The sequence below is a fragment of the Pseudophryne corroboree genome, chromosome 9 (genome assembly GCF_028390025.1).
Source record: "Pseudophryne corroboree isolate aPseCor3 chromosome 9, aPseCor3.hap2, whole genome shotgun sequence".
Lineage (NCBI taxonomy): Eukaryota > Metazoa > Chordata > Amphibia > Anura > Myobatrachidae > Pseudophryne > Pseudophryne corroboree.
Genome location: NC_086452.1, coordinates 78,232,076 through 78,376,254, shown reverse-complemented (window position 1 = coordinate 78,376,254; position 144,179 = coordinate 78,232,076). Strand labels below are relative to the sequence as shown.

Genomic DNA, 144,179 nt, shown 5'->3' with positions numbered 1-144,179 from the left:
GAGCCATCTCTCTCTCCTCTCTTTTTCCCTTATTTTCCCTTGATTGTATTGTATTGTATTGCATTGTATTTCCTGTGTAGTTATCTGGTTAGTTAGTCTATGTTATATTGTAGTGTATGCTTTGTACTGTGATTCTTTTGCAAGTATAATAGTCATAATACATATAATAGGTTTTGGACCCTAAGCCCAGGTATCTGTGTATTTCTTATAGTGTTAAGTATTCCCTGAGCATCGGTGACGCCCAAGCAGCTTTGTAGTTAATCAGGTTACACCAGGTTGCATTTACACTCTATCACCACACTAAGGTTTACTGTATATTTCGTTGTTAATGGTATAGATATAAAGGTTTAACGTCGTAAGCGTCTGCACCGCTGGAGATCTCCTCGTGGTCCCAAGCGTCCGCTACGCTATAGCAAATCATTACGTTAGTCGGCAGCCAATAGCGTGCCTGCCTGTGATCTCTGGGCCGTAAGCGAACGTGACGCTTGAGCGTCTCGACTACGGTTGAGCGATCGTTACGCAACTTGCGTACCCTTACGGTACTTCTTACGTACATAGCGTACAGTGTTCTTAGACCTCTTAAAGTGTTTTATATACGATAAATATTTAGCTTTATCAATTGGGGGCCGTCCAGTCCTTCACATATCTGCACTAGGTAATATCAGCAGACATTATCCATCAGCAAAGGGCGGGAGGTTGTATCCCTCGTAGTGCTGACGGGATAAGCGTCTGCTTCGCTTAGGTAAAGGGTGCTGAAGGAATCCGGGAACCGGAGGTAAGAGCAAAACGCTAGTGTCTTTTAAAACTGTTTATTTTTCTGTCTTGCACGCACACATATATATCTGCATTTCCTTTTCATTTGTGTATTTTCGTATGTCACTCTCCTGTTTGCCAGTTTATAGTTGATAAACGTGCTGAGAGAGATTTGCCGCTATTTCAATAGTTTGAGTAAAGGTAATATAGTTAAAGTGTAGACAAACACACAGTTTTTGCCTGGGAGATAAGGCGAAGTCAGTGTGGTGTGTGGTAGATGATCAAGGATCATCTACATTGATAAAAGTATAAATTGTGTTACGGTGGATCTTTGCTTTGCGTACACGTGTCTCTAACAAAGACTTGCGTACACAATCCAAAGGCCGACGCACGCAGCGTATATTACGCAACGGAGCGTCTGTGTACGCCCACGTAACTCAAACCACAAGTTGATTTTAACAGGCGATAAATAGCGCAACGCGATAAATAGCGCAACGCGGTAAATAGCGCAAGGCGATAAATAGCACAAATTGATTTCAGTTTTCCAAAACTTAGTTTAAATACCTTACTTTACTGTAATACCTCTGGGGAGAGCTATCAGACTACGGGAAATGATTTTTCTGATCAGAAAACTATAAGAATGATAGTGGGTTGAAAACGGTATGAGTGTATTGAATCCCGCTTTGTGGACTTTGTGATCTATGTGATAAAACGGTATTGAATCCCGCTTTGTGGACTTTGTGATCTGTGTGATCTATGAGCACGGCCTGAAGTGAAAACGTGCAACAGAGTGTGATAAAGTTTTCGTTGTATTACGCTCTGGCCAATGATCCTACCATTTATGGGCAACAAGTGTCTATAAGTGGTACGATTGGACCGCACGGTTGTATGTGTGACCAATAACGCAACGTGATATGAGGTCGTATATCCATGCGTAAATCTTGCCCTCATACGTGTTGTAGGGAGCACATGCAAGCGTGATTTGTGTAAAGAAAAAGGAAGGGAATTTTCTCAGGAAAATCTCTAAAGATAGGGCCTGCAACGGCTACACGTGTCTGCTAGAAGGCGGACCGGAGATACCCGGAGCAGAAGAAGTTCAGTGGAAGAGATTTAAGGATTTCCAACGAAGTTCTGTGTTTGGTGCATTTTAGGAAGTTTTTCTGTGTTAGACAGGTCCACAATGGCAGCCAAGTGCACAATACAGAGACGGTCGGAGGTCAGGATTCAGACTCCAGAGGCTTGCAGACCCCGAGGGTCTGCTCGGTTAGTAATGTGGGGGAAATATGGTCCCCACACTGAGACCTTTTGTGATGAATGGACACGAATGACTGCGGGGGATAAGGCACCATTTCCCGGGATAGGTAGTTTTGATTCAGAGGTGTTGCATAATTTAAGGAGAAGGATATGTCTCATTAAATCAGCAAAGAGACGAATCAAGCATTATGATTGTTTACAGTTATGGCAACAGGAGGGTGAAATGCAAAGAAATGTAACTCACATACCTAACTTTCATCTTGAGAGGAGAGACATGGCAATGGAGGGGATTATGGTTGCGGAGAAAAGCACAAGGGTGAACAATAAAAACGCTCTTAGCAACTGTAGTATAGATGATAAGAATAAGTGTAATAAATGTAACAAAGATAATTGTAATACTGTTGAATGTACAACTATTAACCCATGCAAGTCGCACCCCATGTTAAACTTTCCTCAGGAACACCAACAAGAAAGTGAGCCCAGAACGATGTCGGCACCTCTTCCAGAAGCCATCACACAAGACATCCAGGTGAACGCGACCCAATCGGTAAAGACTGTAATCAAACCCCCTAATGGAGGGTCAGGTGAGGTCGTGTCCACAGGTACGTATGGTATTATACATTACGCACAAACAAATGTACCTCATATTGTAGAATCAATTCAGAATGACGTTACTGGACTTAATCCTGTCAGGGTAATTGCAGTACCAAATGGGAAAACAGACTCTTCAGGAGTCACCCCCGTCAGGAACATCGCCATGTACTGCCCCTTTTCCCGAACAGAATTAAGAACAATTCTGTCTGAATTTCCTGATCCCAGGAAAGACTTAGTTGCTTGTCAAAGATACATTAGAGTGCTAGGACATACTGCAGAGCCAAATAACAAAGATTGGAGGACAGTTTTGAGGGCATGTTTACCCCCCGATGTTGATTCATTGAAATTTATCACTGATTGTAAGCTAGATGAGGAAGTGCCACTAACAGACGAGTATAACCAAGATAATGTAAAAAGAATCAATCTACAGTTGAAAGAATATTTTCCTACAGTAGTAAAATGGAATAAAATCTTTACAATAAAACAAAAAGAAGGTGAATCCGCATCAGAGTATTTTCACCGGGCTCTGCAGGATATGGCTAGGTACACGGGTATAGATGACATTGACACTAACGTACACCACAGAGAGGTAGCTGTGTCTGTATTAATGGACAGCTTAAAAGACACACTAAAAATCAGGGTACAAACCTCCATACCTCACTGGAGAGGCATCTCGGTGGCTGCATTAAGAGAGTCCGCTATCGAGCATGACCGCAATATCCAAAGAACCAGGGAAGCGCAGGGAGAACGGTTGATGGCGATGAACATCCGAGCGTTTGAGGAGGCATCAAATCAACCAAGACCTCAGGTCATTGACACTTGGAGGAAACCAAGGATTTGTTATAATTGTAGAAGAGAAGGGCATTATGCCAGCAACTGTAATAACCCACATAAAGTCAGACCCCCTAGACCAAGAAATGAGCAAAGTTATAACACACAAAATTATAATCAGGGATCATATAGGAAAAATTTTGGCCCACACCCATAATGTGCAGTCAGGAAAGGTGATCATTAGGACTGATGGTAAGCCTGAGGTTATAGTTAATAAATTGGGAGGTCATTCACTGAAGACACAGGAATGACCAGGTGAAACGTTGTAAATGTATTTGTGAAGAAAAATGTTTTTCTCTCTCTCTCTATCCCCATCTCTGACGATTATTGGTAAGAATTCACACATTGCATATCCACTTGGTCCTTGCAGAAGTCTACCAAACCCCAGCATGACCTATCCGCCACAATGTATTTCTGGCCAGATACAAACAGTGGAGTAATGCAGGTGCTGGTGGGGAGGGACTGTTCAAGGAGACCATTAGACACGTAGATATGACAGCCTGATAATGCTAACAATGTTTTCTTAATGTTGAAAAATGTTTGATAAAAATGCTTTGTTTCTCGTTTCCTATTGATGTTTGTTGTTGAGTTATGTAATATATATATATGCACATGAAGTGTTCTCTCTCTCTCTTTTGTTTTTTTTTTCGTTTTCTCTCTCTTCTCACTCATGTTTTCATGGTTTAAAGATGGTATGTCACCCCTCAGTTGGACCAATGGTAATGCCAGATTTTTGCTCCTTACAGAAAGATCGCTGATTAGGAAGGAATATTGCATCACCAGAATGTTCATTTGGAAGACTGAAGAGACAGCACCTTTTTGAGAGGACAGCAGAACAAAAAGAACAACAAGACGAGAGAACTTATTATCGTAACAAGTTCTCTCCCCCTCAAACTGTTTTCTTATACCCCCATTACAAATTTCTTCTTTTCTCCTCCTGTAAGATGGACTTGCCCCAACAGACTGTGATCTGGATTTTCCTGTTGACCATGATGTTGACCAGAGCAGTCTGTTCCGGTGAGAGTATCAGTGAGGTCGTGAAAGGATCCAGAAAGGTCCTGATGATAAAGATGGAGGTGTAAATTTCCAATAGCAACCCAATCACCAAGCAAAGGCGAGTACCGGAAACGATCTAGCAGCCATGTTATTTGTAAACATTTTTCTTTTAAGGATTATTAGCTGAAGAAAACTGTATCTGTAGGCTCTGTGATAATGTCATTGAGGATGGGTGTATTAAGAAATGCCAATCCAGTTTTAATACCCATATGGACCGGCATCCCTTGAGTGACTATCACTCTTTAGTGGGTAGTGTGCTTAATAAAACAGATTGTTGGGTATGCTCTCAAGTACCTCAAGGTCACAGAAAATCAGGGCTAGTACCATTTCCTTTAACGTTAGGGGAGGTACTTGAGTTAAATGGTGGGAGACCGGTGGACCGGAGGTTTAATATCTCCAGCCCTCCTAGTTTGAAGCTCCACCAATACCATGTGGATAGGTCCCTATTATGTTTTAACATCTCCAATCCCCGAAAGCCGGGAAATTGGGAAGTGTCATGGAGTAATCAGACCATGACCTTTTCGCATAGAGCAGATAGAATGCCTACAGATACAGAGCTCATACGCCACATAGCCGATAGTGGAAAATATTTCCGATATAGGTATACCCTAGGAAGTAGGATTACGAGAGTTGGAGAGGTATCACTAGGATACAGTGCACAGATCGTACAAACTGATAGGTGTACTAAACAGATGGGAGAATTAGGGTTAGGAGAGTTCACATGGAAAATGTGTAACATGGTAATGACATACTCCGTCCCATATGTTCTCCCCGATGATGCATATTTCATATGCGGGAGAAAGGCGTATAAAGTGGCTTGCCCCAAACTCTGAAGGATTGTGTTATATTGGAAAAGTACTACCTGAGGTAATGAGTTTAAGGAGTGAGGAAACTGTAATTAACCTGGACTTGATTTATGACCCAAATGTAGAAACAATGATGTGATGAAAATGCGATTTCTACGGTCCGTTTCTTTCACCTGTTTTTCCGTTTTCTCCAAGGTAACAAGACCAACTTGGACGAGGAATTTGATGAGCCGATATACAGACAACAGAGGGATTAAAGAAGAAGTTTTGACCACTGTAGATACGGACATTTGATGAACTTTGCCATGGATCCCCAGTTTCCCTAGAATTCTTAAACTTACGCTAGCCCAACATTTTTTTTTGTAAATCTAATGGCATTGACAAAGCTTTTTGCTCGCACCTAATGGGCAAAACAGCGCAAAGAAGACGACTTTCAACTGATACCGAACAAAACTTCAACCGACAGATGTACATTAACCTGACATAGAATACCACTGCATTTTCCATAAGTGTTCTTTATCTTCATCTCTACAACCCTCAGGTAATAACACACATAGTCGATAGGGAATACAGGCACAGATATCAGCAACCACATACCTCCCCTATTCATGTATCATCAACTAAAATGTGCTCCCCCATTTTGTTACAACCAAAGCCGAAAAGAGCTCGGTAAAGTTTGACAGCCCATCCACAGACCCGTACCACGGGATAAGAAGGAATTCAAATGTATACTTCGCAATACCTCGAAGCTTGATTTACAACACGTACGGCACGATGATACATGACCCCCCAAGCACGGATTCATACACACATGCTTCTGCTATCTCACTAGGTCATACCCTTTTTCCTAACATCTCCTCTCCTCCCTTACCCAACCATGTAAATGTATTAACCCCTAACATATATTTTTCTCTTTTTGAAATGTTTTCAGGAAGTGGCAGTTATTGTTGACTGCCAAAGGGTGGACTGTCAAAGTCAGAAAAATATCTCTATGCACACTACCATATTTGCACCTCACACTGGTCCGCACTGCGCATGCGTACGCTCTCCCGTACGTGCACATACTCACAGTCGCGGGCACCCGCAGGCGCACGGTATGCGCATTTACGGTAGAGTTTATGTAATCGTAGCGTGCGACTCATTCGTTACATATTTTCACTAATAATGTATTTTGTAGATCATGGTCCCTTTGATAGATTCTGAAAGTTTAGTTAACATAGCATGTTCCTGAACAGAGAGATCCCTCTTTGTATTGTACGAAGGGTCTAACAGGGGTCATACAGTAGTGTTTGGTACCCATCGGAAGAGTATTTAAATAGCAATATTCCGGTGTTGGTTTGGAGCGGATTAGTTGCTCGTGCGAATAGTTATGGACATAAGAAGTTTATGTCCATTTACTATTATTTGTTCTTACTTAGTCATGCGGCGGGAAACCCAGTATCCCACCCACCTGAACAGTTGGAAACAGTCACAGCCCACCTGTATGAATCAACCTATGACCTTTTGTTATAATGCGAAGCCGAATTCCTGTGTCCAATGAGCAATGAGATTGTAGGGACCATTGAATTGTATTGTGTGTGGGGCATAAATAGGCAGGCTGACCGTATCCAGTTCACTCTCTTCAACGGTTCTCATTGCTGATAATCGGGAGCTGGATATCGAGGCGCATGTGATCGTTTCCCCTTGTGCGTAAGTTTTCTCCGCAGTCATATTGTCTTGATGTTATTATGAGCCATCTCTCTCTCCTCTCTTTTTCCCTTATTTTCCCTTGATTGTATTGTATTGTATTTCCTGTGTAGTTATCTGGTTAGTTAGTCTATGTTATATTGTAGTGTATGCTTTGTACTGTGATTCTTTTGCAAGTATAATAGTCATAATACATATAATAGGTTTTGGACCCTTAGCCCAGGTATCTGTGTATTTCTTATAGTGTTAAGTATTCCCTGAGCGTCGGTGACGCCCAAGCAGCTTTGTAGTTAATCAGGTTACACCAGGTTGCATTTACACTCTATCACCACACTAAGGTTTACTGTATATTTCGTTGTTAATGGTATAGATATAAAGGTTTAACGTCGTAAGCGTCTGCACCGCTGGAGATCTCCTCGTGGTCCCAAGCGTCCGCTACGCTATAGCAAATCATTACGTTAGTCGGCAGCCAATAGCGTGCCTGCCTGTGATCTCTGGGCCGTAAGCGAACGTGACGCTTGAGCGTCTCGACTACGGTTGAGCGATCGTTACGCAACTTGCGTACCCTTACGGTACTTCTTACGTAGATAGCGTACAGTGTTCTTAGACCTCTTAAAGTGTTTTATATACGATAAATATTTAGCTTTATCAAGACACACTATTTGTTATAGGGTTCAATTATCATTTTTTGTTCAAGGTGCAGTAAAAGAACATTCACCTGAACATAACACAGAGCAGGTGCAGAACAAGTACCTGTGTGTATCTCTATACTATATAGGAAACTCTGTACTATCCACAACTGTGCATTATTGCCAGACATGATATATGATTCTGATTATATAACTTTCATTAATAAAAAACACATTTATATGACAGATCTGCTAACCACTGTGTAAGTCTGTATGGTAACAGCTGAATATCATTTAGTTCATGCTTGAAATTTCTGACCTGATAATCTTATCTGTAAGCCCAGAGCCGGCCCTAACCAATATGATGTCCTAGGCAAGATTTTGTCTGGTGCCCCCTAGCACCGCCGCTAGTTCTGCAGGAGATGCCTGGCATGAGTCAGCTGGCAGCTCTGCTAACGTTGGGTGCCTTTTGTTTATGAAAATTAATCTTATTTGCATTACTATGTGGCTAGGATGCACAAGCAGCTTCTGCTGATTAAAATGATATGCAGCATGCATATATTCTGTGTGTGACGGCGGCTATATCTGCATATGAAATGCTACATTACAGTGATTTCCAGGAATACACTGCAATGTAGCATTTCATATGCTGATACAGCCGCAGTCACACACAGAATATAGACATGCCGTATATCATTTTAATCAGCAGAAGCTGCTGGTGCCCCTAAGCATAACAAATGCCCTAGGCATTTGCCTAGTTTGCCTATGCCTAAGGCCGGCTCTGTGTAAGCCATAATTGATGCTCCCATTTCTGAAAGTGGATTAAAAAGTTAGATAACTGGAATGTAAAGTTGCATTATGGGCAAACTGCATAATTGCTAGGCTTAGCCTACTATCCCTTTAAACCGGCAGTGTTGCGATGTGAGGGTGGAAAGCAGGAACACATCCACTGATATAAATCACTTTTCTGCCCCTCGTTTTTGCTTTGTCTGCTTCCAAATGATATAGATCTAGGTTTACCATACTATATATTTAAACTGGAACACTCATGGATTATGCAGGTTCTGTGCCTGATTAAAACCAGGAGAAATGCAGGCATGAAGTCAGCCAGCCATAGAACCTGTGTCATTTACAAGTGTCCCGGTTTAAAGGGATAGTATGGTAAACCTAATAATTGTGATCTTGGAAATATCAAACTCCACCACTTTTACATTTTAAATTATTGCTATCATTTCCCACAGACTAGAGGAACAGTTGAGTGACAGGTTGGAGGACAATAACCAAGATCTTGGAGAGGTATGGCTGAACTGAACTTAGGGGTCTATTTACTAAGCCTTGGATGGAGATAAAGTGGACGGAAATAAAGTACTAGCCAATCCGTGTCTAACTGCCACGTCACAGGCTGGGTTTGAAAAATGACAGTTAGGATTGACTAGTATTCATGAGATCTATTATGTAGACATGTCCAATGGTTTGTTGGTCAGACATGATGAGGTGATGATGAATGGAAGGACTGGTAATTGAACAGGGCACACTACAGTCTTTGGTTTGCGTAGGACCATCCAGGTCTTCGCAGAGGCAAATGAAATTCATTGTAGTACATTTCCTGAGAACCAGACAGAGGGAAGTAATTGGTCGGACAATGCAAATAATAAATCTGTAAAATACATTGTAGACACGCTTGTGCTCATTGTTTGCAGAGCAGCATAGAAATACAATTTCCTTTTACGGAGCAAGGTTATTGAAATGAGATAAAAGGGTGAAAGGCGCACATTTGTGGACGGGTTTCCTGCTGTGTGGATGGGGTACGGCTATTTCCACATTGCTGGAGGACATCACTATGTAGGCAGACCAGTGCTGTCGATCTCTGGGTCTAATTTTATTGAGAACCATTCAGTTCAATTTTGCACATTTCCAGCCATGGCACCAGCCACAGCAGTGCCGTAACTAGACATTTTAGCGCTGTGTGCAAGAAACAGCATTGCCCCCACCCCCTTATACAAATAAGGGCCAGTGCGCGCCGCAGGGGGCGTGGTTTCATGGGGAAGGGGCATGGCCACAGAGCTTCCTTTTACACATTACGGCAGGCAGAGCCCCCTTTTACACAGTACTGCAGGCAGAGACCCCTTTTATACATTACGGCAAGCAGAGCTCTCTTTTATACATTACAGCAGGTAGAGCTCACTTTTACATATTACGGCAGGCATAGCTCCATTTTATACATTACGGCAGGCAGAGCTCTCTTTTATACATTACGGCAGGTAGAGCTCCCTTTTATACATTACGGAAGGCAGAGCCCCCCCCCCCCCCTTTTTTTAAACATTAAAAAGTCAGAGTCCCATATTGAACACATTAGGGCAGGAGGTCCCACTTTTTACACATTTAAAAACAAATACACATTATGGCAGGCAGTCCCCGTTTTTAAAGAAAAACCAAAAACATTATGGCAGGCAGTCCCCCTATTTACACATTATGGCAGGTAGTCCCCATTTTTTTTTTTTTATTAAACATTATGGCAGGCAGTCCACATATTTACACATAATGGCAGACAGTCCCCATTAAAAAAAAAAATTATGGCAGGCAGTCCCCCTATTTACACATTATGCCAGGCAAATTCTGCTAATTAGCAAAATTTGCTATCCTTACTGAATTGGGCCCAAAGTACCAACCAATAATATCCTGTCATTTTACAAACACAGGCTGTAACATGACAGAGACTGATTGGTTGGTACTGTATCGCTCTCCACTTGCCCATAGTAACCAATAAGATTCTGTCATACTTTTCTAGGATGCAATAGAGAAATTATAAAAAAATCTGATTGGTTGCTATGGGCAACAACCACCACTTTCCATATTTGGAGCATTAGTAAATCTCCCCTGGGCTAAAAGTTAAACACACATTAACTAGCAGATTTCTCTACATATACAGTATGTTAGTAAATGTGTGAGTAAGCCCATGAAGTACAACAGCAAATTTATATTGATTTAAAAGTTGACCTTTAGTAAATTTATCCACTAGACTTGTTGTTTCCTAAAAATTAGAGCTGTGTAGTTTGGTTCTTTAGAAATCCGAATCCACCCGAAAATTGCGATTCCGAACCGAACCAAGTCCCGGTTCGATCCCCTTTGTGGAGATCCAATCTGAGTCCTGATTTAGATTGCAAAAATTACATAATTTAAAAGTTTTTATCCATTTTCAAGAAACCAAATTCCAAGATACGGATTTTAAATCTGAATTCCGAACTGAAACACCTGAGGGAGATTTTGCAAAACCAAAACACGACGATATTTCCAGATATCATTTATATTACAGAACAGACTATAAAATGATAGCAGAAATCTGATTGGATGCTATGCACACACCCCCACTTGCCCCGGCTTCCCCTATCCCCACCACTCACACTCTGCTCAGTATGGGGATGGCAGCTTCAGCTGTGGTCGCAACACCTGCTATAAGTGCGGCTAACTAGCGTGCTGAAGTCAGACTGTGACGTCAGGCTGCCACGATAATACGAATGTTATGTACAGAAACGCTGAGGTAAATTGTTCTCTGATACAATCCATTATGTCATACAGAAGTTCATACAAATTTGAATGTCACTAGTGTGTTATAAAGCTATAAACATTTTGGGATAGTGAATCTGGTTTATATTTCCGTGCGCTGCTCAGTACACATCCTGTGATGTATACCAGGCCCTATATTTCCATCAAGCTGCCTTACAACAAGGGAGAGCAGTGCAGGTGTGCCCAGGCTGGTGAACAGCTGTGTTATTGCAATACAATGAGCGCCTTACATCAGAACCAACAGCAGCGCTCGGACTGACCACATCAAAGCTGAACACTCAGCCACAGTTGCTCAGCCCCTTTCAATAAAACTCCATTTTATCCTCTCTTTTGAAGCTCAGACACTGAAAGGCTGTAATGCCATTTATGATGTTCTACCACAGATGACATCGAGGCATTGGCTGAGCTGTGAATTTGTACAGTGTACCCCTCCCCCACCACCACCCCACTAGCCAGCATGCAGAAATATTACATGCACAAACACGGGAAGGTTCACAGGCTGGGAAAGCTTCCAAAGGGGATTGCAATGTACAGGCCCTCTGTACAGCGCTGCGGAATATGTGTGCGCTATATAAATAACTGGTAATAAATAAATAAAATAATAAAAGGGTGTGAACGGCACAAGATTGTTATCTCGGCAGCTTTCACAGCTCAGAACACCTACCCTGAGTCTCAGATGCATACCTCCCAACTGTCCCGATTTTCACGGGACAGTCCCGTTTTTTGGGGACTGTCCCGCTGTCCCACCCGCGGGCCGCAGTGTCCCGCGGTGGGGGGGGGCAGTTGGGAGGCTCTGTATGTCGCTGCCCTGCTGGGCAGAGCAGCGGTGAATAGACGCTGTGCGCATGCGCACAGTGTCTATTCACTGAAGTCAGAGGGAGAGGGGGCATGCCAGCGGCTCACAGAGTGCTGGGCATGCCCCCTCAGTGACGAAAATGGGGGCGTGGCTCGCGGGTCCTCCGTGAAGCCACGCCCCCTTTTTCTTAGGCTATGCCCCTTTTCCGGGAGCGCGGCTTCGCCGCGCGTGTGTCCCGCTTTAGAAAGGAGAAATGTTGGGAGGTATGCAGATGGTCTGTAACCATTTGATGCAATAAGAGTCTTGTCTGGCAGCGCTCAGAATCCAGTAACTAGTTCCTGCACTGACTGGTTCTGATCTCACAAAAGACAAATCTGTGCAATCATGTACATAGCAAAACGTATGTAGCCTGTAGCTTCTGGGTCATTGCTCATATAGGGGTTTATTCTATGTTGGATGGATCTCTGTACACAAGCGTGAATGGGGCATGTTTGCATATAGTACATTCTTGCCTATGGGCCCAATTAAGCACTGAACTCAGAAATGCTGAAATCGCTATTTTGCGATTTCAGCACTTCTGCGCATGCGTGCGGACTTAAGTTGTCCAAGTACCGGCGGGGAATGGGGCGTGTCCGGATAATTTGCAGGTTGGGCCACGGCAGCTGCGTGACATAACACGTAGCCGCTGCAACCCAAAACATGGCGTCCCCGTGACTGCCTTCACAGCTAGACTGCGGAGGCAGGGAACTACTACATGCGAGCACTCTGCTATGATTCGTAGCGCTCGCATTTTATCAGTGGGCAAAACCCGGAAATCCAGTGACCAGCATTGATCGCAAAGGACAGTTATAATTGGGAGAGCTGTCCTTTGCGATACAAATCACATATGTCACTACATATGCGATTAGTATCAACGCGATGTGTAGTGGGATGTACCACATACAGTATGCTTATTACATGGACATGGCCTGGTCTACAAAAACAGAAATTGAAAACCTGACCAGTGCGCAAATAGCTGCCTGTGTGAATCGGCTGATGTGGAGCGTCACCTACACTCCAATACCACAATACAACACCACAAAGACCATCAACCTCGATTCCCTTGGCGCTCAGGATTACAGTCCAAATGTCCTCTGACTCAAAGTGGATATGAGTCATGCACTCAGAACCTTGAAAGACATAAAATGACACCTCATAGGGCAATATATCCAATTCTTCTATATCGGTGCAATAATAATAAGTGAGGACTCCTACCCCTTGGAGTGGTCTACGTTTTAGGTAGACAAAAACCGCATGTGATATTTCTAGTAGTACGGCCCACACTGGATACTGCACGTATTCATCCTCCAAGAGAAGAGATAATCCCAAAATAGTATAATACTGTTTTTAATAAAATATACAATAAAAGAACAGTGACAGTGATGCTAGCCTCTCACCCGGTGAGTGGTCTACTCCAATAAGGGCAGACAAATGAGCATAAGAATAGAAAGTCCAGGCGTCCCTGCAGGCTCCAAAACACACCAGGCTCGAGTCAGGACCACTGCTTTCTCCCTCCGCCAACGCGTTTCGATACTTCCTGTATCTTTATCAAGGCATGGAGGAAGTAATGACTCCTTAGGTATTTATACCTTTCATAATAACTTTGTAAAAAACCTATTTCCAGACATAGACTACTAACTCTAAAACATTCCTATAGTAAAAATGGGGCACATTCCCGTGTGGGTAGCCGGTCCGGGATTTAAATCTATCCCGAATCATAGTGGTCGATTGACTTCAGCCATTTATGCCCGCGAGAACGCTGTATCGAACGTCCATCTCACTTCCTGTTTCCGCCGGAAGTGACGTTTCGTGCGTTCCACCGCGGCGGTCGATGTTTGACGGTCATCCTACTTCCTGTATATACCGGAGGTGACGTTCTCTGCGTTTCACCGGCATCTCATGTTTTCCCCAAACTTCCGCTATTCTTTAGTTCATACATGATGTCTTATACGGAAATATTTGCAGGTCATCTGTCATTCCATTGTTCCATATAGATATCTCCTTCAAAATAATGACACATATTTATATGATCTGTGCATATAAAACATATCCCTATAATGCCTTAAATAAAAATGCCCAACGATATGCATAAGTTAAAATCAGAGAAACCATTTAACCTCAAAGTCTTTATTTAGACCGGAGGGAATTAAGGTCTTATATTTATAGATAAAACTCATCTCCTCTTTGGCTAACTTCGTTGTTATATCTGTTTGTCTCAGATTTAGACTCACTTTTTTTAGCCCATAAAATTTTTTAATTTTAGATACATCACAGTCATGATTAGTTTTAAAATGTGCCGACAAGGCATGGGTATCCAACCCCTTGCGGATATTTCTGAGGTGTTCACTTATTCTGGTTTTTAAGGGTCGACTAGTGCGGCCAATATAAAATTTACCACATACACACTCTATTCCATAAATTACATTTTGTGTGTGACATGTTATGAAATCTCTAATCGTAAATTGTTTTTCATTGATAGTGACATTCACAGCTTTTTTCCCAAAATTATTTAAAAATAAAAAATAATTTTGGGAAAAAAGCTGTGAATGTCACTATCAATGAAAAACAATTTACGATTAGAGATTTCATAACATGTCACACACAAAATGTAATTTATGGAATAGAGTGTGTATGTGGTAAATTTTATATTGGCCGCACTAGTCGACCCTTAAAAACCAGAATAAGTGAACACCTCAGAAATATCCACAAGGGGTTGGATACCCATGCCTTGTCGGCACATTTTAAAACTAATCATGACTGTGATGTATCTAAAATTAAAAAATTTTATGGGCTAAAAAAAGTGAGTCTAAATCCGAGACAAACAGATATAACAACGAAGTTAGCCAAAGAGGAGATGAGTTTTATCTATAAATATAAGACCTTAATTCCCTCCGGTCTAAATAAAGACTTTGAGGTTAAATGGTTTCTCTGATTTTAATTTATGCATATCGTTGGGCATTTTTATTTAAGGCATTATAGGGATATGTTTTATATGCACAGATCATATAAATATGTGTCATTATTTTGAAGGAGATATCTATATGGAACAATGGAATGACAGATGACCTGCAAATATTTCCGTATAAGACATCATGTATGAACTAAAGAATAGCGGAAGTTTGGGGAAAACATGAGATGCCGGTGAAACGCAGAGAACGTCACCTCCGGTATATACAGGAAGTAGGATGACCGTCAAACATCGACCGCCGCGGTGGAACGCACGAAACGTCACTTCCGGCGGAAACAGGAAGTGAGATGGACGTTCGATACAGCGTTCTCGCAGGCATAAACGGCTGAAGTCAATCGACCACTATGATTCGGGATAGATTTAAATCCCGGACCGGCTACCCACACGGGAATGTGCCCCATTTTTACTATAGGAATGTTTTAGAGTTAGTAGTCTATGTCTGGAAATAGGTTTTTTACAAAGTTATTATGAAAGGTATAAATACCTAAGGAGTCATTACTTCCTCCATGCCTTGATAAAGATACAGGAAGTATCGAAACGCGTTGGCGGAGGGAGAAAGCAGTGGTCCTGACTCGAGCCTGGTGTGTTTTGGAGCCTGCAGGGACGCCTGGACTTTCTATTCTTATGCTCATTTGTCTGCCCTTATTGGAGTAGACCACTCACCGGGTGAGAGGCTAGCATCACTGTCACTGTTCTTTTATTGTATATTTTATTAAAAACAGTATTATACTATTTTGGGATTATCTCTTCTCTTGGAGGATGAATACGTGCAGTATCCAGTGTGGGCCGTACTACTAGAAATATCACATGCGGTTTTTGTCTACCTAAAACGTAGACCACTCCAAGGGGTAGGAGTCCTCACTTATTATTATTGCACCGATATAGAAGAATTGGATATATTGCCCTATGAGGTGTCATTTTATGTCTTTCAAGGTTCTGAGTGCATGACTCATATCCACTTTGAGTCAGAGGACCTTTGGACTGTAAGCCTGAGCGCCAAGGGAATCGAGGTTGATGGTCTTTGTGGTGTTGTATTATGGCCTGGTCTACGACTGCTATGCAGATGATACACAGCTGTACCTGTTCTTTGCTCTGGTACTGACAACCCACTAACAACACTAAATGGCTGTCTAGCTGAGCTTCAGGAGTGGGTGAGTGCCCTTTGGCTGTGACTGAATCCTGATAAAACAGAGGTCCTTATGATAGGACCTCAACATCAAAGGACAAGGCTGCAGCATAGCCAACCAGAGGACTTACACTTGGGGACTCAGAATTACAAAACACTGATCATGTGTGGAATCTTGGCGTTGTCCTGGATGGTGGCTTGACACTTAAACATCAGATATCAGCCACAATCAAATCCTCATTCTTTCATTTGAGGAACAAAGCCAGAATCAAGCACTTAATATCCTCAGAAAAACTGCCAAAAGTCATACATGCATTTGTATCACCTCGATTAGACTACTGCAATGCCCTCTACCTTGGCCTCCCAGCAAAAGAATTGCACCGCTTACAGTTGGTGCAAAACACAGCTGCCAGGCTGTTAACCAACCAGCCCCGCTCTAGCCACATAACACCCATCCTCTACTCCCTTCACTGGCTGCCTGTAAGATAGCAAATCATTTTCATTATTGGCTTACTTACTTTCAAAGCACTACATGACCAGAACCCTAGGTACCTGAAGCAGCTTCTGATTCCATACTGTCCCGCTCGGTTACTACGATCTGTAGATGAAGGAACATTAGCATTACCTGCAATATCCCGTAATTCATCTAGGGGTTGAGCTTTTAGCCATGCGGCTCCGACTCTATGGAACTCACTTCCCCGAACAGTGTGAGAGGTCCCCACTATAGAATCTTTATAAAAACAGACTAAAGACTTTCCTGTTTACTCAGCAATTCCATAATGTCCCTTTAGTATCTCCATGCTCTCTGTATTTTATGAAAATCTTTTCTGTACATCATTGTTTCTGTACTATATTATGTTCATTCTATCTGTTAAGTGCCTTGAGTCCTATCGGAAGAAGAGTGCTATATAAATAAAATTATTATTATTATTATTATTACTACATCCCACCCCCATACCATATGATTGGCTAATACCCAGAACGTGCCTGTGGTTTTCACCAGGGACTCCCGTAAGAAGGTTTGGGCTTTGCTGGGCCAGACATGAAGGTCACGGCTCCCTGTCTGGGATCCCAAGTACGGGGCTGGTAGACACTGCAGCCGGAAACATATTTAATCGTCGTGAGGCGCATGGAAGCATAGTAGTCAGAATGGGTCACAACCAGGTTACAGGACAGTCAATGCCAAACCAGAAATTACGACGAGCAGTAGCAGGGGTAACACGGAATCAGGTCAAAAGAATAGCCAAGGTCAGGAACAGGAATTTAGATCAGATATGCAGAGGTAGTAACCACTGGGGATAGGTTTGGGAGTCTATACTCTGACACTTGTCTGTGATCAGAGATTCCCGATTCCATTTAAAAGGGTAGAGAGAGTTTGAAACTGGTGACGTCACATTCTGCACCCCTTTCCTTTTAAATCTGGAACAGAGGAGAGTGCATATCCTTATGGGAGTCGCGACCGCCTGTTCAACCAAGAAGCAAGAGAGAAGCCGGCAGCCAGCAACCCACGCCAGCCGAGATTACCGATGTAGGTGCTGATGATCACCTGCCGCAGAGGATACCTAGCAATTCCAGAGGACCAACGCTGCTGGACCTATGAAGCACAGGGGAGGGAGCAGCCAGATCAGCTGAACAGGGGGGCTGGGCTCTGGAAAAGGGGGCAGTCTGGGGGCGTGGAGACGCGATCACCTCATCGTGGCCACATCCAACGCTATGCAATAACCACATTACCAGCATTGCAAAGTGGGGGGCGGGGCTATGATGATGCAATTAACCGCAAATCGCATCATTGTCCTCCCCAGATTGCCCACTTTCACAGGCAGTGTGGGGGGGGGGGGGGGGGAGGGGATGGGGTGAGGGGGGCTGTGACCAGCTCCAGGAAACTTGCCTACCTTTCCGGGGGGCAGGTAGCATTAAACGATTTTTGGGAGCCTCCCAGCCGATTGGGGAAAGTGGGCAAGTATGAGTAAGCAGACCCTGGGTTCCGGCACGCTGTTACAATCAGATTCTGTCATTTTAAAAACTGTGCTACATGAATGACAGAAGCTGGTTGCCGTGTTCAATTTTATCTCTCTCTCTCAAAAGTTTGTACATCTACCCCTAAGTCATATGTTAAATGAAAAGCAGGCGGGCAAAAATTTTTGTACAAATCTGTCTTTTTGTCCACATAGAACATAGGAGTCTATGGGGGTCATTTAGACCTGAACGCAGCCGTGCATCTGTACGCAGCGGCTGCATTCAGGTGGTCTGCACACAAGCACTGGCTGCAGTGCATGTGCGTGACCTTGCACATTGTAGCCGCATTCCATAAGGATGCAGCCGCAGTGTGATTGACAGCGGTGGCCGTTCACGGGGTGGCAAAGCTGCTTTGGTGGGGCAGGGCACGCCAAACAGTGGCATACTGTGACTGTTTCTGGGGCGGCTGCATGGCATCACACGCAGCTGCTCTGATTAAAAAAATGGCGTCTGACTGCTTGACAGCGCAGCCAGGAGTCAACCTTAGTTTGATGCATCTGCAATCTAATTGCGGATGCATGGGGAGGCAGCCTCATACATGCTGGGAGGCCTTGCCCTGTGCTTGATGGCCCCCAACATGTGAGGAGATGGACGCATATCTGGCTGCCTATGCAGCTATTTGCATCCATCTCTGAATTAGTTCCTATGTATTAAGCCTTGCAGAGAGATAAAGTGAACAGAGATAAAGTACCAACCAATCAGCTCCTAACTGCCAAGTTACAGGCTGTGTTTGAAAAATGATTGGCTAATTCTTTATCTCCGTCCACTTTATCTCTCTCCAAGGCTTAGTACATAGACCCCAAAGTTACATATACGATTGTGGTGTCAGGACCAATCCAAAGGAAATAAATGTACTCATATGTTTGCAAGATTCAAGGTCAGACCAGAAATCTAAGGGAATTTATATTAGAGAGTATTTCATTCATCATTAGTAATAATTATTTTTATTTTAATGTTATTTATTTTTTTACAAGTCATCGGTACAGCGATGGGGACCAGGTTTGCCCCAGCTACGCTAATTTGTTTATGGCACATTGGGAGGAATCCATCATTTGGCCTGGTGGCCAGCTGGGGGTGAACCTGGTCAGTTGGTATCATTTTATCAACAATTTTTTTTTTACTTTATTATTTATTTTATTTATTAGCAGTTTCTTATATAGCGCAGCATATTCCGTTACGCTTTACAATTACAACAACAGTTATAGAACAAAACTGGGCAAAAACAGACAGAGGTAGGAATAGACATAGAGGTAGGAAGGCCCTGCTCGCAAGCTTACAATCTATAGAGAAATAGGTTTTGATACACAAGGATAGATGCTACCTATTGCATAATGGTCCACCAGATTGCTAGGTTCTTAATGGGTTGTATGATATGATCACCCAGCAATGTTGGAAGACAAAATATGTGAGGTTATGTGGACTGTACAGAGAGGATGTAATTAGATAGGGAAGCATTGAAGGTTATGTGGGTGGGTTTGGAATTTGATAGGCTTGTCTGAAGAGGTGAGTTTTTAGGGAACGTTTAAAGGTTTGGAGACTAGAGGTGAGTCTTATTGTGCATGGGAGGGCATTCCACAGAGTGGGGGAAGCCGGAATAAAGTCTTGTAATTTTGAGTGGGAACAAGTAATACATGTGGATGAGAGATGCAGATCTTGTGCAGAGCGGAGAGGTCTGGTAGGGAGATATTTTGAGATATTTTGAGATGAGTGAAGAGATGTATGATGGTGCAGTTTGGTTAATAGCCTTGTATGTAAGTAAAAGTATTTTATATTTAACATGGTAGAATACCGGTAACCAATGGAGGGACTGACAGAGCGGATCAGCAGACGAAGAACGTCTAAAATAACAAAGTTTAGTTTCTTTTTGTAATAAACTTAATGTGAATGATTTAAATAGTAATTCAAATGAAATATGTTTTTTTTAGATCTCTGTATGTATATATATACATATACATAGCTGTGTAACCCGGCACTCGCCCGCTCACCACCGGCATTAACTTGCTCCCGTGCCTGTCAAAAACCCGGGATTTGAAGCCCGCAATACAGTATTGAAGATAGGCGGCACTTGAAGACTTTTAAACTTGCAAAACGTGCTTTAATGCAGTGCTGTCAAAATCACATCAACAGTTTCGGGGTCGCAGCCCCTTCGTCAGGATAACAATACATACAAACAATTAGTGTTTAAATACCTTAATCCACACCAGTCCTCCTCGCTGCCTCCAATCACGCTGCCTGGTTTCCGGTCATGTCCACCAGGAAGTGACACACACCTTGGTCCGACCAGCACACGTGTTGGGGCTGAAACAAGAGGTTGCCATAGAAACCACTCTGTTAATATCAAACATGTACAATAATTACACTGTAAATAATGTATAATAAAAAATAAAAAATAATAAGTAGTAAGTATAGCACAACTGCATGTATCTTTACCACTAGAGATCATATAAAGCTTACGTGAATAAAAATAGTTTTTCTGAATTGTTTTTAAATATTTTGAATATTTTAAATAAAGTTTTTATCTCATACTAATTAACATCTAACATTGTCCCATATCCAGTGCTCTATAGTATAGAACAGTTTCCCACCTGGTAAACATGATAACAATGTTACAATATGTCCCAACCAGATTCAAGTATTGCTTCACCTTGCTACAACTGTTTCAGTGACAAATGTGATTTTTTTACACTTATCACAAGAAACATCTAAGACTCAGGGACTCATTTAAGCCTTTTGGATGTTGTGTGTTTAATTTAAAGATCCACATTGCTTCTTTCTGTAAAAGTTTTTTAGACCTGTCACCACCCCTTAAACTAGCAGGGACCTGATCAATTATTTTGTAGCGCAGGGTTCCCATATTATGTTTAGCTAATAGAAAATGTCTGGCCACAGGCTGATCACTGTGGCCAGATTTGAGCGCCTCCCTAATGGCATACCTATGCTGCGCCATTCTGATCTTAAACTCACAATCTGTCTTCCCCACATAGGTCATACCACATGGACAGGTGATCAGATAAACCACAAATTTAGAATCACAGGATAAGGGATAACGTATATAGAATTTTTCCCCAGTATGTGGGTGTTGAAATGTATCACCCGTACTTAAATAGCTGCAGGTTGTACACCCACTACATCGGTAACAACCATTTTTACGTGTTAGAAAATGTTTCTTTGGTGTATTAAACCTAGATAAATCAGTCTTAACCACCATGTCCCGTATACTTCTATTCTTGGAGTAACTGAACAATAGTTTAGACTGATAAGCTCCGCCCAGATCTTTATCCGTGGATACAATGGGCCAGAGCTTCTTGACACTCTTGGCTATTTGCGGGCTACTAGAGTTGTATTGTGTCACCCAAGGATATCTCCCTTTACCCTGCTTTTTGATCCCTGGTTCCAGCAGCTTATCTCGTGGTTTACTTAGCGCTTTTTGTTTGGCCTTTTTAAGTTCATTCTCTGGGTAGCCTCTTTGTAGGAATTTCTGGAACATCTGCTCCAATTGACAGTCCCTTTCTACGCGGTCACTATTAATCCGACACACTCGTAAAAACTGCGAGTATGGGAGGCCTTGTACTGTAGACCTTGGGTGGAAACTGTCATATTGTAGCAGATTATTCCTGTCAGTAGGTTTTGAGTACATACTCGTTGTAATCCTACCCTCCTTAATTGTGATGTTTACATCCAGAAAATTAATCTGGGAAAAATCACTCGTCATCGTGAACTTGATGGGACTATCTGTTAAATTATGTTGCTCAATAACTGTTTTCAATGATACCTCCCCTTCTTTCCACAAAATCAACACGTCATCTATGTAACGTAAATACAGCCAAATCTGGGATGAAACCTCTACATCCTGACAAAACAATTCTCTCTCTACTCCCCACATATAAGAATTCGCAAAGGCCGGCGCTACTGCCGACCCCATCGCGCAACCGGTGCGCTGAATAAAAAAACTTTTTTCAAATAGAAAATAGTTATGTGTGAGTGTAAATTCTAGTAGATCGAGAAAAAAACCAATATCAGGGCCCTTATACCGTGGATTGTTAGTGATCAAATGTTTCACCGCTAGGAGACCTGCCCCATGGGGAATACATGTATAAAGGCTGGTTACATCAATAGAAGATAGCATGATATTCCCAGGTACATCTTCAAGCATCGCCAGCCTACGTAATAATGTGGAAGTGTCTAGCAGATGTGTCGGCGTGTCTTGAATACAAGGTTGCAGAAAACTGTCACAGTATACAGAAAGGACTTCACACAATGAGCCCCTGGCAGAAATAATAGGTCTGCCAGGGGGATTGAGTGGATCCTTATGTAATTTCGGGATCACATAAAATATAGGGACCACTGGATGTTCGACCAACAGGGCTTTGCGTACTGTCTCTGGAATAATACAATTTTTAACAGCCTGAGACAATAGGCCGTCCAATTCTGATTTAAAGATTTTTGTCGGGTCTGCAGATAGCCGTCTATAAGTTTGAGCATCAGATAGTAATCTTGTACACTCCAATTTGTATTTGTCAGTGTCTAAGATCACTATAGCTCCCCCCTTATCAGCACTCCTAATTATAATATCCTCCCATTTACCCAGGTTTTTGAGTGCTCCAAATTCCTCTCTAGATAAATTAGGATAAGGGGTAGCATGACATTTAGCTGGTACCTCCTCTAATAATCTACTGAACGTTTTGATTGACGAATTAGTAGAATTGGGCTCAAAGCTGGATTTAGAATAATTTCTCACCTTAAGGGGTAAAGCAGTAGCATCAATGTCAATCGGCACTGCTTCTTGCTTACAAAAAAACTCTTTAATTTTAATGACCTAAAAGGCTTAAATGAGTCCCTGAGTCTTAGATGTTTCTTGTGATAAGTGTAAAAAATCACATTTGTCACTGAAACAGTTGTAGCAAGGTGAAGCAATACTTGAATCTGGTTGGGACATATTGTAACATTGTTATCATGTTTACCAGGTGGGAAACTTTTCTATACTATAGCGCACTGGATTTATCCACGGATAAAGATCTGGGTGGAGCTTATCAGTCTAAACTATTGTTCAGTTACTCCAAGAATAGAAGTATACAGGACATGGTGGTTAAGACTGATTTATCTAGGTTTAATACACCAAAGAAACATTTTCTAACACGTAAAAATGGTTGTTACCGATGTAGTGGGTGTACAACCTGCAGCTATTTAAGTACGGGTGATACATTTCAACACCCACATACTGGGGAAAAATTCTATATACGTTATCCCTTATCCTGTGATTCTAAATTTGTGGTTTATCTGATCACCTGTCCATGTGGTATGACCTATGTGGGGAAGACAGATTGTGAGTTTAAGATCAGAATGGCGCAGCATAGGTATGCCATTAGGGAGGCGCTCAAATCTGGCCACAGTGATCAGCCTGTGGCCAGACATTTTCTATTAGCTAAACATAATATGGGAACCCTGCGCTACAAAATAATTGATCAGGTCCCTGCTAGTTTAAGGGGTGGTGACAGGTCTAAAAAACTTTTACAGAAAGAAGCAATGTGGATCTTTAAATTAAACACACAACATCCAAAAGGCTTAAATGAGTCCCTGAGTCTTAGATGTTTCTTGTGATAAGTGTAAAAAAATCACATTTGTCACTGAAACAGTTGTAGCAAGGTGAAGCAATACTTGAATCTGGTTGGGACATATTGTAACATTGTTATCATGTTTACCAGGTGGGAAACTGTTCTATACTATAGAGCACTGGATATGGGACAATGTTAGATGTTAATTAGTATGAGATAAAAACGTTTATTTAAAATATTCAAAATATTTAAAAACAATTCAGAAAAACTATTTTTATTCACGTAAGCTTTATATGATCTCTAGTGGTAAAGATACATGCAGTTGTGCTATACTTACTACTTATTATTTTTTATTATACATTATTTACAGTGTATTTATTGTACATGTTTGATATTAACAGAGTGGTTTCTATGGCAACCTCTTGTTTCAGCCCCAACACGTGTGCTGGTCGGACCAAGGTGTGTGTCACTTCCTGGTGGACATGACCGGAAACCGGGCAGCGTGATTGGAGGCAGCGAGGAGGACTGGTGTGGATTAAGGTATTTAAACACTAATTGTTTGTATGTATTGTTATCCTGACGAAGGGGCTGCGACCCCGAAACTGTTGATGTGATTTTGACAGCACTGCATTAAAGCACGTTTTGCAAGTTTAAAAGTCTTCAAGTGCCGCCTATCTTCGATACTGTATATATATATATATATATATATATATATATATATATATATATATACACACACACACACACACACACACACACACACATATATATATATTAGTAAAATTGAAACAAAAACCTTTAGATAAGAGTCAGATTCCAATTCTTAAATAGACAAAGTGAACATTACAATAACTGGTTAGATATAATACCTTTAGGCCAGTTTAAAAGGTTAAAATAAAAATTGTTCACTACCAGCAGTTCTGGAAACCCAGATTAATGAGATGAAAGAGATTTTTATCTAAGGGTTATAAAAAGAACTTTTTAGATAAAGCTATACATGAGCGGGAAACGGTTATAGGAAGGCCCTACTTCAAGAAAAGAGTAATAATAGATCTAAAGATAACAAATATGAATGGGCATTTAGTACTAGGTATGGTCATTTTCACAGACAAATAGAAATGTAATCTATGCCCTAAAATGTAAATGTGGCCTGATATATGTAGGAAAAACCACTGGACCTTTAAAGACATGTATATCAGAAAACACATTTGTAATGTTAGAAAGGGTCTTTTGACACATTCAATATCAATGCATTTTAAAGAAAAACACGAATGTAAAGAAATGGAAATTCAGGCATTCTGCGCTATAGAGTAAATAACTAGTAACTGGAAAAATAGGGATCTGGATAATAGACTATTTAGAACTGAAATTTAATGGGTGTTTGACCTCAATACTTTGATGCCAAGAGGTCTAAATACCAATTTTGAACGTAAATGCTTTTTGTAGAACAATCCCATATTACCTCTGTTTTTAAAGTCATTTTTAAAGTATTTTTTTCATGTGATCTTTTAATGATTTGTTTATTGTAATTTTGAATATATGTGTATTTTATAGGTAAGCCGTTTCCGGGAGGCTCAATGGGGCACATGATGCGTTGCACTATAAGTTGAATACAACAACTACACATCAGCTTTTACGATACTGAATTGGAGAGCCTCATCTATCTATTGGATCTAAGAATCCCCGCAGGATTCCTTTCCAATGCATTCCATTTTCAGCATCTTACCTGAAGCAGAAGTGACTCCATCAATGATTTGGAATACATAAGCGTTCCACCGCATGGAGAGATATCACCAGAGGCGGAAATAACGTAGCGGCTACAGTGTGGAGCTCACATGCGTTCCATTACACAGAGGTGGTCATTTGTGATTCAATTAAGATCATTTAAATATTGGGCATTTTACAAACACAATATCCACAGCCTGATGAAGGGAAACTGAAACGCTTTGCTGGCGGGACCGTGTGTTATATGGATGCCTTTTGACTTGGTGAGCAGTTTTGACCTGAACATTTGAGAGTAACCAGGACTTTTCATGCACTTGTCTGATCTTGCTCAGATTTGTTACCATCTGCAAGGCAGACTTGTACACTGGGAGAGTGTTTGTTTTTATACAGAATGCTGCAGTGCCTAGTATATGAAGTGGCTAGTTATCAAGTGGCAGCTAAAATCAATAGCAGTGTTATACCTGTATGTCGTTAGTTACATCTTCAACTGATATCAAAATTGACTCCTGTCTCTCCTTTTCGTCAACAGGAAAACAGAAGGCAAACAAACCAACCAGATAACAGAAGGACTGCATTACAACTAGAGATGAGCGCCTGAAATTTTTCGGGTTTTGTGTTTTGGTTTTGGGTTCGGTTCCGCGGCCGTGTTTTGGGTTCGAACGCGTTTTGGCAAAACCTCACCGAATTATTTTTGTCGGATTCGGGTGTGTTTTGGATTCGGGTGTTTTTTTCAAAAAACCCTAAAAAACAGCTTAAATCATAGAATTTGGGGGTAATTTTGATCCCAAAGTATTATTAACCTCAAAAAACATAATTTACACTCATTTTCAGCCTATTCTGAACACATCACACCTCACAATATTATTTTTAGTCCTAAAATTTGCACCGAGGTCGCTGTGTGAGTAAGATAAGCGACCCTAGTGGCCGACACAAACACCGGGCCCATCTAGGAGTGGCACTGCAGTGTCACGCAGGATGTCCCTTCCAAAAAACCCTCCCCAAACAGCACATGACGCAAAGAAAAAAAGAGGCGCAATGAGGTAGCTGTGTGAGTAAGATTAGCGACCCTAGTGGCCGACACAAACACCGGGCCCATCTAGGAGTGGCACTGCAGTGTCACGCAGGATGTCCCTTCCAAAAAACCCTCCCCAAACAGCACATGACGCAAAGAAAAAAAGAGGCGCAATGAGGTAGCTGACTGTGTGAGAAAGATAAGCGACCCTAGTGGCCGACACAAACACCGGGCCCATCTAGGAGTGGCACTGCAGTGTCACGCAGGATGGCCCTTCCAAAAAACCCTCCCCAAACAGCACATGACGCAAAGAAAAAAAGAGGCGCAATGAGGTAGCTGACTGTGTGAGTAAGATTAGCGACCCTAGTGGCCGACACAAACACCGGGCACATCTAGGAGTGGCACTGCAGTGTCACGCAGGATGTCCCTTCCAAAAAACCCTCCCCAAACAGCACATGACGCAAAGAAAAAAAGAGGCGCAATGAGGTAGCTGTGTGAGTAAGATTAGCGACCCTAGTGGCCGACACAAACACCGGGCCCATCTAGGAGTGGCACTGCAGTGTCACGCAGGATGTCCCTTCCAAAAAACCCTCCCCAATCAGCACATGATGCAAAGAAAAAGAAAAGAAAAAAGAGGTGCAAGATGGAATTATCCTTGGGCCCTCCCACCCACCCTTATGTTGTATAAACAAAACAGGACATGCACACTTTAACCAACCCATCATTTCAGTGACAGGGTCTGCCACACGACTGTGACTGATATGACGGGTTGGTTTGGACCCCCCCCAAAAAAGAAGCAATTAATCTCTCCTTGCACAAACTGGCTCTACAGAGGCAAGATGTCCACCTCATCTTCACCCTCCGATATATCACCGTGTACATCCCCCTCCTCACAGATTATCAATTCGTCCCCACTGGAATCCACCATCTCAGCTCCCTGTGTACTTTGTGGAGGCAATTGCTGCTGGTCAATGTCTCCGCGGAGGAATTGATTATAATTCATTTTAATGAACATCATCTTCTCCACATTTTCTGGATGTAACCTCGTACGCCGATTGCTGACAAGGTGAGCGGCGGCACTAAACACTCTTTCGGAGTACACACTTGTGGGAGGGCAACTTAGGTAGAATAAAGCCAGTTTGTGCAAGGGCCTCCAAATTGCCTCTTTTTCCTGCCAGTATAAGTACGGACTGTGTGACGTGCCTACTTGGATGCGGTCACTCATATAATCCTCCACCATTCTATCAATGTTGAGAGAATCATATGCAGTGACAGTAGACGACATGTCCGTAATCGTTGTCAGGTCCTTCAGTCCGGACCAGATGTCAGCATCAGCAGTCGCTCCAGACTGCCCTGCATCACCGCCAGCGGGTGGGCTCGGAATTCTGAGCCTTTTCCTCGCACCCCCAGTTGCGGGAGAATGTGAAGGAGGAGATGTTGACAGGTCGCGTTCCGCTTGACTTGACAATTTTGTCACCAGCAGGTCTTTCAACCCCAGCAGACCTGTGTCTGCCGGAAAGAGAGATCCAAGGTAGGCTTTAAATCTAGGATCGAGCACGGTGGCCAAAATGTAGTGCTCTGATTTCAACAGATTGACCACCCGTGAATCCTTGTTAAGCGAATTAAGGGCTGCATCCACAAGTCCCACATGCCTAGCGGAATCGCTCCGTGTTAGCTCCTTCTTCAATGCCTCCAGCTTCTTCTGCAAAAGCCTGATGAGGGGAATGACCTGACTCAGGCTGGCAGTGTCTGAACTGACTTCACGTGTGGCAAGTTCAAAGGGCATCAGAACCTTGCACAACGTTGAAATCATTCTCCACTGCACTTGAGACAGGTGCATTCCACCTACTATATCGTGCTCAATTGTATAGGCTTGAATGGCCTTTTGCTGCTCCTCCAACCTCTGAAGCATATAGAGGGTTGAATTCCACCTCGTTACCACTTCTTGCTTCAGATGATGGCAGGGCAGGTTCAGTAGTTTTTGGTGGTGCTCCAGTTTTCTGTACGTGGTGCCTGTACGCCGAAAGTGTCCCGCAATTCTTCTGGCCACCGACAGCATCTCTTGCACGCCCCTGTCGTTTTTTAAAAAATTCTGCACCACCAAATTCAAGGTATGTGCAAAACATGGGACGTGCTGGAATTGGCCCAGATTTAATGCACACACAATATTGCTGGCGTTGTCCGATGCCACAAATCCACAGGAGAGTCCAATTGGGGTAAGCCATTCCGCGATGATCTTCCTCAGTTGCCGTAAGAGGTTTTCAGCTGTGTGCGTATTCTGGAAAGCGGTGATACAAAGCGTAGCCTGCCTAGGAAAGAGTTGGCGTTTGCGAGATGCTGCTACTGGTGCCGCCGCTGCTGTTCTTGCGGCGGGAGTCCATACATCTACCCAGTGGGCTGTCACAGTCATATAGTCCTGATCCTGCCCTGCTCCACTTGTCCACATGTCCGTGGTTAAGTGGACATTGGGTACAGCTGCATTTTTTAGGACACTGGTGACTCTTTTTCTGAGGTCTGTGTACATTTTCGGTATCGCCTGCCTAGAGCAATGGAACCTAGATGGTATTTGGTACCGGGGACACAGTACCTCCAACAAGTCTCTAGTTGGCTCTGCAGTAATGATGGATACCGGAACCACGTTTCTCACCACCCAGGATGCCAAGGCCTCAGTTATCCGCTTTGCAGTAGGATGACTGCTGTGATATTTCATCTTCCTCGCAAAGGACTGTTGAACAGTCAATTGCTTACTGGAAGTAGTACAAGTGGGCTTACGACTTCCCCTCTGGGATGACCATCGACTCCCAGCGGCAACAACAGCAGCGCCAGCAGCAGTAGGCGTTACACGCAAGGATGCATCGGAGGAATCCCAGGCAGGAGAGGACTCGTCAGACTTGCCAGTGACATGGCCTGCAGGACTATTGGCATTCCTGGGGAAGGAGGAAATTGACACTGAGGGAGTTGGTGGGGTGGTTTGCGTGAGCTTGGTTACAAGAGGAAGGGATTTACTGGTCAGTGGACTGCTTCCGCTGTCACCCAAAGTTTTTGAACTTGTCACTGACTTATTATGAATGCGCTGCAGGTGACGTATAAGGGAGGATGTTCCGAGGTGGTTAACGTCCTTACCCCTACTTATTACAGCTTGACAAAGGGAACACACGGCTTGACACCTGTTGTCCGCATTTCTGGTGAAATACCTCCACACCGAAGAGCTGATTTTTTTGGTATTTTCACCTGGCATGTCAACGGCCATATTCCTCCCACGGACAACAGGTGTCTCCCCGGGTGCCTGACTTAAACAAACCACCTCACCATCAGAATCCTCCTGGTCAATTTCCTCCCCAGCGCCAGCAACACCCATATCCTCCTCATCCTGGTGTACTTCAACACTGACATCTTCAATCTGACTATCAGGAACTGGACTGCGGGTGCTCCTTCCAGCACTTGCAGGGGGCGTGCAAATGGTGGAAGGCGCATGCTCTTCACCTCCAGTGTTGGGAAGGTCAGGCATCGCAACCGACACAATTGGACTCTCCTTGTGGATTTGGGATTTCGAAGAACGCACAGTTCTTTGCGGTGCTTTTGCCAGCTTGAGTCTTTTCAGTTTTCTAGCGAGAGGCTGAGTGCTTCCATCCTCATGTGAAGCTGAACCACTAGCCATGAACATAGGCCAGGGCCTCAGCCGTTCCTTGCCACTCCGTGTGGTAAATGGCATATTGGCAAGTTTACGCTTCTCCTCCGACAATTTTATTTTAGGTTTTGGAGTCCTTTTTTTTCTGATATTTGGTGTTTTGGATTTGACATGCTCTGTACTATGACATTGGGCATCGGCCTTGGCAGACGACGTTGCTGGCATTTCATCGTCTCGGCCATGACTAGTGGCAGCAGCTTCAGCACGAGGTGGAAGTGGATCTTGATCTTTCCCTAATTTTGGAACCTCAACTTTTTTGTTCTCCATATTTTATAGGCAGAACTAAAAGGCACCTCAGGTAAACAATGGAGATGGATGGATTGGATACTAGTATTGGATACCTGCCGACTGCCGACACAGAGGTAGCCACAGCCGTGAACTACCGCACTGTACACTGGTTGATAAAGAGATAGTAGTATACTCGTAACAACTAGTATGACACTATGACGACGGTATAAAGAATGAAAAAAAAACCACGGTTAGGTGGTATATATTATAATAATAATACAATTATGGATGGACGGACTGCCTGCCGACTGCCGACACAGAGGTAGCCACAGCCGTGAACTACCGCACTGTACACTGGTTGATAAAGAGATAGTAGTATACTCGTAACAACTAGTATGACACTATGACGACGGTATAAAGAATGAAAAAAAAACCACGGTTAGGTGGTATATATTATAATAATAATACAATTATGGATGGACGGACTGCCTGCCGACTGCCGACACAGAGGTAGCCACAGCCGTGAACTACCGCACTGTACACTGGTTGATAAAGAGATAGTAGTATACTCGTAACAACTAGTATGACACTATGACGACGGTATAAAGAATGAAAAAAAAACCACGGTTAGGTGGTATATATTATAATAATAATACAATTATGGATGGACGGACTGCCTGCCGACTGCCGACACAGAGGTAGCCACAGCCGTGAACTACCGCACTGTACACTGGTTGATAAAGAGATAGTAGTATACTCGTAACAACTAGTATGACACTATGACGACGGTATAAAGAATGAAAAAAAAACCACGGTTAGGTGGTATATATTATAATAATAATACAATTATGGATGGACGGACTGCCTGCCGACTGCCGACACAGAGGTAGCCACAGCCGTGAACTACCGCACTGTACACTGGTTGATAAAGAGATAGTAGTATACTCGTAACAACTAGTATGACACTATGACGGTATAAAGAATGAAAAAAAAACCACGGTTAGGTGGTATATATTATAATAATAATACAATTATGGATGGACGGACTGCCTGCCGACTGCCGACACAGAGGTAGCCACAGCCGTGAACTACCGCACTGTACACTGGTTGATAAAGAGATAGTAGTATACTCGTAACAACTAGTATGACACTATGACGACGGTATAAAGAATGAAAAAAAAACCACGGTTAGGTGGTATATATTATAATAATAATACAATTATGGATGGACGGACTGCCTGCCGACTGCCGACACAGAGGTAGCCACAGCCGTGAACTACCGCACTGTACACTGGTTGATAAAGAGATAGTAGTATACTCGTAACAACTAGTATGACACTATGACGACGGTATAAAGAATGAAAAAAAAACCACGGTTAGGTGGTATATATTATAATAATAATACAATTATGGATGGACGGACTGCCTGCCGACTGCCGACACAGAGGTAGCCACAGCCGTGAACTACCGCACTGTACACTGGTTGATAAAGAGATAGTAGTATACTCGTAACAACTAGTATGACACTATGACGACGGTATAAAGAAAGAAAAAAAAATACCACGGTTAGGTGGTATATATTGTAATACAATTATGGATGGACGGACTGCCTGCCGAGTTCCGACTGCCGACACAGAGGTAGCCACAGCCGTGAACTACCGCACTGTACTGTGTCTGCTGCTAATATAGACTGGTTGATAAAGAGATAGTATACAATACATACAACAATATACTACTATACTGGTGGTCAGGCACTGGTCACCACTAGTCACACTGGCAGTGGCACTCCTGCAGCAAAAGTGTGCACTGTTTAATTTTAAATTAATATAATATTATGTACTCCTGGGGGCTCCTGCTATAACAACCTGCAGTGCTCCCCAGTCTCCCCCACAATTATTATAAGCTTTGCCTTTTATACATTGATGTGCAGCACACTGGGCTGAGCTGAGTGCACAGAGACTGAGTCACACTGTGTGACTGGCTGCTGCTGTGTATCGTTTTTTTTCAGGCAGAGAACGGATATAGCAGAGAACGGATATATTAAAATAAATAAAAGTTAGTAACAACAACTGCACTGGTCACTGTGGTAAACTCTGTCTGACTCTGCACAATCTCTCTCTCTCTTCTAATCTAATTTCTAATGGAGAGGACGCCAGCCACGTCCTCTCCCTATCAATCTCAATGCACGTGTGAAAATGGCGGCGACGCGCGGCTCCTTATATAGAATCCGAGTCTCGCGATAGAATCCGAGCCTCGCGAGAATCCGACAGCGTCATGATGACGTTCGGGCGCGCTCGGGTTAACCGAGCAAGGCGGGAGGATCCGAGTCTGCTCGGACCCGTGAAAAAAACATGAAGTTCGTGCGGGTTCGGTTTCAGAGAAACCGAACCCGCTCATCTCTAATTACAACTACAAAACTCAGGAGCTTTATGTGGCCTCTCCTCACCTCTACCATGAGAACACCAGGACCAAGCTTACCACCTCTCTGGCTGAGAACATCAAGTCTGCCTCTGGGCCTAACCCTCAAGATGAACAGGGGACTGTGGGGGCAGAGCACCAGGACCAGGCTCAGCAGGGACATCCCCATTGCTTCTGAGTATGCCCCCCACATTCTCCTACCCACCCGTACTATGATCTTATCAAAATAATGTTATCCCAATTTTACTTTTGCCACTAGTTATCTGCTACTGTTTATTCCCCCCCTGTGTTTTTTTTTTCAACCCCACCGTGTTTTTCCTGTAATGTTTACCTCCACTGATTGCACACCTTTCCATTGTGCCCTACATACAGGGTACATCATACTACTACATAAGCGTCTGTTTTCCCATATATGAACTTGGCCCTTGTATGGCTCACCTCCCACAGTGTAACCTTCAAAGTGCGCCCAACATGACTGCCCCATATGGTACACTTGTGGATGGTGTCAAAGTCGGAAAAATATCATGCTACACGTTGCCATAAATTCACCTTATGCACTTGCCCGCTGCACATGCACTTTCTCTGGCGTGCGTGCACATATTCGCAGTTGCGTGACGGCGCCTCTACGGGCGTGCGCTCGAGCGCATGGTATGTGCATTTACGGTAGGGTTCGTGTGCGTCTAGCGGGCGACTCAATCGTTAAATAATAAAACCAAATGGTATGTTTTATAGGTAATGTTCCCCTTAATGATAACTGTAAGTTTGTTTAATGTGACTTGTTCACGGACTTGGGAATCCCTCTTTACGTGGTACAAAGGGTCTGATTAAGGTTGAACAGTGGTGTCTGGTACCTAACCGAAGAGTATTTTAACAGCAACAATCCGATGTTGGTTAGGTAAAGATTAATCGCTCCTGCATATAGTTATGCCCATTAGTAGTTTCTGGACATTTCTCATATTTGCAGTTCATTATTCATGCGGCGGGAATCCGGTGATTCCCTCCCACCTGAGCAGTTTGTAATAGCCACAGCCCACCTGTTCAAATCCACCTATGACCTCTTGTTACAGTGCAGAGAGACATTCCTGTGTCCAATGAACAATAAGATTGTAGGGCCCTTTGTAGTACACTGTATGTTGTGTATATAAGGGTCACTGTCCCCAGACCGACCAGTACTCTCTCTCTTCAACATTTATCTCTGATAATTGGAGGACTGGATTCCGGTTGCGCTTGCGAGTGTTCCCCGTATGGTATGTTTCTCTGTGGCCACTTTGTTACCCGTTTTAATGTTAGCCATTCATTCTTAGTCGATGTATTTGTGTTAGCGATCGTTCGCTATTGTGTATATTTCTGTTTAGTTACTCTGTTAGATTTAAATGTTAGCCTGTAGTGTATGAACTGTTCACTGTTTTCTTTTACTTAGCTAAATATTGTTAGTAAAGTTGTTGGAACCTTAGCAAGGTATTGTGTGTTTATTACATTGCTGAGGGTAATCGGAGCATCTCAATCGCTCAAACAGCTAGCTTATAGACCAAGGTTAAAAAGTGTTACATCATTGCAGTATCTCAACACTAAGATTTACAGTATAAGCATACTCTGTGTAAGGTTTAAAAGGTTATTATCTGTGTGTACGCTCGCTGTGTGTATTCCGTACTCACAGCGCAGCGTGTGTATGTAACTTGCGTACCACGTGTGAGGTCTTTGTACGCAAATAGCGTGCGAAGTACGTAGCACGTGCACGAGGGACAGCGGCCATTACGGCTTCAGGATATTAATAAATAGCTTGTGTTCTAAGGTAAATAATCAGCTTTATCAATTGAGGGCTCGTCCGTCCTCCACATATCCGCCACTAGCGAGCACAGACTTTATCTGTCAGCAAAGGGCGGGAACGCAGTATCCCTTCGTATCCGTATTGGTGGTGAGGGATACAGTGGTGCTGACTAGATAAGCATCTGTTACGCTACGCTGTAGGAGTGCTGGGGTGGAATCCGAAACCGGAAGGTAGGAAGGTAAGAACAAAACGCTATTATCTTTTAAAACTGTTTATTTCTGTTTTGCGTACGCACACACACACGCACGCACACATCTACATTGTTGCGACTCACTCTCTTGTTGCCATTAGAACCGATTATTAGACACGTGCTGAGGAAATCTGGTGCTATTTAGTTGAGATTATAAAGGTTCATTTTTAAGGGAATAATTGTAAAGGACACGCACACAGCATAGCAAATACTGTGTGGTGTACGGTAAGCGATTACAGTTGAACATCGTTTACATTTATAGAAACGTGTTAGTTGCGTTGCTGTGGGCATATCTGGACTTTGTGCATACGTGTCTCGGGCAACGTGCGGGATTACGTACGCAACACAAAGGCATACGCACGTGGCGTGTTTACGCAACGGAGCGTACGGATACGCCCACCGAAACTCAAATCACATGATAACATTGTTTTAGTGGGGGCGGTATAGTATAGCCACCTGATAATAGCACAGGTTTGTTCAGTTTCCAAAAAGCTTAGTTAAAAGAGAACCTTCTTCTACTACAAAACCCAGGGATTGAACTACTGCCTGTATGAAAGGAATTTCTGTACAGAAAGATCAGTGTGTATATGAGTGAGTAGGAGTGAGTGTGGAAATAAAGGTATTATTTTTTTGTGAACCCACAAATCGGGATCCCGTCGGAGACCACATCAGGTGAGTGGACACTTGGTGGCGTGGGACTGGCTTGCCCGCGTTAACATTATACAAGGTAAAAGGAGCAAGTAGTATCCGCAGACAAAAGGACTGCGAAGGTTTAAGCGCAGCCCGGGGGGTTTTGCGTATTACCCATATAGATTGAGCTCCGGCTGAAGGTTTCGCAGCCTAAAAAACTGATTCCGTTGGTCGTACAGCGTATAAATATTAAGTTACTTATGCGCAGTGCGACTGGACCGCACGTAATTGTGTGCATTAGTTTGTTACCTTGATACCCATTAAAATTTACTGTGGGATCATAAACGCTATTTGTACATTCTAACGTGATTTGTGTAGGTTTTTGTTATTTTAAGGGAGTTTCGCTGTTCACTCAGGAAATCTCCAACAACCAATACTTACTGGGGAGGGTAGCATACTCCCACACGCCCCAGTAAATAGAGGTTACAAAAAGATCCCGCGGATTGGGTACGTCCAGTGGTGGGCACATTGCTGGAACTCGTACTGGCCAATTGGGGCGTAAAGTGAGTGAAGGCACTAGTTGAACTTTCACCGTCGCCTTACCGCGGGCAACTTGGTTTGTTTTGTAAGAATTTGCTGAGACAGCAATATCTGCAAACAATGGGGGCCAGTTGTTCAAAGAAGGGACGTCCAACAAGGGTTCACGTTGGTAGTTGTTGGCCCAAAGGGTCAGCACGGTGTATAATGTGTGAAAAATACGGATCACACACACAGGTATTTTGCAAAGAATGGGAACGAATGACAGAGGATGATGGGGAACAGTTTCCCCGGGTAGGCAGTTTGAACCCTGAGGTATTGCAGAATCTAAGAAAAAGGATAGGCCAAATAAAATCTGCAAAGCAGAGGATTAGACATTATGATTGTTTACAGGTATGGCAACAGGAAAGTGAAATACAACAGGAATTAGCTCAGAAAGCAAATTCAAATCCTGGTAGGAGTCTGATAGCAACGGCACCACCACCGTATATAGTAGGGAACAAAGTGGCTGCAGAGAATGACATGCGGGTGTACGATAAGGGTGCACTTAACCAATGTAGTAATGATAAGAATAAAATGAAAGTTAATGCAAATGTTGATACTAACGCTAACCCATGCAAGTTGTATCCCATTTTAAACTTCCCCCAGGAATACGACCAGGAAGATGAGCCCACTACGATTTCAGCTCTCTCTCTAGCGGCCACCATAAACGATACTTCAGTGGGCATCGCCCAACCAGTAAGAGTGGTATCAAAGGCACATAGTTCAGGGACAGGTGAGGTTGTATCTAGAGGTAAGTACGGCACTGTACAATATGCTGAAACTGTTGCACCACCCACTGTAGAATCAACCCAGAGTGAAGTAATTAATATTAATCCTGTTAGAGTGATAGCAGTCCCCAATGGGAAGACCGACACAAATGGGGTCACACCCATCAGGAATATTGCAATGCATTGTCCCTGGTCCCGAGCAGAATTAAGAACAATTTTGTCTGAATTTCCTGATCCCAGAAAAGATTTAGCTGCATGTCAGAGGTTCATTAAGGACCTGGGTAACTCCACAGAACCCAACAACAAAGATTGGCGGACACTACTGAGGGCATGTCTGCCCTCTAGTATTGACCTTGTGAAATTTATAGCTCACTGTAAATTAGATGAAGAAGTACCCCTTACGGATGAGTATAATCAAGATAATGTAACCAGGATCAATCTGCAGCTGGGAATATACTTCCCAGCTGTGGTAAAATGGAACAAAATTTTCTCCATCAAACAAACGGAAGGAGAAACTGCCTCTGACTATTTCCACCGGGCACTGGAGGAAATGGCTAAATATACTGGGATCGTGGAAATTGAGGCAAATGTACACCATAGAGAGGTAGCGGTGTCCGTCTTGATGGACGGTTTAAAGGAGGTATTAAGGAATAGGGTACAAACCACTCAACCTAACTGGAGAGGTATGTCGGTGGCCGCCTTAAGAGAGACTGCTGTTGGGCACGACAGGAACATCACAAGACGCAGGGAGTCACAGAGTGATAGACTGATGGCTATAAGTATCCAAGCTCTTACAACAAGGCCGCCTCAGTCTAAATCTCAGACCCCTGGTGGTAAGCCGCATATGGTAAAATGTTACAATTGTAATAGGGAAGGTCATTTCGCACGTAACTGCACCAGTAATCCACACAATGCATATAAAAACCCTAGACAACGACATGACATACGAGATTGGGATCAAGGACCGCAGAGACGGAGTTATGAGCCACACGCAGGGGAAACAAGAAGGTATCCCCCAAGAAGAGACTGGCAAGTCTCTGATAATTCCCATTTACCTCCTTCACAGGTAATAGCTGCCAGCGCAATGCAGGGAGTTCACCACGCACCATAGGGGTGGGGCCACACCTGTAGTCTGCAGCCAGTGAAATTAATTGCGAGCCTTGGAAATGAACCTGAGGTCACAATTGATGTAGCTGGTAAATCTCTAAATTTCCTTGTAGATACGGGGGCGGCCAAGTCAGTGATAAATTCGACCGTGGGCATGAGAACCACTGGTAAAACAATTCCAGCCATGGGAGTAACAGGAGTAGTGCGACAATACCCTTTAAGCAAACCAGCAGAGATTACGATAGGGCCTTTGCATACCAAGCATTCTTTTCTGCTGGCTGCATCGGCTCCGACTAATCTCCTAGGGAGAGATTTACTGTGCAAAATGGGATGCGTCATATACTGTACTCCTGAAGGTGTGTTCTTGGACATACCCGAAAACCACACTCAGGAAGCGCAGGATATGCTAGACTCCCCAACAAGATTAATGTCACACACTGTTGTGGTAAATAGGTGTCCGTCCAAGGTAGAGGAAATTATTTCCCAGATACCGGAATCACTTTGGACCAAGGATGGACAAGACACTGGATTGATGGCAAACGTAGTCCCAGTAGTTGTGCAAGTAAAAGATGGTAGGATAGCTCCAAAAATCCCACAATACCCTCTGAAGCCAGAGGTGGAGTTAGGAGTTTACCCTGCAATAGAGCGCTTGCTACAACAGGACATTCTGGTAAGAACGTCCAGCACTGCCAATAGTCCCATCTTCCCTGTTAAAAAGAGTGGGGGGAGGGGTTACAGATTAGTGCAGGATCTAAGAGGGATCAACAAAATAGTTGAGAGTCAATTCCCCGTAGTGCCGAATCCAGCTGTCATCCTTATGCAAATCCCTCCCACTGCCAAATTTTTCACTGTGATTGACCTCTGCTCCGCTTTCTTCTCGGTACCTCTGCACCCTGACAGTCAATACTTATTCGCATTCACATACAGAGAAGTTCAGTACACTTGGACTCGATTACCACAAGGTTTCATAGACAGTCCAAGTATTTTCTCACAGGCCCTGCATGATTGTTTACAGTCTTTCCAACCAGAGAATGGATCAATATTGATACAGTATGTGGATGATTTACTGCTGTGTTCAGATTCACTGGAAGCGTCCCTGAGAGATACGAAACAACTCCTGTTTCATCTTTCAGACACAGGACACAAGGTTTCCAAGGACAAGTTACAATTATGCCAGACCCGGGTGAAGTATTTGGGACACTGTCTAACACAAGGACTGAGACACCTTACCGCTGATAGAATTCAAGCAATTCGTGACATGACCCTGCCACAAACCCAGCAACAGATTAGAACGTTTTTAGGAATGTGTGGGTATTGCCGTAACTGGATCCCAGGTTTTTCCATACTAGCCCTACCTTTGCAGGAGATGGTCTCCTCAAACAAACCTGATCGGATTTCGCACACAGACGAATCTGAGATGGCATTTGAGAGACTTAAACAGTGCCTAACGCAGGCACCGGCATTAGGTATGCCTGACTATGGGAAACCCTTTGAGCTGTACGGAACAGAGAGTGCTGGGTGCGCAGCAGGTGTCTTAACCCAGAAGCATGGTGATGCCAGCAGGCTGGTAGCCTACTATAGCGCTCAGCTAGATACGGTAGCGCGATCCCTCCCCACATGCTTGCGAAGTGTTGCAGCAATAGCATTGCTAGTCACAAAGAGCGAAGATGTAGTGCTAGGACACAACCTCACAATTCATACACCACATGCAGTGTCAGCCTTACTGAATTCGGCCCAAACCAGACACGTCTCATCAGCGCGGTTTACAAGATGGGAATTGGCATTGATGGCCCCCGTAAACATCACCATAAGGAGATGCAGCGCATTAAATCCTGCAACGTATCTCCCAGGTGTGCCTGGACAGGCACAAAGGGTGGAGGATGAGAGTGATGGTGAAGGAGGATTTAATACAGGGGATGACACGCATGATTGTATGGAATATTTGACCCAAAATTTCACGGCAAGGCCTGACATCAGTGACAACCCACTGGAAGATGTAGATTTTACTTTCTACACTGACGGTAGTTGTCACAGACAGACGGACTCGGGAGACTTGTGTACTGGATACGCAGTCGTAGATGACCAAGGTACCATAGAAGCAGAACCGCTAGGCCCACCACACTCAGTACAAGTTGCTGAACTGGTTGCCCTAACCAGAGCATGTGAATTGGCTAAGGGCAAGTCAGCCAATATTTACACAGATTCTAGGTACGCCTTCGGAGTAGTCCATGATTTCGGAGCCCTATGGCGCCTCAGAAATTTCATGACGGCAGCTGGCACACCCGTAGCGCATGCAGCCCACATCAAAAGACTTCTAACAGCGATACAGGAACCCGACAGAGTGGCTGTTATCAAGTGTAAAGCTCACACATATAGCCAAGACCCGGTATCACTTGGTAACAGCCGAGCAGACGAAGCTGCTAAATCAGCAGCTAGTAACCCCATACAAACAGATAGTACACGACTGATGGTATTTAATACTGTAAACACACAGAAATTGTGTGAAATGCAAAATTTGTGTTCCCCGCAGGAAAGGGCAGTTTGGAGGTCAAAAGGATATGGCCAGGAGTCCTCAGGACTCTGGACAGATGGACATGGTAAACCAGTGGCACCCAGAGCATACCTTCCAAGTCTAGCGGAAGCGGCACATGGGCTGACTCATCTAGGCAAAGAAGGAATGTGTAAGCTAGTAAGAGCTTATTGGTGTGCCCCAGGATTTTCTTCCCATGCGGGTAAAAGAGCAATGACATGTCTCACCTGCTTGAGGAAGAATATCGGAAAGGCAATACCGACAGAGCCATCCCATATCCCTCCGACAGATGGCCCTTTCCAGGTAATACAGATTGATTTCATACAATTACCACCTTGTAGAAATTTAAAGTATGTTTTGGTCTGTATTGATGTATTCTCAAATTGGGTCGAAGCATTTCCCGCGGCCACAAATACCGCTGTATTTACTGCAAAGAAAATGGTGCAGGAATTTGTGTGTAGGTACGGTATCCCTAGAATCATTGAGAGTGATAGGGGTACCCATTTTACAGGTGAAGTCTTTCAAACAATGTGTAAGTTGATGGGAATTAATAGTAAGCTGCACACTCCGTACCGCCCCCAGGCGAGTGCGAAGGTGGAAAGAGTGAACAGCACTATTAAAAATAAATTGAGCAAGGTAATGACTGAAACAGGACTGTTATGGCCCGAAGCTTTGCCAATTGTATTATACAGCATCAGACCACTCCCAGGTCCCCTCTTAATCTGTCTCCTTTTGAAATTCTGTTTGGTCAACAACCCCATGTTATGATTAACCCCCAGGATGATTTGAAATGTAACAATGAAGTAACCGTAAAGTACTTGGTTAAGATGAGTAAGCAATTGAGGAATCAGAATGATAATCTAAAGTTGGTGACTCCTGATCTGCCAGACAGTAATTGTCATGACATTGAACCTGGGGATTATGTAATGATACAGTATTTTCTACGCTCAGGTTGCCTTATTGACAGATGGGAAGGACCATATCAAGTCTTATTGACCAGCACAACAACATTGAAGGTTGCCGAGAGAGAGACTTGGGTTCATTCGTTTCATTGTAAAAAGGTCACTGACCCAGAGAGGTCCCGTGATAAAGAACAGACGGTAGAGGTTGTATCACTAGAGTGTCTGTTCAGGGAGGATTAAGACGACACCTGAGCGCCGAGAATAATAAGACCAGAAGCTTGTCGAACCAGATTTCTTTTTCCCATTTGTTATTTTCCCCAGTTTCCACCTCCCTCCTATTTCCTTTCCCCCTTCTTATTTTTCTCCTTTTACTCCTCGATGGACTTGCCCCAAGAGACTGTGATCCGGATTTTCCTGTTGACCATGATGTTGACCAGAGCAGTCTGTTTCGGTGAGAGTACCATGGAGGTCGAGAAAGGATCTGGAATGGGTTCTGATGACCAGGATGGAGGCGTAAATTTCCAAGAGCAACATAATCTCCGAGTAAAGGCGAGTATCAGAAAACGATCTGGTAGCATTGATAATAGAAGAAATTGTGAAGGATTGTTAGCTGAAGAGAACTGCATTTGTAGGCATTGTGACAACATAGTTGAGGATGGGTGCATCAAGAAATGTCAGTCCAGTTTTAATGTCCACATGGACCGGCATCCATTGAGTGACTATCACTCCTTAGTGGGTAAAGTGTTAAATCAGACAGACTGTTGGGTATGCTATCAAGTACCTCAAGGTCATAGTAAATCAGGACTAGTACCATTCCCTTTAACTGTAGGAGAGGTACTTGAGCTAAGTGGTGGGAGGCCGGTGGACAAGAGGTTTAATATCTCTAGTCCTCCTAGTTTGAAGCTCCACCAATATCATGTGTATAGGTCCTTAGTGTGCTTTAACATTTCCAATCCCCGAAAGCCGGGAAATTGGGAAGTGTCATGGAGTAATCAAACCATGACCTTTTCATACAGAGCCGACAGAATGCCCATAGACACAGAACTTATACGCCAGATAGCCGACCATGGAAGATTTTTCCGGTATAGGTACACTCTAGGAAGTAGAACCATGCGAGTTGGAGAAGTATCACCAGGATACTGTGCACATATCGTACAAACAGATACGTGTACTAAACAGATGGGAGAGTTAGGAGATTTCACATGGAAAATTTGTAACATGATAATGTCATACTCCATCCCATTTGTTCTCCCCGATGATGCATATTTCATATGCGGGAGAAAGGCGTATAAGTGGCTTCCCCAAACTCAGAGGGATTGTGCTATATTGGAAAAGTACTGCCTGAAGTAATGACTGTATCCCATAATAAAATGAAAGATATTCACCGCAGTGCCCAAGCTCCTTATACTCACACTCATTACGAGCACGTCGTTAAACGGCACCTGATAGAGAGGACAGAGCATTCAGCCTCTGATCTGATCCATGAATCCACCGGGATTCAATTCCTACTCGCGTTAGATATCACTCGTACTGCCAGAGGAGTGATAAATTATAAATATATATCTGCGCTTGCAAATTTATTAGACAATATCACCGAAATGTATGACGACACATTCAGGTACACTGGGAAAGAGTTACAAGCCTACAAAACAGAACTGGTTCAGCATAGGATGATTCTCAATTACCTCACAGCAGTGACAGGTGGGTATTGTGTTACCCTTGCAACTCAATATGGAATAAAGTGCTGCATGTACATTACAAACAGCACGGAGGACCCAGCCGAGGTCATAGACCAAAAGATGGATGACATTTTACAATTAAAATGGGAGTTTTGAAGGAAACACAATCTCACACTCGCTACTGTGGGTAATGAGCTGACCAGTTGGGTGTCATGGTTGAACCCACGAAATTGGTTCTCGGGTTTAGGAGAATGGGCCCAAAATATTATTATGGATGTAGGGAAATTTCTTTTGTGTATTCTGGGGGTCGTCATATTGGTTGGCTTGATATTCATGCGTTCGGGTTTTAACGAAGAGTAAAAGCAATACCAGGGTGATGAGCTTAAGGAGCGAGGACACTGTAATAACAACAACTAATTTGATTTATGACCCAACGATAGCAACAATGTTGTGATGAAAATGTGATTCCACGGTCCGTTTCTTTCACCCGTTTCTCCTTTGTTTTCCTCAAAGGTACAAAGACATCCGCTTGGAAGAAGAATTTGACAACCTTTTTTATACAGACCATTGATGAACTATGCTACAAGCCCCATTTTCCCTAGTGACTTTAAATTTTACGATAGTTCAAATATTTTAGTGACTAACTTTCTGGACAATGGAAAAACTTTTGCCGTCATTTATAGCAAAAGCATCAGGAGACTACAGTCAACATGTACATCGAGACAAGACACAAGACAAGACCTCAATCGGCAAATGTATATTAAACTCACATAGTTTATGACTGCATTTACCATAATTGCTTCTTATCTTCATTTCTACAACCTTCAGGTAATGACACACATAGTCGATAGGGAATATAGATACAGGTATCAGCACTCACATATCCCCCCATTCATGTATCATCAACTAAATGTGCTCCCCCATTTGTTGCAACCAAAAGCCGAAAAGAGCTCGGTAAAGTTTGACAGCCCATCCACAGACCCGTAATACGGGATAAGAAGGAATTCAAATGTATACTTCGCAATACCTCGAAGCTTGATTTAAAACACGTACGGCACGATGATACATGACCCCTCAAACATGGATTCATACACACATGCTTCTACTATCTCACTAGGTCATACCTTTTTCCCACCTTCCTCTCTTCTCCCTTACCCAATCATAGAAATGTATTTACATATGACATATATTTTTCTCTTTTTGAACTGTTTTAGGAAGTGGCAGTTATTGGTGACTGCCAAAGGGTGGACTGTCAAAGTCGGAAAAATATCATGCTACACGTTGCCATAAATTCACCTTATGCGCTTGCCCGCTGCACATGCACTTTCTCTGGCGTGCGTGCACATATTCGCAGTTGCGTGACGCCGCCTCTACGGGCGTGCGCTCGAGCGCATGGTATGTGCATTTACGGTAGGGTTCGTGTGCGTCTAGCGGGCGACTCAATCGTTAAATAATAAAACCAAATGGTATGTTTTATAGGTAATGTTCCCCTTAATGATAACTGTAAGTTTGTTTAATGTGACTTGTTCACGAACTTGGGAATCCCTCTTTACGTGGTACAAAGGGTCTGATTAAGGTTGAACAGTGGTGTCTGGTACCTAACCGAAGAGTATTTTAACAGCAACAATCCGATGTTGGTTAGGTAAAGATTAATCGCTCCTGCATATAGTTATGCCCATTAGTAATTTCTGGACATTTCTCATATTTGCAGTTCATTATTCATGCGGCGGGAATCCGGCGATTCCCTCCCACCTGAGCAGTTTGTAATAGCCACAGCCCACCTGTTCAAATCCACCTATGACCTTTTGTTACAGTGCAGAGAGACATTCCTGTGTCCAATGAACAATAAGATTGTAGGGCCCTTTGTAGTACACTGTATGTTGTGTATATAAGGGTCACTGTCCCCAGACCGGCCAGTACTCTCTCTCTTCAACATTTATCTCTGATAATTGGAGGACTGGATTCCGGTTGCGCTTGCGAGTGTTCCCCGTATGGTATGTTTCTCTGTGGCCACTTTGTTACCCGTTTTAATGTTAGCCATTCATTCTTAGTCGATGTATTTGTGTTAGCGATCGTTCGCTATTGTGTATATTTCTGTTTAGTTACTCTGTTAGATTTAAATGTTAGCCTGTAGTGTATGAACTGTTCACTGTTTTCTTTTACTTAGCTAAATATTGTTAGTAAAGGTGTTGGAACCTTAGCAAGGTATTGTGTGTTTATTACATTGCTGAGGGTAATCGGAGCATCTCAATCGCTCAAACAGCTAGCTTATAGACCAAGGTTAAAAAGTGTTACATCATTGCAGTATCTCAACACTAAGATTTACAGTATAAGCATACTCTGTGTAAGGTTTAAAAGGTTATTATCTGTGTGTACGCTCGCTGTGTGTATTCCGTACTCACAGCGCAGCGTGTGTACGTAACTTGCGTACCACGTGCGAGGTCTTTGTACGCAAATAGCGTACGAAGTACGTAGCACGTGCACGAGGGACAGCGGCCATTACGGCTTCACGATATTAATAAATAGCTTGTGTTCTAAGGTAAATAATCAGCTTTATCAATGGGATGAAAATACATAGGCCTGATGGTTTTGATGGAACCCTACTCTGAACTGTAAGACTCTGAAATCTCCCCATTTTGTGTCATCTCTTCTAGGGGTAGACTATTCCACCCTGGGTAATCCTACGCTGTGCGCCCAAGATGGCTGCTGCACCTGGTACCTTATGAGCGTGGAATACACAACCCTTGGAAGTTCTTACCCAAAATGCCTACACCAATCCTGCATTATGCTTTCTGTGTGCTTAAGGTTTTCTTTTATGTCAGTATTGCTGTATTACTCAAATCCTCTGTATTATGTGCATTGTTTTTGATATCTGTAAAGCGCCTTGAGTCCTGTTGGAGAAAGAGCGTTTTATAAATAAAATTATTATTATTATTATTAGTATTATTATTTTACTGTAGATGTTTTAATACATTTATGAAACAGTATTATGCTATGTACTTTCTATTCCTCATGTCATGTTTATTTGGAATGTTGGTGCTGGAGGTGCAATAAAGATCTACATTATATGGAAGTCATGCTGTGCTGTTTATCCTGTTTGGATTTTATTCCATGCTGATTATTCCTCCTAGTTTGAGGAAAATATAAAGGAACATAAGAATACCAGAGGGCACCACTCATCAAGGAACTTTTTTTGGAGCATTACTAGCTCAGTTCCAGTATTAAGCATTACCGGTCCTAGCCCAATTCCAATGTTATGCATTACCATCCCCAGTCTGGTTCCAGTATTACACATTGTCAGCCCTAGCCCGGTTCCAGTGTTATGCATTACCAGTCCTAGCCCAGTTCCAGTATTATGTATTATCACTCCTAGCCTGGTTCCAGTGTCATGCATTACCAGTCCTAGCCTGGTTCCAGTGTTATGCATTACCAGTCATAGCCAAGTTCCAGTGTTACGCATTACCAGTACTAGCCCGGTTCCAGTGTTATGCATTACCAGTCATCGCCAAGTTCCAGTGTTACGCATTACCAGTCCTAGTCGATTCCAGTGTTACGCATTACCAGTACTACCCCTGTTCCAGTATTATGCATTATCAGTCCTAGCCCGGTTCTAGTATTACGCATTACCAGTACTACCCCGGATCCAGTGTTACGCATTACCAGTTCTAGCCAGGTTCTAGTATTACATGTTACCAGTCTCAGCCTGGTTCCTAGCATCACTAAGTCCTTTAGGACTCTTGAACTTATCCAATTCGTCTAGCACTATAGACTAGTCTCAGACTGCTGTATTAGGGACTCTATTCTAGTCACTCCAGTATTATCACATCTCTCTGGTCTCTACTGTAATATTGTGATGTCCCACTATTATAAATGCCCCATAAGCAGACTTATTTACCCCTAAACCAGGAGGGAGGGGGGTTGAACAAAGGGGGACATTTATTAAAGTGCTCAGGGCTGTACTGTATTGGTGACAGTGTGTGTAAAGCCAGCATGTGGGCATGAACTGGGACATTCTCCCATGCGCTGGCTCTGGAGCAGCTTGTGGCCCCTCCCTGGTGGGAAGGCTCTGGGGACTTCTGCCAAGGAGATAGAAAGGAAAAGAGAGTGCCTTTTTCCACCCCGTTCTTACCTGACTCTGGTGGACAACAGCGGTCAGCGGTGGCAATCTTTTCCCCCGCGGCAGCGGTGAGAGAAGGAGCAGCTCCATGTGTGAAGGAGAGGGGAAGCAGGAGACGCTTCCAATTTCGGTTGTCAGTGGGGAGAGGCACAGCCGAAGACAGAAAACAGGGAAAAAAATAAAGGGAACACTTAAACAACACAATGTAACTCCAAGTCAATCACACTTCTGTGAAATCAAACAGTCCACTTAGGAAGCAACACTGATTGACAATCAATTTCACATGCTGTTGTGCAAATGGAATAGACAACAGGTGGGAATTATAGGCAATTAGCAAGACACCCCCAATAAAGGAGTTGTTCTGCAGGTGGTGACCACAGACCACTTCTCAGCTCCTATGCTTTCTGGCTGATGTTTTGGTCACTTTTGGAAGCTGGCGGTGCTTTCACTCTAGTGGTAGTATGAGACGGAGTCTACAGCCCACACAAGTGGCTCAGGTAGTGCAGGTCATCCAGGATGGCACATCAATGCGAGCTGTGGCAAGAAGGTTTGCTGTGTCTGTCAGCGTAGTGTCCAGAGCATGGAGGCGCTACCAGGAGACAGGCCAGTACATCAGGAGACGTGGAGGAGGCCGTAGGAGGGCAACAACCCAGCAGCAGGACCGCTACCTCCGCCTTTGTGCAAGAAGGAACAGGAGGAGCACTGCCAGAGCCCTGCAAAATGACCTCCAGCAAGCCACAAATGTGCATGTGTCTACTCAAACGATCAGAAACAGACTCCATGAGGGTGGTATGAGGGCCCGACGTCCACAGGTGGGGGTTGTGCTTACAGCCCAACACCATGCAGGACGTTTGGCATTTGCCAGAGAACACCAAGATTGGCAAATTTGCCACTGGCACCCTGTGCTCTTCACAAATGAAAGCAGGTTCTCACTGAGCACATGTGACAGACGTAACAGAGTCTGGAGACGCCAAGGAGAACATTCTGCTGCCTGCAACATCCTCCAGCATGACCGGTTTGGCAGTGGGTCAGTAATGGTGTGGGGTGGCATTTCTTTGGGGGGCCGAACAGCCCTCCATGTGCTCGCCAGAGGTAGCCTGACTGCCATTAGGTACTGAGATGAGATCCTCAGACCCCTTGTGAGACCATATGCTGGTGCGGTTGGCCCTGGGTTCCTCCTAATGCAAGACAATGCTAGACCTCATGTGGCTAGAGTGTGTCAGCAGTTCCTGCAAGACGAAGGCATTGATGCTATGGACTGGCCCGCCCGTTCCCAAGACCTGAATCCAATTGAGCACATCTGGGACATCATGTCTCGCTCCATCCACCAATGCCACATTGCACCACAGACTGTCCAGGAGTTGGCGGATGCTTTAGTCCAGGTCTGGGAGGAGATCCCTCAGGAGACCATCCGCCACCTCATCAGGAGCATGCCCAGGCGTTGTAGGGAGGTCATACAGGCACGTGGAGGCCCCACACACTACTGAGCCTCATTTTGACTTGTTTTAAGGACATTACATCAAAGTTGGATCAGCCTGTAGTGTGTTTTTCCACTTTCATTTTGAGTGTGTCTCCAAATCCAGACCTCCATGGGTTAATAAATTTGATTTCCATTGATAATTTTTGTGGCCCTCATTCCGAGTTGTTCGCTCGCAAGGCGATTTTAGCAGTATTGCACACGCTAAGCTGCCGCCTACTGGGAGTGAATCTTAGCTTCTTAAAATTGCGAACGAAAGATTCGCAATATTGCGATTACACATCTCGTAGCAGTTTCAGAGTAGCTTCAGACTTACTCGGCATCTGCGATCAGTTCAGTGCTTATCGTTCCTGGTTTGACGTCACAAACACACCCAGCGTTCGCCCAGACACTCCTCCGTTTCTCCAGCCACTCCCGCGTTTTTTCCGGAAACGGTAGCGTTTTTTCCCACACGCCCATAAAACAGCCTGTTTCCGCCCAGTAACACCCATTTCCTGTCAATCACACTACGATCGCCTGAGCGAAGAAAAAGCCGTGAGTAAAAATCCAAACTTCATAGCAAATTTACTTGGCGCAGTCGCAGTGCGGACATTACGCATGCGCACTAAGCGGAAAAACGCTGCGATGCGAAGAAATTTTCCGAGCGAACGACTCGGAATGACCTCCTGTGTAATTTTGTTGTCAGCACATTCAACTATGTAAAGAACAAAGTATTTAATAAGAATATTTCATTCATTCAGATCTAGGATGTGTTATTTTAGTGTTCCCTTTATTTTTTCGAGCAGTGTATATATATATATATATATATATGCAAGCTTGATAGATTTGAATATTATTTACAGAAGTCATACTTATCCAATCCCTCAGGAGCAAGTCAGACCTTAGTAGCTCTAAGACATTTAAGATTACCAGCCTCCTCAGCAGTCAGTCAGGATTTGGAAAGGGTTAATAGTTATGAAGCTTAAAGTTCACAATAGTCAACTATAGCTTCCCTACAGAGGAATTGCTGCATCTAAGATTCATGTAATTGGTGATTCACCACCCTAGTTAGGCGTGTCGAATACTACTGTTAGACTAGAAGCTGACAGCTTTTTAACCACTTCTGCTATTACAGAGGACAGGCAGAGATATAACAGGTTTTTAAGCTAAAATATATCTGCACTTGCAAAGTACTGTTACTAGAGTGCTATTCCCCTCACCATCTTCGTGGATTTATACATATCAGAGAGTTTAAGGAGTCTGAATCAGTGCAATTAACCCTCTAGGAACCGATGACACATAAGTCGTTGCAGTGAGATAGGAGGCTTAGCTAATACAGACCTAACGAGGATTTATTAGTAACGCAATGGATTCCTCAAATGTGCACCACCTACAGTGAGCTCAGATAGACTAAGGGTACTTACCTCGAGGTAAAATACTAGTACTTAATAGTTCTGATATCAGAACTTATATTGTAATGTCAGACTATAACATTAAGTATATATATATATATATATATATTGAAGAAGTTTAATTGTATTCTCCATGATTGTGAATGTTAATGTGTACTATCGTCACCTTTTATTTCCATTTGTGCTGAATAAGAAGAAACAACAACTTGTTCCAGAATAATAAAAGTTGTTATTTGTGATTGGTGTATCAGTCATTAAATAAAATGGACTGTATCCAGTTCTATGATAAATTGTTGTAGTGTTCATGTTAAACTTACTCCTGGTGGCGGCTTGTTCACTATCTCCAGAAGAAGGAAACATTGAGCTGGGAAGACGGCAGCGGATGACCAGTACGGTGCATAAATAGTATTTGAGGTTGAATAGAGGCAAATTGCCCATCGTGTTCAACCTGTTTTAAGTTGTGATGATTCTACATACTTGCTAAATAATGTTTTATGACTAGTTATCTACTATAACTCATGTTACCCCCGGATTAACCACGTTGATATTTTTAGTATTATAACCTTGGATAGCTTTTTTATTCAGAAATGTATCCATTCCTTTTTTAAATCCAATTACAGAGTCCGCCAGTACCACCTTCTCTGGCAGGGAATTCCACATCCTGATTACCCTAACAGTGAAGAACCCTTTCCACCGTTGCGTTCTGAACTTTCTCTCCTCCAGTCGCAGCAAGTGCCCACGTGTCCTAAACTGTGTTCTTTTAATAAATAATTCCTCTGATAACTCTTTGTGATGTCCCTTTACATATTTGAAGATATGAATAATATCTCCTCTTAGGCGCCTCTTTTCTAGTGTATACATATTCATCCTAGTAGGTCTTTCCTTATAGTCCAGCCCTTCTAGGCCTTTAATCAATTTAGTAGCTCGCCTTTGAACACTTTCGAGTTCACTGATGTCTTTTTTATACAATGGTGCCCAAAACTGAACACAATATTCCAGGTGCGGACGTACCAATGCCTTATAGAGCGGCATGATTACATCCGATTCCCTTGTCTCAATTCCCTTTTTTATGCACGCTAGCACCTTACTTGCCTTCTTTACTGCGTTTTGACATTGTGTACGGTTATTAAGCCTATTATCAATGAATACCCCCAAATCTTTTTCCAACTCTGTTTCCCCTAGGCGTTCCCCATTTAATATGTAGGATGCAAGTTTGTTTTTAGTCCCAAAATGCATAACCTTGCATTTGTCTGTATTGAACCTCATTTTCCATTTAGACGCCCAGAGTTCAAGTTTAGATAGATGATTCGGCAAGGACTCCACATACAATTCTGAATTAATTACCTTACACAGTTTAGTATCATCTGCAAAGATTGACACTGTGCTTTCCAGGCCTATTTCTAGGTAATTGATAAATATGTTGAACAGTAGTGGTCCGAGTACGGACCCTTGTGGTATTCCGCTGACTACTGGGGACCAGGTTGAGGACTTCCCGTTGACCACTACTCGCTGTACCCTGCTATCCAACCAGCTGCTTATCCATGTGCAAATAGTTTTTCCTAGGCCAATCTCCTTTAATTTGATCATCAGTCAACTGTGAGGAATTGTATCGAAGGCTTTTGCAAAATCTAGAAAGACCATATCCACTGCTTTTCCTTGATCAAGATTATTGCTCACTTCCTCGTAGAAGCTAATTAAGTTAGTCTGTCATGACCTGTACCTCACAAACCCATGCTGGTTCTTGCTAATAATCCTAGCGGACTTTAGATACTCCTGTATGACGTCCCTTAGAATTCCTTCCAATATTTTCCCCACTATAGATGTTAAACTAACTGGTCTGTAGTTTCCTGGAAGATTTTTGGATCCTTTTTTAAATAATGGCACTACCTCAGCTATACGCCAATCCTTCGGTACCATGCCTGATCTAATTGAACTATTGAAAATCAAGTATAGGGGTCGTGCTAGTTGTGAACTAAGCTCCATAAGAACCCTCGGGTGAAGTCCATCAGGACAAGGTGATTTATTAATCTTAATTTTGCTTAGTCTCTCCCGGACTACTTCTTCGCTTAAACAAGTATCTAACCATGAATCATTACTGTCACAATTGTTATGCTCTACTCCCACCATCAGTTCTTCACTGGTGAATACTGATGAAAAGAATTTGTTCAGTATTTCCGCTTTTATTTCGTCATCATTTATCAGTTCTCCTAATTCATCTTTTAATGGACCTATATTCTCCTTTTTTAACCTTTTACCGTTTATGTATTTAAAAAACTTTTTAGGATTGGTTTTACGCTCTATAGCGATTTGCTTTTTATTTTCCATTTTAGCTGCTCTTATTGCTTTTTTGCATTTCTTATTACACTCCTTGTAATACTTGAAAGACTCCTCCTTTCCATTAGATTTAAATGCTTTGAAAGCCCACTTTTTTTTTTATCCATTTCTGCCTTAACCTTCTTGCTAAGCCACATCAGTTTGAGTTTAATACTCCTGCGTTTACTGCCCATGGGAATAAAGTTATGAATATTGCTATCCAGCAACCCTTTTAAAACATCCCACATTTCCGAAGTGTTCTTGTTATTAAACAGAACCTCCCACTCTATGTCATTAAGTGCACATCTAAGCATACTGAAATTAGCCTTCCTAAAGTTAAAAGTTTTGGTGGAACCCCTGTAGCTATGTTTCCTGAAACTGATGTCGAATGTGATCATATAGTGATCACTGTTACCCAAAGTCTCCCCAACTTTAGTGTTTGTCCACATTATTAGTAATTACTAGAGCCAGGGTAGTTTTACCCCTAGTTGGGTCCTCGACTAATTGAGACAAGTAGTGATCCCTAAACATATTTAAGAAACTGCTGCCCCTCGCTTTAGCACATGAATCGTTACTCCAGTTTATATCCGGTTAATTAAAATTCCCAATGACAAGGATGTCCCCCAATACCGCAGCCATTTTGATTTGCTGCAATAGTTGTTCTTCCTCATGTATGCTAATATCCGGCTGTTTGTAGCACGTGCCTATGACTAGTTTTTTTGCATCAATTCCCCCACTTGAGATTTCTACCCATAGTGACTCCACATTATCGCCAGTCTCCTCATAGATAACCTCCTTTAGGTATGGTTTAAGTGATGGTTTAACATAAAGACATACACCTCCTATTTTGTTAGCCCTGTCCCTCCTAAAAAGAGACTACCCCTCCAAGTTAGCAACCCAGTCGTGAGAGTCGTCCCACCATGTTTCCGTAATATCTATAATGTCATATTCAGCCTTTGATGCTAACAATTCCAATTACGGTGACTATATGAAATTCCGCTAAAAGGGTGATTTATTAAAATACTTACCTTCTACACGAACAGCAGTCAGTTATTGAGTTATACCATTGTGATACTTACCTTTCCTAAGCACTCACCTCTAAAGGGAGAGCATTACAATATTGGTTCTGGTTAAGTTCTCCCTAGAAGCTCCAACAGCTATAGATTGCAGTATCAATCTTCTGGCTCCAGTCCAACTGCTCTTCCTACAGTAGCTAATCTTTAGCGTCATCCTTCCAGCCAGTTCCTACTCCTCGCTACACCTTCCATGCACAGGAATGTCAATAAACCACCTAACTTTCTGCACACAGCCTCTGCTCCAGGGGTTTTACCACATTTTTCCTTTAGTACATCCCGCCCAATGAGTTTTATCACTCATTGATAAATGGGCCCTTTGATATTAATACAGGGCTGTCAAAATGAAAGTGTCACTACTTTGAGCACTCTGGAGGGAGTTCTAAGGCTTGTAATGAAGAGAAAATTGGACAACAGGCATGTCAGAAGGTGCATTAATTTTAACAGCCTTGTATGTCAATGGCTGTGTATTATATTGTCAGCTGAATAATCTTTCTTGTCTAGTCTTTCTGAGTTTACAGGAGACTCCTGTATTTCCAAGACAGTAGACAACCCTCCTGGATCCAATTAACTTCTCCAGTGAAGAGGGTGGAACAGGAGGTATGATATTGGCCAACTCCCCCCCCCCCCCCCCATGGTGTAGAGTGCAGAGCCACCTTCACCACCCTCCATAGCGCACCAAAGAAAGAGTGGTTATATATGTGAATAATATAGATATAATAACTTGATAAAATAATATAGATAAAATACTGAATCTCTACAGGGGATGCAGCTAAAAAGTCGTCTGTTGGAATCCTGGCATTCAGGAAACAGACGCTGGAATCCCGTCCGCCGACATTTTACTGGCGGACGGAATTCCTACACCCGCCCGGAATTCCCACTCGGTTGGTGGGTCCACACCACAAACCGAGTAGGAATAGAACCTGTGGCAAGAAAAATGAGCCACCAGGCCCAAAGTGCAGCGAGCGCAGTAAGTCCGCCAGAGGGCTGGCGGCCTTGCTGCCGGTATTGGGACAGACGGGATGCCGCTGTCGCTATATTGACAGCCGGTATCCCATCTGACGGTATATCATACCGGATTCCTCCAGAGCAGCAGCTTTGTTCAATTCTAATAGCGGGTGTAGTATGGCTGACCGGCGGTCTCCTGACCGCCGGTCAGCTTACCGACGCCGGGATCCTGGCAGCATACCGACGCTGGGATCCAGGCGGGGAGGGGCGAGTGCAGCAAGCCCCTTGCGGGCTCGCTGCGCTCGCCACGCTGCGGGCTCGGTGGCGACCTGCGGTCGCCACGGGTTCTATTCCCACTCTTTGGGTGTCGTGGACACCCACGAGTGGAAATAGTCCCTGTTGGTCGGCATGCCGACCATCGGGATACTGAGCCGGCGGGATGGTGGAGGTCATGTGACTGTCGGTCAGCAGACCGCCGGTCACATGAATACCACCCCTAATAGCAAACTATCCACCAAACAAAAAAAAGGCGCCTTAATGAGCTTTTGTTGATTTAGCTGATCGCTGCTCTCAAAAAAAAGGGTATTAGCAACCCTATAAAACCATAAAAAAAGAACATAACGAGCGCAAAACAGCCTATACTTGTTTTTATATATTTAATAGAATAAAACTCAAAAAGCCAAATATAAAAATAGAATAATCAAGAATTGATTATGCATACATGTAAACCACAGAATTAATTCACATAAAAAACAGGATTCTCCTTAAAATTCCACAGTTTAACCCAAGGAAACATAATCATAAATTAAAATCTCAAATTGATGTTGTTTGCTTATTAACAATCAATTAGAATATGTCCCATGGTAATTGAAATTCATTCAATAATGCACTTTCTTCAACGATTACTATCGCTCAGAGTTCCTTAAGAAATTCCAAATAACCGTAAGAAATGCATATATATAAATATGCTTGCCCTTTTATCGTTAATTGCACAATTAATTAAAAGTTTTTAAACTTAGTTCATAGCAAATACTCCGCTCATTGGGGCAAAGCTAACACTTAGCACTGCAACGGCTCCGTCAGCCGCTCTCCGTAAATTGGTACTGCTGTGGTGGTAAATGCTTACCGCTTACTAGTGAGTTTGGGACCAGCAGCACTGGGCGTCCCCGTGCGCTGGCTAGTTGTACTGCTCACTCGTCAAGGATGATTGTCGGCCACGGTCCCCATTTAGCAAGGGAGACCACTGCAGGTGGCTCGAAGTCCAAAAGTCGGAGCGGTGCAATGCAGTGCAGTAGTAGCGGATGATGTCTGTGGAAATAGCAGAAGTCCCAAAATCGGAGCGGTGCAATTACTTTTTTTCCCTCTGAAGACACAACCAGTGCCTTTTGGTTGAGAAATGCATCAGGATCACAGGCTTCGGGACTCCTGCTATTTCCACAGACATCACCCGCTACTACTGCACTGCATTGCACCGCTCTGATTTTGGGACTTCTGCTATTTCCACAGACATCGGGGGTCATTCCGAGTTGTTCACTCGCAAGCTGCTTTTAGCAGCATTGCACACGCTAAACCGCCGCCTACTGGGAGTGAATCTTAGCTTATCAAAATTGCGAACGAAAGATTAGCAGAATTGCGAAAATACATCTCTGTGCAGTTTCTGAGTAGCTCGAGACTTACTCGGCATCTGCGATCAGGTCAGTGCTTGTCGTACCTGGTTTGACGTCACAAACACACCCAGCGTTCGCCCAGACACTCCTCCGTTTCTCCAGCCACTCCCGCGTTTTTCCCAGAAACGGTAGCGTTTTTTCACACACTCCCATAAAACGGCCAGTTTCCGCCCAGAAACACCCACTTCCTGTCAATCACATTACGATCAGCAGAACGAAGAAAAAACCGTGAGTAAAATTCCTAACTGCATAGCAAATTTACTTGGCGCAGTCGCACTGCGGACATTGCGCATGCGCACTAAGCGGAAAATCGCTGCGATGCGAAAAAATTAACCGTGCGAACAACTCGGAATGACCCCCATCATCCGCTTCTACTGCACTGCATTGCACCGCTCCGACTTTTGGACTTCGAGCGACGGGGGTCATTCCGAGTTGTTCGCTCGGTTAATTTTTTCGCATCGCAGCGATTTTTCGCTTAGTGCGCATGCGCAATGTCCGCAGTTCCCACCATTGGATACAATGGAGCGCATAGGCGCAACATTGTATCTCTGCCGTGTGCAGCCTCACTGACACTACAGGAGCACAAAGCCAATCAGGAGAGTGCCACGACGTGGCGCTCCCTGATTGGCTGAAGGGACCCTCTTTGACAGGAGTCAGGGGGGGTCCTGCCTTTCAGTGCGTGGTTGGGTTTCCGTTTTTTGTTTTGCCAAGTACGTGGATTATACAAAGAAGACAAGCAACACTGGATTATGTGAGTATAATTTTTTTCACAGGTACCCCGAGGATTCTACATGGAGAAGAGGACCGAGCCTCGTGTGAACATAGGTAAGTATGTATGTTTGGAGGTGTGCATGTATGTAATAAACTTATACTGTCACGGTGTGTGTGTCCTGTTTTTTGTTGGGTATTTTTTTAGTAGTAGTACTACAGGTACCAGCGGGCCTGGTTTTCCACCGCATGCTGGTACTTGTGGTTCTCCAAGTACCAGCTTGCGGGGAGGCTTGCTGGGACTTGTAGTACTGCTACTAAAAACAATATTCTCATTTTTTACACAAGGCTATCAGCCCCCTATCCGCCGCCCTTGGATGGGGGGGACAGCCTCGGGCTTCACCCCTGGCCCTTGGGTGGCTGGAGGGGGGGACCCCTTGATTTAAGGGGTTCCCACTCCTCCAGGGTACCCCGGCCAGGGGTGACTATTTGGGTATGTAATGCCAGGGCCGCCGGGACCACAATAAAAGTGTCCCCCGGCTGTGGCATTATGCACCTGGCAGTTGGAGCCCGGTGCTGGTTTAAAAAATACGGGGGACCCCTACGCTTTTTGTCCCCCGTATTTTTTGAACCAGGACCAGGTGCAGAGCCCGGTGCTGGTTGATGAAATATGGGGGAACCCCTGTCATTTCCCCCCCATATTTTGTCAACCAGGACCAGCTCAAAGAGCCCGAGGCTGGTTGTGCTTAGGAGGGGGGACCCCACGCAATTTTTTTCTGAATTTTTAACACTTTAAACACCTTTTTAAGGTACACAATGAAGCCCTGCACGGATCTCACAGATCCGGCCGGGATTCCTTGTGTTTTGTCAGGCAGTGTTTTACTCATCACTCCCGTAAAACACTGCCTAACATTACGAATCACATCGACATCGGAAAATACGAATTTGGAAAAATCGGCAGCTTAGTGAATGACCGTATCCGGATTCAAAAAGTTGCAGTAAAATGCACCCGATACCATTCGAGATCAAACACCCTTAAAAACAGCTAAAACACGAATCTTTGTAAATATACCCACATGTCTCTATCTGTCAAAAGGGAAATTTAAAAGGTTTAACCATTAGAGCTGTAGAACATATTAAACTAACCAAAAGAGAGGGGGACAGATACAGAAGGCTCTGCATGCGTGAAGCCTTCTGGATATTCCAGTTACACTGTCTTAATGACACGGTGGAGCTCAATGCTATTTAAATAAAACATTTTTTATATATATACTTTTTTGTTCTTTAGTGGTTAAGAACAGGACACCCTTGTTTCCAAGGGTCCCAGGTTCTATTTCCACTTAGAAGTACGTTTAGGGGTATATATTGTCCCCCTCTAAGAAGGATCTGGGGTTTGGTGGATGGGCAATTACCCCCACTTTACAGGTTTGATGAGTTTAAATATATCTCTCATGTCTGTTTTTGTGTTGGATTTGTCCACCCTCCTTTTTTCTCAGTTCTAGTGATGTTTTCCCTGTAAGTTTATTTCTAGAGACTGAGTGTTCTCTGTTATTAAAATATTGGGGGCCATTGCTTTTTATTAGCCCTCGTATCTAACCTCTGTTATTGTACTGTGTCTTCCTTGGTTTCAGTTTTTCTAATATGTCAGCTGTGGGGGGTGATGGGTCTGGGTTTGACTCCGCGGTATACGGTTATGACGTCTCTCCCCCCTCCCCCCTTTTCCCAATAGTCCGTTATTCAATCGGATTTAATGAATTTGATATAATATGTGTTTCTACAAATTATCTCCATGTATATTTATTTAATATGGTGACTTGTTACCATTATTAGTTTATTTTTTATTTTTTATTATTTGCATATTGAAGTGTATTCCATTTCAGCATTATTGTCCTCAGAGACAGGAGGTTTTTAATGACCTTGTATTTTTGGAACAAAGAAGCGTGCTTATTGTACACATCTATATAAATAGATGTGTATAACAATAATTTGAGGTATCCATACATTTCTATGTGTCTATTTAATTATTAGGAAATTGTGTTACTATGTATATCTAAATATCCATATGCTAATATACGTGTTTTGCTGTCTCCTCACAATAATAGTGTAAATGTAAATATTAATTTAATTATGATAACAATAATAATAATAATGATAATATAAATATTATAACCATATAAATAAAAATAAAATATTATCAAGATCTGTGGTTATATATGTTTTAAATACGCTCTGCCAGATATCACAATAAGTAGGCATAATAAATGGTTTAATGTTTTAATTTTATATATTTGAATGTGGATATAATGTGGATCCTTTACACACTTGTTTTTTATTCAATCTGAATGAATGGACTCTCAGGTGATTGCACTTTCAATCTAATTAGCCCCTGGTCTCTATATAAGTAGAGGCTAGGAAGGAAATGATTACTTTTTTTCCCTCTGAAGAAACAACCAGTGCCTTTTGGTTGAGAAACGCGTCGGGGTCACAGGCTTCGGGACACCTGCTATTTCCACAGACATCACCCGCTACTACTGCACTGCATTGCACCACTCCGATTTTGGGACTTCTGCTATTTCCACAGACATCATCCGTGACTACTGCACTGCATTGCACCACTCCGATTTTGGGACTTCGAGCCACCTGCAGTGGTCTACCTTGCTAAACGGGGACCGTGGCCGACAATCATCCTTGATGAGTGAGCAGTACAACTAGCCAGCGCACGGGGCCCCCAGTGCTGCTGGTCTCAAACTCACTTGTAAGCGGTAAGCATTTACCACCACAGCAGTACCAATTTACGGAGAGCGGCTGACGAAGCCGTTGCAGTGCTAAGTGTTAGTTTTGCCCCAATGAGCGGAGTATTTGCTATGAACTAAGTTTAAAAACTTTTAATTATTTGTGCAATTAACGATAAAAGGGCAAGCATATTTATATATGCATTTCTTAGGGTTATTTAGAATTTCTTAAGGAACTCTGAGCGATAGTAATCGTTGAAGAAAGTGCATTATTGAATGAATTTCAATTACCATGGGACATATTCTAATTGATTGTTAATAAGCAAACAACATCAATTTGAGATTTTAATTTATGATTATGTTTCCTTGGGTTAAACTGTGGAATTTTAAGGAGAATCCTGTTTTTTATGTGAATTAATTCCGTGGTTTACATGTATGCATAATCAATTCTTGATTATTCTATTTTTATATCTGGCTTTTTGAGTTTTATTCTATTAAATTCTAATAGCAGTCAGTTCCAGACTTTAAGTAGGGCCTAGGCGAGGAACACAGGTAGGTTTCCTAATAATCTGTGGTCAGTTCAGGTCAGGTATAAATACTTACAGACCGCTTCTCGGCCTTTTGGCTAAGATCAAGTGTAGTATCTGTTCTTATCAGTTCATGCTGACTGACAGTGCTACCTTGTTTCTTGGACCGACAATTGTCCTTCTCAGGGCTAAGCTGCACCCGGGCCGAGAAGCCAGAAAAATCGAAGCCGAGACTGCGAGGAGACGGAGAAGATCGCTTGAAGAGGGAGAAGATTTGCATCGCCCCCCAGCTACAGCAGAGGGTTAGACTTGTTTGCTCTGCCCTCTGGAGAAGATACCCCCCTCCGCCAGCAAGACTGCGTGGAGAAAAGGGACTTCGCCGGAGAAGCTTTGCATCGCCCCCTAGCTGCACTGGAGGGTTAGACTTGCTGGCTCTGCCCTCTGAAGCGACCGACCGCCTCTCCTCCTCTCGATGACAGCGCTGATCCACCGCCCCGCCTCCTACGCCAAGGGAAAGTGAGTATGGCCACCGCTGCCCCAGCCGCCGCTGTTCCAGCCCCCGCTGCTCCAGCCCCCGCTGCTCCAGCCCCAGCTGCTCCAGCCTCCGCCTCCACTCCAGCCACCTCCGCCAGGAAGAGCCAGGCGAAATCGGCGAAGAAACCCGCCAAAGGCCCCACCGGATCGGCCGCATCCAGCGCCACCACCCCTGCAGCGACACCACCAGCGGCGCCCACCCAGGTGAGCTCCAAGGACAAACCGTCCCTGGAGCCCTGGATGAGGCATACCGTCGTGATGAAGCTGAAGGAGGTGGATGGACGGATGCCGGACATGACAGTGGAGACCTTTGGGAAGAAGATGATCCTGGACCAGGGCTTCTCGACCGCTGAAACCCTCAGCATCCAGAACTACCTGAAGGGGATCTTCTACATCACCTTCGCCTCCCTTGCCATCTGCAAGAGGTACTGGGAGGCAGTGAAAGCGGCGAGACCCGAATCCCCTTTCTCCCGCTTTGTGGGCAATTGCCCTATTCAAAGAGAGGAAAGGCGGGTGACGGTTTCAATGCGGAACCCACATACGCCCATCAAGGACATCGTCACCTTTCTCAGCTGTTTCTGCACCGTCAAGAGAGACCCTACAAGGATCCTGGACAGGAACAGCTTCTGGACTGGAAAGTGGGCGGTGATCGTCGTACTGCAAAAAGACACCTCGTGCCCAGAAGGAGTCAAGCACCTCCCACAGTGTTTCTCCCTGGGGGGATCCCAAGGACTTCTCCACTACGCCGACCAGCCACGCAACTGCAGGAAGTGTGGCGGGACGGGCCACGTGATGAAGGACTGCAAGGTCCCGGCCTGCAAGAATTGCCACATGGCCAGCCATGAGACAAAAGACTGCCCCACGAGGAAAACCTGCAACCTGTGCGGCAAGGTGGATCACGTCTACAGGGACTGACCGAGTAGAGCGAGAACCTACTCAGTTGTGGTGACCGGACGTGCCCTCCCTGCCCTCAAGCTGCTGCCCTCTGCTACGCAGAAGGAAAAGAAACCGCAGCAGGGTAAGAAACCTGCCAACCCCACCCCCCTCCCATCCTCCCTCACCACTTCCCTCCCTACCTCCATCAGCCCACCCTCTGTGACAGTGACTCCCATCCCTACCACTGTCACAACCCTCCCCGACCCCTCCTCCGACTCTCCTACCCAGCCCATTGTCTCTCCCAACCCAGCCACCCCTGCCCCCCCTGCCCTCTCTTCCCTGGTAGAGTTTCCCCCTCTTACGCCCACTGCAGGTGCGATGAGGAATTGCAAGAGGAAGGGGCTCGACAGCCCATCTGCGGACCCCGAAACCTCCAAGAAGCTGGCGGTCGAGCTGATCCAGCTGGAAGAAAAAATGGAGGAGCTGACGGAGGCAATCAGCAGGGAGGAGGAGGAGGAGCTCGATGCCAACGCCGCCGCCTTACTCGACCAGATACTGGGAGACAACTCGCCGCTACCCGAGCAGGAGGACCTGGCACCCGATGCCGAGGAAGCCCCGCCCGACGGAGTGGTAACGTAAACGTTGAATTGTAACTGTTGCCTAGCCTTTTCTTTTTTCCCCAACTAATGGCGTCATTTTCTATTTTCACCATTAATGTGAGGAGTATTAAGGATAAGCTTAGAAGACAGTCTGTGTTCACTTTCTTAGAAAGTCAGAAATGTGATGTGTACATGTTGCAGGAATGCTCTCTTCCCTTCTCCAAGTCCTACAAACATCTGGGCAGGCAGTGGTCTCACGGCGCCTCCTATTGGTCCGGTGGGGGTGAGTGTAAGTCTGCAGGGGTCGCCATTCTTATTAGGGGGAGCCTCTTCATGCTAGATTCTGTTCAGGAGCTCGTCTGCGTCAGACTGCTTATCGTAGACGGCTCCTGGGCAGGTGAGCCTATTAGGCTTATCTGCGTGTACGCCCCCCCTTTCAAGAATGAGCGTTTGGAGCTTTTCCAGACCCTGCGACCGCAGCTCGCAACCACTAGGGCGGTAGTGATGGCAGGAGACTTCAACTGCACCATGGAGGAGGATGGACGCAGCACCAGCAACTCTACCAAGCTGGATGTGACGTCTAAACTGCTTATAGAAATGGTGACCGAAACATCACTGCGGGACGCTATGGGCTCCATGGGGTCCGGCTCTGTGAATTATACATGGAGCCGCCCCGATTGCTCGGTGCGTTCCCGCATTGACTTTGTGTTTACCTCTAGAGCAGTGAAGCAGACGAGGCATTCTATGGTCCCCTGCTTCTTCTCAGACCACAGGGCCATTCTCTTCCAAGGAGTCCTGGGCAGCGGTTTTTCACCTGGCCCAGGCTCCTGGAAGTTGAATTGTGCCCTACTGGAAAGAGAGGATGTGCTGGCGGAGCTGAAGGATGCCTACATCACATGGAAAAATGACAAATGTTATTTTGAATGTATGAGTGACTGGTGGGAATATGCTAAGGCTAACATTCGCAGTTTCTTTCAGGTTAAAGGGAGACAACAGGCGTGCGACCGGAAGAGGAACTTCAAGAGACTGCAAAGACACCTGCAGTCCCTGCTGGACCTCCAACGGTGCGGCTGGGACGTGAGAGACGAGCTGGATGAGACCAAAGGGGGCCTGAAAAGGCACTTTGAGGAGGAATCCAGACGTATCGTCTTCCGTTCCAAGGTGGAGAACCTGGAGAAGGATGAGAAATGCAACTCTTTCTTTTTCAGGAAACTCCACTCTGGCCACATGCCCCTGACTGAGCTGCGAGATGAGACCGGTATTCCCAGACAGGGGAAGGAGGGCGTGATGAAAGTCGTCCGAGACTACTACAGCGACCTCTACTCCCCTAAGACAACAGACAGCAAGGAGGCCGATAAGTTCCTGTCAGGTATCACTAACACCATTGATCCTGCAGGCAAAGCTGCCCTGGATGCTCCCTTGGCGTTGGAGGAGTTGCACTCTGCCGCCAGATCCTTTAGGCAGGGCAGGACCCCGGGAAGTGATGGTCTCCCAGCAGAGCTCTATGTAGCGCTGTGGGACCTCATTGGACCGGACCTGCTCGAGCTGTATGGGGAGATGGTGGTGGAGGGCAAAATGCCCCCATCGCTGAGGGAGGGAATGATCACGATCTTGTATAAGCGCAAGGGGGAGAGATGTGAGCTGAAAAATTGGAGGCCCATCTCTCTCTTAAACGTGGACTACAAGATCCTCGCCAAGGTGCTCGCCAACAGGCTGAAGGCTGTCATCGGACAGATCATTCACCCGGACCAGACCTGCGGCATTCCCGGTCGCAGGATTGCAGACAGCCTCGCTCTCCTCAGAGACACGGTCCATTACATCAAGGATCGGAACGTTCACGCGGCCCTGGTCAGCCTTGACCAGGAGAAGGCCTTTGATCGTGTCTCACATGAGTTGATGGGCAGGGTTCTGCATGAATTTGGCCTCGGTAAAATGTTTTGTACGTATGTTAACCTGATGTACCTTGACATCCACAGCTCGGTGCTGGTGAATGGCTGGAAGACTGACCCGTTTTCCGTTTTGTCTGGGGTCAGACAAGGCTGCCCTCTTTCACCTCTTCTTTTTGTTTGTGTTATAGAGCTTATGGCTGTATGCATCAGACGGAATCCAGAGATCAGAGGGATCGCCACACCGGGTCGTGACCGACGAGAGGCCAAGTGTTCGCTGTACATGGATGACGTCACTGTCTTCTGCGCGGATCACCGTTCGGTGACAGCACTCGTCCAGACCTGCGAGAACTTCGGCCGAGCCTCAGGGGCTAAAGTCAACTGCGGGAAGTCAGAGGCTATGCTCTTCGGAAAGTGGCACCTGTCATCCTCTGCACCATTTCCTTTTGCCATCAAGCCTGACTTCATTAAGATCCTGGGAGTCTGGTTCGGCGGCGAGGGTGCAGCCCTGAGATGTTGGGACGAGAGACTGGCGACTGTTCGTCAAAAGATTGGATTGTGGAGCCTCAGAGAACTTACCATCGAGGGGAAATCACTTGTGCTGCGCAACGAGATTCTTCCTGTTCTGCAGTACACCGCGCAAGCCTGGCCACCGTCTGCAGGGCCATCACAAGGGCAGCGTTTCACTTCATCTGGGGCTCCAAGATGGACAGAGTAAAGCGATCAGTTATGTACAAGGAGCCCCTCAAGGGTGGAAAGGGTATCCCAGATATCCCCACCATGCTTCGAGCCTTCTTCGTTTGTAACTGCATCCGCAGGACGTTGTGCGAGAACTTTAACGACACTGCAGGAAACTCCATGTCCCGTTTCTTCCTCCTGCCTCTGTGGAGGAACCTCGGCTGGGACAAATGGGACAGCTCCATCCCTTACAACTGGAACACTCCGTGGTACTACCTGGACGTGTCCAAGTTCGTGAGGGAACACCAACTGGAGGGAGTTAAACCTGACTTATGGAAACCGAAGACGATCTACAAGCTCATCAGAGCTAAAGACGATTTGGAGCCGATTCCGGGGCTCCCTTCAGCGACTGCCAAACAGGTCTGGGAGAATGTGGCCTCCAAAAGGCTCACAAACAGACACAAAGACCTGTCGTGGATGGCCATCCAAGGGGGTTTACCCCTCAGGTCATTCATGCACTCCCGGAACCTGTGCAGGTACAGACATTGCCCCAGGTGCATCATACATGAGGAAACATCTATGCACCTGTTTTGGGACTGTGCCTGGGCCCAGTTGTTGTTGGATGCCCTGGAAAACGAACGGAAAAACTGCGTGCCAAGGAACTGTCTCACGTACCATTCGGTACTCTACGGACTATTCCCTGGCACCCACACCGTTGGGGCGATCCAGGAAGCCTGGCGCCTTATGAACTGTATTAAGGACGCTTCGTGGCTAGCCAGGAACCGCCTCATTCTGCGGAGGGAGAGGATGTCCATCCAGGACTGTTGCAGGCTGGTTCACAGCTTGCTCAGAGACTATTCCACCATGGACAGCCCTGAGGAAGAAGAGGACTAAAAACCCCCTTTTTCTGCCCCTCTCCCCTTGTTTGAACTGAATAATGAGACTTTGGGACCGTGGCCCCTTCCCCCTCACTCACAATGTCTGTTGTTTTATTGATGTCTTTCTATTTATTGCCCCTCCCCTTATATGTGTCTGTCCTTCAATAAAGCTTCGGGCATGTGATTCACCCTCCCTCACCCTCCTACCCTCCACACCCATAGCCTTATTAACTGTTGTATCTTTGTATAGTTTAAATCAGTGGTTCTCAAACTCGGTCCTCAGGACCCCACACAGTGCATGTTTTGCAGGTAACCCAGCAGGTGCACAGGTGTATTAATTACTCACAGACACATTTTAAAAGGTCCACAGGTGGAGCTAATTATGTCACTTGTGATTCTGTGAGGAGACCTGCAAAACATGCACCGTGTGGGGTCCTGAGGACCGAGTTTGAGAACCTGTGGTTTAAATGCATAGTGCAGTCTGAGAGCTATAGTGTAGGCCCAGGCCTGCGTCGTAGCTCTTCGACTGCACTATACCGTCTGCATCTGTACTGTGTTTTGGCGTGCTGCGACACGGTGCTTATGTTTGTCAATGTACACGTATGTTTTTTGCTACTTTATGCCAAATAAAGACAGCTTTTTCAATCAAAAAAATAAATACTTACAGACCCTACAAATCACGTTACGTTGTGTATTTAGGGGCTGATTTAGGTTGGATCGTAATTGGGGTGTGAGCAACTTTCAGAAAGTAAAACCTCTGAAAGAGCTACCCCCTCTCCCCAATGCGCATGCGTTCCTGTGAAAGTGGGTGTGGCCTCACAAAAAGGGTGTGTCCTCACTACAAGTAATGCCCCCCCGCGTAGTGCCAGATATACAAATAATGCCCCTCAGCAGTGCCAGATACACAAATAATGGCCCTCAGTAGTTCCAGATATACAAATAATGCCTCCCAGCAGTGCCAGATACACAAATAATGCCCCCAGCAGTGCCAAATACACAAATAATGCCCCCACCAGTGCCAGATACAATTCCTCTCGCAGTGCCATTTAAAATGCCCCACGCAGCGCCAGATAAAATGCTCCCCCCCCCCGCGCAGTGTCCGATACAGTGCTCCACACAGTGCTAACCCTTGCTGGCTTCTTCTACTGCCACCGATGCTGCTCCTCCTGTATGAGGGACGGAAGGGGAGGAGAGTGCAGCGCACGCCTCTCCTGTGAAGTCTGGAGAGCGGCTGCGGTGAGGGTGACAGAGTCTCCGGCGGCAGCGGGCATTTAAAATATGGTGCCGGTAAGTGAGCCAATCAAAACTCACGGCCCGGCAGCCAATCAGGTGAAACCACTGCCGGTCCACGAGCTCTGATTGGTTGACGGCCGGCACAATATTAATAATGAAGGGAGGAGGAGTGCCAGTGAATGCCCAAGCCCGTGCGCTCTGTGAGCTACTGAAAATACTACGGCGAGCTACCAGTAGCTCGCGAGCTACAGGTTGGAGATCACTGCCATATCATAATATGCTGATATCAGGGAAGCCTAGACGCAGCTCAGCAGCTAAACATGTCTTTGCAAACGTATGCGACCAATTTCTCTAAAATTCTATTACCAGATAGGTTCAGATATGGTTACAGATCATTTTTAGTGTGCTGGGGGATACTGGGGGGGGGGGGAAGCACCCCCTTTCTCTGTCTGCTGTTTGTTTGTGACCCCTCCCCCTTTCTAGCTCCTGATATAATATTATCTCTAGGAATGATTGAGCAGCTGCCACTGTTTATTTGCAGGTATAAATACTTACAGACCCTACAAAGCACGTTACGTTGTGTATTTAGGGGCTGATTTAGGTTGGATCGCAATAAGTTATCCAACCGCAAAAGCTGCTAAAAGGAAGTGGGCACAAGCGCAGCGCCCGTCCTGTGCATGTGCATGCATTTTTTGTGGACGACCGCAGAAAATGCGAACGCTTCTGACTGTCAATAAGTGTGGGAGGGGTGGCAATGGCTCATTTCCTAGGCAGAGATGGAGCATTGCAGGGGAGTCGCCATCAAAATGGGGGACGTGGCGTGGGCGTGATCGTGGTGGCTGCATGATGTCACACACAGCCGTCATGATCGGAAAGATGGCGACGGGCCTCCTGCGGGCACAGCTAAGCTGCACTGGCAGGAGTCAACCCTAATTTCTGCTATCAAGCAGAAATTGCGGTGCAATCACAATTTCTGCTTGATAAACTTGGGGGAGCGGCGGTCAGCTTGCTGGGTGACCTTGCCCTACGATTGGCGGCCCCAGCATGTGATAGCAGAATTTGCAATCCAACCTGAATCAGGCCCTTAGAACACACTTCCCAGGATTATTTAACATTGTGTCTGTGTGTTCTCTACTTTAAAGTTATCTACCAGTGTTTAAATGTCTCATATTACATCTCATATAAATGTACAGATTGTCCTATTTTATGGTCCATTTGCAAGTAGCTAATCACAAGATGAAATTAGAAGTGTTGAGATTTTTAATAAGCCAACCAACTACTTCCTGTGGTTTATTAAACCTGTAAAAACAGTGCATATGTCAAAATCTAAAATTACTAGCATTCACCTATAAATCACTGTGCGGTTCACTGACGTCCACATCCTTCAGATGCAATACAGCTTTTAATAACTTCCTAATAGTGCTGTTTATTATCTCTGAGGCTTCAGCTACATTTCCTTAAAAGTGTAACCCTCTATCTGACCAATGAGAAAGGGCTTTTTTTATTAGGCAGGCAGAAGAGAAAGATTCATTTAAAGAAGAAATAAATTAATAAAAATTATATTTACACTAGTAATTCTGTCAGATTTTTTCAGTTGTTGCAAACATTTAGCCAGGGGTCTAAGTAAATGAGCCATGATCAGTGGCCAAGGGCTGGCTGGTAAGTTTTAGCCTGGGGGGGGGGGATACAATAAAATGGCCCCGGATTTTCTACCAGTGCACGGCAATGGCAAAATGGACGAGGCAAAAAAAAAAAAGTGCAGGTCTGGTCATATAATGTAACAAAATAAATGAAAAATCCTTATTTCTAAGAACTATAATCAAATACATCATTGGTGTAACTTGCGTTCAATTAGATTTGATTTTATAATCCTCCACTCCACACTGATGGGCCCTACAGACACGGCGATCCGCTGCTGAGCTGCCCGACCACCGATACGGCAGACGGGCGACCCGGCGGCGGGGGGGCAGTGACGGGGCGAGTGAAGTTACTTCACTCCCCCCGTCACCCGGCTCCATGCAAGTGCAGGCAAATATGGACGAGATCGTCCATATTGGCCTGCATGCACAGCCGACTGGGCACCAGCGATGAACGAGTGCGGGGCCGCGCATCGTTCATCGCTGGTGACTCCACACTCATAGATATGAACGTTACCTCGTTCAATAATGAACGAGCTTGTTCATATCTTTGTGGATTGTCGGCCAGTGTGTAGGGTCTATGACACACCCCTTCTACGTTACATCTGCATCTGATTAGCCAAATGCCTGTAACCAACTACAAACGCCCAACACCTTTCTAATACACATCTACATGCGTGCGTATGAATATGTACCGCAACTCTGTAAGAACACCATCGGGGTTCATGCGCCGTGCAACTCAGAATCATGCCGAATTCAAAAACATTGCGCAAGAGAAAATAAAACACATTGGCAGACAGAAAACAAACATTAATATTAGTAATAGTGAACTGCGCTCACTGGGGGATTACGATTTGGTGCTAGCTGCAGTAACCCTGGGGCAGATGTATTAAGCCAGGAAAAGTGATAAAGAAGTGGTAAGTGGAAGGTGATAACGCACCAGCCAATCAGCTCCTAACTGTCATGTTTCAAACCCATAATGGTTGGCTGATGCGTTATCACCTTTCACTTATCACTGCTTTATCACTTCTCCAGGCTTAATACATCTGTCCCCCTGTGAGATGATGCTAAGTTCTCACATAACACAAATGTGCTACGGTTGGCAAGGGTGTTTTGGTATTAACCAGATTAAACTGGAATGTCTTAAGGAAATTCTTTACTTGAAACAAAACATACAAACATATTGCCCCCACAAGAAAACATACAAAAAACATTGGCTACACAGGAAAAAAATTAAACATACTGGTCCTCACAGGAAATTATAAAACACATTGGCCCTCACAGGACAAAATAAAACACATTTACCCCCACAGAAAACAATAAAACACAACCCTGCAAACTGGTAGATGTAAGTAATTATTGCCTGTGGCTGCTGTTGCTGGTCAGCCAACTGATGTGATAGAATGCTCATAGTAGCATGCAGTGATTGCACAGTAGACACATCCAACTGACTCTCACCCATCTGCCTGCCAATAAATCTGTGGGCTCACTGAAGAATGAAGCCACCCTGCACTTGCCTGCCCTCTGTGGTAACACAGTTTGGGAGGCAGAGCTTGGGAGTACAGAGGAGCAGTGCTACTAACATACATCGCAGCGGGTGCCCAGCAAATAGAGCTTGCGGCAGTTTCTGGTTCTGCCCCCGGTGTCTGTGCAGATGCACCAGTTGCATCGCCCTCCTTATGGCTCTGGGTGTGCCCAGTGCTGTTCAGTAGTATGGTGTGACCAATGCTGCCCAGAACTACAGCGTGCCCAGTGCTGCCTAGTACTATGGTGTGCCCAGTAATGCCCATTACTATGGTGTGCCCAGTGCTGTCTAGCACTAGGGTGTGCCCAATACTGCCCAGTACTATGGCATGCATAGTGATGCCATGTACTAAGGTATGCCCAGTGCTGCCCAGTACTACGGCATGCTAGTGTTGCCCATTACTATGGTGTGCCCAGTGCTGCCTAGCACTATGGTGTGCCCAGTGCTGCCCAGTAATACGGCATGCCAGTGATGCCCATTACTATGGTGTGCCCAGTGTTGCCCAGTACTATGTTGTGCCAAGTGATGTCAATTACTATGCCAGCCGCATGCCCTTCTCATGGCTCTGGGTATGCCCAGTGCTGCCCAGTAGTATGGTGTGGCCAATGCTGTCCAGTACTACGGCGTGCCCAGTGCTGCCTAGTACTATGGTGTGCCCAGTACTTCCCATTACTATGGTGTGCCCAGTGCTGCCCAGTGTTACAGCATGGCCAGTGCTGCCTAGCACTATGGTGTGCCCAGTGCTGCCAATTACTATGGCGTGCCCAGTGCTGCCGATTACTACGGTGTGCCCAGTGCTGCCCATTACTACGCTTCCCTAATAACCCAGGTCCTCCATTGCTCTCTACAGCCCTGTGTATCATTTACATGTTGGGGAACCACAACAGTTTTTTCTTAAGGGTAAATGCTACACTTGATCTTAGTCAAAAGGCTGAGAAGTGTTCTCGTGAACCTGCCTGACCCTGTGCCTCTCAGCATAATCACAACTCAAGTTTGACAGCTCATTATAACTTATTTAAGCCATGCCTGAACCAAGTCTGATTTGTACAACCACACGCCTGGTCTCAGTCTGCTCCAAACATCCTGATTTCCGGAACACAACTAGTTTTGCCCACATAAACATTAAACAACAGAACTGTCGATCCACTGTATGGTTAAAGAGTTTGGAGTATTACACGCCCAGCTTTACATTATGTGACACAGGCCATCCACAGTTCCCCTATGTAGCTCAAATAGGATCTAGGCCTAGTGGCGTATTTAGGGGTCAGACCTCTCCTTGGCACAGCATTATTGGTCACCCCTCTCCCCACATACCTAGTGAGAAACCCACCACTGCCTAGGCCCATTGGATCTTTGAGTTTCAGATGGCCATGGGAGTAAAACGTGTCCTGGATACAGGTTGTTGGCATTTTCCTGCATTACATATACAGTGACAATACAATTTCAGTCCTGGGCTCCAGGCCAGAATTTACTAACCAGTGATAACAACAAACAAAGCTACCCGCATAATGATGAACAAGAGTTTTCTGACCAAACAAAAGTGAAGAACTGAAAGACAAATATCTCTTCTTCCGTCATGTTCAAAGTCCACACGCAGCTGTGTATGCAATAAGGGGGAGCTGAAATACGGGTTTGTTTTGATTTTTTTTGTCAACTACAAATAAAGTTTGCAGGTATGAAGCTCACCCTGAGTAATGGGAAAAATGCCCCTGACTCCTACAGGCCTCATTACCTGCGAATCTGCAATATACTGTATATCACCCTGAGAACGCTCACACACCATTAATCATCCATCTGTACAATAAACTATTATTAACGTACCACTAAAATCAATAATACAAGTTGCCTTAGATAAAAGAGCTACTAATAATATTTATAGATGTACGTATATTTAAATGTGGAATTGGTATTCCGTCCACCACAATGCCGGCAGCAGGACGAGTTCTAGAGGGAGAATCACCTACCTCGCCTGTGTTCCGACGGCGGCATTGTACCCCTGTCAGGATTACGGTGTCGGTATTGCGACTGTCGGGATCCCGAAGGGCAGTATGTTAAATGCATACCAAAAAAGTCTTCCCAAATGAAGATGTATGAGGGAGAGATATTATATATAGGGATGGCCATCAACCATCGATGAGTTGAAATCATCAATGGTCTGTGACCATTGGTGAATACTTTTACCATCGATGCGTGAGAACCAAATGGTTTCCCGCCATCCATGGTAGAGAGCTAGCAAAAAAAAATGTCTCCAAATGTCAGGACAGATAGCATAGCTCCACCCCTGACACACATGATGCCCCACTCTCGGACTCTGATTGGCCCGCAGCTCATTCAACACTAATGCAGACAGAGCCGGATTAAGGGGGGGCTCCGGGGTTAAGTACCCCGGGCCCCCCTGTCTGAAGGGGCCCCCGTCACGCGCCACAGATCGGATCTGTAATTCGATCCGCGGCACTGCACTGCGCTCCCCTCCCCACTATGAGCCCAGCAGCAGCCGCCGCTCACACAGCCGCCGGCGCCACTGAGCGCTTCCTGGGCTGCTTGTGCTGAGCGACGGCTCAGCTGCCCAATAATGTGTCACACTGCAGCCTGCTGCTCAGCGACTGGCTGAGCACGCAGGCTGCAGGAAACAAGGAAGTTCCCTGCCAGCGCGTGTGTACTGGGCTGGCCGGGTGAAGAGACAGGCTCTAGTCCTGTCTGTAAGGTCAGGATGGGCTGTTCATTTTTTCTTAAAGTTATGTAGTAAGTCTAAACGCAGTAGCGGATCTTGCCATGGGCAAGCAGGACTTTTGCCCGGGGCGCCGCCTTCCGGAGGGCGCTGGCGCCATCCGGAGGACGCCGCACCGTGGCAAGATCCGCCACTGCTGCCCGCTGTGTCCCCCGTCCGTCTCCGCTGCCCGCTGCCGTCCCCGTCCGCCTCCTGTGAAGGGAACTAGACGCTATGCGTCTAGTTTCCCTTCGTGGAGAGTAACTTTGCTGAGCGGTGCGCGATGACGTCATCGCGCACCGCACAGCAAAGGTCCTCTCCACGAAGGGAACTAGACGCATAGCATCTAGTTTCCCTTCGTGGAGAGGACCTTTTGCTGTGCGGTGCGCGATGACGTCATCGCGCACCGCTCAGCATTCAAGCAATGTACAGGGGGCGTAACTGACCACGCCCCCTGTATTAGGCCACGCCCATTTTCCTGCCCGGGTCGCGGAGCGCCCTTGAACCGGCCCTGTCTAAACGTAGGCTCTGGGTTGTGTGTGTGTGTATATATATATATATATATATATATATATAAATATATATACATATATATACACACACACACACACACGGAATATAATATATACAATATATATAATATATATATATATATAAAATACATATATACACACACTGTATATGTGTATGTATGTATGTGTATATATATACACACACACACACACAAACAACACAGGCGGCACTCCCGGACTCAGCACTTGGTGAAAGATAAAGTGCTTTACTTCGAGGATACTTCCCCCCATCATCAGGACAAGTGGGTCCTGATGACAGTTGGGGGGATTACCTCAAAACGTTGCAGTACAGTAAACAAAAACTGTATTGAACAAGTCACATACAACTGACGTTTCGAGGCTCGCAGACCTTTTTTTCCCCTTATTCACACCTTGAAAAAGGGTCTGCGAGCCTCGAAACGTCGGTTGTATGTGACTTGTTCAATACAGTTGCCGCTGATTATTCTGTAATATATATATATATATATATATATATATATATATATATATATAAAAGCAGGGTGGGGATCCTGCCAGTCGGGATTCCAGCATTCGAAATACAGACACTGGAATTACGACACTGCTCGGATCCCTGACCGTTGGTATCCCCAACGAGTGTTTGCCAGGCCCACGGAGAGGTAACATGCGGGGTGGGGGGGGGGGGGGGGGGGGAGATTAGGTTTAGGCTGCAGTGGGAGTATTAAGGTTAGGCTGCGGTGAGTGTGTGTGTGTGTGTGTGTATATATATATATATATATATATATATATATACATACAGGTTGAGTATCCCTTATCCAAAATGCTTGGGACCAGAGGTATTTTGGATATCGGATTTTTCCGTATTTTGGAATAATTGCATACCATAATGAGATATCATGGCGATAGGACCTAAATCTAATCACAGAATGCATTTATGTTACATATACACCTTACACACACAGCTTGAAGGTAGTTTTAGCCAATATTTTTTATAACTTTGTGCATTAAACAAAGTGTGTGTACATTCACACAATTCATTTATGTTTCACATACACCTTATACACACAACCTGATGGTCATTTAATACAATATTTTTAATAACTTTGTGTATTAAACAAAGTTTCTGTATACTGAGCCATCAGAAAACAAAGGTTTCACTATCTCACTCTCACTGAAAAAAGTCCGTATTTCGGAATATTCCGTATTTCGGAATATTTGGATATGGGATACTCAACCTGTATATATATATATAAATATGTGTATATGTAAAATAGCTAATTTATCAAAACTACAGGATACTCCCCTAGTTCAAACGATACATTGTGTATGTATGTATATATATATATATATATATATATATGTGTAACATTTTAGACCTTAGGGCCCCCCTGTCTTAAGAACCCCGGGCCCCCCAATGCCTTAATCCAGCTCTGAATGCAGAGGTAAACCTCAGTGGGTAAAACCAACAATGGTTCCCTTAAAGATTATTTATCTTACGTCCTAGAGGATGCTGGGGTCCACATTAGTACCATGGGGTATAGACGGGTCCACTAGGAGCCATTGGCACTTTAAGAGTTTGAGAGTGTGGGCTGGCTCCTCCCTCTATGCCCCTCCTACCAGACCCAGTTTAGAAAATATGCCCGGCCACAACTAGGGAAGCTCTACAGAGCTTCCTTAGTAAAGTTTATTTTAGAGTTTATTATTTTACAGGGAGGCTGCTGGCAACAGCCTCCCTGCTTCGAGGGACTAAGGGGGGGAGTAGTGTTCGCCGTGCGGGGTCTGAGCCACTATCTCCGCTGACAGGACACTGAGCTCTTGAGGGGATCGAACGTTCCCCGCCACAGGGGATCGCTCACCCCAGCAGCATGCCGCCACCCCCTTACAGAGCCAGAAGATCATAAGAGGGGAGATATGGCGGCACAAGGGTAGGAGCGCAGCTCTGAGCGGATGCGCTCCTGGAAGGCTCAGCGGCACACAGTGTTGGCGCTTTGAGGTGCATATGTAGAAAGTGTGTATTCCAGCGCAAAAACCTTCTATGGTAACAGTGTTTAAAAATTAATAATACAGATTGTGTAAACTAATAGTAGATAAAAATAGTTTTATTTGTTTCCAACAGGTGGCTATCATCAAATTGTTACATAGTGTATTGACAAGGAAAGAAGAAAATAGGATTTTAATGCCTACCGGTAATTCCTTTTCTCTTAGTCCGTAGAGGATACTGGGGTAACTTCAAGACCATGGGGGTATAGACGGGATTGTTATGCACACCAGTGCCTGCAGGAATGTACTGGTGTCAGAACTGTTATGCACTCCAGTGCCTGCAGGAATGTACTGGTGTTTGAACTGTTATGCACACCAGTGCCTGCAGGAATGTACTGGTGTCTGAACGGATAGGTATGCAAAACAAATGAACTCACAGACAGACTGGGGAATATGACATTACGTACACAGAAGGTGATAGGGTAACAAAATACACACAAAGTGAACAGAGAAGCCCAGAGGCTAAGGAACTGGGTGTCTCCCTAGTATTAGTAATGCTCAGATGGGAAAAGCAAGATGTTGTGTTTTAATACGTAGAGAACCCGAAATGCTGTTGCTAAGGGCAACAGCAAAACCCTAAAGGGTTACCAACGGGTGTGGCAGTAAACTCCTTGGTCAGAGATGGAATGATAGACACAAGGAGAGTCTCCACAATCCTAATTATCACTTGCAGTGCACAGGTTCAGCTTACTGCCACTAAACTGACACCTGACAACTTGCACAGTGAGACAGGATTTAGGCAGGTAAGTCTTAGAATACAGCCGCAAACTTGCTAAGTTCACAGAGTAGTAAAAGAACCCCAGCAAGCTAAACGACTGACTCCAGTCTTACTGCTAGGTCTGGATTGGCAGAGTGTAGTACCAAATCCCCAGGCCTATTTGCAGTAAGCAACAACAAATACAAAGCTACACAGTACTGGCTAACTTTCAGGAACTGACTAACCAACAAAGATTCAGCAGCATCTGCTTAACCTGAGAAGAGGCCTTATAAAGCAGGTGCTGTCCACGCCCCACTCAGACCTCACAGACTGTGAGCACAAAAACCAGCACCGGATCCCCTGCCGTGCACAGAGCCTGTAACCACTGCACAGCAAAAGACCCGAACCGGAGTATCAGCTGCGCTCAGGTTACTCCGCTAGCACTTGTCTCCCGGTTGCCATGACGACGTGGCAGCACAGGGCAGGAGACCCTAACAGTACCCCCCCTCTGACGAGGGGTCAAAGAACCCCTACCACCGGGTTTATCGGGGAACTGCGAGAAGAAAGAGCGTATCAGTCTGGGGGCATGAAGATCACAACTGCGCACCCACGACCGCTCCTCCGGGCCATACCCCTTCCAGTGCACCAAAAATGACAGCCGACCCCGAACCATCTTGGAGTCAAGAATCCTTTCAACAACAAACTCCCTCTGGCCACGTATCAGAAGAGGGGAAGGTCTTCCACTGGAAGAAGGATTACTAATCGCCCGTTTTAAAAGGGAACAATGAAATGTTTTATTGATACCCAAAGAACGGGGCAGATCTAACTGAAATGCCACCGGATTGATAACCCTGGTGATCTTATAAGGGCCGATGAACCAGGGGCCTAACTTATGAGATGGCTGTCTCAACTTCAAATTCTTGGTAGACAACCAGACGAAGTCTCCTAATTTGAAGCTGCAGGGTCTTTTCCGCTTATCAAAAACCCTTTTGGTCACTAATGACACAGACACAAGGGCTTTCTTCACTTTCCGCCAAATACCTCTAAGGACCGAAACCACAGAGGAACCACCAGGCGTGGAGTCCAGGGGGTCAAAAGAATTGGCCTTAGGATGATGCCCATACACACAAAGGAAGGGAGAGATCCCTGTAGCAGAGTGAGCCGCGTTGTTATAGGCAAACTCCGCCATGGACAGATGAGCAACCCAGTCAGTCTGACACTTGGAGACATAACACCTGAGGAACTGCTCCAAGGACTGGTTCACCCTTTCAGTCTGCCCATTAGACTGCGGATGGTAGCCTGACGACAAGCTGACAGAAATCTGGAGATCGGAGCAAAATGCCCTCCAGAGTTTGGCCACAAACTGGGATCCGCGGTCAGAGACCACATCAAGTGGCAACCCGTGGAGACGCACAACATGCAGCATAAATAATTCAGACAGGCGTCTGGCCGATGGCAGCCCAACCAGTGGAACGAAGTGCGCCATCTTCGAAAACCTGTCAACGACAACCCAGATGGCTGTCATCCCCGAGGATTTGGGCAAGTCCACCACAAAATCCATTGAAATGTGGGTCCATGGCTTAGATGGGATAGAGAGTGGATGTAATGGGCCAACAGGAACCCCTCTAGGAGTCTTATTTCGGGCACAGATGTCACATGCCCGAACCCACTGATCCACATCCTTAGCCACCGAGGGCCACCACACCGCCCTAGATAGCAACTCCCGAGTTCTGGCAATACCCGGGTGACCTGCCGACTTCTTGGCATGGAATTCTAGGAACACTCGCTGTCTTAACCTAGGAGGCACAAACAAAAGACCTACCGGAAGGTCTGGAGGAGCCTGCTCCTGTGCTCTAAGGACTAATGATAAAAGTCTTCTTGGGAAATTCTGACTTCTGGCCTGACAGGATATTTCCCATCACCCTCAGGCCCTGAAGTTTTCCGGCTTTTCTGGGCATGATACTACCACATGACCTTTATTCCCACAGTACAAACACAACCCCTGCTGTCTCCTCCGCGTCTTCTCACGCGAGGAGAGGCGGGTAGCCCCAATCTGCATAGGCTCCTCGGAAAATTCCTCAGAGTCTGAGGTTCCCTTGGGAAAGAAGGAAACCTCAGTCTCCCTTTCAAGCCTACGCTCTCTCAGCCGTCTATCCACCCGGATGGATAACTGCATGAGCTGATCCAAGCTATCAGGCAAGGGATATTGTACCAGTTGGTCCTTTATCTGGTTAGAAAGACCTCTTCGGTATGGTGTCTCAGGGCTGGGTCATTCCACTGGGTATCATGGGCCAACCTCCGAAACTCCGTACAATAAACCTCAACTGGCCTTCACCCTTGCTTAAGGATCGAAATCTGAGCCTCGGCTGAGGCCGTCTTGTCAGGGTCATCATACAACATGCCCAGTGCCGTAAAAAAAGCATCAACACTTTTAAGCGACGGACAGTCAGGCTGCAACCCATATGCCCAGACCTGTGGGTCTCCTTGTAGCAAGGAAATCACTATGCCCACCCGCTGAATCTCCGACCCAGAAGACTGAGGCCTAAGCCGGAAGTATAGCTTGCAGCTCTCCTTGAAACAAAAGAACTGCGAGCGATCTCCAGAAAAACGATCCGGGAGATTTACTTTCGGCTCCTTAACCCCTGAAGGTGCTGCTGCTGCTGGAGCTCCGCCAGCGGCCTGGGAGGTGTGCATTTTAATGGACAAATCATTAAATTGTCGAGTCAGGACCTGCACCTGATCGACCACCTGTTGCAACGTATTTTGAGGGGTATGCTCCATATTCCCACAAAATTTCAACAGGAGTATTAGGCTGCTGAATATGTTATGCACACCAGTGCCTACAGGAATGTACTGGTGTCAGAACTGTTATGCACTCCAGTGCCTGCAGGAATGTACTGGTGTTTGAACTGTTATGCACACCAGTGCCTGCAGGAATGTACTGGTGTCTGAACGGATAGGTATGCAAAACAAATGAACTCACAGACAGACTGGGGAATATGACATTACGTACACAGAAGGTGATAGGGTAACAAAATACACACAAAGTGAACAGAGAAGCCCAGAGGCTAAGGAACTGGGTGTCTCCCTAGTATTAGTAATGCTCAGATGGGAAAAGCAAGATGTTGTGTTTTAATACGTAGAGAACCCGAAATGCTGTTGCTAAGGGCAACAGCAAAACCCTAAAGGGTTACCAACGGGTGTGGCAGTAAACTCCTTGGTCAGAGATGGAATGATAGACACAAGGAGAGTCTCCACAATCCTAATTATCACTTGCAGTGCACAGGTTCAGCTTACTGCCACTAAACTGACACCTGACACCTTGCACAGTGAGACAGGATTTAGGCAGGCAAGTCTTAGAATACAGCCGCAAACTTGCTAAGTTCACAGAGTAGTAAAAGAACCCCAGCAAGCTAAACGACTGACTCCAGTCTTACTGCTAGGTCTGGATTGGCAGAGTGTAGTACCAAATCCCCAGGCCTATTTGCAGTAAGCAACAACAAATACAAAGCTACACAGTACTGGCTAACTTTCAGGAACTGACTAACCAACAAAGATTCAGCAGCATCTGCTTAACCTGAGAAGAGGCCTTATAAAGCAGGTGCTGTCCACGCCCCACTCAGACCTCACAGACTGTGAGCACAAAAATCAGCACCGGATCCCCTGCCGTGCACAGAGCCTGTAACCACTGCACAGCAAAAGACCCGAACCGGAGTATCAGCTGCGCTCAGGTTACTCCGCTAGCACTTGTCTCCCGGTTGCCATGACGACGTGGCAGCACAGGGCAGGAGACCCTAACAGGGATCCGCAGGAGACATGGGCACTTTAAGACTTTCAAAGTGGTGTGACCTGGCTCCTCCCTCTATGCCCCTCCTTCAGACTCCAGTTTAAGGAACTGTGCCCAGGGAGACGGACATTTTGAGGAAAGGATTTATTGTTAAACCACGGTGAGCATCTTACCAGCTTACACCTCAAGTATGCCGCAGAACGTGGCATTCAACAGAACCCAAGCCAACGGCATGAAGAATTTGCAGCAATATGCTGACACAAAAAACCGTAACACAACCTGCGTGTAACCATAGTCGATATCTGCAGATACAGTACGCACCGGGACAGGCGCCCAGCATCCTCTACGGCAGGCTTTTTCAACCAGTGTGCCGTTGCACACTAGTGTGCCGCGACCAGTTGCAAGGTGTGCCGCGGAGTCAGAGCAGCTTCCTGCACCTTCAGAGTGAACTGTTCGCCCGGGCTCTTCTTAGAGGATCAGTCGTGCTCCGGCCGTGACGTATGCCTTGAAGATGCGGCAGTGTGATATCATAGGTCACGGCCGCCATGTCTCACCACCCAGCCATCCCACCCACCTGTATACACATCTTCCAGTTCCCGCCTGCATACACAGTTTTCCTTGCCCACCCACATCCACATCTGCCCGACCGCCCGCTGCTCAGTATTTGCAGCACTCCACTATGAACAACCCCCCGCCACTGAGAGACAGGGAGGAGGACAGCTGACAGGAAGGTGCTAATATTTGGGTTTTTTTCTTCTCCTATGGGGAACAATAGGATTTATGTGGGGAGAATAAGGATTTATGGGGGGAGCAATGTGATTGTTTTTTCTGTGTAGGCCAATATATGTGTGGATTTTTTTTTACTATGAGGGCCAATGTGTGTTTTTTGTTTTTTTTTCTGTGGGGAACTGATGGTGTGCCTTAGCAATTTTAAAATATTGGGGGTAATTCCAAGTTGATCGCAGCAGGATTTTTGATAGCAATTGGGCAAAACCATGTGCACAGCAGGGGAGGCAGATATAACATGTGCAGAAAGAGTTAGATTTGGGTGGGTTATTTTATTTCTGTGCAGGGTAAATACTGGCTGCTTTATTTTTACACTGCAAATTAGATTGCAGATTGAACACACCCCACCCAAATCTAACTCTCTCTGCACATGTTATATCTGCCCCCCCTGCAGTGCACATGATTTTGCCCAATTGCTAACAAAAATCCTGCTGCGATAAACTTGGAATTACCCCCATTGTTCGGTGTGCCGCGAGTAAAAAAAGGTTGAAAATCACTGCTCTACGGACTAAGAGAAAAGGATTTACCAGTAGGTATTAAAATCCTATTTTCTCATACGTCCTAGAGGATGCTGGGGTAACTTCAAGACCATGGGCTTATACCAAAGCTCTAGAACGGGTGGGAGAGTACGGATGACTCTGCAGAACCGATTGACCAAACTTGAGGTCATCATCGGCCAAGGTGGCAAACCCGTAAAAAAAAATAGCCAAACAGTTTGCTAAACAGCTGCTCGGCAAAGTTGCTATGCCGAGATCCCCCGGCCCGGATGAGCCCACCTGTCCAACAAAATGGGCCTTCACGTATTTCGGTAACGGCAATCATGCGTGGGATGAGCATGCTGAATAATACCACAGATCCAACGTGTAATGGAAGCAGAGCACCCAATCTTGTTGGGAGCAAACAGGACAACAGAGCCTGTGTTCCTAAACGGAGCCGTCTTGGCGACATGCATTTTCAAAACTCTGACCTCATGCAGAGACTTTTGACTCAGTGAAGGCGTCAGTAGCCACAGGCACCACAAGAGGTTGGTACATGTGGAAGAAAACAACCACCGTCGTAGGAAGTGTTGACGAGTTTCCAACTCTGCTCTATCTTCATGAGAGATCAAATAAGGTCTCCTGTGAGACCAGGTCTCTAACTCAGACACTCGCTTTGCGCATGTCAAGGCCAACCTGACAACCACTTTCCAAGTATGAATGTCAACTCCACCTTCTGTAAAGGTATAAACCAATGTGATTGAAGGAACTGCAACACCACGCTAAGATTCCACGGTGCCACCAGGGGCACAAATGGAGGTTTGATGTGCAATGCGCCTTTCACGAAAGCCTGAACTTCTGGAAAGGAGGCCAATTTTTTGAAAGAAAACCGATAAGGCTGAAATTTGTACTTTAATTGAGCCCAACTTTAAGCCCTCATCCACACCAGCTTGTAGAAATGGAGAAAACATCCTAGCTGAAATACTTCCGTAGAAGTCGTCTTGGATTCACATCAAGACTCATACATTCTCCAAACCCGGTGGTAACGTTTAGACGTTACTCCTTTCCTAGGCTGAAGAAGTGTGGGAATAACTTTACTGGGAACACTTTTTCGGGCTAGGAATCAGGCATTCACTTGCCAATCCTTCAAACGCAGCCGCGGTAAAACTTGATACACGCACGGCCTTCGCTGCAACAGATCCTCTCGTAGATGAAGAGGTCCGGGATCTCCTATGAGTAATTCCCGAAGATCTGGATATCAAGCCCTCCTTGGCCAGCCTGGAACAATGAGGATCACCTGAACCTTTGTTCTTCCTATGATCTTCAGCCCTTTTGGAATGAGTGGAAGCGGAGGAAATACATACACCGACTGAAACACCCATGGTGTCACTAGTGCGTCTACTGCTATTGCTTGGGGTTCCCTCGACCTGGAACCATATCTCTGAAGTTTCTTGTTGAGGCGAGACACCATCATGTCTATTTGAGGTATTCCCCAAAGACTTGTCACTTCTGCAAAGACCTCTTGGTGAAGACCCCACTCTCCTGGATGGAGGTCGTGTCTGCTGAGGAAGTCTGCTTCCCAGTGGTCCACTGTTGGAACGAACATTTCTGACAGAGCGCTTGTATGTTTTGCCGCCCAGCGGAAAATACTTCTGGCTTCTGCCATTTTTTTTCCCCGTTTTCCGTTTGTAGAAAATCGTTGTAAACGGCCCTTAAATCTAGACCGTTATTGTGGTGACAAGTTTTCTAACTTGACCCTCTTCCTTGGAAGTCTTTCCTCCTGTGTAGCTGCTTCCCCGCCTCAGAGGCATGCATGCGTGGTCACTAGGATCCAGGCCTGGATCCCGACCCTGCGCCCCCTTAGGAAGTGAGAGCTGCGCAGCCACCACAGGAGTGAGATTCTGGTCTTGAAAGCCAGGATTATCCTAGGTGGGAACCAGACCACTTGTCCAACTGGACCAGAACACCCTGGCATGGAACCTGCCAAACTAATGTCCTCGTAGGACGCAACCATCTTTTCTAGCCACCGAATGTATTGATGGATTGACACTGTTGTAGGTCCGACGAACTCTGGATCCTCAGAGCCTTTTTCACCGGAAGAAAACCCAAACTCTCATTAGTTCTGTATCTAGTATTATTCCCAAAGCCGACCACCGCGTCGTTAGGACCAACAGTGATTTTTGAAGAACTGTCAGGGAGAATGCAACGTTTTGCACCACTTGGTTTCTTGATCTCGCCTTAATCAGGAGACCGGCCCAGTACGGGATACATGTGACTCCTTACTATCCAAGGAGAACCATCATTACCGCCATCACCCTGGTGAAATTGGCAATGACAATCCTGAATTGCAAACCTCAGGTAAGCTTATGCGGAAAAAACCCGTAATTAGACCTCCTTTATCCTTTTTTCAGATTGGAGATCACTGCCCTGAGAGTCTCCATCTTGGATTTGAATTTCTTTTAGTGATGAGCGGGTTCGGTTCCTCGGAAACCGAACCCACCCGAACTTCACCCATTTTACACGGGTCCGAGGCATACTCGGATTCTCCCGTATGGCTCGGTTAACCCGAGCGCGCCCGAACGTCATCATCCCGCTGTCGGATTCTCGCGAGATTCGGATTCTATATAAGCAGCCGCGCGTCGCCGGCATTTTCACTCGTGCATTGGAAATGTTAGGGAGAGGACGTGGCTGGCGTCCTCTCCGTTTATTGTTGAACTTGATTGTGCTTTATTGCTTAATTGTGGGGAGGACTGGGGAGCAGCTGTATAATATAGGAGGAGTACAGTGCAGAGTTTTGCTGATCAGTGACCACCAGTTTTATCCGTTTTCTGCCTGAAAAAAACGCTCCTTATCTGTGCTCAGTGTGCTGCATATATCTGTGCTCACACTGCTTAATTGTGGGGACTGGGGAGCAGCTGTATTATATAGGAGGAGTACAGTGCAGAGTTTTGCTGACAGTGACCACCAGTATACGTTGTCTGCCTGAAAAACACTCCATATCTGTGCTCAGTGTGCTGCTTTATTGTGGGGACTGGGGACCACCAGTATAATATTATATAGGAGGAGTACAGTGCAGAGTTTTGCTGACCAGTGACCACCAGTATATGTTGTCTGCCAGAAAAACACTCCATATCTGTGCTGCATTGTAGACAGTATATAGTAGGAGTACAGTGCATAATTTTGCTGACCACCAGTATATAATATATAGGAGTACGGTACAGAAGGCCACTGGTGTACCTACCTCTGTGTCGTCAAGTATACTATCCATCCATACCTGTGGTGCATTTCAGTTTTGCACAGTTTGCTGACCACCAGTATATAATATATAGTATTACGGTACAGTAGGCCACTGCTGTACCTACCTCTGTGTCGTCAAGTATACTATCCATCCATACCTGTGGTGCATTTCATTTTTGCACAGTTTGCTGACCACCAGTATATAATATATAGCAGTACGGTACAGTAGGCCACTGCTGTACCTACCTCTGTGTCGTCAAGTATACTATCCATCCATACCTGTGGTGCATTTCAGTTTTGCACAGTTTGCTGACCACCAGTATATAATATATATAGCAGTACGGTACAGTAGGCCACTGCTGTACCTACCTCTGTGTCGTCAAGTATACTATCCATCCATACCTGTGGTGCATTTCAGTTTTGCACAGTTTGCTGACCACCAGTATATAATATATAGCATTACGGTACAGTAGGCTACTGCTGTACCTACCTCTGTGTCGTCAAGTATACTATCCATCCATACCTGTGGTGCATTTCAGTTTTGCACAGTTTGCTGACCACCAGTATATAATATATAGCAGTACGGTACAGTAGGCCACTGCTGTACCTACCTCTGTGTCGTCAAGTATACTATCCATCCATACCTGTGGTGCATTTCAGTTTTGCACAGTTTGCTGACCACCAGTATATAATATATATAGCAGTACGGTACAGTAGGCCACTGCTGTACCTACCTCTGTGTCGTCAAGTATACTATCCATCCATACCTGTGGTGCATTTCAGTTTTGCACAGTTTGCTGACCACCAGTATATAATATATAGCATTACGGTACAGTAGGCTACTGCTGTACCTACCTCTGTGTCGTCAAGTATACTATCCATCCATACCTGTGGTGCATTTCAGTTTTGCACAGTTTGCTGACCACCAGTATATAATATATAGCAGTACGGTACAGTAGGCCACTGCTGTACCTACCTCTGTGTCGTCAAGTATACTATCCATCCATACCTGTGGTGCATTTCAGTTTTGCACAGTTTGCTGACCACCAGTATATAATATATAGCAGTACGGTACAGTAGGCCACTGCTGTACCTACCTCTGTGTCGTCAAGTATACTATCCATCCATACCTGTGGTGCATTTCAGTTTTGCACAGTTTGCTGACCACCAGTATATAATATATAGCAGTACGGTACAGTAGGCCACTGCTGTACCTACCTCTGTATCGTCAAGTATACTATCCATCCATACCTGTGGTGCATTTCATTTTTGCACAGTTTGCTGACCACCAGTATATAATATATAGCAGTACGGTACAGTAGGCCACTGCTGTACCTACCTCTGTGTCGTCAAGTATACTATCCATCCATACCTGTGGTGCATTTCATTTTTGCACAGTTTTCTGACCACCAGTATATAGTATATAGCAGTACGGTACAGTAGGCCACTGCTGTATCTACCTCTGTGTCGTCAAGTATACTACCCATCCATACCTGTGGTGCATTTCATTTTTGCACAGTTTGCTGACCACCAGTATATAATATATAGGAGTACGGTACAGAAGGCCACTGCTGTACCTACCTCTGTGTCGTCAAGTATACTATCCATCCATACCTGTGGTGCATTTCAGTTTTGCACAGTTTGCTGACCACCAGTATATAATATATAGCATTACGGTACAGTAGGCCACTGCTGTACCTACCTCTGTGTCGTCAAGTATACTATCCATCCATACCTGTGGTGCATTTCATTTTTGCACAGTTTGCTGACCACCAGTATATAATATATAGCAGTACGGTACAGTAGGCCACTGCTGTACCTACCTCTGTGTCGTCAAGTATACTATCCATCCATACCTGTGGTGCATTTCAGTTTTGCACAGTTTGCTGACCACCAGTATATAATATATATAGCAGTACGGTACAGTAGGCCACTGCTGTACCTACCTCTGTGTCGTCAAGTATACTATCCATCCATACCTGTGGTGCATTTCAGTTTTGCACAGTTTGCTGACCACCAGTATATAATATATATAGCAGTACGGTACAGTAGGCCACTGCTGTACCTACCTCTGTGTCGTCAAGTATACTATCCATCCATACCTGTGGTGCATTTCAGTTTTGCACAGTTTGCTGACCACCAGTATATAATATATAGCAGTACGGTACAGTAGGCCACTGCTGTACCTACCTCTGTGTCGTCAAGTATACTATCCATCCATACCTGTGGTGCATTTCATTTTTGCACAGTTTGCTGACCACCAGTATATAATATATAGCAGTACGGTACAGTAGGCCACTGCTGTACCTACCTCTGTGTCGTCAAGTAAACTATCCATCCATACCTGTGGTGCATTTCATTTTTGCACAGTTTGCTGACCACCAGTATATAATATATAGCAGTACGGTACAGTAGGCCACTGCTGTACCTACCTCTGTGTCGTCAAGTATACTATCCATCCATACCTGTGGTGCATTTCAGTTGTGCGCAGTATATATAGTAGTAGGCCATTGCTATTGATACTGGCATATAATTCCACACATTAAAAAATGGAGAACAAAAATGTGGAGGTTAAAATAGGGAAAGATCAAGATCCACTTCCACCTCGTGCTGAAGCTGCTGCCACTAGTCATGGCCGAGACAATGAAATGCCATCAACGTCGTCTGCCAAGGCTGATGCCCAATGTCATAGTAGAGAGCATGTAAAATCCAAAAAACAAAAGTACAGTAAAATGACCCAAAAATCAAAATTGAAAGCGTCTGAGGAGAAGCGTAAACTTGCCAATATGCCATTTACGACACGGAGTGGCAAGGAATGGCTGAGGCCCTGGCCTATGTTCATGGCTAGCGGTTCAGATTCACATGAGGATGGAAGCACTCATCCTCTCGCTAGAAAAATGAAAAGACTTAAGCGGGCAAAAGCACAGCAAAGAACTGTGCATTCTTCTAAATCACAAATCCCCAAGGAGAGTCAAATTTTGTCGGTTGCGATGCCTGACCTTCCAACACTGGACGGGAAGAGCTTGCGCCTTCCACCATTTGCACGCCCCCTGCAAGTGCTGGAAGGAGCACCCGCAGTCCAGTTCCTGATAGTCAAATTGAAGATGTCACTGTTGAAGTACACCAGGATGAGGATATGGGTGTTGTTGGCGCTGGGGAGGAAATTGACAAGGAGGATTCTGATGGTGAGGTGGTTTGTTTAAGTCAGCCACCCGGGGAGACACCTGTTGTCGGTGGGACGAATATGGCCATTGACATGCCTGGTCAAAATACAAAAAAAATCAGCTCTTCGGTGTGGAATTATTTCAACACAAATGCGGACAACAGGTGTCAAGCCGTGTGTTGCCTTTGTCAACCTGTAATAAGTTGGGGTAAGGACGTTAACCACCTAGGAACATCCTCCCTTATACGTCACCTGGACCGCATTCATCAGAAGTCAGTGACAAGTTCAAAAACTTTGGGTGACAGCGGAAGGAGTCCACTGACAACTAAATCCCTTCCTCTTGTAACCAAGCTCCTGCAATCCACACCACCAACTCCCTCAGTGTCAATTTCCTCCTTACACAGGAAAGCCAATAGTCCTGCAGGCCATGTCACTGGCAAGTCTGACGAGTCCTCTCCTGCCTGGGATTCCTCCGATGCATCTTTGAGTGTAACGCCTACTGCTGCTGGCGCTGCTGTTGTTGCTGCTGGGAGTCGATCGTCATCCCAGAGGGGAAGTCGGAAGACCACTTGTACTACTTCCAGTAAGCAATTGACTGTCCAACAGTCCTTTGCGAGGAAGATGAAATATCACAGCAGTCATCCTGCTGCAAAGCGGATAACTCAGGCCTTGGCAGCCTGGACGGTGAGAAACGTGGTTCCGGTATCCACCGTTAATTCAGAGGCAACTAGAGACTTGATTGAGGTACTGTGTCCCCGGTACCAAATACCATCTAGGTTCCATTTCTCTAGGCAGGCGATACCGAAAATGTACACAGACCTCAGAAAAAGAGTCACCAGTGTCCTAAAAAATGCAGTTGTACCCAATGTCCACTTAACCACGGACATGTGGACAAGTGGAGCAGGGCAGACTCAGGACTATATGACTGTGACAGCCCACTGGGTAGATGTATTGCCTCCCGCAGCAAGAACAGCAGCGGCGGCACCAGTAGCAGCATCTCGCAAACGCCAACTCGTTCCTGGGAAGGCTACGTTTTGTGTCACCGCTTTCCAGAAGAGGCACACAGCTGACAACCTCTTACGGAAACTGAGGAACATCATCGCAGAATGGCTTACTCCAATTGGACTCTCCTGGGGATTTGTGACATCGGACAACGCCAGCAATATTGTGCGTGCATTACATCTGGGCAAATTCCAGCACGTCCCATGTTTTGCACATACCTTGAATTTGGTGGTGCAGAATTATTTAAAAAACGACAGGGGCGTGCAAGAGATGCTGTCGGTGGCCCGAAGAATTGCAAGCCACTTTCGGCATTCAGCCACCGCGTGCCGAAGACTGGAGCACCACCAAACATTCCTGAACCTGCCCTGCCATCATCTGAAGCAAGAGGTGGTAACGAGGTAGAATTCAACCCTCTATATGCTTCAGAGGATGGAGGAGCATCAAAAGGCCATTCGAGCCTATACATCTGCCCACGATATAGGAAAAGGAGGGGGAATGCACCTGACTCAAGCGCAGTGGAGAATGATTTCAATGTTGTGCAAGGTTCTGCAACCCTTTGAACTTGCCACACGTGAAGTCAGTTCAGACACTGCCAGCCTGAGTCAGGTCATTCCCCTCATCAGGCTTTTGCAGAAGAAGCTGGAGACATTGAAGGAGGAGCTAAAACAGAGCGATTCCGCTAGGCATGTGGGACTTGTGGATGGAGCCCTTAATTCGCTTAACCAGGATTCACGGGTGGTCAATCTGTTGAAATCAGAGCACTACATTTTGGCCACCGTGCTCGATCCTAGATTTAAAACCTACGTTGTATCTCTCTTTCCGGCAGACACAAGTCTGCAGAGGTTCAAAGACCTGCTGGTGAGAAAATTGTCAAGTCAAGCGGAACGTGACCCGTCAACATCTCCTCCTTCACATTCTCCCGCAACTGGGGGTGCAAGGAAAAGGCTAAGAATTCCGAGCCCACCCGCTGTCGGTGATGCAGGGCAGTCTGGAGCGAGTGCTGACATCTGGTCCGGACTGAAGGACCTGCCAACGATTACTGACATGTCGTCTACTGTCACTGCATATGATTCTCTCACCATTGAAAGAATGGTGGAGGATTATATGAGTGACCACATCCAAGTAGGCACGTCAGACAGTCCGTACGTATTAGAGATGAGCGGGTTCGGTTTCTCTGAATCCGAACCCGCACGAACTTCATGTTTTTTTTCACGGGTCCGAGCGACTCGGATCTTCCCGCCTTGCTCGGTTAACCCGAGCGCGCCCGAACGTCATCATGACGCTGTCGGATTCTCGCGAGACTCGGATTCTATATAAGGAGCCGCGCGTCGCCGCCATTTTCACACGTGCATTGAGATTGATAGGGAGATGACGTGGCTGGCGTCCTCTCCATTTAGATTAGGAGAGAGAGAGAGAGAGAGAGATTGACCTGAGGCTGATACTGTAGAAGAGAGTGCAGAGTTTAGTGACTGACCACAGTGACCACCAGCAGTGCAGTTGTTTTATTTAATATATCCGTTCTCTGCCTGAAAAAAACGGTACACACAGTGACTCAGTCACATACCATATCTGTGTGCACTGCTCAGCCCAGTGTGCTGCATGCCTGCATCATCTATGTATATATTATATATCTGACTGTGCTCAGCTCACACAGCTTATAATTGTGGGGGAGACTGGGGAGCACTGCAGTGCCAGTTATAGGTTATAGCAGGAGCCAGGAGTACAAGACAGTCACATACCATATCTGTGTGCACTGCTCAGCCCAGTGTGCTGCATCATCTATGTATATATTATATATCTGACTGTGCTCAGCTCACACAGCTTATAATTGTGGGGGAGACTGGGGAGCACTGCAGTACCAGTTATAGGTTATAGCAGGAGCCAGGAGTACATATTATATTAAAATTATACAGTGCACACTTTTGCTGCAGGAGTGCCACTGCCAGTGTGACTGACCAGTGACCTGACCACACTGACCACCAGTATAGTTAGTAGTATACTATATTGTGATTGCCTGAAAAAGTTAAACACTCGTCGTGTGACTTCACTTGTGTGGTGTTTTTTTTTTTATTCTATAAAAAACTCATTCTGCTGACAGACAGTGTCCAGCAGGTCCGTCATTATATAATATATATACCTGTCCGGCTGCAGTAGTGATATATATATATATTTTTTATATCATTATTTATCATCCAGTCGCAGCAGACACAGTACGGTAGTTCACGGCTGTAGCTACCTCTGTGTCGGCACTCGGCAGTCCATCCATAATTGTATACCACCTACCCGTGTTTTTTTTTTCTTTCTTCTTTATACATACATACTACTACATCTCTTTATCAACCAGTCTATATTAGCAGCAGACACAGTACAGTACGGTAGTTCACGGCTGTGGCTACCTCTGTGTCTGCACTCGGCAGTCCGTCCATAATTGTATACCACCTAACCGTGGTTTTTTTTTCTTTCTTCTTTATACATACATACTACGACATCTCTTTATCAACCAGTCTATATTAGCAGCAGACACAGTACAGTACGGTAGTTCACGGCTGTGGCTACCTCTGTGTCGGCACTCGGCAGTCCGTCCATAATTGTATACCACCTAACCGTGGTTTTTTTTTCTTTCTTCTTCATACATACATACTACGACATCTCTTTATCAACCAGTCTATATTAGCAGCAGACACAGTACAGTACGGTAGTTCACGGCTGTGGCTACCTCTGTGTCGGCACTCGGCAGTCCGTCCATAATTGTATACCACCTAACCGTGGTTTTTTTTTCTTTCTTCTTTATACATACATACTACGACATCTCTTTATCAACCAGTCTATATTAGCAGCAGACACAGTACAGTACGGTAGTTCACGGCTGTGGCTACCTCTGTGTCGGCACTCGGCAGTCCGTCCATAATTGTATACCACCTAACCGTGGTTTTTTTTTCTTTCTTCTTCATACATACATACTACGACATCTCTTTATCAACCAGTCTATATTAGCAGCAGACACAGTACAGTACGGTAGTTCACGGCTGTGGCTACCTCTGTGTCGGCACTCGGCAGTCCGTCCATAATTGTATACCACCTACCCGTGGTTTTTTTTTCTTTCTTCTTCATACATACATACTACGACATCTCTTTATCAACCAGTCTATATTAGCAGCAGACAGTACAGTACGGTAGTTCACGGCTGTGGCTACCTCTGTGTCGGCACTCGGCAGTCCGTCCATAATTGTATACCACCTAACCGTGGTTTTTTTTTCTTTCTTCTTCATACATACATACTACGACATCTCTTTATCAACCAGTCTATATTAGCAGCAGACACAGTACGGTAGTTCACGGCTGTAGCTACCTCTGTGTCGGCACTCGGCAGTCCGTCCATAATTGTATACTAGTATCCATCCATCTCCATTGTTTACCTGAGGTGCCTTTTAGTTGTGCCTATTAAAATATGGAGAACAAAAATGTTGAGGTTCCAAAATTAGGGAAAGATCAAGATCCACTTCCACCTCGTGCTGAAGCTGCTGCCACTAGTCATGGCCGAGACGATGAAATGCCAGCAACGTCGTCTGCCAAGGCCGATGCCCAATGTCATAGTACAGAGCATGTCAAATCCAAAACACAAAATATCAGTAAAAAAAGGACTCCAAAACCTAAAATAAAATTGTCGGAGGAGAAGCGTAAACTTGCCAATATGCCATTTACCACACGGAGTGGCAAGGAACGGCTGAGGCCCTGGCCTATGTTCATGGCTAGTGGTTCAGCTTCACATGAGGATGGAGGCACTCAGCCTCTCGCTAGAAAAATGAAAAGACTCAAGCTGGCAAAAGCAGTAGCACCGCAAAGAACTGTGCGTTCTTCGAAATCCCAAATCCACAAGGAGAGTCCAATTGTGTCGGTTGCGATGCCTGACCTTCCCAACACTGGACGTGAAGAGCATGCGCCTTCCACCATTTGCACGCCCCCTGCAAGTGCTGGAAGGAGCACCCGCAGTCCAGTTCCTGATAGTCAGATTGAAGATGTCAGTGTTGAAGTACACCAGGATGAGGAGGATATGGGTGTTGCTGGCGCTGGGGAGGAAATTGACCAGGAGGATTCTGATGGTGAGGTGGTTTGTTTAAGTCAGGCACCCGGGGAGACACCTGTTGTCCGTGGGAGGAATATGGCCGTTGACATGCCTGGTGAAAATACCAAAAAAATCAGCTCTTCGGTGTGGAACTATTTCAACAGAAATGCGGACAACAGGTGTCAAGCCGTGTGTTCCCTTTGTCAAGCTGTAATAAGTAGGGGTAAGGACGTTAACCACCTCGGAACATCCTCCCTTATACGTCACCTGCAGCGCATTCATAATAAGTCAGTGACAAGTTCAAAAACTTTGGGTGACAGCGGAAGCAGTCCACTGACCAGTAAATCTCTTCCTCTTGTAACCAAGCTCACGCAAACCACCCCACCAACTCCCTCAGTGTCAATTTCCTCCTTCCCCAGGAATGCCAATAGTCCTGCAGGCAATGTCACTGGCAATTCTGACGAGTCCTCTCCTGCCTGGGATTCCTCCGATGCATCCTTGCGTGTAACGCCTACTGCTGCTGGCGCTGCTGTTGTTGCTGGGAGTCGATGGTCATCCCAGAGGGGAAGTCGTAAGCCCACTTGTACTACTTCCAGTAAGCAATTGACTGTTCAACAGTCCTTTGCGAGGAAGATGAAATATCACAGCAGTCATCCTGCTGCAAAGCGGATAACTGAGGCCTTGACAACTATGTTGGTGTTAGACGTGCGTCCGGTATCCGCCGTTAGTTCACAGGGAACTAGACAATTTATTGAGGCAGTGTGCCCCCGTTACCAAATACCATCTAGGTTCCACTTCTCTAGGCAGGCGATACCGAGAATGTACACGGACGTCAGAAAAAGACTCACCAGTGTCCTAAAAAATGCAGTTGTACCCAATGTCCACTTAACCACGGACATGTGGACAAGTGGAGCAGGGCAGGGTCAGGACTATATGACTGTGACAGCCCACTGGGTAGATGTATGGACTCCCGCCGCAAGAACAGCAGCGGCGGCACCAGTAGCAGCATCTCGCAAACGCCAACTCTTTCCTAGGCAGGCTACGCTTTGTATCACCGCTTTCCAGAATACGCACACAGCTGAAAACCTCTTACGGCAACTGAGGAAGATCATCGCGGAATGGCTTACCCCAATTGGACTCTCCTGTGGATTTGTGGCATCGGACAACGCCAGCAATATTGTGTGTGCATTAAATATGGGCAAATTCCAGCACGTCCCATGTTTTGCACATACCTTGAATTTGGTGGTGCAGAATTATTTAAAAAACGACAGGGGCGTGCAAGAGATGCTGTCGGTGGCCAGAAAAATTGCGGGACACTTTCGGCGTACAGGCACCACGTACAGAAGACTGGAGCACCACCAAAAACTACTGAACCTGCCCTGCCATCATCTGAAGCAAGAAGTGGTAACGAGGTGGAATTCAACCCTCTATATGCTTCAGAGGTTGGAGGAGCAGCAAAAGGCCATTCAAGCCTATACAATTGAGCACGATATAGGAGGTGGAATGCACCTGTCTCAAGCGCAGTGGAGAATGATTTCAACGTTGTGCAAGGTTCTGATGCCCTTTGAACTTGCCACACGTGAAGTCAGTTCAGACACTGCCAGCCTGAGTCAGGTCATTCCCCTCATCAGGCTTTTGCAGAAGAAGCTGGAGACATTGAAGGAGGAGCTAACACGGAGCGATTCCGCTAGGCATGTGGGACTTGTGGATGGAGCCCTTAATTCGCTTAACAAGGATTCACGGGTGGTCAATCTGTTGAAATCAGAGCACTACATTTTGGCCACCGTGCTCGATCCTAGATTTAAAGCCTACCTTGGATCTCTCTTTCCGGCAGACACAAGTCTGCTGGGGTTGAAAGACCTGCTGGTGAGAAAATTGTCAAGTCAAGCGGAACGCGACCTGTCAACATCTCCTCCTTCACATTCTCCCGCAACTGGGGGTGCGAGGAAAAGGCTCAGAATTCCGAGCCCACCCGCTGGCGGTGATGCAGGGCAGTCTGGAGCGACTGCTGATGCTGACATCTGGTCCGGACTGAAGGACCTGACAACGATTACGGACATGTCGTCTACTGTCACTGCATATGATTCTCTCACCATTGAAAGAATGGTGGAGGATTATATGAGTGACCGCATCCAAGTAGGCACGTCACACAGTCCATACTTATACTGGCAGGAAAAAGAGGCAATTTGGAGGCCATTGCACAAACTGGCTTTATTCTACCTAAGTTGCCCTCCCACAAGTGTGTACTCCGAAAGAGTGTTTAGTGCCGCCGCTCACCTTGTCAGCAATCGGCGTACGAGGTTACATCCAGAAAATGTGGAGAAGATGATGTTCATTAAAATGAATTATAATCAATTCCTCCGCGGAGACATTGACCAGCAGCAACTGCCTCCACAAAGTACACAGGGAGCTGAGATGGTGGATTCCAGTGGGGACGAATTGATAATCTGTGAGGAGGGGGATGTACACGGTGATATATCGGAGGGTGATGATGAGGTGGACATCTTGCCTCTGTAGAGCCAGTTTGTGCAAGGAGAGATTAATTGCTTCTTTTTTGGGGGGGGTCCAAACCAACCCGTCATATCAGTCACAGTCGTGTGGCAGACCCTGTCACTGAAATGATGGGTTGGTTAAAGTGTGCATGTCCTGTTTTGTTTATACAACATAAGGGTGGGTGGGAGGGCCCAAGGACAATTCCATCTTGCACCTCTTTTTTCTTTTATTTTTCTTTGCGTCATGTGCTGTTTGGGGAGGGTTTTTTGGAAGGGACATCCTGCGTGACACTGCAGTGCCACTCCTAAATGGGCCCGGTGTTTGTGTCGGCCACTAGGGTCGCTAATCTTACTCACACAGTCAGCTACCTCATTGCGCCTCTTTTTTTCTTTGCGTCATGTGCTGATTGGGGAGGGTTTTTTGGAAGGGACATCCTGCGTGACACTGCAGTGCCACTCCTAAATGGGCCCGGTGTTTGTGTCGGCCACTAGGGTCGCTAATCTTACTCACACAGTCAGCTACCTCATTGCGCCTCTTTTTTTCTTTGCGTCATGTGCTGATTGGGGAGGGTTTTTTGGAAGGGACATCCTGCGTGACACTGCAGTGCCACTCCTAAATGGGCCCGGTGTTTGTGTCGGCCACTAGGGTCGCTAATCTTACTCACACAGTCAGCTACCTCATTGCGCCTCTTTTTTTCTTTGCGTCATGTGCTGATTGGGGAGGGTTTTTTGGAAGGGACATCCTGCGTGACACTGCAGTGCCACTCCTAAATGGGCCCGGTGTTTGTGTCGGCCACTAGGGTCGCTAATCTTACTCACACAGTCAGCTACCTCATTGCGCCTCTTTTTTTCTTTGCGTCATGTGCTGATTGGGGAGGGTTTTTTGGAAGGGACATCCTGCGTGACACTGCAGTGCCACTCCTAAATGGGCCCGGTGTTTGTGTCGGCCACTAGGGTCGCTAATCTTACTCACACAGTCAGCTACCTCATTGCGCCTCTTTTTTTCTTTGCGTCATGTGCTGATTGGGGAGGGTTTTTTGGAAGGGACATCCTGCGTGACACTGCAGTGCCACTCCTAAATGGGCCCGGTGTTTGTGTCGGCCACTAGGGTCGCTAATCTTACTCACACAGTCAGCTACCTCATTGCGCCTCTTTTTTTCTTTGCGTCATGTGCTGATTGGGGAGGGTTTTTTGGAAGGGACATCCTGCGTGACACTGCAGTGCCACTCCTAAATGGGCCCGGTGTTTGTGTCGGCCACTAGGGTCGCTTATCTTACTCACACAGTCAGCTACCTCATTGCGCCTCTTTTTTTCTTTGCGTCATGTGCTGATTGGGGAGGGTTTTTTGGAAGGGACATCCTGCGTGACACTGCAGTGCCACTCCTAGATGGGCCAGGTGTTTGTGTCGGCCACTAGTGTCGCTTAGCTTAGTCATCCAGCGACCTTGGTGCAAATTTTAGGACTAAAAATAATATTGTGAGGTGTGAGGTATTCAGAATAGACTGAAAATGAGTGGAAATTATGGTTTTTGAGGTTAATAATAATATGGGATCAAAATGACCCCCAAATTCTATGATTTAAGCTGTTTTTTAGTGTTTTTTTAAAAAAACACCCGAATCCAAAACACACCCGAATCCGACAAAAAAAATTCGGTGAGGTTTTGCCAAAACGCGGTCGAACCCAAAACACGGCCGCGGAACCGAACCCAAAACCAAAACACAAAACCCGAAAAATTTCAGGGGCTCATCTCTAGTACGTATACTGGCAGGAAAAAGAGGCAATTTGGAGGCCCTTGCACAAACTGGCTTTATTCTACCTAAGTTGCCCTCCCTCCAGTGTGTACTCCGAAAGAGTGTTTAGTGCAGCCGCTCACCTTGTCAGCAATCAGCGTACGAGGTTACTTCCAGAAAATGTGGAGAAGATGATGTTCATCAAAATGAATTATAATCAATTCCTCAGTGGAGACATTCACCAGCAGCAATTGCCTCCAGAAAGTACACAGGGACCTGAGATGGTGGATTCCAGTGGGGACGAATTAATAATCTGTGAGGAGGGGGATGTACACAGTGAAAGGGGTGAGGAATCGGAGGATGATGATGATGATGAGGTGGACATCTTGCCTCTGTAGAGCCAGTTTGTGCAAGGAGAGATTGATTGCTTCTTTTTTTGGTGGGGGCCCAAACTGAGCAGTCATTTCAGTCACAGTCGTGTGGCAGACCCTGTCGCTGAAATGATGGGTTCGTTAAAGTGTGCATGTCCTGTTTATACAACATAAGGGTGGGTGGGAGGGCCCAAGGACAATTCCATCTTGCACCTCTTTTTTCTTTCATTTTTCTTTGCATCATGTGCTGTTTGGGGACAATTTTTTTGAAGTGCCATCCTGCCTGACACTGCAGTGCCACTCCTAGATGGGCCAGGTGTTTGTGTCGGCCACTTGGGTCGCTTAGCTTAGTCACACAGCTACCTCATTGCGCCTCTTTTTTTCTTTGCATCATGTGCTGTTTGGGGACAATTTTTTTAATCTGCCATCCTGTCTGACACTGCAGTGCCACTCCTAGATGGGCCAGGTGTTTGTGTCGGCCACTTGGGTCGCTTAGCTTAATCACACAGCTACCTCATTGCGCCTCTTTTTTTCTTTGCATCATGTCCTGTTTGGGGACTATTTTTTTGAAGTGCCATCCTGTCTGACACTGCAATGCCACTCCTAGATGTGCCAGGTGTTTGTGTCAGCCACTTGGGTCGCTTAGCTTAGTCACACAGCTACCTCATTGTGCCTCTTTTTTTCTTTGCATCATGTGCTGTTTGGGGACTATTTTTTTGAAGTGCCATCCTGTCTGACACTGCAATGCCACTCCTAGATGGGCCAGGTGTTTGTGTTGGCCATTTGGGTCGCTTAGCTGAGTCACACAGCTACCTCATTGCGCCTCTTTTTTTCTTTGCATCATGTGCTGTTTGGGGACAATTTTTTAAATCTGCCATCCTGTCTGACACTGCAGTGCCACTCCTAGATGGGCCAGGTGTTTGTGTTGGCCACTTGTGTCGCTTAGCTTAGTCACACAGCGACCTTGGTGCGCCTCTTTTTTTCTTTGCATCATGTGCTGTTTGGGGACTAATTTTTTGAAGTGCCATCCTGTCTGACACTGCAGTGCCACTCCTAGATGAGCCAGGTGTTTGTGTCGGCCACTTGGGTCGCTTAGCTTAGTCACACAGCTACCTCATTGCGCCTCTTATATTCTTTGCATCATGTGCTGTTTGGGGACTATATTTTTAAAGTGCCATCCTGTCTGACACTGCAGTGCCACTCCTAGATGGGCCAGGTGTTTGTGTCGGCCACTTGTGTCGCTTAGCTTAGTCACACAGCGACCTTGGTGCGCCTCTTTTTTTCTTTGCATCATGTGCTGTTTGGGGACAATTTTTTTCAAGTGCCATCCTGCCTGACACTGCAGTGCCACTCCTAGATGGGCCAGGTGTTTGTGTCGGCCACTTGTGTCGCTTAGCTTAGCCATCCAGCGACCTCGGTGCAAATTTTAGGACTAAAAATAATATTGTGAGGTGTGAGGTGTTCAGAATAGACTGAAAATTAGTGTAAATTATGGTTATTGAGGTTAATAATACTATGGGATCAAAATGACCCCCAAATTCTCTGATTTAAGCGGTTTTGAGGGTTTTTTGTAAAAAAACAACCGAATCCAAAACACACCCGAATCCGACAAAAAATTTTCAGGGAGGTTTTGCCAAAACGCGTCCGAATCCAAAACACGGCCGCGGAACCGAATCCAAAACCAAAACACAAAACCCGAAAAATGTCCGGTGCACATCACTAATTTCTTTAAGTAGAAATTTAGGAATTTCAGATATAAGATAGGTCTGACCGAGCCGTCCGGCCTCAGGAGCACGAAGAGGCTTGACTAACAGCTTTTTTCCCTATTGTGACAGGGGCACAAGGACAATGACCTGATCCTGACACTTGCATTGCATTGCATACTACCTTCCCGTCCTGAGGAGAATCGGTAAGGTCGATTTGACAAATCAGTGAGGGGAACCGTCTGGAAACTCCAGTATGCACCCTTGGGACACTATTCTTAAAAAACCCACGGGTCCAAGTTCGTTCCAGGACTGACTGAAGAGTTTTAGACGTGGACCCGCCAGCGTGGGCTACCGCAAGAGAGACCCCGCGTCCTGCCGTGGATGTGGCAGGAACAGAGGATGATAACTGGTCCTGTGATCTTGAAGAGGCTGCTGACCTCTTCCCGCTTCTCCTTCCTCTACCTGCAAAGAAAGGGGCGAACCTGTACCTATTATGCCGAAATGACTGCATCCGACAAGGATGCGTCATCATACGTTGTGAGGGAACATAGGGCAAGAAAAGGTAGACTTACCAGCGGCATCTGCCGAGATCAAACTAACTCGGCCGTCACCAAACCAGGCTTTACCTTCATAGGGAAGAAAACCCCATTTTCTCCTCGGAATCAGCATCCGCATTCCATTGGTGACTCCACCACGGCCTCCTAGCCAAGACCGCCATGGAACTGGCCCGCGAACTCCTTTGTAGTCGCACAGCAGTAAGCTGCAGTGTCCTTGATATGACCCAACTTAAGGAGTATCTACGTCGGACGACAAGGTAACCGACCATTTCTGAATACTACTACTCCTCCATGCGCATGTAATGGCAGGTATAATTTACGCACGCGTGGACACCTAACTAGAATATAACGTAGCTTCCTGCATATGATCCTATGTGACAGGGCCCCGTGCAGAACAGGGGGGGGAAACTGCCATCTTATCCTCTCGGCGGCGAGAAAAGAATAAACACTCGGAATCCTCTTGAGGATTTGAAAACATCTTGTCAGGGCTGATCCAGACTTTATTCCAACAGAGCGTACCTCAGCATTCATTATAAATGTCTCTATATATATATAAATATATATATATATCCATACACATACACACCTATACATATATCTATATACACATATATCACATATATATCTTTTTGTCAGGACCAGCAGGGTCCCTAGTGACGTTAATACGTTCTTAGTGTGTATGAACATGTACTGAATGCTGTACATTATATTGTGGATCAAAACAAGAAACATTACGGTTGACATAAGAAACAGTATTCGTGTCGATATCAGGGAGTAGTAACTGGGCAAAATAACCATTTTTTTCTACCCGAGGGGTCTGAGGGAAATATATTCTATGAACCTGATCCCCTCCATAAATATTACCATGTCTGTGTCTGGGCCACAGATTTTTGCAATCCTACTACAGGTTGAGTATCCCTTATCCAAAATGCTTGGGACCAGAGGTATTTTGGATATGGGATTTTTCCGTATTTTGGAATAATTGCATACCATAGTGAGATATCATGGTGATGGGACCTAAATATAAGCACAGAATGCATTTATGTTACATATACACCTTATACACACAGCCTGAAGGTCAGTTTAGACAATATTTTTTATAACTTTGTGCATTAAACAAAGCGTGTGTACATTCACACAATTCATTTATGTTTCATATACACCTTATACACACAGCCTGAAGGTCATTTAATACAATATTATTAATAACTTTGTGTATTAAACAAAGTTTGTGTACATTAAGCCATCAAAAAACAAAGGTTTCACTATCTCACTCTCACTCAAAAAAGTCTGTATTTCGGAATATTCCGTATTTCGGAATATTTGGATATGGGATACTCAACCTGTATACATATATACATATAGAGGTAAAGAATAGAGGAAAATGGCGCCCAGGGATTGTCCACCAGTTGCTTAAACACCATGGCCCTCATTCCGAGTTGTTCGCTCGCAAGGCGATTATAGCAGAGTTACACACGCTAAGCCGCCGCCTACTGGGAGTGAATCTAAACATCTTAAATGTGCGACCGATGTATTCGCAATATTGCGATCAAAACCGAGTTAGCAGTTTCTGAGTAACTCCAGACTTACTCTGCCTGTGCGATCAATTCAGTGCTTTTCGGTCCCGGCTGACGTCATAAACACACCCAGCGTTCGCCCAAGCACTCCCACCGTTTCTCCAGACACGCCTGCGTTTTTTCCGGAAACGGTAGCGTTTCCAGCCACACGCCCCTAAAACGCCGTACATCCGCCCAGTAACACCCATTTCCTGTCAATCACAATGCGTTCTCCGGAGCGACGAAAAAGCCGTGAGTAAAATTACTTTCTTCTTAGTAAAGTTACTTGGCGCAGTCGCAGTGCGAACATTGCGCATGCGTACTAAGCGGATTTTCACTGCGATGCGATGAAAAATACCGAGCGAACAACTCGGAATGAGGGCCCATGTTGCTTAATCCAAAATCAGGGTTACTGTTTTCGATGTTATCGCCGAATATTTATGAGGAAGAATAAGGATACAACTGAAAGTTACCTACTCTCCTCTACACCTTGCTTGCGGATCAATATAGGAGAAATTACATCTTGATGTTTAAGCAACTTGGTGGACATTTATGCCTTTGTATTTTTAATAAATTTTTATGAAGGAACAGTTCATTCTTACATTTTTATGTTTTAAACTTGTTTAATATGTACTGTGAAACCTGTTGGGGTTCCTTCGAATATTAGGGGTTGATACAATCCCTGGGCGCCATTTTCCTCTATTCTAATCTTTACCTCATCTCCTATATCAGCGGTGGCCAACCTGGGGCTCTTGAGCCACATGTGGCTCTTTCTTTCTTCAAATGTGGCTCCTAACACACAAAGTCACATGACCACAACAGATCCGGTAACCACTGCTCTCCAGAAAAACACGTAGCAGCACTACGGGGACTTAGAACTGAGGGAGCTAGATACTAGAGATGAGACACCCACCAGCAAACAGAGGACACATAAGGGGCTGCTGCAGTGGCATGAATTGGGGGAAGCTGAAGTGACACATGAGGGTGCTGGCTGAAGTGACAGCAGGGTGCTGGCTGAAGTGACAAGAGGGTGCTGGTTGGAGTGACAAGAGGGTGCTGGCTGGAGTGACACATGGGGGAGCTGAAGTGTATTATGTGAATCTGGATTTTTTTATATATATATTATGTGCATCTGGCTTTTACAATTATTTTATGTGGAAGTGGCTTTTGTTCAATGTATTTTATGTTGTATCTGGCTTTTTCAATGTATTTTATACCAGGGGCGTTGCCTAGAAGGCACAAGGCCACACCCCATTTTTGCATGTGCGCTTTCGGCTCGAAGTCGGCTCTTTGACGCACTTAACACATTTTTTGGGGCTCTTTGTCTCTGACTGGTTGGCCACCCCTGTCCTATATAATAGCCCTGTGATTCTGTGCCTGGGTCTCTAACGCTGGGCGTGGCTAGGAGCTCTCATTGGGTTAGTGGCAGGTCAATCACACCCAGTCCACAGCTGATTGGGTGAGAAACGCCCTCCCACACAGGTTACATCCAATGGGAGGCTCTGCTCTTTGGCTGCTGTGTTTTCACAGAGCAGGATTAGCAATGGGACTGATGGAGCTGCAGCTCCAGCCCCACACCCCAAAGTAGGCCCCCTGCATCTGCAGCATTATACCCTCCAACAATTTACACATAAACATTGATACACATTCGAAAAGGGGGCGTGGCAACGGGTACAGCGGTGTGGACACGCCCCTTTTCCTATACTTTCAATGGAAGCTTGGAGAGTCAAAAAACAGTACAGACCATAAAAAAAAAGGGACTGTACCTGCCAAAAAGGTGCAGCTGGTGAGTATGTCACTGCATCTGCAGCAAGTCTCTGTGCTGTAGATAGGGGGAAAAAACATCCTTTTACTGCAGCGTCCTATGGGGGTCATTCCAAGTTGATCGCTAGCTGCATTCGTTCACTGTGCAGCGATCAGGCAAACACTTGGCACGTCTGCGCATGCAGCGCAATGTGCACGTGCGGCATACTATTACAACGAACATGTTGTTTTACACAGGGTCTAGCGATGCCTTTCAGTCGCACAGGCAGCCGCAGAGTGATTGACAGGAAGACGGCGTTTCTGGGTGTCAACTGACCGTTTTCAGGGAGTGTTCGGAAAAACGCAGGCGTGGCTGGCCGAACGCAGGGCGTGTTCATGACGTCAAATCAGGAACTGAGTGGTCTGAAGTGATCGCAAGCGCTGAGTAGGTCTGAAGCTACTCTGAAACTGTACAAAAATTTTTTGTACCCACTCTCCCATCCCTTTGTTCGCACTTCTGCTAAGCTAAAATACACTCCCAATGGGCGGCGGCATAGCGTTTGCACGGCTGCTAAAAACTGCTAGTGAGTGATCAACTCGGAATGACCATCAATGTCTTGCTGCCAGTCCACCTGCCCCCTCCGGCATCAACAATCCCCACTCCCTAGCCGCGCCGCAGGTGGAACAAAAGCTGCTGCGGCCACCGGCATAGATGTGTATGAAAGCGGCGCAGCGGGAGGCTTTCATAGGCCTCCCTGCGCCGCATACTCTCTGAGCCCCGGAGCCTGCTCTGCATGTGTTGTCACAGAAGTGCCCCCCCGCCACAGCCGCACCCAGATCCCCAGAGGCCATGACTCCGCAACACAGCACCTGGAAGCCCCGAGATGGCTAATGTAACGGATAGAGAGGGTGATATCGCGGAGGGTAATGTATGGACGCTGAATCAATGTAAAAGGTGACACTGCTGTGTAGTGCAGTGGGTGTGCAGTATGGGCCGTTGCTAGAGTGTTCGATGCCCCCCCTGCTAACTATACATTTGCACCCTTGCATATTTTACAAACGCACAGCGCACATAATGACCCCTGTAGTAGAGAGACTTACACATGTAATGCCCCCTGTACCAGAGACGCTTACACATGTAATGCCCCCTGAACCAGTGACGCTTACACATGTCACGCCCCCCCCTGTACCAGTGAAGCTTACACAAGTAACACCCCCTGTAGCAGTGACGCTTACACACGTAATGCCCCCGTAGCAGTGACGCTTACACAGATAACGGCCTCTGTACCAGTGCCGCTTAGACACGTAGCGCCACCTGTACCAGTGCCACATACACACGTAACGCCCCCTGTACCAGTGACGCTTACACACGTAACGCCCCCCTGTACCAGTGACGCTTACACGCGTAATGCCCCCTCTACCAGTACCGCTTACACACATAACGCCCTCTGTACCAGTGCCGCTTACACACGTAACGCCCCCTGTACCAGTGATGCTTACACACATTGGCCCTCATTCCGAGTTGATCGGTCGCAAGGCGAATTTAGTAGAGTTACACACGCTAAGCCGACGCCTACTGGGAGTGTATCTTAGCTTCTTAAAATTGCGACCGATGTATTCGCAATATTGCGATCACAAACTACTTAGCAGTTTTAGAGTAGCTCCAGACTTACTCTGCCTGTGCGATCAGTTCAGTGCTTGTCGTTCCTGGTTTGACGTCACAAACACACCCAGCGTTCGCCCAACCACTCCCCCGTTTCTCCGGCCACTCCTGCGTTTTTTCCGGAAACGGTAGCGTTTTCATCCACACGCCCATAAAACGCCGTGTTTCCGCCCAGTAACACCCATTTCCTGTCAATCACATTACGTTCGCCGGAGCGATGAGAAAGCCGTGAGTAAAAATACTTTCTTCATAGCAAAGATACTTGGCGCAGTCGCAGTGCGAATATTGCGCATGCGCACTAAGCGGAATTTCACTGCGATGCGATGAAAAATACAGAGCGAACGACTCGGAATGAGGGCCATTATGCAGCAGACACATATATATATACAAACACACACACACATACATACTGTACATACATTACACACATACACAGTCACACATATATACAGTATACACAGACACTGTATATACACACACACACACTCTCTTTCCAGACACTTATCTAATGAAGTCTGGCTGGCCGAAGCTGTAGCAGCTCATCCTCCTGCTGCAGCATGGTCCCATGTAGCTCCGCCACTTACTCCCATCTAGCTCCGCCCACTTTGGCTCCCTCCCGTCCACTGAACGTCACACAGGGGAGGGGAGGGGGGAGAGGAGGCTTTGTGCTGCCGGCGCTGAGGGGGAGAAAAGGTTTTGTGCTTCCGGCGCCGCTGCATGTGTGACAGCAGCCGGCAGCAGCAGGGATAGCAGCAGAAGCTCAGCACAGGGATGCAGAGCAGGGAGAACGTCTCTCCTTCCTGGTGCCTCCCTGCACTGCATCCCTTTGCTGAGCGGATAGCGCAGCCCCTGTGTGTAGTGTCACTGACACTGCACAGCACTCTCAACTTTTACATTGATTCAGCGAGTCAGTCAGTTCTGCCAGCCAGTGTTAGCGCCGGTGTCCCAACGCGCCGCGTTATAGGGAAGTAGACACACTACATAAACTACAGCTCCCAGCAGCCCTTAGCACCGAAGCATTCCGGCCCTTAGGGCTGCTGAAAGCTGTAGTTTATTGAGTGCATCTATTTCCCTGTAATGCGGCGCATTGGGACACCGGTGCGAACAATAGTGACTGCCTGCTGTGCGAGTCTCCGGGAGAGCCACTGCCAAAGGGAGGACAGCAGCTTAGGTGCTGACAGGAGGAGAAGCAGGATAAGCATTACCCGCCCCTCCCCCACTCACAGTACCTCCGGGCCCCATCCGCGGCACCCCCACACCGCCCATCCAGCACCCGCGATAGCTCCGGACCCCCTCCCCCACCCACAGCGACCCCGCACCCGTAACTCCCGCCGCACCACCGCATCCGCCCCTCCCCCACCCGGGGCAACCCCGAAACTGCTCCTCCCCCACCTGCAGCAGCCCTGGACCACCACCCGTGGCACCCACGCACCCTCCCCCACCTGCAGCACCACCGCAACCGCCCCTCCTGTGGCACCCCAGGATCCTATCCGCCTCTTCCCCGCACCTCCCTACCCCCCTATCCAAAGCACCTACTAGGTGATTCACCAGGCCCTGCGTGCGCTGTTCACGCCGTTGCAAGGGGCTTCCACCCCTTAACCATTGCACGCCCTTTGTCCGTGCAATATTTAACCACTCACACAATTATGATTGGATGTCATACTCCATATAATAAAAATATTGCACGCCATAAGGGTGTGCAAGGGTTAAGGGGGCGTAGCCCCTTACGATGGTGTGAAGAGCGCGATGAAGCACCTAGTTTCCTATATTTAGCTCCCACTAACAAGGAGCTTAGTGGAATTAGGCAGCCCTCCCCCCCTCTTTTTAGGATACATTGTATTTCGTTCATTTAATTTAGAGAACAGCGCAGGAGGAGAGTATTTATTGTTGGTTGTATATATACATATAGGTATAGCCTTTTCTGATATGCATCACATTATCATGCAAAATATATATATATATATTTTTTTTTTACCCAGTCAGATATTGTTGGTGCCGACAGTCACCCACACGTCTATGTCCCCCATATAGTTTTCTCTTGAGAAAAACATACATCTACCGACATGTTGACACTCTTTACATGTACCAAGTACCATTGGGAGTCGGTGGTGCCGACAGGGTCATTCCCACAGCTGTTTGTGGCAGAGCACTCAGCCTCAGACATGCCGACACACGTGTACCAAACACCTACCGACATTACACTGGCTATAAGAGATAGACCCCAGTTAAATCTGTCAGGGAACCACAGAAGGAGTTTACCAGCCCAATCTGTATATATTGTGCGCTTTTTTATTAACTTATATTGCACCACTAAACTGTGCCCCCCCCTCTTTTCACCCTGTTATGTACAGTAGTGTGTTTTTGGAAGGACCAGCGTCTCTGTGTAGAAAAAATGGCGCTGATGTGAGCTGTGAGGGCTTAGCCCCGCCCCCTCAATGGCGCGCTTCAGCCCCGCTATTTTGTAGAATATTTATACTGGCGGGGGTTCGGATTTAGTACCTTGGCCCTTAAAAACCACATTGCAAGTCTTAAATTATGTTTTTCATGCTGCCCAGGGCCCCCCCTACCCCCCGCGCGCCCTGCACTCTGTAGTGCCGCTGTGTGTGGGAGCATGGTGCGCAGCGTGCGATCGCTGTGTGGTACCTCAAAGCCGTCACTGAAGTCTTCTGATCTTCTTCTACTGACCTGTCTTCTGACTTCTGGCTCTGCAAGGGGGGTGACGGCGGGCTCTGGGAACGAGCATCTAGGCGTACCTAGCGTTCAGACCCTCTCGAGCTAATGGTGCCCTGTAGCAAAAGAAGCAGAGCCTTGAAACTCACAGAAGTAGGTCTGCTTCTCTCCCCTCAGTCCCACGAAGCAGGGAGACTGTTGCCAGCAGTGCTCCCTGAAAATAATAAACCTAACAAAAGTATTTTTCTGAGAAACTCTGGAGAGCTCCTCTGTGTGCATCCAGTCTCACTGGGCATAGATTTGTCAAAGTCAGAAAAATATCTCTATGCACACTGCCATATTTGCACCTCATATGTGTCCCTGCTGCGCATGCGTGCGCTCTCCCGTGCGTGCGCATACTCGCTGTTGCGGGCACCCGCAGGCGCACGGTATGCGCATTTACGGTAGAGATTGTGTGCGTCTAGCGGGCGACTCTTTCGTTACATATTTCCACCATATAATGTATTTTGTAGATTATGGTCCCTTTGATAGAATCTGAAAGTTTGGTTAATGTAGAATGTTCATGGACAGAGAAATCCCTCTTTGTTTGATACGAAGGGTCAGACAGGAGTAATACAGTGGTGTTTAGTATCCATCGGAAGAGTATGTAATTAGCAATATTCCGGTGTTGGTTTGAAGCGTATAAATCGCTCGTGCGAATAGTTATGGACATAAGAAGTTTATGTCCATTTACTATTATTTGCACTTACTTATCCATGCGGCGGGAAACCTAGTTTCCCACCCACCTGAGCAGTTGGAAATTGTCACAGCCCACCTGTATGAATCAACCTATGACCTTTTGTTATAATGCGAGGAGGAATTCCTGTGTCCAATGAACAATGAGATTGTAGGGACCATTGAATTGTATTGTGTGTGGGGCATAAATAGACAAGCCGATCACATCCAGCTCTCACTCTTCAACGGTTCTCATTGCTGATAATCGGGAGCTGGATGTCCAGAGGCGCATGCGATCGTTCCCCTTTGTGCGTAAGTTTTTCTCCGCAATCATATTGTATTTCTTGTTATTGTGGGCCATTTCTCTCTCTCTCTCTCTTCTCCCCTTTCTCTCTTAATTTTCCTGCAAACGTAATTGTATTATATTGTATTTCCTGTGTAGTTATCTGGTTAGTTAGTCTATGTTATATTGTAGTGCATGACTTGTATTGTATTAATTCTTTTGCAAGTATAACATTCATAATATATATATATGGCGTTGGACCCTAAGCCCGGTAGTTGTGTGTTCATTATAGTGTTAAGTATTTTCAGAGCGTCGGTGACGCTCGAACAGCTTTTAAGATAATCAGGCTACACAAGGTTGCATCTACACTCTATCATTACACTAAGGTTTTGCTGCATAATACATTGTTTATGGTTTAGATATAAAGGTTTAACATTGTGAGCGTCAGCGCCGCTGGTGATCTCCTCGTGGTCCCGAGCGTCCGCTACGCTATAGCGAATCATTACGTTAGTCGGCAGCCAATAGCGTGCCTGCCTGTGATCTCTTGGCCGTGAGCGAACGTGACGCTTGAGCGTCTCGACCACGGCTAAGAGATTGTTACGCAACGTGCGTACCCTTACGGTACTCCATACGTGAATAGCGTACAGTGTTCTTAGACCTCATAAAGGGTGTTATATAAGATAAATATTTAGCTTTATCAATTGGCGGCTCGTCCTGTCCTTCACATATCTCTGCTAGGTAATTTCAGCAGACATTATCCATCAGCAAAGGGCGGGAGATCATATTCTTCGCAGTGCTGACGGGATAAGCGTCTGCTTCGCTTAGTAAAGGGTGCTGAGGGAATCCGGAACCGGAGGTAAGAACAACACGCTAGTGTCTTTTTAAAACTGTTTATTTCTATCTTGCGTACGCACACACGCATATCTGCATTTCTTTTTCGTGTATTTTCATATATCACTCTCCTGGTTGCCATTTTTTAAATTGATAAAAACGTGCTAAAAGAGATTTGTCGCTATTTCATAGTTAAAGTGTAAAAGTAATATTAAGGGATAAAGTGTAAAGCACACACGCAGCTCTACCTAGAGGTACAAGGAGAGATTGGTGTGGGGTTCAGTAGATGATCGAGGATCATCTACATTGATAAACGTGTACATTGTGTTACGGTGGACATTGGTTTTGTGTACACGTGTCTCTAACAAAGGGCTGAGACTCGCGTACGCAAAGGCCGACGCACGCAGCGTAAATTACGCAACGGAGCGTCTGGGTACGCACACGTAACTCAAGTCACATGATAGTGTTGATTTTTAACAAGCGAAAAGGTGGCAAGGTGATAAATAGCGCAACAGGCGATAAATAGCGCAACAGGCGATAAATAGCACAAGTTTATTTTAGTATTCGAAATTTAAATTAACAGATCCTTCTCCAAATTTACAACACATCTGGTCTAAAGAAAATTTCTGCGCAGAAATAGAAATAGAAACAAAAGTGTATATGTGGTGAGTGAGTGTTTGTTTTTACAATTTTGGGGATTGAACCACAGAAATCATCGAGTTCTCGTGAAGGTACATACGTGTAAGTGACATGCACGGTGGCTAGGGAGGCATCCCTGGTTAAACATAAAATTTGAGCATTAGAGTGTAGCGGACCAGGAGGTATAGCAGACCAGGAGGTCAGACCAGGAGGTCGTATAACAGACCAGGAGGTCTAGGTACAAAGAAGTCCGCTATAGAGACAAGGCACAACACCAAGAAGGGTTGGTGCAACACCCATATAGGACAATAAAGCTCAGGCTGAAGGAATTCGCAGCTGCCGAATGTCGATTCCACTGGTCGCTCCGTACATAAGATTAATTGCTTATGTACTGAACGATTGTACCGCACGTAATTGTGTGCATTAGTTAGTAACCTGACCAGTACCATTTGTGTACAAACCCGGTCACAAACGCTATTTGTACATTCTAACGTGATTTGTGTAATTTTTTATTTTTTCAAAAAGGGAAGTTCGCTGGTCACTCTAGAACTATCCGACAACCCCACCTTTACTGGAAAGGGTTAATGCTCTTCGGATCATACCTACATGTTCCAGTAAACTAAGGTTAATAGGGGCCCTGGGTCGAGTACGCCAGCACTATATCAGTGTGTGGGCATATTGGTCGGCGTAGGCGAGTGAGTGAGGTGCTCGGTAAACTTCACCGTCAACCTATCTTTGAATATTTTGTTTTTTTGTAAGGGTTTGCTGAAGACCCTGATATAAAGGTCAGAGGTAGAGCAAGCAACACCTGCAAATTATGGGGGCCAGTTGTTCAGGAAGGGGGCGATCAACCTCGGTTCGGGTTGATTCTGTAAACCGACCAGTCGGGTCGGCAAGGTACGTAATGTGTGAAAAATACGGAAGACACACAGAAATTTTATGTGATGAATGGGAGAAAATGACTGTACATGACGGGGAGAAATTCCCAAGAGTAGGCAGCTTCAGCCCAGAAGTGTTGCAAAATTTAAGGAGAAGGATATGTCTCATTAAATCAGCAAAGAGACGAATCAAACATTATGATTATTTGCAGTTATGGCAACAGGAGGGTGAAATACAGAGAGGATTGGCTCAGGCGGCGGGATCTGGCCCTATCAGGAAACTGATAGCCACGGCCCCACCGCCACCATACATATCAGGAGAGAAATTGGTTGCGGAGAATGACGCATCAGGGGGTAACAAACAGGCACTTAGCAACTGTATAAATGTTAAGGATAATGTTAATAAGTTAACCCATGCAAGTATTAACCCGTGCAAGTTGTACCCTGTTTTGAACTTTCCCCAGGAGTGTGATCAAGAGGACGAATCGGCAACAATATCGGCGCTCTCTCTAGCAGCCACTATATCAGAAACGACAGTAGGCACGGCCCAACCCATAAGATTAGTAACAAAGCCCCCTAGCGGAGGGACAGGTGAGGTCGTATCAACGGGTAAGTACGGCACCATACACTATGCTGAAACCATTTCACCACAGACTGTAGAATCTACACAGAATGATGTTGTTAAACTTGCTCCCGTGAGGGTAATAGCAGTTCCAAATGGGAAAACGGACACTACAGGAGTCACTCCTATCAGGAACATTGCCATGTACAGCCCGTTTTCCCGAATGGAATTAAGAACCATAGTGTCTGAATTCCCTGATCCTAGAAAAGACTTAGTTGCTAGCCAAAAATACATCAGAGACCTAGGAAACACTTTAGAGCCCAATAACAAAGATTGGCAGATATTGCTGAGGGCTTGTTTACCCTCCAATGTCGACGCAGTTCAATTTTTAGCTGACTGTGGACTGGATCAGGATGTACCTCTTACAGATGTGTACAACAAAGACAATGTAAAAAGAATAAATTTACAGTTAAAGGAGTATTTCCCAGCTGTAGCCAAATGGAATAGAATTTTTTCCATTAAACAAAAAGAGTCAGAAACAGCTGCTGATTATTTTCACCGGGCATTATTAGAAATGGCAAAGTACACTGGCATAGAGGACATTAGGACCAATGCAAATCATCAAGAAGTAGCAGTATCTGTGCTAATGGATGGTTTAAAAGAGGCATTAAAGACCAGGGTACAGACCACACAACCATGTTGGCGAGGTCTGTCAGTGGCTACTTTGAGAGAGGCTGCTATTGATCACGACCGGAATATCACCAGACACAGGGAGTCACAAGGTGATAAGTTAATGTCAGTAAGTATACAGGCCCTGACCACAAAACAGCCTGTGTTTATATCACCAAACCCTGTGGGTAAGTCAAATGTGGTAACATGTTATTTTTGTCATAAACAGGGACACATAGCACGAGATTGTAGAGCGAAAAATTCACAAAGATCATACCAACCCCCTAGACAACGACACGACACACGACATTGGGAGCAAGGTCCGCAGAGACGGAGTTATGAGCCACATACAGAGGAAACAAAAAGATACCCCCCGAACAGAGACTGGCACGCCTCTGGTAGTTCCCAGCTAACTCCCTCACAAGTAGTTGCTGCCAGCGGGATTCAGGGAGGTCACCATACCCAATAGGGGTGTGGCCATACCTGTAATCTCCAGCCAGTAAAACTGATTGCAAATCTTGGAAGTGAACCCGAGATTGCAATGAATGTAGCTGGTAAAACATTAAACTTTCTTGTAGATACGGGGGCGGCCAAATCAGTGATAAATTCGACAGTGGGCATGAGAACCACTGGTAAGACAATTCCAGCCATAGGAGTAACGGGAGTAGTCCAGCACTACCCTGTTAGCAAACCAGCCGAGATTACAATAGGGCCTTTACATACCAAGCATTCCTTTTTGCTGGCTGCATCGGCACCGACTAATCTCCTGGGAAGAGACTTATTGTGTAAAATGGGGTGCGTCATTTATTGTACTCCTGAAGGTGTATTCTTGGACATACCTGAGAATCACGCTCAGGAAGTGCGAGACATGTTAGACTCCCCATCAAAATTAATGTCACATACCATTATGACAAGTAGGACTCCATCCCAAGTAGAAGAAATGACATCCCAGATACCAGAGTCACTTTGGACTAAAGATGGACAGGACACTGGATTAATGGCAAACGTAGCTCCGGTAGTTGTACAAGTAAAAGATGGTAGGATAGCTCCAAAAATCCCACAGTACCCTCTGAAGCCAGAGGTGGAGTTAGGAGTTTATCCCGTAATAGAGCGCTTGCTACAACAGGGCATTCTGGTAAGAACGTCCAGCACTGCCAATAGTCCCATCTTCCCTGTTAAAAAGAGTGGGGGGAGGGGTTACCGGCTAGTGCAGGATCTAAGGGGGATTAACAAAATAGTTGAGAGTCAGTTCCCCGTAGTGCCAAATCCAGCTGTCATCCTTATGCAAATCCCTCCCACTGCGAAATTTTTCACTGTTATTGACCTCTGCTCCGCTTTCTTTTCGGTACCTCTGCACCCTGACAGCCAATACTTGTTTGCATTCACATACAGAGGAGTCCAATACACATGGACTCGATTACCACAAGGTTTCATAGACAGTCCAAGTATATTTTCCCAGGCTTTGCATGATTGTTTACAGTCTTTCCAACCAGAGAGTGGATCAGTATTAATACAGTACGTGGATGATCTACTACTGTGTTCTGATTCATTGGAAGCATCCCTGAAGGATACGAAACAGCTCCTGTTTCATCTTTCAGATACAGGACACAAGGTTTCCAAAGACAAGTTGCAATTATGCCAAACTAAGGTAAAATATTTGGGACACTGTCTAACACAAGGACTGAGACACCTGACCGCTGATAGAATTCAAGCAATTAGAGACATGACCCTGCCACAAACCCAGCAACAGATCAGAACATTTTTAGGAATGTGTGGGTATTGCCGTAACTGGATCCCAGGATTTTCCATTCTAGCGTTACCTTTGCAGGAGATGGTCTCCTCAAACAAACCTGATCGGATTTCGCATACAGACGAGTCCGAGATGGCATTTGAGAGACTTAAACAGTGCCTAACGCAGGCACCAGCATTAGGTATGCCAGACTATGGGAAACCCTTTGAGCTGTACGGAACAGAAAGTGCTGGTTGCGCGGCAGGCGTCTTAACCCAAAAGCACGGTGATGCCAGCAGGCCAGTAGCATACTATAGCGCTCAGCTAGATACGGTAGCGCGATCCCTCCCCACATGCTTGCGAAGCGTTGCTGCGATAGCATTGCTAGTAACAAAAAGCGAAGATGTAGTGCTAGGTCACAACCTCACAATTCATACACCGCATGCAGTGTCAGCCTTGCTAAATTCTGCCCAAACCAGGCACGTCTCATCAGCGCGGTTTACAAGATGGGAATTGGCACTAATGGCCCCCGTAAACATCACCATAAGGAGATGCAGCGCATTAAATCCTGCAACATATCTCCCAGGTGTGCCTGGACAGGCACAAAGGGTGGAGGATGAGAGTGGTGGGGAAGGAGAATTTAATACAAAGGAGGACACACATGATTGTATGGAATATTTGACCCAAAATTTTACCGCAAGGCCTGACATCAGTGACAAACCACTGGAAGATGTAGATCTAACTTTCTACACGGACGGTAGTTGTCACAGACAGTCAGACTCGGGAGACTTGTGTACTGGATACGCAGTCGTAGATGACCAAGGCACCATAGAAGCAGAACCGCTAGGCCCACCTCACTCAGCCCAGGTTGCTGAACTGGTCGCCCTAACCAGAGCATGTGAATTGGCTAAGGGCAAATCAGCCAATATCTACACCGACTCTAGATACGCATTCGGGGTAGTCCATGATTTCGGAGCCCTATGGCGCCTCAGAAATTTCATGACGGCAGCTGGTACACCGGTAGCGCATGCAGCTCACATCAAAAGGCTTCTAACAGCGATACAGGAACCCGACAGAGTGGCTGTTATCAAGTGTAAAGCACACACATATAGTCAAGACCCAGTATCACTTGGTAACAGCCGAGCAGACGAAGCTGCTAAGTTAGCAGCCGGTACCCCCAGACAGACAGACACCACACAACTGATGGTATTTAATACCATCAACACACAGAAGTTGTGTGAAATGCAAAATTTGTGTTCCACACAGGAAAAGGCAGTCTGGAAGGCAAAGGGATATGGCCAGGAGTCCTCAGGACTCTGGACGGATGGACATGGTAAACCAGTGGCCCCCAGAGCATATCTTCCATGTTTAGCTGAGGCAGCTCACGGGCTGACTCATCTGGGCAAGGAAGGAATGTGCAAGTTGGTAAGAGCATATTGGTGCGCCCCAGGATTTTCATCTCATGCAAGTAAGAGAGCAATGTCATGCCTTACATGCTTGAGAAAGAATATCGGAAAGGCAATACCAACAGAACCATCTCATATCCCACCTGCAGGCGGTCCTTTCCAGGTAATACAGATTGACTTCATTCAATTACCCCCTTGTCGAAATTTGAAATATGTACTTGTTTGTATAGATGTTTTTTCAAATTGGGTCGAAGCATTTCCTGCGGCCACAAATACCGCTATGTTTACTGCTAAGAAAATTGTGCAGGAATTTGTATGTAGATATGGTATCCCTAGAATTATCGAAAGTGATAGGGGTACCCATTTTACAGGTGATGTCTTTCAAGGAATGTGTAAGTTGATGGGAATTGATAGCAAGCTGCACACTCCATACCGTCCACAGGCGAGTGCGAAGGTGGAAAGAGTGAACAGCACTATTAAAAATAAACTGAGCAAAGTTATGGCAGAGACAGGATTGACATGGCCAGAAGCTTTACCCATTGTACTGTACAGCATCAGAACCACTCCCAGGTCCCCTCTTAATCTGTCTCCCTTTGAAATCTTGTTTGGTCGACAACCGCATGTTATGATTAACCCTCAGGATGATTTGAAGTGTAACAATGAAGTGACTGTAAAATACTTGATTAACATGAGTAAACAGCTAAGGAATCAAAATGATAATTTGAAGTTGGTGATTCCTGATTTACCAGATAGTAATTGTCATGACATTGAACCTGGGGATTATGTAATGATACGGAATTTTCTACGCTCAGGTTGCCTTATTGACAGATGGGAAGGACCATACCAAGTCTTATTGACTAGCACTACAGCATTGAAGGCTGCCGAGAGAGAGACTTGGGTTCATTCGTCCCACTGTAAGAAGGTTGCTGATCCAGAGAGGTCCCGTGATAAGGAACAGACGGTAGAGGAAGTTGTATCACTGGAGTGTCTGTTCCAGGAGGACTGAGGCGGCACCTGAGCATTGAAAATCACAAGATCAAAAGCAGTTGTCGATTCCCTGTTCCCTTTTATTGTTTTTCTCCACTTCCCATCCCCTCTCCCTCAATTATTTTTTCCCCCTTCTCATTCTTCTCCGTTTCCTCCTACAAGATGGACTTGCCCCAAGAGACTGTGATCCGGATTTTCCTGTTGACCATGATGTTGACCAGAGCAGTCTGTTCCGGCGAGAGTACCATGGAGGTCGAGAAAAGTTCTGGAATGGGTTCTGATGACAAAGATGGAGGCGTAGTTTTCCAAGAGCAACCTAATCAACAAGTAAAGGCGAGTATCAGAAAACGATCCGATAACATAGACCATAGAAGGAATTGTGAAGGATTGTTAGCTGAAGAAAACTGTATCTGTAGGCTCTGTGACAATGTGGTTGAGGATGGGTGCATCAAGAAATGCCAATCCAGTTTTAATATCCACATGGACCGGCACCCCTTGAGTGACTATCACTCCTTAGTGGGTAGTGTGTTAAATCAAACAGATTGTTGGGTATGCTCTCAAGTACCTCAAGGTCATAGCAAATCAGGACTAGTACCATTTCCTTTAACGATAGGGGAGGTACTTGAGCTAAAGGGTGGGAGACCGGTGGACAGGAGGTTTAATATCTCCAGTCCTCCTAGTTTGAAGCTCCACCAATATCATGTGGATAGATCCCTAATATGTTTCAACATCTCCAATCCCCGAAAGCCGGGAAATTGGGAAGTGTCATGGAGTAACCAAACCATGACCTTTTCATATAGAGCAGATAGAATGCTGACAGATACAGAGCTTATATGCCACATAGCCAGTAGAGAAAAATCTTTCCGATATAGGTATACCCTAGGAAGTAGGATTACGAGAGTTGGAGAGGTATCACCAGGATACTGCGCACATATCGTACAAACTGATACGTGTACTAAACAGATGGGAGCATTAGGGTTAGGAGATTTCACATGGAAGATGTGTAATATGGTTATGTCCTACTCCGTCCCATATGTTCTCCCCGATGATGCATATTTCATATGCGGGAGGAAGACGTATAAGTGGCTTGCCCCAAACTCTGAAGGATTGTGTTATATTGGAAAAGTACTGCCTGAAGTAATGACTGTATCACATGCCAAAATGAAAGATATACACCGTGTTGCCCAAGCTCCTTATACTCACACCCACTACGAGCACGTAGTTAAACGGCACCTGATAGAAAAAACAGAGCATCCGGCCTCTGACATGATCCATGAATCCACCGGGATTCAGTTTCTAATCGCGTTAGACATCACTCGCACCGCCAGAGGAGTGTTGAATTATAAATACATATCTGCGCTAGCAAATTTGTTAGACAATATCACAGAAATGTATGATGACACGTTTAGGTATACTGGAAGAGAACTTCAAGCTTATAAAACAGAACTGGTCCAGCATAGAATGGTTCTTAATTATCTCACAGCAGTGACAGGCGGATATTGTGTCACACTGGCAACGCAGTACGGCGTGAAATGCTGCACATATATAACGAATAGTACCGAGGACCCGGTCGAGGTCATAGACCAAAAGATGGACGATATTCTCCAATTGAAGTGGGAATTTCGCAGGAGACACAATCTCACTCTTGCTGCTGTAGGTAATGAGCTGACTGGTTGGGTGTCATGGTTGAACCCGCGAAATTGGTTCTCTGGTTTAGGAGAATGGGCTCAAGGAGTCATAATGGATGTTGGGAAGTTTCTTCTATGTATCTTAGGTGTTGTCATATCCATTGGCTTGATATTTAGATGCGGTCAGGCTTTAATAAAGTGCAAACGTCGTACCAGGGTAATGAGTTTAAGGAGTGAGGAAATTGTAATTCCAATGGATTTGATTTAAGACCCAAATGTAGAAACAATGATGTGATGAAAATGCGATTTCTACGGTCCGTTTCTTTCACCTGTTTTTCTGGTTTTTCCAAGGTAAAAAGACCCACTTTTGACGAGGAATTTGATGATCCGGTATACAGACAACTGATGGATTAAAGAAGAAGTTTTGACAACCTTATACACAGATTTTGATGAACAAAGCCATAGACCCCCAGTTTCCCTAGAAATTTTAAAATTACGCTAGCCCAACACTTTTGTAAGCCTATGGACATTGACCAAGCTTTTTGCCCACACGCCTTTTGGCAAAAGCACAAAGAAGACTGCATTCAACAGACACCGAACAAGACTTCAACCGACAAATGTTCATTAACCTGACATAGAATACCACTGCATTTACAGTAATTATGTCTTTTCTTCATCTCTACAACCTTCAGGTAATTACACACATAGTCGATAGGGAATACAGGCACAGATATCAGCAATCACATATTCCCCCATTCATGTATCATCAACTAAAATGTGCTCCCCATTTTGTTGCAACCAAAATCCGAAAAGAGCTCGGTAAAGTTTGACAGCCCATCCACAGACCCGTACCACGGGATAAGAAGGAATTCAAATGTATACTTCGCAATACCTCGAAGCTTGATTTAAAACACGTACGGCACGATGATACATGACCCCCAAACATGGATTCATACACACATGCTTCTGCTATCTCACTAGGTCATACCCTCTTCACACCTTCTCCTCTCTCCTCCCTTACCCAACCATGGAAATGTATTAACCCCTGACATATATTTTTCTCGTTTTGAAATGTTTTAGGAAGTGGCAGTTATTGTTGACTGCCAAAGGGTGGACTGTCAAAGTCAGAAAAATATCACTATGCACACTGCCATATTTGCACCTCATATGTGTCCCTGCTGCGCATGCGTGCGCTCTCCCGTGCGTGCGCATACTCGCTGTTGCGGGCACCCGCAGGCGCACGGTATGCGCATTTACGGTAGAGATTGTGTGTGTCTAGCGGGCGACTCTTTCGTTACATATTTCCACCATATAATGTATTTTGTAGATTATGGTCCCTTTGATAGAATCTGAAAGTTTGGTTAATGTAGAATGTTCATGGACAGAGAAATCCCTCTTTGTTTGATACGAAGGGTCAGACAGGAGTAATACAGTGGTGTTTAGTATCCATCGGAAGAGTATGTAATTAGCAATATTCCGGTGTTGGTTTGAAGCGTATAAATCGCTCGTGCGAATAGTTATGGACATAAGAAGTTTATGTCCATTTACTATTATTTGCACTTACTTATCCATGCGGCGGGAAACCTAGTTTCCCACCCACCTGAGCAGTTGGAAATTGTCACAGCCCACCTGTATGAATCAACCTATGACCTTTTGTTATAATGCGAGGAGGAATTCCTGTGTCCAATGAACAATGAGATTGTAGGGACCATTGAATTGTATTGTGTGTGGGGCATAAATAGACAAGCCGATCACATCCAGCTCTCACTCTTCAACGGTTCCCATTGCTGATAATCGGGAGCTGGATGTCCAGAGGCGCATGCGATCGTTCCCCTTTGTGCGTAAGTTTTTCTCCGCAATCATATTGTATTTCTTGTTATTGTGGGCCATTTCTCTCTCTCTCTCTTCTCCCCTTTCTCTCTTAATTTTACTGCAAACGTAATTGTATTATATTGTATTTCCTGTGTAGTTATCTGGTTAGTTAGTCTATGTTATATTGTAGTGCATGACTTGTATTGTATTAATTCTTTTGCAAGTATAACATTCATAATATATATATATATGGCGTTGGACCCTAAGCCCGGTAGTTGTGTGTTCATTATAGTGTTAAGTATTTTCAGAGCGTCGGTGACGCTCGAACAGCTTTTAAGATAATCAGGCTACACAAGGTTGCATCTACACTCTATCATTACACTAAGGTTTTGCTGCATAATACATTGTTTATGGTTTAGATATAAAGGTTTAACATTGTGAGCGTCAGCGCCGCTGGTGATCTCCTCGTGGTCCCGAGCGTCCGCTACGCTATAGCGAATCATTACGTTAGTCGGCAGCCAATAGCGTGCCTGCCTGTGATCTCTTGGCCGTGAGCGAACGTGACACTTGAGCGTCTCGACCATGGCTAAGAGATTGTTACGCAACGTGCGTACCCTTACGGTACTCCATACGTGAATAGCGTACAGTGTTCTTAGACCTCATAAAGGGTGTTATATAAGATAAATATTTAGCTTTATCAGATTCTAAACTGGAGTCTGGAGGATGGGCATGGAGGGAGGAGCCAGGTCACACCACTTTGAAAGTCTTAAAGTGCCCATGTCTCCTGCGGATCCCGTCTATACCCCCATGGTCTTGAAGTTACCCCAGCATCCTCTAGGACGTATGAGAAAAAAGTGAAGGCACAGAAAGGGGGAGAGGAAGAGGATAGAAAGAGAGGAGGAGGAGAAAAGAAAAAAAAATAATAATACAAGAAAATATATATATATATTTATTAAAAATATTTAAAAAAAAATATTTGTCTTTGTGAAAGAATTTAATAATAATTTCATAAAAATTGAGGATCCTCTTGGATGCTTAACAAAAATTGGCAATCAAAAAAATGTTAGTGAAAACATAAGTATGAAATTCCTAGATGTGAGTCGCAATCTGAATGGATAGTATCTTAATATTGACAGTTTTTCATATAGTGAATTTCTAGAATTGAGTCACTTGTCCAAATTTGGTTAGCAATCAATATTGCATTTTGGCCCTCATTCCGAGTTGTTCGCTCGCAAGCTGCTAAGCCGCCGCCTACTGGGAGTGAATCTTAGCTTATCAAAATTGCGAACGAAAGATTAGCAGAATTGCGAATAGACACTTCTTAGCAGTTTCTGAGTAGCTCCACACTTACTTGGCAACTGCGATCAGTTCAGTCAGTTTCGTTCCTGGCTTGACATCACAAACACACCCAGCGTTCGCCCAGACACTCCTCCGTTTCTCCAGCCACTCCCGCGTTTTTCCCTGAAACGGTAGCGTTTTTTCACACACACCCATAAAACGGCCAGTTTCCGCCCAGAAACACCCACTTCCTGTCAATCACATTACGATCACCAGAACGAAGAAAAAACCTCGTAATGCCGTGAGTAAAAAACCTAACTGCATAGCAAATTTACTTGGCGCAGTCGCACTGCGGACATTGCGCATGCGCATTAGCGACTAATGCCTCCGTTGCTAAAAAAAATAACGAGCGAACAACTCGGAATGACCCCCTTTGTACCTTGTCTCAGTCGACAGAGGGGTGTTTTGCCGGCAAAACTGGTTGTCCAAAGTCCTGGAACTTCCAAGCTCCTCTCATCCTGAGCCAGCGTCTTCCCCAGGCTAGCGTCACAATCCTCCGTACTCAGACTCTCTACAGGGGACAGAATCCCCCACCTTGCGACCTCAAGCCAGTATAAAAAATGTGTGCGGGTGTTATGATTCCCGTACTCCAGACCAGAGGAGATCGTATGGCTGAGGTCAGAGTACTGGGAAGATATGCTGGTTGTGGGAGCAGGAAAGCCTAGTAACCCCTGGCGCCCTAACTCCGTTGTCTCGCCCGTGTTATCAGAAATCCCCTGCGAGACTATGGTTGCTTGAGCCCATGGCAGCCGCGTTCGAAGGGCGGATTATGTCTGCCCAACCCCGATGCCCCCTCAGGTCTTAATGGGAGACAAAGGGAAATCCGAGACAGGGTGATAACAAGGGGCCCTCTGACTAAGCAACCAGGCCAGGGGTTACAAGCTAACTAACTAAATCAAAAGGTATGTGCGGACTAGCCGCCAGGGAAAAGGACAACCAAAGATCCACTGATCCGTTACTCCTATCCAGCACCGCTGGATACCAGAGTGGATCAGGGAGAGCGGAATCCTCCGCAAAAGCTCCAGGACACAAATATACTAAATAATAAACAGTAAGCGGACAAGCCGCAACACACGGCTGCGCCGTGACTCACGAACACCACAGGATGTTAAAGGTGCTCAGTCAGACTCCAGGAAAAGATGACAAATCTCTGAGTACAGGACCACTGAGGACAGGAACAACCGGCTTGAGCAGGACTGGATACTTTCTGCAACTGACATAGGCAAACAGGAAGCTGCCGACACCGACTTTCAGAACTGGAGGACAGGCAGAATCCACTGGAACTCAGGGTAGGACACGGGATCAGACACAGGGACTGACACAGGAATCCACACAGGGACTGACACAGGAATCCACACAGGGACTGACAAGAACCAGCTCAAACTTAAAGCAGACTGCAAACCAAGGAATATCATCAGCATCTGCTAACTGCAGTGAGCCAGCATATATCAGAGAGGCCTAATTAATTATCTCTAGCAGCTGGCCTGCTGCACGACTAAGCTGACAAGATGCAATCAGCAGCCAGATGAGGCTGAACACATGGGGACAAGCTGCAATTGCACAGACTCACCAGCGGCAGCAGACAAGAGTAATCCAAAACAGAGCAATGGGAAATCCTGGCATGCAAGACAACTAAATAAACATAAAATAGGAATGAACCACTACCTGTGGTTCATAACAGTATCCCCTCCTTAAGGGTGAGCTCCGAGCACCCCATGACACCCACGGGGAACATAAACAAAAGTATAACATGAAATACAGAACAAAACTGCAAAACAGGAATGAGCCACAGCCGTGGCTCATAACAGTACCCCCCCCCTTGAGGAGGGGTCAAAAGACCCCAAAATTCAGACTATCCAGAACAAGGGATACAAAAAAAAAAAACCTGACACATTGGTCTAACAGACACGAAAACAGAAACAAGCTGCAACCACAGCTTGTAACAGTGCCCTCCCCTTGATGGTGGCCACTGGACACAAGACAAGGGAAAAAAAATCTTTTTTTTTTTTTTTTTATCAAGGCAAGAGTCAAAAAATTATTTCTTTTTCTTCTTCTTCTTTTTACAAAGCTCTTTAGGTCTGACCAAGGTAATTCCCCAAACATTGTCTGAACTGATGGTACCACCCAGCAAGGCTGCGTTCAAATCAGAGACAGGTCTCTTACCCTTGGGAGCTGAACTTTCTGGTAAAGTACTATTATTAGAAGAAGTAGTCAGAAAAGCACATCCTGCAGTCACAACAACGGGCTGAGACTCCTGTGCCGAGTTTACAGTATTTTGTGGACTCTCAGCAGACAAGACGGGTGATTTAGAGGAACTTGAACCAATTTCTTTGGAACCATATCTTTTAATAATTGCATCACTGAATGCTGGGGGATCCTGAAGAATGGGATCTTCAGCTTTCATTAGGCTGGTCGCCCACTCAAAAGGCTCTCCTCTAAAAGAATAAATAAGATAGAGCACAAGGTTCTCTGGAGTGATGCCCAGAAATGGTCTAGACAACATAATAATGTAATAGTGTTTGTAAAGCGCCAGAAATTGGGCTAAGTCCCCATCAAAGATTATGGATGTTGAGATATCAGAGTCAGGATCTGTTTCCTTCTCATCTGACTGACTGGAGTGCTTTGCTAGGACCTGGTCACTATTGACCTTACTCGAGGCTGAGACTCTCTGAACCCCACCCGGGGCTGAGACTCTCTGAACCCCACCCGGGGCTGAGATTTTCTGAACCCCACCCGGGGCAGTGACTTTCTGAACCCCACCCGGGGCAGTGACTTTCTGAACCCCACCCGGGGCAGTGACTTTCTGAACCCCACCCGGGGCAGTGACTTTCTGAACCCCACCCGGGGCAGTGACTTTCTGAACCCCACCTGGGGCAGTGGCCTCCGGGAACCCCGCTGGGGCAGTGGCCTCCGGGAACCCCGCTGGGGCAGTGGCCTCCGGGAACCCCGCTGGGGCAGTGGCCTCCGGGAACCCCGCTGGGGCAGTGGCCTCCGGGAACCCCGCTGGGGCCAGCACCTCGGATTCTTTTACTGGGACCGGGTCGTTGGCCTCCCTGACTGGGATCGGGCCATCGGCCTCCCTCTCTGAGTCGATAATAATCGAAAGTTCTCCCGGGACTATGACTTCCGGGACTTTTGCTGAAGCAATAACGTTCAGATCCTCCACTAATGCTATGCTTCTTAAGTTCTTTCCTGGGGAAGCGACTTCTAGACCCTTCTTTGGGGCTGCGTCTCTCGAGACCCCACTTGGGGATATTACTTCAAAGATCCCTTCTGGGGTTTTGCTTCTCGAGTTCCCTTCAAGAACTATGGTTTTAGATACCCTTTCTGAGGTTGCGCTCCTCAAGTCCCTACCTGGGGTAACAGCTTCTGAGACCCCATCTGGTATGGAAACCTGAGCTACAATATTTGATGTCCCTCTATAAGCTTGGGCATCGGGTACCGCTCCAGCACTCTGGGCATCGGGTACCGCTCCAGCACTCTGGGCATCGGGTACCGCTCCAGCACTCTGGGCATCGGGTACCGCTCCAGCACTCTGGGCATCGGGTACCGCTCCAGCACTCTGGGCATCGGGTACCGCTCCAGCACTCTGGGCATCGGGCACCGCTCCAGCACTCTGGGCATCGGGCACCGCTCCAGCACTCTGGGCATCGGGCACCGCTCCAGCACTCTGGGCTACGGGCACCACTCCAGGACCCTGGGCTACGGGCACCACTCCAGGACCCTGGGCTACGGGCACCACTCCAGGACCCTGGGCTACGGGCACCACTCCAGGACCCTGGGCTACGGGCACCACTCCAGGACCCTGGGCTACGGGCACCACTCCAGGACCCTGGGCTACGGGCACCACTCCAGGACCCTGGGCTACGGGCACCACTCCAGGGACTTGCAACTCCGCTTCCACAGGAACCTCAAGAGAGGAGAGAAACATTCTCTTTTGATTCCTGAATCTATAATGGGGCTCCCTTGCCCAAGGACCCCAATTATAGGACAGAGAGCTTTTTTGTGTGGGTTGTGTGACAAGTACCTCTGCCACAGTAGAGACAGGAGTAGGTCTTGTATCATGACTCAACTTGGCCAGAGGGCAAGACTCGTCACCACACTTTGGCTTGCGCAACTCACAGGTCTGCAGATAATGGCCTAAACCCCCACAATATAGGCATAAGTTTAAGTTTCTGCGACGCAGACGCTCCTCTTCTGAGAGCCTGGGCCGCAGAAAACTTTTAAACTTTTTCTCTTCAATTAAACCAGAGGATTCTCTTGTCACCATACTGTGAACAAGAGTCTCTTTAGAGATAGATGTACTCTCAACGACTTCTGGCAAAATAAGCAAGATTTTAGTCAGAAGGTTTTGCAGTTGCTTTAGGGATTGCTGCAAAACTTCAAGTCGCTCTGGTCTCAAAGCACTGAATACAGAGTTCAGGGCTGCGAGAGATGCCTGCAGGGCTTGCATAGTTGACATAGGAGGATTTAAAACTAGACAAGACAAGACAAGGCAAGACAAGGCAAGGCAAGGCAAGACAAGGCAAGGCAAGACAAGGCAAGGCAAGGCAAGGCAAGACAAGGCAAGGCAAGGCAAGACAAGGCAAGGCAAGACAAGGCAAGACTAGGCAAGACTAAATTTTGCTAAACAAAACAAGACTTTTTTTTTTTTTTTTAAACACCGGACTGGATTCTAAACACCGGACTGGATTCTAAACACCGGACTGGATTCTAAACACTGGATTGGATTCTAAACACCGGACTGGATTGGATTCTAAACACCGGACTGGATTCTGCACACTGAATTCTAGACAGGACTGGATTCTAGACTAAACACTGGACTGGGCCAAAAAAGAAAAAAAAGTTTTATTTCTTTTTTGTGGTATGGCTGATGATAATGTTATGATTCCCGTACTCCAGACCAGAGGAGATCGTATGGCTGAGGTCAGAGTACTGGGAAGATATGCTGGTTGTGGGAGCAGGAAAGCCTAGTAACCCCTGGCGCCCTAACTCCGTTGTCTCGCCCGTGTTATCAGAAATCCCCTGCGAGACTATGGTTGCTTGAGCCCATGGCAGCCGCGTTCGAAGGGCGGATTATGTCTGCCCAACCCCGATGCCCCCTCAGGTCTTAATGGGAGACAAAGGGAAATCCGAGACAGGGTGATAACAAGGGGCCCTCTGACTAAGCAACCAGGCCAGGGGTTACAAGCTAACTAACTAAATCAAAAGGTATGTGCGGACTAGCCGCCAGGGAAAAGGACAACCAAAGATCCACTGATCCGTTACTCCTATCCAGCACCGCTGGATACCAGAGTGGATCAGGGAGAGCGGAATCCTCCGCAAAAGCTCCAGGACACAAATATACTAAATAATAAACAGTAAGCGGACAAGCCGCAACACACGGCTGCGCCGTGACTCACGAACACCACAGGATGTTAAAGGTGCTCAGTCAGACTCCAGGAAAAGATGACAAATCTCTGAGTACAGGACCACTGAGGACAGGAACAACCGGCTTGAGCAGGACTGGATACTTTCTGCAACTGACATAGGCAAACAGGAAGCTGCCGACACCGACTTTCAGAACTGGAGGACAGGCAGAATCCACTGGAACTCAGGGTAGGACACGGGATCAGACACAGGGACTGACACAGGAATCCACACAGGGACTGACACAGGAATCCACACAGGGACTGACAAGAACCAGCTCAAACTTAAAGCAGACTGCAAACCAAGGAATATCATCAGCATCTGCTAACTGCAGTGAGCCAGCATATATCAGAGAGGCCTAATTAATTATCTCTAGCAGCTGGCCTGCTGCACGACTAAGCTGACAAGATGCAATCAGCAGCCAGATGAGGCTGAACACATGGGGACAAGCTGCAATTGCACAGACTCACCAGCGGCAGCAGACAAGAGTAATCCAAAACAGAGCAATGGGAAATCCTGGCATGCAAGACAACTAAATAAACATAAAATAGGAATGAACCACTACCTGTGGTTCATAACAGTATCCCCTCCTTAAGGGTGAGCTCCGAGCACCCCATGACACCCACGGGGAACATAAACAAAAGTATAACATGAAATACAGAACAAAACTGCAAAACAGGAATGAGCCACAGCCGTGGCTCATAACAGCGGGAAGACGCGCCGTCTTCAAGGGGCGGAGCTTCTCCTCAGAGTGGACCCAGCAGCATTCATCGCCATTTTCCTGCCTGCAGTTCCTGTACACAGACGCTGACAGAGCTGTCCCTCCAAGCAACTCCAGCTATCCTGTGCGGTACCAGGGGGTTGTAGAAGGAGGGGGAGGTGGTGAATTAGACCTGTGCAACTATTACAGTACACAGTGGGCGCTGATAAGGGGTGTCCTTTATATATAACAGCGCTGTGAGTGGGTTGGCTCTGATGTCTGTGTCTCTCTTGCCATTCTCAGGGGAGAAACTCTGCCTAACCTACCCTGTGTGTGTGGAGTGTTTGGTGTCTCCAGTTAGCTATGTCCAGGGACTCTGTGTTATATGCAGCTGAGGACATGTCCTCTCAGGGTGATCTCATTCCATGTAATCAGGACTGCACTGTTGTCACGCAGATACCAGAAAGGGAGCCTGAGTGGTTATCCTCTATCAAAACTATGATTTCTCAGATTTCTGCTAGGGTTGCTCAGAATGAATCTGCAACTCAGGTTTTACAGAATTCTATGGCAGTTCTGTTACCTCAGGACCCCCCTCTGTAGGTTCCCACAATGTGCTCTTGCCCAGATCATGCAAGACGACACGGATACCGACTCTGACACGGCAGATGGTGATTTGCTGGGGGGGGGCCGCATCTCTTGCAAAAGGAGTGCAGTTGATGATAGAGGCTATTAGAGATGTGTTGAATATTACTGACATAACACCTGAACAGGTTGAGGAGGCTTACTTCACTGACAATAAGAAACCTCGCTAACCTTCCCTGCGTCCAAAGAATTAAATGCTATTTTTGAAAAAGCATGGGAAAACCCGGAGAAAAAATTCCAGATCCCTAGAAGGGTTCTGGTTGCTTTCCCCTTCCCTGAGGAGGATAAAATGAAATGGGAAAACCCACCCATAGTGGACGAGTCGGTATCCAGACTCTCAAAAAAGGTGGTTTAACCTGTCCCAGGATCTACCGCCTTGAAGGAGCCGGCTGACTGCAAAATTGATACTACGCTCAAATCCATATACATGGCTTCAGGGCGATACTCCGTCCTACTATTGCCTGTGCATGGATTTCCAAAGCCATAGTAAAGTGGTCAGGCACGTTATTTGAGAATTTGGATACGTTAGATAAGAGTGACATTGAATTGTTTCTCTGTAACATTCAGGATTCTGCAGGTTTTATGGTGGAATCCATAAAAGACCTGGGTTCAATGGCTGCAGGAATATCTTCCATGTCCGTCTCAGCTCGTCGAGAACTGTGGCTGCGCCATTGGTCTGCCGACGCGGAATCCAGGAGATGTATGGAGACCCTACCCTACACAGGTCAGGCTCTCTTTGGGGAAGGTTTGGCTGCGTGGATCTCCACGGCTACAGCGGGTAAGTCCCCTTTTCTTCCCTCAGCAGCTCCTGCTACGAAGAAACCTTTTCCTTCACCTGCATCTCAGTCCTTTCGGCTTTCTAAACCAAGAAAGGACAAACTGGCCAACACCTTCTTCAGAGGGGGCCGTCCAAAATCCAAGAAACCTGCTGCTGCGGGTTCCCAGGAACAGAAGCCTGCTTCAGGCGTGCCAAAGTCCTCCGCATGACGGTGGACAGCGTAGCCTGGAGGTAGGGCTGGTGGGGGCAAGACTCAGACATTTCAGTCACGTCTGGGTGTCATCCGGCCTGGACCCCTGGGTGCTAGACATTGTGTCCCAGGGGTACCGGCTAGAATTTCAAGATCTCCCTCCTCATCGGTTCTTCACATCGGGTTTGCCAGCACTGCCGGCAGACAGGGCTACCCTTCAGGGGGCCATCCAGAAGTTGGTGGAGGCACAGGTCATTGTACCAGTCCCTCCTCAAAGGCAACACACGGGTTACTATTCCAACCTTTTCATGGTACCGAAACTGGATGGTTCGATCAGGCCCATTCTGAACTTAAAATCACTAAACCCCTTTCTGAGGGAGTTCAAGTTCAAAATGGAGTCTCTAAGGGCGGTTATGTCTGGTCTGGAAGAGGGGGAATTCCTGGTATCCCTGGATATCAAGGATGCATACCTCCATATTCTGATTTGGCTGCCGCATCAAGCTTATCTCGATTCGCACTGTTGAACTGTCATTTTCAGTTCCAGGCTCTACCATTCGGCCACTCCACAGCACCAAGGGTATTCACCAAGGTGATGGCGGAAATTATGGTTCTCCTCCGCAGGCAGGGGGTGAACATCATTCCATATCTGGACGATCTGCTGATAAAGGCATCGTCCAAGGAGAAGTTGTTACGGTTAATAGCTCTCACGACCCAGCTTCTCAGGGAACATGGTTTGATCCTGAATATCCCAAAATCACATTTGGAACCAACTAGGAGGTTGTTCTTTCTGGGAATGAACTTCGACACGGAAGTGCAGAGGGTGTTTCTTCCGGAGGAAAAAGCGTTGGTGATACAGACAATGGTCCGGGATGTCCTGAAGCCAACCCGGGTGTCGGTTCATCAGTGCATTCGCCTTCTGGGAAAGATGTCTGCAGTACGGGAGGTTTCATGCTCGGTTCTTCCAACTGGATCTCCTGGACAAGTGGTCGGGATCCCATCTACACATGCACCAGAGAATACGTCTGTCGCCACAAGCCAGGATTTCACTCCTCTGGTGGCTGCAATTACCTCACCTTCCAGAGGGCCGCAGGTTCGGGATTCAGGACTGGATCCTTCTAACCACGGATGCAACTCTCCGGGGCTGGGGCAGAGTCACTCAATGGTAAACCTTCCAAGGAAGGTGGTCAAGTCTGGAAGCCGGCCTGCCAATAAACATTCTGGAACTAAGAGCCGTCTACAACGGTCTGCTCCAAGCGGGCCCTCTTCTGAGAAATCGGGCAATTCAAGTACAGTCGGACATTGTAACGACAATGGCTTACATAAACCAACAGGACGGAACGAAGAGCAGAGCTGCAATGTCAGAGGTAACAAGGATCATCCTCTGGGCAGAAAAACATGCGTTGGTGCTGTCAGCAATCTTCATTCCGGGAGTAGACAACTGGGAAGTGGACTTCCTCAGCAGACACGATCTCCATCCAGGGAAGTGGGGCCTCCATCCAGAGGTGTTCAAGGAGTTAACAGATCTTTGGGCATACCCCAGATCGACATGATGGCCTCTCGTCTCAACAAGAAGCTTCGGCTGTATTGTTCCAGGTCGAGGGACCCGCAAGCAGTGGCGGTGGATGCCCTAGTGACTCCGTGGGTGTTTCAGTCGGTGTACGTGTTTCCTCCACTTCCACTCATCCCAAGAGTTCTCAAACTCGTAAGGAGAACAAGAGTTCAGGCAATACTCATTGCTTCGGACTTGCCAAGAAGGGCATGGTACGCGAATCTTCTGGATCTACTGCTAGAAGAGCCGAGGCCTCTTCCTCTTCGGGAGGACCTGCTGCAGCAGGGGCCGTTCGCCTATCAAGACTTACCACGGCTACGTTTGACGGCATGGAAGTTGAGCGCCAGATACTAGCTCAGAAGGGCATTCTGAACAAGGTTATTCCTACCCTGATACAGGCTAGGACAGGAGTAACATCAAAACATTACCATCATACTTGGAAAAAATATGTATCTTGGTGTGAGTCCAAGAAGTTTCCTACGGTGGAGTTTCAAATGGGTCGTTTTCTCCTCTTCCTGTAAGCAGGTGTGGATATGGGCCTGAGGCTGGGATCCATAAAGGTCCTAATTTCGGCCCTATCCATTGTCTTGCAGAAACAGTTGGCTGCCCTCCCTGAGGTTCAGACTTTTTTGAAGGGAGTTCTGCATATCCAACCTCCCTTTGTACCGCCTACGGCGCCCTGGGAACTTGGTGGTGTTGCAGTTCCTCCTGTCGGACTGGTTTGAACCTCTACAGGAGGTTGAGGTCAAGTTTCTCACGTGGAATGCTGTCACTTTGTTGGCCTTAGCTTCTGCTAGACGTGTGTCGGAGTTGGGGGTTTTGTCATGTAAAAGCCCATACTTGATCTTCCATGAAGATAGAGCTGAGCTTCGGACAAGTCAGCAGTTTCTTCCGAAGGTTGTGTCGGCATTTCATATCAACCAGCCTATTGTGGTGCCAGTTGCGACTGACTCCTCAATTTCATCAAATTTCTTAGATGTTGTAAGGGCTCTAACGATCTATGTGAAGAGGACTGCTCGTCACAGAAAATCGGACTCTCTGTTTGTCCTGTATGATCCCAAGAAAATTGGGTGTCCTGCTTCTAAGCAGACGATCTCTCGCTGGCTCAGGTTCACTATCCAGCATGCATATTCTACGGCAGGCTTGCCGTGTCCTACGTCTGTTCTGGCCCACTCTACTCGTAAGGTGGGTTCTTCCTGGGCGGCTGCCTGGGGTGTCTCGGCATTACAACTCTGCCGAGCAGCTACTTGGTCGGGGTCGAACATGTTTGCTAAGTTCTACAAGTTCAATACTTTGGCCTCTGAGGACCTAAAGTTTGGTCAATCAGTTCTGCAGGAGCCTCTGCGCTCTCCCTCCCATTCTGGGAGCTTTGGTACATCACCATGGTACTAAAGTGAACCCCAGCATCCTCTAGGACGTAAGAGAAAATAGGATTTTAATAACCTACCGGTAAATCCTTTTCTCGTAGTCCGTAGAGGATGCTGGGCGCCCGCCCAGTGCTTCATTTTCCTGCAGTGGTTATTTAGTTCAGTACTGCTTAGTTCTTGGTAAGTACTGTTTTGTTACTTGATAAGTAATCCTGTTCAGCCATTGCTGATGTTTCAAGCTAGTTAGCTTGGGTTGCCTTGTGTGTGAGCTGGTGTGAATCTCGCCACTATCTGTGTAATCCTTCTCTCGAAGATGTCTGTCTCCTCGGGCACAGTTTCTAGACTGGGTCTGGTAGGAGGGGCATAGAGGGAGGAGCCAGCCCACACTCTCAAACTCTTAAAGTGCCAATGGCTCCTAGTGGACCCATCTATACCCCATGGTACTAATGTGGACCCCAACATCCTCTACAGACTACGAGAAAAGGATTTACCGGTAGGTTATTAAAATCCTATTTTAACACCATCTAGGTTATCCATCAATTGTACCATCGATGGTGACTATCGCTGGATAACCCACGATGGCCATCCTTAATTATATATACTAAAAGCAAGAAATGACAGTTAACAGTTTATTGCTTTTTTTAAATAACTTTATTTGCCATATTCGAAGAGAAACATTCCGCATCTCAAAGACCATCATAATTTTCCACATTTGTATACAATCACTTCACTGGAAAAGAGTTACTGATCCGATGTTTTTAAAAAAAAATTGATGGAACATGGAGAATGAAAGGAAAGAAGTCACGGAGTGGAGAACCGTGATATGGCAAAAGGACTTATATGGACAAAGAGTGACTCAAATATCTTGAATTCTAAGACAATCAGGAAGTGAGTAATAAAGGATGCAGCCCAGGGTTCCTACATTTTAGAGAAGAATTTAGCGGAATTGTATATAATACTGGTCAGAGCCGTAACTAGACTTTTTGGTGCCCCACACCAGAAAGAGAATTGGCAGCACCTCCCCCCATTTAACCAATAGAGTTAGGGTGCATGCCTCGTGGGAAAGGGGCATGATAAAGCCCATGCTACTTTCAGGGTGCCTTCAACCGTAAATTTCCATTTACTGAAATATGTTCCCATAAGAGGCGGCACTCCACAATATAGAAATGACACACACAGGGCTGCCCTGTGTGTGTCATTTCTTTATTGTGGAGTGCCGCCGCTTATGGGAATATATATATATATATATATATATATATATATATATATGTTATCCTTGGTTAACTCATTAACTGTGGCCACAAGCTCTGTTTATGCACCCCTATTATCCTAAACCTGTGTCAGCTGCCTTTCAGTAATTTATCAGCCAGTGTCAGGTGATGAGTGTACCTTTAAAAGCCATGGAGTTCATGGCAGATACACCTTAAACCAAGTAGGCATATTTGCAGTTATATTATGTGTGTTACAGTTGCCAGGTTTTTATTTTGTGATAGTGTAGGACCTGCATGAAGGTGGGGTACCTTGGCGAGCGGTGTGCAGGCTTCCGTGCATTGGCCAATTCACTAACTAAACCCCCATCATTTATTCATTTATTCCTAGATGTTGTGAGGATAAGTGAGCTTATTTTGGTGAGTGCTGAACTTTCTGTTTCTATATATATATATATATATATATATATATATATATATATATAAAGATTGGAAAAAGAGCCAGCACCTCCAACTTAATACAAACGTATTTTAAACGTATTTTATGCATTCAAATATTCAATTCCAATAAAGTGCAAAAATAGTGCAAAAAATTCACAATAAGCAGAGGATAATGAAGCTATACTCATCATTAATGCCAGGGTGGTCACAATCAATCCTCATGCTTAAATAGCCCTGAATCCATATATATATATATATATATATATATATATATATATATATAGCCAAAAGAAAGAGGCGGCACTCCCAGCGTTTTTTAACAGTGCAAACAATTTATAGTCAAGAACGTCGTTCTTGACTATAAATTGTTTGCACTGTTAAAAAACGCTGGGAGTGCCGCCTCTTTCTTTTGGCTACATTGGGATTCATCGTCTCATGGAGGGCACCCCAGCAAGTTATTCAGAGGTGTCGCTGTCCCTTTGAGTGCCGGGTTGTATTGGTATATATATATATATATATATATATATATACCAGGTTGAGTCTCCCTTATCCAAAATGCTTGGGACCAGAGGTATTTTGGATATGGGATTTTTCCGTATTTTGGAATAATTGCATACCATAATGAGATATCATGGTGATGGGACCTAAATCTAAGCACAGAATGTATTTATGTTACATATTCACCTTATACACCTCGCCTGAAGGTCATTTTAGCCAATATTTTTTATAACTTTGTGCATTAAACAAAGTGTGTGTACATTCACACAATTCATTTATGTTTCATATACACCTTATACACACAGCCTGCAGGTCATTTAATACAATATTTTTAATAACTTTGTGTATTAAACAAAGTTTGTGTACATTGAGCCATCAGAAAACAAAGGTTTCACTATCTCACTCAAAAAAGTCCGTATTTCGGAATATTCCGTATTTCGGAATATTTGGATATGGGATACTCAACCTGTATATATGTATGTATATATATATATATATATATATATATATATATATATAAGAAGAAATATCTCTATGGAGCGCTCTTATTCTATAATCTGATATAATTAGATGACTGTTGGTGGATGTTATATAAAGAGAGGATGACCTTACACATTTATACACCCATATTAGAATCACATATATCTCTTTATTAAAAGATTTTGATTTAAAACTTATCATAAAACTTTTCCTTTTCTTTTACATTGGAGATACAATTGTATATTTCAACATTATTTGTATAAGGAAAAAAACAACAATATAATGAGCTTTCACCCAACGCGTTTCGTCTATATCGACTTCTTCAGGGGTGTTTTCTAAATAACAGCTCTCTGTTTATATTGGAATAACTGTAGTATTCAAAAGGTATGAAGTTCTAATTGAACCAAAGTTGTACTGAAAAATATTTATTACCAAGTTGAAAAAACTTGAAGAAAATTATTCCCAGAATATGATAGCATTTATTGGGATTCCTTATTATAGGCCACCTAATGAATTATATTCTTCTCCAGCATGTAGATATATATTTCATTCATTTTTCTTGGCTCATTGGGTTGGCATTTCCTCAGTTTTTCATATTGGATACCTATGCAGGCAGACCTATAGGACAACTGCTGGAAAATTAAAGGGATATTTTTATCCTAAGTTTACAAGTGGATCCCTTCTGTTGGACTTCACTGATACTTTGAAAAACTGAGGAAATGCCAACCCAATGAGCCAAGAAAAATGAATATAATTCATTAGGTGGCCTATAATAAGGAATCCCAATAAATGCTATCATATTCTGGGAATAATTTTCTTCAAGTTTTTTCAACTTGGTAATAAATATTTTTCAGTACAACTTTGGTTCAATTAGAACTTCATACCTTTTGAATACTACAGTTATAAACAGAGAGCTGTTATTTAGAAAACACCCCTGAAGAAGTCGATATAGACGAAACGCGTTGGATGAAAGCTCATTATATTGTTGTTTTTTTCATTATACAAATAATGTTGAAATATACAATTGTATCTCCAATGTAAAAGAAAAGGAAAAGTTTTATGATAAGTTTTAAATCAAAATCTTTTAATAAAGAGATATATGTGATTCTAATATGGGTGTATAAATATGTAAGGTCATCCTCTCTTTATATAACATCCACCAACAGTCATCTAATTATATCAGATTATAGAATAAGAGCGCTCCATAGAGATATTTCTTCTTTTATCTATTTTTGATCCTTACCGACAAAGGATTCTCTCTGTGCTGAAGCTTGCTTTCCCGTTTGGAAATATAATAGTATTTATGTTAGTAAACTCGGACACTAACTGACATAAAGTAATTAGACATTTCAGTAGTGTATAATAAGAGCGCACTAAGGGAACATACTACTTTTTATATATATATATATATATATATATATACAGGTTGAGTATCCCATATCCAAATATTCCGAAATACGGAATATTCCGAAATACGGACTTTTTTGAGTGAGATAGTATATAGTATATATATATATATATACACACAGTGGTCGAAGTGGAAATATTGAAGTGGGGAGATGGAAAAGTTAAGGATGTAATTATGTGCGCGAAAGGGGCGTGGCCACTCAAAAAGGGGCATGTCCACTGTAGTAGAACCCCTTGTACTGGTGCCCCTTTCACCTTATAGCACACGGTACGAGCCAAAATTCACATTATAGCACACGGTACGAGCCGAAATTCACATTATAGCACACAGTACGAGCCGAAATTCACATTATAGCACATGGTATGAGCTGAAATTCACATGATAGCACATGGTATGAGCCGAAATTCACATTATAGCACACGGTACGAGCCGCAATTTACATTATAGCACACTGAATAAGCCGAAATTCACATTATAGCACACTGAATGAGCCAAAATTCACATTATAGCACACAGTACGAGCTGAAATTCACATTATAGCACACGGTCCGACACGAAATTCACATTATAGCACACGGTACGAGCTGAAATTCACATTATAGCTGAAATTCAGGGACAGACAGAGTGACAGCAGGGACAGCCAGAGTGACAGCAGGGACAGCCAGAGTGACAGCAGGGACAGGGAGAGAGTAACGACAGGGAGAGAGAGTGATAGCAGGGAGAGAGAGAGTGACAGCAGGGACAGAGTGAGTGACAACAGGAACAGAGAGTGACAGTAGGGAGAGAGTGACAGCAGGGACAGGGAGAGAGAGTGACTGCAGGGACAGGTTCAGGGAGAGTAACGACAGTGAGAGTGACAGCAGGGAAGCAGGGGAACATTACCTGACTGGTCGGCGGAGGCACCCATGGGCAGCGGCGGTGATAAGGAGGCCTTTGGTGCGGTGAGGTCCCTCTGTACGCCATTTGTTGCCGGCGGCTGTGAGCGGTGGGCAGCTGGCGGCGTTGAGCGGCGGGTGGCTGGCGGTGTTGAGCGGCGGGCGGCGTTGAGCGGGTGGCTGGCGGCGGCGAGCGGCTGTGAGCTTGTCCAGCGCTCTACACAGCCGCCGAGCATGAATGCGAGCACCATGTGCAGCAGGATGGCCACTTCCCTCGCCTCCTGCTGCACACTCTTTCATTTAATAACATTTTAAAAAAACTTCCGGGTCAGTAGAAGAACTGGCGGTATGCCATACACCGTATACCGCCCCAATTCGACCACTGTATATACAAGAAATGGTGGATATAAGCGCCCAAAGAGTGTAAGAATTCAGATGAGCATACAAAGGAATATGATAATGATATAGATCCAATACACTTATCTGGTTAAAGGAACTTCAGTTATGACCGTCATTCGGAACATAAAGTATGCAAACAGTGTGTACCATTTACAAATATTGTATGATGTCACTGCATATTATCATGACGCGAATTAGGGAACAAGCTATTCCCAAGAAACACTTAGCAGCCTCAATATTGAAAAGTTAAAACACACGGTTTAATAAAAGTAATGACATACAATGGCTGAAAAACACACGTACAATATTAAAAACATAGAAAGCTTATCTGTCCTTTAATGGAGGTATCAATAGGCAGTCCAAACGCATTTCATCTGTCAGTATCTGGACTTCACCATTAGGTTCCCCTTGATGGACACCTGACTGAAGTTACTTTAACCCAGTGGCGTTGTTATGCACACCAGTGCCTGCAGGAAAGTACTGGTGTCAGAACTGTTATGCACTCCAGTGTCTGCAGGAATGTACTGGTGTTTGAACTGTTATGCAAAACAAATGGACTCACAGACAAGCTGGGGAATATGACATAACGTACACAGAAGGTAATAGGGTAACAAAATACACACAAAGTTAACAGAGAAGCCCAGAGGCTAAGGAACTGGGTATCTCCCTTGTATTAGAACTGCACAGATGGAAAAAGCAAGATGTTGTGTTTTAATACGTAGAGAACCCGAAATGCTGTTGCTAAGGGCAACAGCAAAACCCTAAAGGGTTACCAACGGGTGTGGCAGTAAACTCCTTGGTCAGAGATGGAATGATAGACACAAGGAGAGTCTCCACAATCCTATTTCTCACTTGCAGTGCACAGGTTTTAGCTTACTGCCACTAAACTGACCCCTGACACCTAGCACAGTGAGACAGGATTAGACAGGCAAGTCTTAGAATACAGCCGCAAACTTGCTAAGTTCACAGAGTAGTAACAGAACCCCAGCAAGCTAAACGACTGACTCCAGTCTTACTGCTAGGTCTGGATTGGCAGAGTGTAATACCAAATCCCCAGGCCTATTTGCAGTAAGCAACAAACAAATACAAAGCTACACAGTACTGGCTAACTTTCATGAACTGACTAACCAACAAAGATTCAGCAGCATCTGCTTACCCTGAAAAGAGGCCTTATAAAGCAGGTGCTGTCCACGCCCCACTCAGACCTCACAGACTGTGAGCACAAAAACCAGCACCGGATCCCCTGCCGTGCACAGAGCCTATAACCACTGCACAGCAAAAGACCCGAACCGGAGTATCAGCTGCGCTCAGGTTACTCCACTAGCACTTGTCTCCCGGTTGCCATGACGACGTGGCAGCACAGGGCAGGAGACCCTAACAGTACCCCCCCTCTGACGAGGGGTCAAAGAACCCCTACCACCGGGTTTATCGGGGAACTGCGAGAAGAAAGAGCGTATCAGTCTGGGGGCATGAAGATCACAACTGCGCACCCACGACCGCTCCTCCGGGCCATACCCCTTCCAGTGCACCAAAAATGACAGCCGACCCCGAACCACCTTGGAGTCAAGAATCCTTTCAACAACAAACTCCCTCTGGCCACGTATCAGAAGAGGGGAAGGTCTTCCACTGGAAGAAGGATTACTAATCGCCCGTTTTAAAAGGGAACAATGAAATGTTTTATTGATACCCAAAGAACGGGGCAGATCTAACTGAAATGCCACCGGATTGATAACCCTGGTGATCTTATAAGGGCCGATGAACCGGGGCCCTAACTTATGAGATGGCTGTCTCAACTTCAAATTCTTGGTAGACAACCAGACGAAGTCTCCTAATTTGAAGCTGCAGGGTCTTTTCCGCTTATCAAAAACCCTTTTGGTCACTAATGACACAGACACAAGGGCTTTCTTCACTTTCCGCCAAATACCTCTAAGGATCGAAACCACAGAGGAACCACCAGGCGTGGAGTCCAGGGGGTCAAAAGAATTGGCCTTAGGATGATGCCCATACACACAAAGGAAGGGAGAGATCCCTGTAGCAGAGTGAGCCGCGTTGTTATAGGCAAACTCCGCCATGGACAGATGAGCAACCCAGTCAGTCTGACACTTGGAGACATAACACCTGAGGAACTGCTCCAAGGACTGGTTCACCCTTTCAGTCTGCCCATTAGACTGCGGATGGTAGCCTGACGACAAGCTGACAGAAATCTGGAGATCGGAACAAAATGCCCTCCAGAATTTGGCCACAAACTGGGATCCGCGGTCAGAGACCACATCAAGTGGCAACCCGTGGAGACGCACAACATGCAGCATAAATAATTCAGACAGGCGTCTGGCTGATGGCAGCCCAACCAGTGGAACGAAGTGCACCATCTTCGAAAACCTGTCAACGACAACCCAGATGGCTGTCATCCCCGAGGATTTGGGCAAGTCCACCACAAAATCCATTGAAATGTGGGTCCATGGCTTAGATGGGATAGAGAGTGGATGTAATGGGCCAACAGGAACCCCTCTAGGAGTCTTATTTCGGGCACAGATGTCACATGCCCGAACCCACTGATCCACATCCTTAGCCACCGAGGGCCACCACACCGCCCTAGATAGCAACTCCCGAGTTCTGGCAATACCCGGGTGACCTGCCGACTTCTTGGCATGGAATTCCAGGAACACTCGCTGTCTTAACCTAGGAGGCACAAACAAAAGACCTACCGGAAGGTCTGGAGGAGCCTGCTCCTGTGCTCTAAGGACTAATGATAAGAGGTCCTGGGTAATGCCCACTTTAATACATGATGGGGAAACAATGGGCAACGGCTCCTCGGTGGTCTCCTGGATTGGAGCAAAACTCCGCGAGAGCGCATCAGCCTTGATGTTTTTTGACCCAGGGCGATATGTTATCAAAAAATTAAAGCGAGCAAAAAACAAAGCCCATCGTGCCTGCCTGGCATTGAGACGCTTCGCTGACTCTAAATATGCCAGATTCTTATGGTCAGTGAGAATTGAGACCACAAACTTAGCCCCCTCAAGCCAGTGTCTCCACTCCTCGAGTGCATCCTTAATAGCCAACAATTCCCTGTTACCCACGTCATAATTCATCTCGGCAGGCGAAAATTTACGGGAAAAGTAAGCACAGGGATGAAGGCGATTATCAGACACTCCCATCTGAGAAAGCACTGCCCCAATACCCATCTCAGAGGCATCCACCTCCACCACAAAAGGACGCTCTGGATCTGGGTGTCGCAGCACCTTGGCCGAAACAAATGCCCTTTTGAGACGGGCAAAAGCCGCTTTAGCCTCACAAGACCAGTGAGCAACATCCGCCCCTTTCTTAGTGAGTGCCACCAAGGGCGCCACTATAGACGAAAATCCAGCGATAAATCGTCTATAAAAATTCGCAAAGCCCAGGAAACGCTGAAGCGCCTTCAAACTAGTGGGCTGCACCCAATCCAGGACTGCCTGTACCTTGGAACCCTCCATTTGGAAACCTTCTGGGGAGATAATATATCCTAGAAATGCGATTTGCTGAACTTCAAATTCGCACTTCTCCAGCTTCGCCCCAAGCCGGTGGTCTCTGAGTTTCTGGAGGACTAAGTGTACATGCTTCCGATGTTCCTCCAGGGAATGGGAGAAGATTAGGATGTCATCTAAGTATACAACTAAGAATCTATCCAAATATTCCCTGAGCACATCATTCATGAAATCCTGGAAGACTGCCGGGGCATTACAGAGCCCAAAAGGCATCACCAAATATTCATAATGCCCTGAGTGGGTATTAAAGGCAGTCTTCCATTCATCCCCCTCTCTTATTCGGATTAGATTGTACGCACCGCGTAGGTCAATCTTAGAAAAAATGGTGGCAGTACGAAGCTGGTCAAACAAGACCGAAATGAGAGGCAGTGGGTATGAGTTTTTAATCGTGATACGGTTCAATTCCCTGAAGTCGATGCAGGGTCGCAACGAACCGTCCTTTTTACCCACGAAGAAGAACCCCGACCCAACTGGAGACTGTGAAGGTCTGATAAATCCCTTAGCCAAGTTCTCCTGAATGTACTCTGCCATAGCCTGAGTCTCAGGACGTGACAGGGAGTACAACCTGCTCTTGGGAAGCTTAGCATTTGGCAACAAATCAATGGCACAGTCATAGGGGCGATGGGGAGGTAGTACCTCTGCAACTTTTTTGGAGAACACGTCCGCAAAATCTGCATAACACCCTGGCAATCCTGGCAAACTTAGCTGCGAGAGCCTGACTGGAAGGCTCAAGCAACTCCTGAAACAATCAGTACCCCAACTAAGAATCTCCCCAGAGACCCAGTCAAATTGAGGATTGTGGGCCCTTAACCAGGGTAACCCCAACACCAATGGGGCAAAAGTACAGACAGTCACATAAAAGGACAATTTTTCAGAGTGTGTGGCTCCAATAAACAAAGAAATCTGGCTAGTGCAAGAGGTAATTTTACCTTGGGATAATGGTTCCCCGTTTAACCCACAAATCTCAATTTCCGATGCCAAGGGTACTAAGGGAACAGAGTGTTTCAGGGCGAATTGGCGGTCCATAAAAACCCCGTCGGCCCCACTGTCCACAAAGGCCTCAGTCTTGACAGTTTGACCGAGGATCTTCAAGGTCACCGGAATGATAAAAGTCTTCTTGGGAAATTCTGACTTCTGGCCTGACAGGATATTTCCCATCACCCTCAGGCCCTGAAGTTTTCCGGCTTTTCTGGGCATGATACTACCACATGACCTTTATTCCCACAGTACAAACACAACCCCTGCTGTCTCCTCCGCGTCTTCTCACGCGAGGAGAGGCGGGTAGCCCCAATCTGCATAGGCTCCTCAGAAAATTCCTCAGAGTCTGAGGTTCCCTTGGGAAGGAAGGAAATCTCAGTCTCCCTTTCAAGCCTACGCTCTCTCAGCCGTCTATCCACCCGGATGGATAACTGCATGAGCTGATCCAAGCTATCAGGCAAGGGATATTGTACCAGTTTGTCCTTTATCTGGTTAGAAAGACCTCTTCGGTACTGGTGTCTCAGGGCTTGGTCATTCCACTGGGTATCATGGGCCAACCTCCGAAACTCCGTACAGTAAACCTCAACTGGCCTTCGCCCTTGCTTAAGGATCGAAATCTGAGCCTCGGCTGAGGCCGTCTTGTCAGGGTCATCATACAACATGCCCAGTGCCGTAAAAAAAGCATCAACACTTTTAAGCGACGGACAGTCAGGCTGCAACCCATATGCCCAGACCTGTGGGTCTCCTTGTAGCAAGGAAATCACTATGCCCACCCGCTGAATCTCCGACCCAGAAGACTGAGGCCTAAGCCGGAAGTATAGCTTGCAGCTCTCCTTGAAACAAAAGAACTGCGAGCGATCTCCAGAAAAACGATCCGGGAGATTTACTTTCGGCTCCTTAACCCCTGCAGGTGCTGCTGCTGCGGGAGCTCCGCCAGCAGCCTGGGAGGTGTGCATTTTAATGGACAAATCATTAAATTGTCGAGTCAGGACCTGCACCTGATCGACCACCTGTTGCAACGTATTTTGAGGGGTATGCTCCATATTCCCAAAAAATTTCAACAGGAGTATTAGGCTGCTGAATATGTTATGCACACCAGTGCCTGCAGGAAAGTACTGGTGTCAGAACTGTTATGCACTCCAGTGTCTGCAGGAATGTACTGGTGTTTGAACTGTTATGCAAAACAAATGGACTCACAGACAAACTGGGGAATATGACATAACGTACACAGAAGGTAATAGGGTAACAAAATACACACAAAGTGAACAGAGAAGCCCAGAGGCTAAGGAACTGGGTATCTCTCTTGTATTAGAACTGCACAGATGGAAAAAGCAAGATGTTGTGTTTTAATACGTAGAGAACCCGAAATGCTGTTGCTAAGGGCAACAGCAAAACCCTAAAGGGTTACCAACGGGTGTGGCAGTAAACTCCTTGGTCAGAGATGGAATGATAGACACAAGGAGAGTCTCCACAATCCTATTTCTCACTTGCAGTGCACAGGTTTTAGCTTACTGCCACTAAACTGACCCCTGACACCTAGCACAGTGAGACAGGATTAGACAGGCAAGTCTTAGAATACAGCCGCAAACTTGCTAAGTTCACAGAGTAGTAACAGAACCCCAGCAAGCTAAACGACTGACTCCAGTCTTACTGCTAGGTCTGGATTGGCAGAGTGTAATACCAAATCCCCAGGCCTATTTGCAGTAAGCAACAAACAAATACAAAGCTACACAGTACTGGCTAACTTTCATGAACTGACTAACCAACAAAGATTCAGCAGCATCTGCTTACCCTGAAAAGAGGCCTTATAAAGCAGGTGCTGTCCACGCCCCACTCAGACCTCACAGACTGTGAGCACAAAAACCAGCACCGGATCCCCTGCCGTGCACAGAGCCTATAACCACTGCACAGCAAAAGACCCGAACCGGAGTATCAGCTGCGCTCAGGTTACTCCACTAGCACTTGTCTCCCGGTTGCCATGACGACGTGGCAGCACAGGGCAGGAGACCCTAACAGGCGTGCGGTGAGGTCAGTGGCTGGTGAGGCACTACAGCCATAATGTCCTCCGAATCCTGCCTATGACCCCTACCTATTACACCTCATACCCCCAGACATAATATTGCACCTCATACCCCCAGACATAATATTACATCTCACACCCCAGACATAATATTAAACCTCACACCCCCAGACATAATATTACACCTCATACCCCCAGACATAATATTACATCTCACACCCCAGACATAATATTACATCTCACACCCCAGACATAATATTACATCTCACACCCCAGACATAATATTACATCTCACACCCCAGACATAATATTACATCTCACACCCCAGACATAATATTACACCTCATACACCCAGACATAAAAATATTACACCTCACACCCCAGACATAATATTACACCTCACACCCCAGACATAATATTACACCTCACACCCCCAAACATAATATTACACCTAACATCTCATACCTCCAAATATTATATTACACCTAAAAAAAACCAGACATTATATTAAACCTAACACCTCATGCCCCCAGAAATAATATTACACCTAACACCTCCAAATATTATATTACACCTCATACCCACAGACACATTACACCTCATACCCACAGACACATTAGACCTCATTCCCCCATACATATTAATGCACCTCATTCCTCCATACATATTAATGCACCTCATTCCTCCATACATATTAATGCACCTCATTCCCCCATACATAATGCACCTCATTCCCCCATACATAATGCACCTCATTCTCCCATACATAATGCACCTCATTCCCCCATACATATTAATGCACCTCATTTCCCCCATACATATTAATGCACCTCATTCCCCCATACATAATGCACCTCATTCCCCCATACATATTAATGCACCACATTCCCCATACATATTAATGCACCACATTCCCCATACATATTAATGCACCTCATTCCCCCATACATATTAATGCACCTCATTCCCCCATACATATTAATGCACCTCATTCCCCCATACATATTAATGCACCTCATTCCCCCATACATATTAATGCACCTCATTCCCCATACATATTAATGCACCTCATTCCCCCATACATAATGCACATCATTCCCAAATACATAATGCACCTCATTCCCCCATACATAATGCACATCACACCTCATTCCCCCATACATAATGCACCTCATTACCCCATACATAATGCACCTCACACCTCATTCCCCCATACATAATGCACCTCATTCACCCATACTTAATCAAACAACTTACACCCCACCACGATCAGACCTTCTCTTACCGCCGATGACGACAGTGGCCTTTACAGGTGCGCGGACCTCCTCTTCTGGTCAGCCGGATGGGTTCGGCCGGCTCTCCTGATAGCGGCCACTGGCCGCAGCGCTCACATTGCAGGCACGCAGGTGACGGGGAGGGGGGATGGCCGGTTCTCTAGAAAGCTCTGCGCTCACATTGCAGGCACACAGGAGACAGGGAGGGGGGGATGGCCGGCACTTAGATAGCGGCCGCTGGCCGCAGCTATCGCATTGCAAGCACACAGGTGACGGG

General features: G+C 45.6%; 1 pseudogene; it reads left to right on the top strand.

Annotated features, from left to right (window-relative positions):
• Positions 1-59,945: 59,945 nt before the first annotated feature.
• On the top strand, positions 59,946-60,050 carry LOC134959273 (U2 spliceosomal RNA; annotated as a pseudogene).
• The last annotated feature ends 84,129 nt before the right edge of the window (positions 60,051-144,179 follow it).